The sequence below is a fragment of the Brassica napus genome, chromosome A2, assembly GCF_020379485.1.
Source record: "Brassica napus cultivar Da-Ae chromosome A2, Da-Ae, whole genome shotgun sequence".
Taxonomy (NCBI): domain Eukaryota; kingdom Viridiplantae; phylum Streptophyta; class Magnoliopsida; order Brassicales; family Brassicaceae; genus Brassica; species Brassica napus.
Genome location: NC_063435.1, coordinates 12,919,625 through 13,041,447, shown reverse-complemented (window position 1 = coordinate 13,041,447; position 121,823 = coordinate 12,919,625). Strand labels below are relative to the sequence as shown.

General features: G+C 34.9%; 17 protein-coding genes across 17 annotated transcripts; 6 read left to right on the top strand and 11 right to left on the bottom strand.

The window, feature by feature from the left end:
- Nucleotides 1-1,679: 1,679 nt before the first annotated feature.
- LOC106412330 (glutamic acid-rich protein-like) lies at nt 1,680-2,744 on the bottom strand. The gene is made up of 2 exons (XM_013853253.3): nt 2,498-2,744; nt 1,680-2,412 (listed from the first exon to the last, which is right to left on the bottom strand). The coding sequence occupies exons 1-2, from the start codon at nt 2,643-2,645 to the stop codon at nt 1,832-1,834; spliced, it is 729 nt and encodes a 242-aa protein (XP_013708707.2). The 5' UTR covers nt 2,646-2,744; the 3' UTR covers nt 1,680-1,831.
- A 956-nt stretch (nt 2,745-3,700) lies between these two features.
- On the bottom strand, nt 3,701-4,337 carry LOC106422596 (egg cell-secreted protein 1.1). The gene has a single exon (XM_013863378.3). It carries the CDS (start codon nt 4,330-4,332, stop codon nt 3,865-3,867), a length of 468 nt encoding a protein of 155 aa, XP_013718832.1. The 5' UTR covers nt 4,333-4,337; the 3' UTR covers nt 3,701-3,864.
- A 206-nt stretch (nt 4,338-4,543) lies between these two features.
- LOC106422585 lies at nt 4,544-7,208 on the bottom strand. Its single transcript, XM_013863368.3, has 6 exons — nt 6,003-7,208; nt 5,842-5,903; nt 5,708-5,747; nt 5,491-5,562; nt 5,352-5,408; nt 4,544-5,283 (listed from the first exon to the last, which is right to left on the bottom strand). Exons 1-6 carry the CDS (start codon nt 6,129-6,131, stop codon nt 4,858-4,860), a joined length of 786 nt encoding a protein of 261 aa, XP_013718822.2. The 5' UTR covers nt 6,132-7,208; the 3' UTR covers nt 4,544-4,857.
- A 3-nt stretch (nt 7,209-7,211) lies between these two features.
- Nucleotides 7,212-9,043, bottom strand: LOC106397650 (12-oxophytodienoate reductase 1). Its single transcript, XM_013838275.2, has 4 exons — nt 8,709-9,043; nt 8,246-8,376; nt 7,979-8,155; nt 7,212-7,891 (listed from the first exon to the last, which is right to left on the bottom strand). Exons 1-4 carry the CDS (start codon nt 8,930-8,932, stop codon nt 7,299-7,301), a joined length of 1,125 nt encoding a protein of 374 aa, XP_013693729.1. The 5' UTR covers nt 8,933-9,043; the 3' UTR covers nt 7,212-7,298.
- Nucleotides 9,044-12,970: 3,927 nt separating this feature from the next.
- LOC106397641 (uncharacterized protein At1g76660) lies at nt 12,971-15,157 on the top strand. Its single transcript, XM_013838263.3, has 2 exons — nt 12,971-13,545; nt 13,923-15,157. The coding sequence occupies exons 1-2, from the start codon at nt 13,498-13,500 to the stop codon at nt 15,015-15,017; spliced, it is 1,143 nt and encodes a 380-aa protein (XP_013693717.2). The 5' UTR covers nt 12,971-13,497; the 3' UTR covers nt 15,018-15,157.
- A 2,046-nt stretch (nt 15,158-17,203) lies between these two features.
- On the top strand, nt 17,204-18,039 carry LOC106422576 (calcium-binding protein CML39-like). The gene has a single exon (XM_013863362.3). The coding sequence runs from the start codon at nt 17,417-17,419 to the stop codon at nt 17,924-17,926; it is 510 nt and encodes a 169-aa protein (XP_013718816.2). The 5' UTR covers nt 17,204-17,416; the 3' UTR covers nt 17,927-18,039.
- A 1,418-nt stretch (nt 18,040-19,457) lies between these two features.
- LOC106412322 lies at nt 19,458-22,429 on the top strand. Its single transcript, XM_022695841.1, has 2 exons — nt 19,458-22,056; nt 22,119-22,429. Exons 1-2 carry the CDS (start codon nt 19,458-19,460, stop codon nt 22,427-22,429), a joined length of 2,910 nt encoding a protein of 969 aa, XP_022551562.1.
- A 2,108-nt stretch (nt 22,430-24,537) lies between these two features.
- Nucleotides 24,538-25,472, top strand: LOC111209037 (calcium-binding protein CML39-like). The gene has a single exon (XM_022708764.2). It carries the CDS (start codon nt 24,726-24,728, stop codon nt 25,236-25,238), a length of 513 nt encoding a protein of 170 aa, XP_022564485.1. The 5' UTR covers nt 24,538-24,725; the 3' UTR covers nt 25,239-25,472.
- Nucleotides 25,473-33,029: 7,557 nt separating this feature from the next.
- On the bottom strand, nt 33,030-35,490 carry BNAA02G18180D. Its single transcript, XM_013838254.3, has one exon. The coding sequence runs from the start codon at nt 35,385-35,387 to the stop codon at nt 34,749-34,751; it is 639 nt and encodes a 212-aa protein (XP_013693708.1). The 5' UTR covers nt 35,388-35,490; the 3' UTR covers nt 33,030-34,748.
- A 5,869-nt stretch (nt 35,491-41,359) lies between these two features.
- On the bottom strand, nt 41,360-45,682 carry LOC106397616 (squamosa promoter-binding-like protein 16). Its single transcript, XM_013838236.3, has 10 exons — nt 45,358-45,682; nt 44,727-45,242; nt 44,476-44,651; nt 43,513-44,405; nt 43,319-43,426; nt 43,136-43,247; nt 42,909-43,044; nt 42,688-42,832; nt 42,058-42,612; nt 41,360-41,985 (listed from the first exon to the last, which is right to left on the bottom strand). The coding sequence occupies exons 2-10, from the start codon at nt 45,191-45,193 to the stop codon at nt 41,578-41,580; spliced, it is 3,000 nt and encodes a 999-aa protein (XP_013693690.1). The 5' UTR covers nt 45,194-45,242; nt 45,358-45,682; the 3' UTR covers nt 41,360-41,577.
- A 406-nt stretch (nt 45,683-46,088) lies between these two features.
- Nucleotides 46,089-48,568, bottom strand: LOC106397600 (chlorophyll a-b binding protein 7, chloroplastic). The gene is made up of 6 exons (XM_013838220.3): nt 48,333-48,568; nt 48,093-48,259; nt 47,841-47,987; nt 47,627-47,759; nt 46,630-46,722; nt 46,089-46,556 (listed from the first exon to the last, which is right to left on the bottom strand). The coding sequence occupies exons 1-6, from the start codon at nt 48,465-48,467 to the stop codon at nt 46,257-46,259; spliced, it is 975 nt and encodes a 324-aa protein (XP_013693674.1). The 5' UTR covers nt 48,468-48,568; the 3' UTR covers nt 46,089-46,256.
- Nucleotides 48,569-49,450: 882 nt separating this feature from the next.
- LOC106397591 (protein PIN-LIKES 3) lies at nt 49,451-51,851 on the bottom strand. The gene is made up of 10 exons (XM_013838211.3): nt 51,695-51,851; nt 51,457-51,617; nt 51,299-51,378; nt 51,093-51,217; nt 50,891-51,012; nt 50,675-50,815; nt 50,502-50,594; nt 50,110-50,210; nt 49,788-50,026; nt 49,451-49,705 (listed from the first exon to the last, which is right to left on the bottom strand). Exons 2-10 carry the CDS (start codon nt 51,592-51,594, stop codon nt 49,581-49,583), a joined length of 1,164 nt encoding a protein of 387 aa, XP_013693665.3. The 5' UTR covers nt 51,595-51,617; nt 51,695-51,851; the 3' UTR covers nt 49,451-49,580.
- Nucleotides 51,852-69,554: 17,703 nt separating this feature from the next.
- On the bottom strand, nt 69,555-70,878 carry LOC106422551 (AT-hook motif nuclear-localized protein 29). The gene has a single exon (XM_013863344.3). It carries the CDS (start codon nt 70,524-70,526, stop codon nt 69,663-69,665), a length of 864 nt encoding a protein of 287 aa, XP_013718798.2. The 5' UTR covers nt 70,527-70,878; the 3' UTR covers nt 69,555-69,662.
- A 5,370-nt stretch (nt 70,879-76,248) lies between these two features.
- On the bottom strand, nt 76,249-79,349 carry LOC106397583 (3-hydroxy-3-methylglutaryl-coenzyme A reductase 1). The gene is made up of 5 exons (XM_048758141.1): nt 78,823-79,349; nt 78,174-78,717; nt 77,430-77,611; nt 77,001-77,347; nt 76,249-76,922 (listed from the first exon to the last, which is right to left on the bottom strand). The coding sequence occupies exons 1-5, from the start codon at nt 79,244-79,246 to the stop codon at nt 76,674-76,676; spliced, it is 1,746 nt and encodes a 581-aa protein (XP_048614098.1). The 5' UTR covers nt 79,247-79,349; the 3' UTR covers nt 76,249-76,673.
- Nucleotides 79,350-85,839: 6,490 nt separating this feature from the next.
- On the top strand, nt 85,840-88,999 carry LOC106397575 (probable inorganic phosphate transporter 1-9). Its single transcript, XM_013838188.3, has 2 exons — nt 85,840-86,926; nt 87,959-88,999. The coding sequence occupies exons 1-2, from the start codon at nt 86,217-86,219 to the stop codon at nt 88,863-88,865; spliced, it is 1,617 nt and encodes a 538-aa protein (XP_013693642.2). The 5' UTR covers nt 85,840-86,216; the 3' UTR covers nt 88,866-88,999.
- A 7,389-nt stretch (nt 89,000-96,388) lies between these two features.
- Nucleotides 96,389-98,873, top strand: LOC106422543 (protein CUP-SHAPED COTYLEDON 3-like). Its single transcript, XM_022708758.2, has 3 exons — nt 96,389-96,761; nt 96,987-97,264; nt 97,932-98,873. Exons 1-3 carry the CDS (start codon nt 96,560-96,562, stop codon nt 98,415-98,417), a joined length of 966 nt encoding a protein of 321 aa, XP_022564479.2. The 5' UTR covers nt 96,389-96,559; the 3' UTR covers nt 98,418-98,873.
- Nucleotides 98,874-110,860: 11,987 nt separating this feature from the next.
- On the bottom strand, nt 110,861-111,661 carry LOC106422536 (RING-H2 finger protein ATL8). The gene has a single exon (XM_013863329.3). It carries the CDS (start codon nt 111,556-111,558, stop codon nt 110,998-111,000), a length of 561 nt encoding a protein of 186 aa, XP_013718783.1. The 5' UTR covers nt 111,559-111,661; the 3' UTR covers nt 110,861-110,997.
- Between the last annotated feature and the right edge of the window lie 10,162 nt (nt 111,662-121,823).

The following is a 121,823-nucleotide window of genomic DNA, read 5'->3' as shown; positions in this document are numbered from 1 at the left end:
GGTACCGGTATTCTTTGTTACGAGGTATAGACGACCTTACAAAACGAGAGAGCTGAATTTCAGCTGAGAACTCTGTAACCTGAGAGTCTTTTTGACACGAATCCCTGTTTCAGAAAGTTTATCAATGGTCTTTTGTTCATATTTCTTTTTTTTTAGGGTTTTGTTCCATCTATCCTATTAAAAGTGAAGTACAAATGAGAAATTACCCTTAATTCTTCTCATTATTTACATGACTTTGCCACTGATTTTATTTCAAAAGATTTTTTTATTTATCCAACTCATTTTCGCAGGCCTCATATTTACAAAGCCCATTCCATTTCTTACAACATTTTAATGGGTTTTTTTTTGCTTTTATTAACATATAAAAATACTTATCTAATCTTATAAAACAGAATCTTATTTTTTATCTACTATTAACAAGTCATACTAGGACCATCTTAAAAACTACTTAATATGAGATATTTTATTATTTACATTAATAATAAAACAAATATAAATATAAATTTATTTTTAAGTATAACAAATTCTGTTGAGAAATAATCTAACAAAATCCTACCAACCTTCTAAATATTTTTATAAAATAACACTTAATTAATTTCATAAATACTAATATAACTTTATAATTCAATGTTAATTAAAAATTTATTATAAAACAAGAAAATAAAATTCTATAATATTTTTTTATATATTTTATATTATGTATTATATTAAAATAGAAGTACTATATGAATTAAATATGGGTAAATTTATCTATTTTATTTTTAAAATAGTTTTATTTAAATAAATTATCACTCATCATTAAAATGTGTTAAAATTCATAAACTATATTATATTTTTTAGAAAAGTAAATTTATAAACATAAATTTATTAACATAGGTTAAACTTTTATATGTACAACTACATATTATTTTTTCTTTTTTATTTTGAAACTCTCAACAATATATTGTTTAAAAAATTAATATAAAAAAATATAATAGTTTATAACTAACCTTTAGTTCATATACTATTTAAAAATATGTTATTAGAAAACTATGAAATTTTAATAATTCATTCAAAATATTAATGACAAATCAAATTTCATATTTATATTAATTATTAAAATATTCTTAGAGATATATAAAAATCTTACCGAAATTAAAATTATTTATATGAAATAATGTATTAATTTAGTAACAAAATGTTTTTGAAAATCATATAATCTCCCACCTCAAATATAGTTGTGTAATTTTCCAAACAATTTTGAAAAAATATAAAATGTTAAAAATAAGTATGCAAACTTAAGATGATAATTTATAAAAAAAATTTAAAAGGTATAATCATAGATAATAAAGAATAACCTCTTGAAATGTAACACGAAAAAACAAACTATGTTATAAAATTTGAAGTAATCTAATATTTTGAAGTCTTAATTTAATAACAAAAAAAGAAAACTTAATATCATAACATCCAAAAAATATTCTATTTTAATAAAATTTATTAAAATAATATGATGGATATTACCATGTATATAATTTACTAAAATAATAGGTTTATATTCACAATATATAACACTAAAATTAAAATTATATACTTAAAATATTTATAATAAATTAAAAGTATACAATCATAAAATGAAAAATATCCGCACGAATGTGCAGGTCAAAATCTAGTTAAGCATTATAATTGAATAGGTATGTCCATTTCAAATTAAATTTATATAAAACAAAACAAACTCACATTACACAATATTAATCCTATATTATTTTTTTGACAAAACAGATTAGTAAGAAATAATGGGTCTTGTCCTTAAAAACAAGAAAACTTCTACCCAAAGAAACCCTAATATTAAATCTCATTTTCTTTTGGATTGAATCAATTGAATAATGAAAACAATAATTGACATAAGCAGAGTAGATCCTGCAACACATGGAAAACAAAACTTTTTTCTTTTCTTCTTTTTAGGTTTACTTTCTTTTTCTTCAATTTCTTCCTCATGATCCTTTGTTTCTTCTTCTTCAATCTTTTCTTCTTCTTCTTCTTCCTCAGGTATTGTTTCCTCTTTGATTTCTTCTTCTGGTTCTGATATTTCCTCTGTTTTCTCTTCGTCTGGCTCTGTTATTTCCTCTGTTTCCTCCTCTTCTGGCTCTGTTTTTTCCTCTGTTTCCTCCTCAATCTTCAAACCAGTCATCCCCTTAAATTTCTTGGGAAATGTAACTGTTAGAGTCTCATCTTCGTCACTAAACCTAGCTTTGATCTTGTCAAGATTCACGATATTTGGAATCTTAAACACTTTCTTGAATTCTTGAATCTCAGTTTCCTTCTTCCATTCCACCCACTTTATCAAAACCATTTCTTCTACTTTCTTCTTTCCACTTATAGTAATCCTATCTCCTTCTTCGTTTATATCAATATCAATACCCTTCTTCTTGAATCCTGCATTTCTTTCAGTATCAACCTCTGAGAGATAGATGTTCATTAAAAGTTGCTATGAGAGAATGAAAACGTTTATATTATGAACCTTTGAGATGGAGAGTGAGAATGAACACAGACTCGGTTTCTCGAGAAAGCGACACCTGACCAAAAGCATCTCTGGAAACCCTAAAATCTGTAGAGGAAGAGACATCGTCTTTTGTTCGAGTGATCTTCATACCTAGTTCGAGCTCCATGTTTTTGTTTTTCTATGCTTCTTCTTCTTTAGGACTACCATATGTTTTTAGTCTTGGTTGAAGTCTCTCTCTGATCCACAGTTTTCTTTTTTAAAAGTTAGGCCATTACATAAGTTTCTTTAAGAATATATATTCGTTGCTTCCTCTTCAGGAAACTGAGAAAAAAAGAGTCATGAGTTTGTCTTTTGTTACTGCCAACGGTTGGCTACTTTCTAACTATCACGGTTGCTTTGGCGGGAAGTAACGGCTATCTTTATATTAGCTTTTTGTTTTTAAGATCATGACCAATGCATGTAGTGTACCCTACTTTGCATTATGATAAATAACACTCTATGCACGAGAAGCAAAGCCTGTAAAGTGTTCTTCTTACCACAGAGCAATGGCACGTTTGGTCTAAATTAGTTTTTTCTTTCCTTTCCCTAACTATTCTAAATTCACTCCATGAACTATTCTTAATTCTTAATTTATATACAGGAGAAGCCAAGTCATTCATGATAACATGTTTTGGTACTTCTCTTTGAAAGGACTTTTAACTATATGCTTTGGTTATATTCTCTTTATAAAGATTGTTAACTATGCATCACATTCTTTGTATTGTTGGTGTAGTTTGGGATGAAGTGTAGTCTGTTTGCATATTGAGGTTATTCGGTTAACAGACTGTGAATAGTTCCAAGCTTAGAGTTTTTTGGAAAGCGATTGAATCAGTCTGTAATCTTTGGTTTGGCAGGTGCTGTCCCTGAAGTGAGTGCACCCCTGAAAGACAATTTCTTAATGTCTTTGATTTACGTTAATTTTTACTTTTCAAGAACCTTTGATTTCACTCAAAATTATTTTCTTTCTTTCTGACTTCTACAGGACTCAGGAGTGTACCTTGGCAACCAAACAACTCATCTAACGAATTGAGGATTCTCTGAAAGTGAAGCCATAGTTATGGATCATGACCTGATTAGGGCTTAGGTTAGCCATGTTTTTTTTGGTGAATTTGTCATTGATTTAACATAATAGCAAGGACAATTGTATTGTCTTGATATGAGAAGAGAAGATTATATTGCTAATTGACAAAAAAAAAGATTATATTTGCTATATTTGCAAAACCTTGTTCTGAGTAACAATCTTTTATTCTTGAGTAATAACAGAGAAGCTATTTCTCTCTCAACAGCACTCTCTTATTACATAATATAAAGTTTCTGTTATAATAAGATAAACATAAGCTCTGGATTCAAGGGTTAGAAGATCTAACAACAGTACTAGGCTTGAACTTATGGGACAAAGGCAGCGTTGAGGAGGCAAGAGCATGTTCATCACCAATCTTGTCAGAGTCTTGGTCGTCATCACAGTAACCTTGGAGAACATCACCTTCTTGAGGAGTGAAACCAAGAACACCAATCATAGTAGTCCAACACTTGCGTCCAACGGTTCTTATAGCACTGCAACACCCAGGACCGATGTAAGTCTCACCGTTGAGGAAGAACAAGATCAGCTCTCCAGAGCAGTGTTGGAGCTGCATCAGTGAGTCCCAGCAGTAACCTGTTTCTTCATCAAGCCTGAGACGGTACACAAGGCTCGTGGAAGGAGAAGGTGCACCAACGGTTGGTTTCATGAGAGGTCGAGATCTCACTGTGGGAGAAGCCACCATAAGCATGAACATGACAGCGTATGCAACCACAAAACTAGGTTTAGCAGCCATGAGAGAGTTTAGGAAGTGATTTCTTTGTGTTTGTGATGAGGAGTGAGTGATAAACTGAGAGAGTTTATATAGAGACACTTGTGGCCTTGACTGTTACATGTAAATGGTGAGTGAAAAGGCTAAAGTAAATACATAGGAAACTCATTAGACACCTTTATGTGAGATAATGAATGACTAGTGGCCTAGTGGGTATACTTATTGTAATTTAATATGCGTTACAAATGGTATTAACATTTACTATCGTTTAAGAATGCATGTGTGCACATAACATGTATGCATGGCTGCACATCACATTTAGAAACATCATTAGACAAGAAAAAATGGGGTTTACAAACACCAAAACCGACTAAAGAATCTCCACCACAAAAGCTTCACCAACAAAAACTGACCAAATGAAGCTTCTTCACCACAAACCGACAGTCTAATAGATAATAAAACAAGGAGAACAATAGAACATAACAGAACATGATACTAGTCTTGTGTGTTGTTGACTTGAAACCCTCTCCAAAGTCTAGACTAATAGAGTCATGCTCCTCTTCTCCTAGTAACTCTTTTCGATGAATTTAAAAGTGTTCCATTTGTATTCTTGATGATGTCATTCGCAAAACGCTTAGACCGCCTAAGAACCACTTCAACTTTAGAATCATCTTTTCCCCTTGGGACCTTATGATCCTTAACCAAACTAGAAGATACTTTCTCAGGCTTAACAATCCCACTAGCTGAGTTTCCATTACATCCAGCAGCTACTGTCCCCCCCTTAGACGCGGTTCGCTTAGACCTCCTCAGTTCTATACTTCCTCCACCTTGGCTACTACACGTTCTAGCATTCTTACGCCTAGGAAGTTTCTTAAGAGAGCGAGTGAACTCGAAGACTTGATTCTCAGACTCAGGGCTGAACTTTACTTTCTTAACCTTTCTGCTGCCAACTACATTCTCCCCCTCCTCCTTAATCTGTGAAATTAAAAAAAAAAACCTCAAAATTACAAGAGATGAAGAGAGACATTATACGATTGCTTTACCACAAGACTCTTTGCGTATGCATCCTTGTACGCTTCCGTGACCAGCAGCGAAAGTTTCTACCAAAGGGTAACACACACAACATTAGAAACCAACCATTAACACTAGAGCTTTGATTGTTCAGGGGTGCAGGTCAGTAACCTCAGAGCCTAACTCCATTGCTGCCTCAGTTATATCAGTACGTATGGGTTCCTGGTTACCTGATAACGTAACCTGGCAAACAAGGTTTATTTGGTAACAGAAACAAGCTTGTTAATAGACAAAATAGGTATCTTCTTCTTGTGTATTAGCCATTAGGACACAACAAGTATCATTAGTTTGTGAACTGATCTAGTGGGAGAAGACTAGCATTACTAACCTTGACAAGCTCGCCTTCGCAATAACCATCAAATTCTTCGCTGAGAGATTGGACGAGGAGACAAAAACTCAATAACACAAAAAAAAAAATCTAACTAGTAGTTTAATAAATGAGAGAGAGAGAGAGAGACATACACAGCTAACTCCTTTTGAACAGACTCAACTTGAGTTTTCTTGACAGTAGTCTCAAGCATATTCTGCATATTATTACAAAACTCATTAGTTCGAATCTCCATTAGTTCCGACCAAAAACCCATGTCGTGTTATTCTGAAACAAATACAACAAAAGCTAAAACCTTTGACTGTCCATCCTCGAGAAGAGAAGTGAGTCTACAAACCATCTCGGTTTTTTTCAGATTTGCAGGGACTCCATGCTTTATGCACATGGCTTGTAGTTCCTTCCTCTTCATTCGGTGAAACTCCATCTCCACGAGCCAAAACAGTTTTGAGATGATGGAAACAGAGAAACTTGTAGCATACAAAAGAAAGTTTTGGGGATATTATTTTAAAATTTGAATTTTGGCAACTCAGTTCTCGTAAAACGCGTATAAGATAGAAACACGCCCTCTGATTGGTTAACTCGCTTATTTAGCCGTCCGTAAGTGTTATGTGAATGGATAATGAAAAGACACGTGGAAGAAAGCGTATTAAACCAAGATGTTATTTAATGATAACACCGCCCAACATCTCTACCTCTTAAAATCTGATAAAACGAATAAAAATATATACTCTTTTGAATGATTAGTATTTTGTTTTAAAAAATATATATATATATATATATATATATTATTAGTAGTAAATACACCATTAATTAATATTAAACATCTTCCAATAACCATGCACCATGAGAAGCCGTATGTTAGAGGTCTATTTTTCTTTTTATTCAAATTTTTCCAGTCAATTTTTTTAACGTCGAGAAATTAGATTATTTTTCTTATTAGCAAAACAAGTTGGAGGGTTTATAAATAGAAAATAAAATCTGACAAAACGAAAATACTCTTCTGAGAAGAAATTTTCAAAACATAAAAAAGGGTATTTTGTATTGGTAAATACACCATTTAATAATATTAAACATCTTCCATGCACCAGTATATTTCTGTAAATTCAAATACTTACAGCTAATGTTGTTAAATTTTAAAGTTTATCAGCACAACATAAAATGCATAGAAAATCTAAATCTCAATATTTTACATAACAAAAACCTATATTACAAAAGGCCTTCAGATTGCGGTTTTGTTGCTTAATAAATCCTCAACTCTTTAATTTTGACATAATTAATTTTAACTTTTATTTGACATAATAAACCATAACTATATTTAAGCAACAAGTGTGGCGGATCAGTAGATATAAGCAAGCTGATGTAAACTAAAGGCAGAGTTTGATCTTTACTCTTGTGTGATAAAGAACATAGGTGCAGAAACAGGTAATGTAACCAGACTAAGCTCTCGGAAGCCTAATGGCTGGTCAGAGCAAGCAAACACGCTAACTAAGCCGGAAGGTTATGATTGGTGTTACACTTGCAACATTATCTTAATGCCAGAAAGATCTTATTACATAAAAGAGGAACACAGATAACATTCTTAATGACAAAATTAAGCTTTTGATTCAAGAAAAGGGTAATCCGTGTAACCCACAACAGGATCAGAAGTGTAAAACGTTGGCCTATCATATTTATTCAACGGTGCATCCACTTCAAACCTCTTAGGCAAATCCGGGTTCGCGAGAAACCACCGACCATAAGCCACAAGATCGGTCCGTCCCTCTTCCACTGCCTCATTCCCATCTGTCCTCGTGAAACCACCCGCTGAGATGAAAGTCCCCTGAAAAGCTTTCCTCATAGGCACAAGCAAGTGAGGACACTCTGTTATCTCTCCCATTGTTTTCATTCTTGCCTCTATCACATGACAGTAGAGGATCCCGTATTTGTTCAGAGATTGAGCCATGTGAAGGGCTAACGCTTGTGGGTTTGTGTCTGCAGACTCCATGTAGTCAGCAAAGGGAGAGAGTCTAATGCCAACACGGTCTGGTCCGATCTCATTAGCCACTGCTTCAACTATGTCTAGTGCGAACTTGCAACGGTTTTGTAATGATCCACCGTACTCATCTGTTCTGTCATTCACCGTGTCTTTCATGAACTGGTCTATCAGATAGCCATTAGCTCCATGAATCTCAACTCCATCAAAGCCTGCAACAACAACATTAAAGGGCACATAACGTTAAGTGTCTTTGAATGAATTGAGTATAGCTAGCTTCTTGACTAACAATGCTTTACCAGCTTCCATAGCGTTTCTTGCTGCGAGCCTAAAGTCGTTGACAATGCCAGGGATTTCTTCAGTACTTAGCCGTCTTGGTGGGGTAAACAGAGCTTCGTCAATGCCGTTAGAGCGGATTTGAGGCATCAATGGCTTGTCGGAACAAGAGATGGGAGCTTGCCCATTTGGTTGAAAACCTGAAAACACACACAAAGTATTATACTCAGTATGCTAATATGGGTTCCACCAGCCTTATGAATAATTGAATACAACTTCAAATGACAAACCTCGATTAGAAACACGACCAACATGCCAGATTTGACAGAAGAAGACACCACCTTTGGCATGAACAGCATCCACAATTGGTTTCCATGCCTCCACATGCTCTTTCGTCCATATCCCAGGAGTATCTTGGTAGCTTCAAGACCATAATCACACAAATGTAACAGAGTTTAGTTTCATAGTTTAAGATGACCAAAACCCACAAATAAAAGACTAAACTTTAACAGAATAAAAAATAAATGGACAAATCTCTGAAATAGCATTTATTAAAACAAGTTTATATAAAATAGCACAAAATAATCAAAATTCTCAAAACAGCATAAAATGAAAAAACATTTAATTATTCTAGTTCTCAAACCGTAAGTCCACCGCTTTAATACTAAACTATCAAATATTGAAGACTGTAACTGTTACTTTTAATCGTTCCATAAAATACTCAAATTTAAAATGAGCAGAGTAATTTGTTACCCTTGAGCTGTGTCTGAAACTCCTGTAGCTTCAGTGATGAGAAACCCTCCTGGGCTTGTTCTCTGGGAGTAGTACAAGACAGCGTGAGGCTGAGGAACGTTTCCGTATGACCTCTGTCTCGTCAATGGTGCCAGAACAACCCTGTGGGAGAGATTGAATCTTCCCATCTTGTAGGGAGTGAGAAGAGGGATACTCTGTTTCGCTACTGCATTTTCCATTTCCATGAATTTCTGTGATTCTTTTTCTCTCAAAACACTTTCAAGTTTTTGGTGAGTTGTGGACGAAGATGGTTATATCTGCGACATATATATATACACATTTGGTTTTTTTTTTTTTGTTCAAATATACACATTTGGTTAGATATACATATTAGGAAAGTAAGTTTTTTCTTTGGACGTGGACGTCATTGAGGACGCATGCATCCGTGGACCCCATCCACTTGCATTTACATGACGTATGCATTGACGACATTAGAGAGTAACCACCACTTTGAACTTAACCACAATAATGCTCGTTTCTTTCTTACTCCGTCCTACAGTTGAGATTCGACTTTTAGAGAATAATTACAGAACAAAACTTTAATGGGCCTCATATAATTTTAATAATTAAAAAGAAAATAATTGGATTGACTTTGTCCAACTTTGACCACCGACAGAACAAAAGGTTAAGGTGTTCGAGTAAAAAGGAAAGAAAGATAGCATCATACATAACGGGATTTGAGACTGAAATGAATGCTCGAATAGAAGATTTAGAGTAACATAAAAGTTCAGATTTGAAAAACATAAGTTGTTGATTTAGAGTAACTGATTTAGAAATTCAAGACCGAAAAACATAAGTCGAATAGAAGAGTTGGTATCCTTTTTTATCAGTATTTAGTGTAATGTGTATGGTTCACATCACCATATGGACAACCCATGAACAATTCAACTGTAAGACTTAGCCGCCAGGCTATGATTGGTTCAGGTGGGACCGGAGGTATGTATCTGTCTAGCTGTTTCTTGCTTATTCAAAAAAGATCCTTTGTACATATTGTACATGTGTGACATTCTTTTTTTTTTTTTTCCGTCAAGATTTTATTTAGATTAATAATAATACCGGGCCAAGCCTAATTACATAGTCTGAAGCCCAAACGCATAAACAAAAAGGCACGAAGCCCATAAGCCAAACCGGCTACAGTCTAAATGCTATAAACGGCCCGCGGCCCAAACCATACAAGCCCAAACGACGTCGGCTGGATCAAACGCGTCGAGGAGGCTGGCTGCTGAACACGTGGAGGCATCTGCGCCATCAGATCGACACGCGTCGCACACCGCCTCAACCTGACCGTCTCCGCCTCTAGACGCCGTCGGAGCCACCTAACCGTGCTTCGTTTCGCCGGATCTCATACCCCGCAACAAAACACCTTCCTTCCCGGTGGTCCTCCACCGAAAGCGTCATCGGAAAAACCGCGCTCTCATCCGGACCACCCACTCTTCTCACACCACACCCTCAACTAACTTCTCTTGTCGGCGGTATCATAGACGGAGAGCTTCATCTTCTTCTAAGATCTCATCCGCACTTTCTCGTTTCCATCCGAGCCGACAAGAACAAAACCCTAACCAAACTTTCACCGCTAACACCCAAATTTCCTACGGGTTCCAAACCGGCAGCGTGGAGCTACTGTAGCCTCCACCCTCCGGAGACAAGACGGCGACGACGGAGCTAGGTAAGCCTCCTCCTCCCGAAGACAGAACCGACGGCGGTGGAGCAAAAAGAGCCTCCACCTCCTGGAAAATACCGACGACGACGGAGCTGTAAAAGCCTCCCCCTCCCGGAATCGAACCTTAGTCTAAACGAGCCGCCTCTCCATCGTCGAAAACCTTCCCACTACCGCGTCCTCACTCCACACAACAGACCGCCATGCACCATGGATTAGGCCGGAGCCAGAGGTCGGACAAGGCGAAGGTGGGAAGATACGAAAGAGAGGCCTTAAGAAAGCTTTTATACGACAGGACCGCGGTTCCGGCGACGGCACGCGCGCAGACGCGCCGACCGCTCACCGGAACCACAACGAGATCTACTTTACTTCTCTTTTTCTCTCTCTCTCTAAAACACTCTTTCACATGTGTGACATTCTATAAAAGTTTTTTTTTGTTCATCGACATTCTATGAAAATTATGCTTTTATTCTTTGGTAGTAGGAAATTTGGGCCCTTGAAGGAGTTAATGTAATTATTGATGTTGAAAGCCCACATAAAAATATCTTTTGTAAATAATATTGAAGATCATGAGTACCAAAAATCGGTAAGCAGTAATTAGATCCTTTGTAAGACTATCAATTAGGCAGGCTACCGATTTTTTAAAACACTTGCGGCAATTTTTAAAACTACATCACATGTTTCTTGTTTTTAAAACACACATCACATGTCCCTGAGCAGCTACGGTCGTTTCTCCGAAAATGAAACATCTGGTTAGAGTTTTTATGCCATTAAACTATGGTATATAAAACAAAGAAAGATCTGTCTTGACTCTTGATATATCATTTTAGAAAATAACTAACATCACATGCTTGCTTCAGTTGACATTCAAGTTGGGTCTTGTTCTTAAGCAAATAAGGAATTATAGGCTTTATTACAAAGATCCAACGCGCTCTGAAACTTCATATAAGTGGAAAGAAATTCTAGTATGGCACACAAATGAATAAAGTGATGATATTTAAAAATTTATACGTTTTTAGTCTTTAAGAATTTCAAGTTGACAAAGGCACAAACAGTTTATACTTCAGTCTCACCGAACTCAACGCCTTTCAAATCGATATGCTCTACTCCTTCCTTGAGGAGTTTAATCTCATCTCAAGAATGACACAAGGTTTAAGCAAAAAAAAAGAATGACAAAGAGACGCGTTAATACTTACAGTCTGCTGAGAGATGTGGAGAAGACGGCAGTGCATACACAAACGAAACCTTTACCATTAACCCTGACAACAGTGACAGTACAAATCCCAACACCAACAACCACATCCACAACCATCGGAGTATCTCCAATGGTACATCAAAATGAAGGAAAACATCAAAAAATGAAGAAAATCCATCTTTAATGGTACTTCATTTTAAAAAAAAAAATTACGCATATAACCAGAATCATGCTCAACCTCAAGATCTATATGAAGAGAAATCAAACTACAAAGAATCAATATAACGAATCAAAGTTTTAAAAATCAGTTTAAACGGCGTCTAGGTGGCAACTTTAAAATCTACGTGCAAAGAAATCAAATGATAGAAAAATTAACACAACAAATCAATAATCTAAAAATTGGTTTATGCGGACTAGGCGGCAAAGAAGACGTAAATGAAAATATTTTAAAAATTGCCGCAAGTGTTCTAAAAACAAGTGCGGCAATTTTAGAACACTTGAGGCAATTCACATGTCCCTGAGCAGCTACGGTCGTTTTAAAACACACATCACTGTAGCGGCAATTTTTAAAACTACATCACATGAATCATCAAAATGAGTGATGACTCAAAATTAGAAAAGGTAAAGTTTTATTCACTGGAACTGTAGTTTGTCAATATTTTTGTGTTAACAAACATTAGTCGGCCTAGTTTAGATGTATTAGGTCCCACTAAATATAAATCTAGACCCACAAAAGATGCAAACGCTACAACTGGGTCCTCTTTTCCGCTGCTTTATTGGAACCCTCAAAACCCAACGACAATTCATAAAAGATCAAAACCAAAATTCAGAGAAAAAATCACCTTTTGTAATCCCTTCAAATTGCAGTATATATAAATAATTATGGTGTGCTTAAAAAATATACTCCGTTAAGTCATTATTGAAAAAGAAAATGTAATTATTCTTTTTCGCTAATCTTGCTAATATATTTACTCCTTTTTATAATCTAAATATATATATATATATATATATATATATTTTTTTTTTTTTAATCCAAATATTGAATACTTTACTGTTTATAAAGTTCCCCAAAAACTTTCTAAATCTAAACTTTGTTTTTTCAACCATCAAAGCCAAGATAAACACAACAAGCTCGTTTTCTTGGTAACTGCTACATTTATTAACTTCAATAGCCGTTTGACTTAGCGGTTACATTGATTTTTTTTTTTTGAGCAAGCGGTTACATTGATTTTGGACGTGTTCTTATTAGACCAAACCAAAAAAAAAGAAGTAAATGGTTTTGACTTTTACATGTTCAACTTGTAAACGTCCTTCACGTGCTCAAGTAAACATTTAGATGTCCAAGTTGGACAGTCCAACTAAGCCAATATGATAATAACCCACTAAAGGACATTAACAAACCTTCAAAAAAATCTCAGTTTTTTTCCCAAAACGAGTAGAGATCAAAACTTAAAAGCTTTTCCATTTTTTTTTTTTGCTAGTTTCTTCAAATCCTAAAACAAAAGGTTAGTGAATGTGGACACCCAAAAAAACAGAGGTGTTTGCTTTTCCTTTTCCTCTTTTTTCTTTCTCTTTTTGTTCTGTTTCATCTCTGCTCTTTCTTTAAGAATTGTTTTTTTTCCTTTGGTAAAGGATATCTTTTCATGCCGATTTCCATTTTCTATTGTAAAACTTCTCATCCTCGTCCTCTCACTCCAGTGAAAAAGTTATCAACTTTGTCTTTCCGAAAAAGCTTTAATCTTTTGTCCCCATTTCCCTTTTATTTAGCTTCTCTGTGTAGTTTCTGGATCGTACCTGTTGTACAAAACGGAGAAAACCCCAGATGATTGCTTCTTTGTCCTGAAACCCTCAATTCAGACAAAACAAAATCACTGTTTTCTGACGAACACACACACCTAATGGGCTCAGAGCAGCAGCACATGTTTCCTCAGCATGAACAAGAACAGGTTTCTCTTAAATTCTTCTACTTTCGTTACATTCGAGTTCGTGTGTGGTGTGGGTTTTAAGTTCTCTTCAGTCTTAGTTTCTTGCTTATTAGATCTGACTATTCATTCAACCCTGTTCACACTAATCTAACACTTGAATGAAGCAATGTCCATCAGGGTTTATGTTAAAGTCTCCATCTTTGAATTCATTTTTACTGAAATTCATTTTTACAGCCACTGGTAACTTAGAAATGCTAAAGTTTACATTTTTACATTTTTCAATTACATAAAAATCCAAACTTTGTGATCTTGAACTCATGCATATAAGCTTATAAGATTACCGTTGATTCACTACCAAACTTGGCACTGAAACTTACACTGTGTGTGCTCTTTTGCAGAGGAAAAAGTGGAGAGGTTGTTTAGGAGTCTTGTCATGTTTCAAGTCCCAAAAGGCCCTAAAACAAATAGTCCCCGCCTCCTCTCGCATTCCTGAATGTGGCGGCAATGCCTCAGCTTCACAACCAAACGGAGGTGTCTTGACCAACCAAGCTACTACAAGAGGAATGAATCCAGCTTTCATGGCTCCACCCTCCTCTCCCGCTTCCTTCACAAACTCCGCTCTTCCTTCAACAGCTCAGTCCCCAAACAACTACTTATCTCTCTCTGCAAACTCCCCTCGAGGTCCTTCTTCGACCATGTACGCCACCGGACCTTACGCTCACGAAACCCAACTGGTCTCACCTCCTCCTGTTTTCTCCACCCTCACCACCGAGCCCTCCACTGCTCCTTTCACTCCTCCTCCAGAGCTTGCTCACTTGACTACTCCTTCTTCACCTGATGTCCCTTACGCTCGTTTCTTGAACTCTGGCAACGGCCATTACAATGATCTTCCCTCTACGTACTCTCTTTATCCTGGTAGTCCAGCCAGATCACCTCAAACTGGAGTCTCCACACCTCTGCAGGAGGAGTCGAACTTCTTCTGTCCTGAAACTTTCGCCAAGTTTTACCTCCATCACGACCCTTCTGTTCCTCTAAACGGTGGGAGGTTAAGCGTGTCCAAGGATTCAGATGTGTACTCTACTAATGGCAACCAGAACAGGCAGGTGAGGCAAGACATGGAGGAGTTGGAAGAAGCTTATAGAGCTTCCTTTGGGTTTAGTGCTGATGACGTCATCACAACTAGTCAGTATGTAGAGTTCACCGATGTGATGGATGACTCTTTGGTCAAGGCAAAGCCTTACTCACCAAGTAATGGACAAAAGCTGCTTAGAGGAGAAGCTAATCTGCCGAGTCAAACAAGATCAAATTCAGAAGAAGCTTTACTGTCAAGAAACCGCATCAACGCTGATGAAGAGGCTCTATTGTCAAGAGTGGGGTCTGTAAAGAAAGGGAGCAGAAGCTATCCCGCTGCTGTTTCAAGCTCTGATGCAGAGATAGAATACAGAAGAGGAAGAAGCTTAAGAGAAGGCAGAGAGAACAGACACAGGAGATAGCCTGATCAAGGAACAAGAACAAAGCTAGTTGGCTTTGTTCTTAAGGTCTTTTAAGTTGCAGAAGTATTTAATATGATCTTTGTGATGCTAAACTCTTGAGATAAGTATTTAGTTTTTAAGTATATATCAATATTATCACAGATGGTTTTTAGTAGAATGATGTGACATATAAGCAAGCAAGGGGCAAATATCTGGAGTCCATTGAATGAGAATGTTTCTTCTGCACTATGCGTTCATCTACTATAAGTTTGTGTGATACATTATTGGACCATGAAACAACACACATTCAGTCAACGAAAACAGTATTTGATTACAATTTTCAAGTGTTTGCCTCTAAACTCCTCTGAGTAGGCATGGATGGTCGGGTCAGGTTTTTGGATTCAACCATTTGGGTATTATTTTAGTATCCGTATGGTTTAGCTAATAATATTTCAGATTCATAAAATACTTTGTAATTCATGTCAAAGCTCATTTTGTAATTATACTTTTTTCTGATTAGGGTTATTAATGTTTGTGTTCAGATATTTTTTAAATATCATATTAAAATAATCATAAGATTAAGTATTGGGCAATTGTCAATAATAGCACCTTTTGAAGTTTATGTCTCGAAAATAGCACTAGAAGGAAAAAGTCACAAAAATGACATTCATTAAAGGGTAAAATATCCCTAATACCCTTGGTTTAAAATTAAATAAACAAACAAAAATAAATAAAAATAAATAAAATTAAAATTAAAAAAATTAAAAAAAGATTTTTTTTTTTTATAGTTTCAGATTATATGTTTTCAGATTCGAAATTTTTATAATTTTTTTTTTCGAATTTTTTTTTTTTTTTTATTTTTTTTTTCAAATTTTCTTTTTATAATTTAAAAATACTTTTTAAAACTGTTTTTAAAATTTTTATTTTTTATTTTATATTTTTTTTTATAAAATTTTAAACCCTAATTCCAAAACCCCACCCCTTAACTCTAAACCCTAAGGTTTGGATTAATTAACCCAAGGGGTATAAGTGTATATTTACCTCTTTAATGAAACCTATTTTTGTGACTTTGAACCTTGAGTGCTACTTTGGGAACATAAACTTGGTTTGGTGCTATCCTAGTCTTTTTCTCTTAAGTATTTTATCCAACTATTTAAGTTTCATAAACTTATATTTAGATATTATATCAAAATACTTATTGTGAATACTACTAATTAAAATCTTTAGTCATGTTTTAAGAGCTTTTTTGATATTTTCTGGTTATTATATGTTACCTGTTATTAAAAAACAAAGGGTAAACCTTTTCCGGAGAGAGAATGTGAAAAGTTCCGGTAGCTAATAGAGTAACCGATAGTTGTAGGCGCAGTTGTTTAGTCTAAGAATGCCCAAAAGAATCTACGAACTTGAATCCGTTAAGATCACCAATGATCTAGCCGTAAACGAAAGATGAAAGCAAGGCTTCATTTTATAAATTCAATGATACTGTCTCTTTACCAAGTCTAGAGAGCACTATATATATCAATAGGAAAATACCTAAGTCCTTAGGGATTATGATCTAACATTATATCCATAAGTCTTAATTCTAATCTCATAAGAAATAGGAAATTTAACGTTTAACTAGAACGGGAATAATTAAGTAAAAGTAAAGCCAAAAATGAAAAGGAAATATGGTCCACGCTGCATCAGTGGTCACACACCGTGTTTATTTGGATTAGCAACGGATTTAAACTCTGATCTCTTAAAGATTCACGGAACGCGTTGTGCCACCCGACCACAGACGCGTGGTTTATGTTAACTGTTATGGTTCAAGTAATTCATATTTGATACCGCCTACATGATCTGTTTGACTATTTTTCCTCTTAAAATCAGATACAAATATGGGGTTTTTTTCGAGTTCAGTTCCAATCTCGGATTCCAGTTTTTTTTTGCCCAGCCTTAGCACTCACCATTGAGATCAATTAACCACCAAAAGTACGCTGAGAATGAGAAAGCAATCCACATTAAAACATCAGGTAGCTTCTTCAGAGGTCTCAATGATAGATTAGTGAGAAAGACCACATGCTTATTCACTGATAAAAGACAAGTGGCAGTCAACAAATCTGTATTCATAATCCTAATTCCTATATTAAAAAACGTGTTTTAAACATAGAGGATGAAACCTGTAAGTAATATTATCTTTTTCTTTATTACAGATCTAAAGACTAATAATACGTTTTCTTCTAAATCTGAAGTTTAATTATATTTGTTTTCTGAATCTCACACGTTTGATACGTTTCATTTTCTTTTTTTATTAACTCTCATTCTATTATTGGAACTAGAAACAAACTATATATAAAGAGAAACCATTAAGACCAATGAGATATTCTTACATCATAAAAAGAAGAAGAAAACTTGTAGCGTAACTTTTTTTTCTTTTCCTCATGAAGACTTCTCAACGTCAGTTATCTTCATCTTTCACTAAACTCTACGAGAGACTGTCCTCATTCAGGAATGGTGAGGACAATATAAGAGACTTAGAAGCTGTCTTTGCTTACATGGATGCAAACAGAGACGGTAGAATCTCTGCAGAAGAGCTTAAGAAGAGTTTCAACACATTGGGAGATCAACTTTCTGATGAAGAAGCTGAAGCTGCTGTTAAACTATCTGATATAGATGGAGATGGGATGTTAGATTTTGAAGAGTTTTCTCAGCTAATCAAAGGGAATGATGAGTTTACAGAGGAAGAGCAGAAGAGGAAGATGATGGAAGCGTTTAGGATGTATATTGATGAAGGTGAAGATTGTATTACTCCGAAGAGCTTGAAGACTATGCTGATGAAGCTTGGTGAGTCAAGAACGAGTGATGATTGTGTAGTGATGATCAAGGCTTTTGATCTTAATGATGATGGAGTTTTAAGCTTTGATGAGTTTGCTCTTATGATGATGCGTTAAAGAATCAGCCCATCCATTGTTGTTGTGGCTTTACTTGTTGTCAAGTCTTTTTCTGTTTTTCTTGTTTGTTTGCTGGCTGTAATTTGCTGTAAATATGGACTTTGCAAGCAATAAACACATCATTCTAATTATAATTTTCAAGTGTGTCTCTAGGCATGGAAGTTCAGGTCAGGTTTTTTAGTTCAGCCTCCTATATGCTCCTTTCGGGTATTATTCTAGTAATATGTCTCGTTCGACGAATAATACTTCGGAGTCATATATAATTTGTAACTCATGTCAAAACTCATTTTGTAATTATACTTATTTATGATTCTGGTTATTTATGTTTGTGTTTAAATATTTTTAGATATTATATCAAATAAATATAAAATTGAGTATTTTATGTAATTATTTAAGATTTAAAAATTTATATTTAGATATTATCTCTATATATTATTTAAAATTTTACTTTTCTACATGATTTTACAAAAATATATTATATATCCAAGATTATAAACCAAATTAAATGTAACTAATATAATTAATATGATTTTAGCCTATTTAAAATTATTTAATAATTATGGTTCAGTTGAGATAAATAATTGCAATCTAAAATACCCAAAATAATTGAATCGATCCATATATTTATAACCAGAATCAGATGTTTGTTTAAAAACCCTTATATTTTTCATACATATAATTACAAAAATATCTAACACTTATTTAAAGTAAAATAAAATATAAATTAACTATTATAAATTATATATCTTACAAATATTTTCCGTGTATGATCATGGAAAAATTACCTTGTATCAAAATAAAAATGAAATTGAGTATGTAAATTGTTTATCTAAGTTTTAAATACTTATTTCGAATACTAATACAGATCTTTTGGATCGGATTTTCGGGTTTTTTCTTTAATATTTTTTTTATTTTCTGGTGTTTTATGTTTTACCAATCATGGTTTTGTTAAAAACACTTTGGATTCATATATGTTTTATATCATACTACAGAATCCGTTCACTAGTTTGAACTTCGGATCAGATACGGATACGGATTTGGTTTCGGTTATAGTTTGATTCCGATTTCGGGTACCAGTTTTTTTACTTGCCTTGGTGAGAAAGTGATGCAGCATAGCATCCTATTTCGATTAGGTTTGGTTTCATAGTTTCCTTTTCTTTTGTTTTAGATAAACATTAGCTTAAACTTAAAGATTAGGATTAAGACTTAAGGATACAAGATTAGATTCTAATCCCTAAGGACTTAGGACTTTTCATAGGTTATATATATAGTGATCTCTTGAATTGTAAGAGACACGACTTTTGATTATTGATTTATAAAACTTAGAGCTTTGTGTTAAACAACTCTTAAACCTTACTTCTGGGCATTCTTTGAGAATTCAACAGACTTAAGAAGGCTTAGATAACGGGCATTCGCAGAATTCAACGTTACCTTCGCATTATCGGTTACTTTTGGTTACTTCCGCTCTATTAGTTGGTATCAGAGACCTTTTAATTACGTTTCTATACGTGATTATCGATCTTCGATTTCAATGGCTCCTCGTCCAAACGAGTGGACACAGATGCAGCAATTCCTGGAAGACTTTCAGGAGAATTTTCAAGATAATATGAGACGAACCTTGGCTGAAGCAATTCAGACCGGAGTTCAAGCTGGCGTACAAGCCGCCCTTGCAGCAAATGCAGCGGACAATGCCCCCGCAGCTCCTCGGCAACGCCACAACAACAACCCTGTTTTCGAAGTACGTGATGACGACGATGATGACGATCTGGCCAATCCCTTCGGCGATAATAACCAACATCGGCATCCACCTCAAAACCGTCAGCACCAGCGCCGGAATGACGACGACTCACGATGGTCTACGGGTATCAAACTAGATATCCCCGAGTATCATGGTGGCTCGCAGCCAGAAGACTTACTTGACTGGTTTGTGGCCGCCGACGAATTCCTAGAGTTCAAGGAGGTTCCGGCAAACAAACAAGTCTCTTATGTAGCAACTCGATTCTGCGGTCACGCCGCATCTTGGTGGAATCAAGTTAAGTTAACACGGACTCGCCGTGGAAAAGAAAAGATTCAGGAGTGGGACAAGTTAAAAAAACATATGCGCAAAACATTCATACCATATAACTTTGAGCGTCTCCTATTCCAGAAATTCCACAATATTCGACAAGGACCACGTACCGTCGAAGAGTATGCTAATGAATTCTATCAGATGCTTACGCGTATGGATATTCATGACTCCGAGGACCAGCTTGTAGCTCGCTTTATCACAGGTCTCCGTCCTCAACTACAGAACATGCTACACCAGTTCGATCCGAGCTCCGTCGCAGAAGCACGCCAAAGAGCTGTGCTGGTCGAACAACAAACACGTCTAGGAGCTAACCAATGGACAGGAAACAATCGCCCACGTAATACAACGCCCGCTGATGACTCCAATTCCACCACAGCTACAACAAACTCAACTGGCCAGCGTTCGAACGCACGCACAACAGAACCCGTCGCAGCAGCAGCCGACGCTCGTCCTTCGCGACCTAACGCCCTTCGGTGCTTCACCTGTGGCGAGAGAGGACATATACAAACAGCATGTCCTCATGCGGGACGTCGTGGTCTAATGGCTACTGATCGAGAGTGTGTTGACGAACCTATTTATGACGATTACGACGAACAATGCGAAGAGGTTGACGAAGAACAAGTTCAGGGAGATACAGGCACATTACTCATGTTACGCCGCAACTGTTTCGCCCCCAAAACCACCGAAGCATGGCAACGAACGTCTCTATTTACTTCGACTTCTACGGTCAAAGGCAAAGTTTGTCGCTTTGTTATCGATTCAGGATGTTCAGCGAATGTAGTATCTGAAGAAGCTGTCCGCAAACTAGCACTCACGGCAGAAGCTCACTCTCATCCTTACCGATTGCTATGGATGCAAACCGGCGCAGAAGTTTATGTGTCTCAGCGAGCATTATTAACTCTCTCTATCGGTTCCTTCTATAAAGATAATTTATATTGTGATATCGCCCCTATGGATGTGTCACATATCATACTTGGGCGACCATGGCAATACGACAGAGAGGTCATACACAACGGTAAAACAAACACGAACTCGTTTATGTTTGAAGGTCGAAAGATTACACTGCTACCGACGCCAGAGACGGATCAGGCGAGCTCGAGCACCAACAATCAGCCGTCACCAAAGAAAAGCTTGATGGTAATCTCCCGATCGCAATTTGAACAAGAACTGCGTGAGTCCCGCCCCCTATTTGCATTGGTTGCCGTCACTCCACCACCGGTTACACAGCAACCGTGCCCGCCGGCTTTCTCATCTATTCTTCACGAATTCGATGACCTATTTCCAGAAGAATTACTGGCTGGACTACCACCTCTACGGGACATACAACATCATATTGATCTGGTGCCCAACGCGGTTCTACCCAATCGCGCACACTACCGTATGAGTCCTGAGGAACACGAGGAACTTCGTCGGCAAGTGGAGGAACTCCTTGTCAGAGGGTACATACGAGAGAGTTTGAGTCCTTGCGCAGTTCCAGCGTTATTAATCCCAAAGAAAGACCGCTCTTGGCATATGTGTGTGGACAGTCGAGCTATCAACAAAATAACAACCCGGTACAGGTTCCCAATACCAAGACTGGATGATCTTCTAGATCAAATCGGCAAAGCATCTATCTTCACCAAATTGGACCTGAAAAGCGGTTACCATCAGATTCGCATTCGTCCAGGAGATGAATGGAAGACAGCTTTTAAAACGCGGGAAGGTCTGTTTGAATGGTTGGTCATGCCTTTCGGGCTTTCAAACGCACCAAGCACATTTATGCGCGTCATGAATCAGGCCCTCCGTCCCTTTATTGGACGTTTTGTTGTCGTCTATTTTGACGATATACTCATCTTCAGCACTACACTTGACGAACATATGAGCCATTTGAGAGATGTGCTCTTAGCATTGCGCAAAGAAAAGTTATACATTGCTAAACACAAGTGCGAGTTCGGTGCATCAGAAGTTTTATTCTTAGGCTACGTGGTGTCATCTACGGGTTTAAGGGTGGATCCACAGAAGGTAGAAGCCGTGGCCTCATGGCCTACACCGACCACAATTACAGAGATTCGGAGCTTCCATGGTCTAGCATCGTTCTATCGACGTTTCATACACAATTTCAGTACTATAATGCCCCAATAACAGATTGTATGAAGGGCGTGTCGTTTACTTGGACCACGGAGGCATCGATAGCATTTTCCACCATTAAAGACAAGCTTACTTCGGCTCCTATACTAGTGCTGCCCGATTTCAATTCTCCTTTTGAGCTGCACTGTGATGCATCAAAGTTAGGGGTTGGGGCGGTTCTCAGTCAGCATGGACGACCTGTCGCGTTCTATAGCGAAAAACTAGCAGGAGCTCGCGGTCGTTACAGCACGTACGACGTTGAGTTCTACGCAATTGTTCAAGCTGTCAAGCATTGGCGCCACTATCTGGCGCATAAGGAGTTCATCTAGTTCACCGATCATGTGGCCTTGAAGTATTTAGGGTCGCAGGATAAAATTTCATCTCGCCATGCTTCGTGGACTGCTTATTTACAGCAATTTACGTTTGTTATCAAGCACCAGTCTGGTAAACTTAATAAAGTTGCTGATGCCTTGAGCCGACGTCATGCCTTGGTCTCCACGTTACGCGTTTCCATTCCAGGGTTCGAATGCTTTGCAGACTTATACCCAACGGATCCGTACTTTTCGTCAGTCTGGATGGATCTAACACATGGGGTTCATTCAGATTTTTCTTTCATCGACGGGTTCATCTTCAAAAACAATCGCGTCTGTGTACCAGCATGCAGTTTACGATTACAGATTATTCAGGAATTGCATAATGAGGGCCATGTGGGCCGTGATCGTACTTTGAAGCTTGTTACCGACTCCTATTTTTGGCCGACGTTACGACGAGACGTTGAAAGATTTGTGTCCCGTTGTACTACTTGTCAGCGCGGTAAGGATCATGCCTCTAACGCCGGCTTGTACTTGCCTTTGCCTATACCGACGCAGCCGTGGAGCGACATTAGCATGGACTTTGTTCTTGGCTTACCGCGGACTCAACGCGGGAACGATTCGATCTTCGTCGTCGTTGATCGCTTCTCCAAGATGGTTCACTTTATTCTGTGTCGAAAGACAACAGACGCAGTGCAAGTGGCCCAATTGTTCTTTCGCGAAATCTATCGTCTACACGGCCTTCCCTAGTCTATAGTTTCTGATCGCGATTCTTGGTTCATTAGTCATTTTTGGCAATCGCTTTGGAAGCATTTCAAAACGAAGTTGGATATGAGTTCGGCATATCTTCCTCAAACTGATGGACAAACTGAAGTTGTCAATCGCTCTTTGGGAAACATGTTGAGATGCTTGGTGGGGGATAACCTCAGGTCGTGGGATTCAGTTCTATGTCAAGCAGAGTTTGCACACAACCATGCACATAACCGATCGCTGGGCTTCAGTCCTTTTAAAGTCGTCTACGGGTTCGTTCCGCGTGGGCCTTTGGCTTTGTCGACTTTGCCTCAACCAGGAGAGTTCCATGGTCGGGCAGTGGAGCTCATTGACGAGCTGTCGGTGGTGCATGCTCGCGCCCAGGACAATCTTCAGGGCACTGCTATTAAGTACAAAAGAGCCGCGGATAAGCATCGACGCGAGGTGAATTTTCAAGTGGGCGACCAACTGTGGGCTGTTCTAACTAAAGACCGGTTTCCTATAGGTCAATACAACAAACTGAAAGATAGGAAGATAGGACCAGTGGCGGTTGTTGAACGGATAAATGCTAATGCCTATCGCCTAGCTTTACCTCCCCACGTCCATACGGCCGACGTCTTCAACGTCAAGCACCTTTTCAAGTATGAACCTGACGATAACATCCTTTCTGGATTCGTGGACGAATCGCTCGTACGGGAGGGGACCTGATGCAGCATAGCATCCTATTTCGATTAGGTTTGGTTTCATAGTTTCCTTTTCTTTTGTTTTAGATAAACATTAGCTTAAACTTAAAGATTAGGATTAAGACTTAAGGATACAAGATTAGATTCTAATCCCTAAGGACTTAGGACTTTTCATAGGTTATATATATAGTGATCTCTTGAATTGTAAGAGACACGACTTTTGATTATTGATTTATAAAACTTAGAGCTTTGTGTTAAACAACTCTTAAACCTTACTTATGGGCATTCTTTGAGAATTCAACAGACTTAAGAAGACTTAGATAACGGGCATTCGCAGAATTCAACGTTACCTTCGCATTATCGGTTACTTTTGGTTACTTCCGCTCTATTAGAAAGGCCATAGGGAGATCATTAAAACCAAAAATACATTGAGAAATGAGAAACCCAGCCACGTTAAAACATCAGGTAGCTTCTTCAGAGGTCTCAATGATAGATTAGTGAGAAAGACCACATGCGTATTCACTGATAAAAGACAAGTGGCAGTCAACAAATCTTATACCATTTCTTAATCCTAATTTGTAAATTAAAAAACGTGTTTTAAACATAGATGATGAAACTTGTAAGTAATATATCTTTTCTTTACTACAGATCTAAGACTAATAATACGTTATCTTCTAGATCTCAAGTCTAATAATATTTGTTTTCTCAATCTCCCACATTTGCTACGTTTATGTTCTTTTTTTTATTAAGTCCCAGTCTATTCTTGAAACTCAAAAAAACCTATATATATAGAGAGAAACCATTCAGACCATTTCCTCATTCAGTTCTTACACCAAAAACAAGAAGAAAACTTGTAGCATTAACTTTTGTTTCTTGTCCTAATGAAGACTACTCATCGTCGGTTATCTTCATCTTTAACTAAACTCTGCGAGAGACTGTCCTCATTCAAGAATGGTGATGACAATATAAGAGAATTGCAAGCTGTCTTTGCTTACATGGATGCTAACAGAGACGGTAGAATCTCTGTAGAAGAGCTTACGAAGAGTTTTAATACATTAGGAGAGCAACTTTCTGATGAAGAAGCCAAAGTTGTGGTTAAACTGTCTGATATAGATGGAGATGGGATGTTGGATTTTGAGGAGTTTGCTCAGTTAATCAAAGGGAGTGGTGATGAGTTTACAGAGGAAGAGAAGAAGAGGAAGATGCTGGAAGCGTTTAGAATGTATATTGATGAAAGTGAAGATTGTATTACTCCTAGAAGCTTGAAGACTATGCTGATGAAGCTTGGTGAGTTAAGAACGAATGATGATTGTAGGGTTATGATCAAAGTTTTTGATCTTAATGATGATGGAGTTTTAAGTTTTGATGAGTTTGCTCATATGATGATGCGTTAAAGAATTGGCCCATCCATTGTTGTTGTGGCTTTATTGCTGTAAATATGATATATGCAATCAATAAACATGTCTTTTATTCAATGTACATGAATCATATTCCATTTTGGTTCTTATTTCAAAAACTACATGACGAAGCATCCAAAAGGGAAAAAAATGTTCAAAGAATCGCTAAGAATCCACTAGACCACTTTTTTTCTTACAAAAAAAAACACTGATTTACAAAAAAAAAAATTTGAAAAATTGTTTCGTTTAGACATGATTTACCGCCTAAACAAACTTTTAGAACACCGAAAAAAAAACAGAACACAATAGACCGACAAAGCAAGGAATCCACTTTTTAATCAGAGACCCGTGTATTGTATTATTACAAAAATCAAATTTAGGTCATATACTGTGTTTCGCTCATTATTAAACCACAAATAGGGAATGGTTTATTAGGCCAATAAACCTATTTGAGACGTGAGCGTAGGTCCAACTAACTACACTTATTTTGTAAGACCGGGTTTGATCTATCGGATCCTCATATCATCTCATAGTCTAATACTAAAATATAAAATAAATGAACATATCTCTATGACAAATTTGATAACAACTCACGTTATTCTACCGTCCATGGTACTATAAAACACATCAATTAAATGCCAGCTTATATAACACATCAATTCATTTATAATCAACGAAGCCATAAGACTAATACCATCTCCAATGTAAAACTTCATTTTTTCTCTAAAATAGAATACAGAGTAAAAATGTTTCAATTCATTCTATTTTTTACTGTATAATAGAATAATGAACGAACAAAAATTAGATTACTTTTTTTTGGAGTGAAAAATAAAGTGCAATTGAAACATTTTTTACTACATACTTTATTTGGAGCGAAAAAATTAGTGGGTTGGAAATGTCCTAAGCTCACAATTAATATGTATGCCCCAGCTCTCTATCAATTAATTACCAAATACTACGGGGTAATTGGTTGAGCTGTAGAAAATGACTTTAGCTTTAATTTTCATTTACAGCCTAAAATACTATCAATTATGTTTTATCTTAGTTTCTAAAGTTACAACCAAAAACTAAAGCTACTGCAAAAACACACAAAAAATGGTTGTAAAAATATTATTTTCTAAACCTCCATCTTTTTAGCTGTAAGAAATTTTAAAGCTACATTCCTTAAAGCTAAATCAAAAAATTATAAGGATTAAATTCTAAAGTAAATTTTTTACAGTTACAGCCCAACCAATCAATCCATACATCTCCACAAAAAAGTGAAAAAGTAGACATAAACACTTAGCCACCACATTATATTTGTTATGACAGTTTATACCTGACTTGTGCCATAAACTATCTAATGAATACTAACATCTATATATGAACAAAGTTTCGATTCACAACTGACATATACAACTGGCATATATAAGCTTAACAACTTTACTACCATTATTGTATTATAGGTGTATATATGAGTCGTAGACAACTCGAAAAATCTTTAAATAGTTCAAAGATTATATTCAGTCACTTGTAAAAAAATTGAACCTTTGTCTGTAAACTGCCTTGAACTTCCTCTGAGATTTCCAGTCCACGTACGCATCTCAGCAGCCTAGAGACTAGAGAGTAAATACATAAACGAATAAATAGCGGCATGACACCACATATCTCAGTGAATATTAATCTTGACTCCCAAATTTTTTGAAGTTTACATAAACCTTATTACTCTAAACATAATTTTGGAGTAAAATCTACTCTAACCTCACTCTAACTATTACTCCATTTCGGAGTTGAATTTTTTTAATTATAAAATAGTCTTTTAAATTTTTAATATTTTTATTTCATATTTAAATAATATTTAAAAATAATACAACAACATAAATATGATATTCCACAAGAGATTATTTAATAATTTTACATAAAAGATACATAAAATAATAATTAATGAAAAAGCATAAATAATATAAGTAAACGATAATACAAAATAAATTATTTAATAATCTGGTAAATAAAAATAATATAAAATAAGTACTCAATGTTGAACCAAAATATATGTTATCTTACATAGTTTAATGATTTATTGTACATTTTAATAATAAATATTTAATTTAAATAAATTAAATTTTCATAGAAGTTTTGTAAACATAAGATAATTAGGGTTACTTGGTATATTTTTATAAGTAGAAGGCATTACTAACAATTATTAATTACAAAAATGGAATCATTTTTTAATTTATTTTTGGAGTAGAAAATAGAGTAACACATTGGAGTAAAACACAACTTCATTTTGGTGTTGCACTATTTTAGAGTAAAAAATGGATAATACATTGGAGATTCTCTTACTAAACGCTTATGACCTATAAATTTCAAAGCCGGTCTTGAGTAGCGGTTTTCGAGGCTGAAAGCATCTTCATTCTTACTCATATTTTACTCCAAAATAGAATGTGAAATGGAAAAATGAACAAAGAATAAAAGATTATTCTATTTATAGAATAATGCTTATATTTTTGAGAAATTCCCTAGTATAGACTTAAAAAACTTTTTGTCACAAATATAGACCTTAAAAATAAAAATAACCAAAATAGACTTAAATATTTTATAAAAAAAATAAATATACAGTTATACGCCTAGGGTTAATTAATCTAGAAATTAGAGTTTAGAGTTAAGGGGTGGGGTTTAGGGTTTAGAGTTTAGACTTTAGGAGTAGGGTTTTGGGATAGAATTTCAAATTCAAAAAAAAAATTCAAAAAAAAAATGTTATTTTGGTTATTTTAGTTTTTGAAGTCTATTATTGTGACAAAAACTTGAAAATGTATATTTAAAAGAATTACCCTATATTTTTTTTGTTTTTTACTCTATTTTTTATTTTATTTTAAAGTAAATACGGAGTGAGGACAGAGATGTTCTGAGCGTGAATGAGTTAAGAAGCTACTCAAATATTAAAGAAAAAAAAAGCTACTCAGATAAGCTGATTACAAATGCCCACTCTATCACACTATTTCTCATGCGATACAGAGACGAAAAATGTGCCAAAATGAACTTACGTATCACACTATTTCCAATCACTGCCATTTCGTCGCCATTTTACGGGAGTATGAACAAGAAGACAGCTAAAAGTCAAATCCTCTCTCCTTTTGTGTCTAAAATTCAAAATCAACTAATTTACTATTAAGCTGATGAAATGACAGTGTATCTATACTATTAAAAGGAAAGTAATCTTGAAAAATTTACTTATAAAAGGTTGTTAGACCCTTTAATTAGATTATTAATATTTTGATCTTATCTTAAATTTATACTAACAATATATTACTATATATTTTTTTAACAATGATTTAATCAATTTAATAGGTGGTATAACTAAATTTCCTAAATTTTCTTAGATTTACCTTAAATAAAATATTTTAAATTTTTGTGACATGAATCAAAGCCATCTGTGATACTTATACATTTGCCGATCATATCTACAATATAGCCTAAAAGATAATTAGCTATATATTAATTAATAATAAATAATACTCATTTCTTTCATGTAAACAAAACATTGTGAGATTCACGAGTGGACTATCATTATTTAAACACATGACATATAGACTATGCAATCAGAAAATATTTACTTACGGTTTTAACAATTTATGGTTCACGATTTCACATAGTTTTGACTGGTTGAACTAAAAATACACATATCAGACACATATCAGACCTACTGAATACACAAGTTTAACAATATTGATTTTTATATTTGCATATAGTCCATGAAGTTTATATTAAAATGATTTACAATTATATATTTGTCAACCTTAGAGCAGTGTCTCTCAATGTGTATATGTGGAAGGATCCTAAGCTCTAAATCCTGAAAATAATAAATACATATACTGCTGTATAAAATATATGGTCAGTGAAATTTTATCTACCTTAATATATTTACAAAATGGTTCAACTAATTCCCCTTAATAAAATGGTTCAATCAATATAGGTTCGTTAATACTTCACATCCACACAAGATGCAAAATCGCTATAACAATCACAAATGTTTTCATCTGTACAATAGTATACTTAATACTAAAAAAATGTGAATCACTCAAAAATGTGAATAAGAATGTGAATTATTAATACTAAAAAAACTGAACCAGTCAAATTTCTTATAAGAAATATTTAAATTTATCTGAATTATCTGATATTTCATCCAAAAATAAAAATATGACTTTTACCTGAATTATTTAAGATTATCCTTAAAGCGAGAACTAAACCAGAACCGAATTGAACTCAAGATTTTAACATGTTTTTAAAATTGGTATCTAAAACAAATTAAAAACCAAAACAACTAACCGAAACCAAACTCAAACTTATAAATAACTAAACAGTTTCTATATTTCTTGAATAAGAAAAATCAAAAATCAAAAATCGAATCGAAACCGAACTAGAACCCTAAAAAGAACTGAATCGAAACCGAACGCGTAGCTTTAAACATATTAGTGAACTAACAAACAATAAGTTTATCAATAAAAAAATTCTGCGCTTTTAAGCGCGGGTCAAAATCTAATATCTTATTGAAAACGTTTGGTTATAGATACATTGATTGAAAAACCTCAACCCATTTCTGTGTCAACTTCTCTCTCATTGTGTTTACATATTTGATTAGGACATGCAAACTCGATATATAGTTTTCAATGATAATATTACCATGTGATAAATCATCCGGAATTTATCCCTTGTAGACGTGTTTTAATTTAGTGTGGGTTGTAGAAGATTTCATGATTTAACGTATACGAATTAAACAAAGAATAAAATGAAAGGCCGTAACAAGATCGAGGTCTCTTCACGGTACTACGGTAGTCCATATGTGTCTAGCCGTCATACTTCACAAAAAAATTATTCATATTGTTTTGAAACTAATCTCATTGATCATATGTATTGAACATACATTCAAATGAAAATTACTAGGATAGTATTCTTTTGTGTGATGTCCATAGCCAATATGATTGAGAATGTGATAGTTTGTATTTCCAATACCCACACATATGTTTAAATTAAAGAAAGTCTAGTTAATACTTAACATATAGTTTAATTCGTGATACTTTTAATAACAAAATAATCATATGCAAGAATCGAATTGAAATATTCAAATCAATCTATTTTGTGTTGACAATTGAATTTTTCAAAACAATATAATTAATTTCAACAAAAGACAACAAGGTCAAATAAAGGTATAACCAAAAAAAAAACTGAAAAGGAATTTAACAGACAATAATAACCGCCTCCCAGAATAAGGCCAAATATTTTTGGTACACTACCAATAAGGCAATAACAACTCAATGGTCCGCAATTCCGCATTGACCTTTTATCGCCTTATGCATGCATAGACACATCAACACAACCAAATGTTGTCAAAAGTAAGAAAAATGAAGCTTTATTTTCTCTCTTTTTTGAAAAATAAAAGAGTTATTGCGTTTGTTAATAATAGGCCAATGATGAATATTTGAATCTGTTTCGTGATATTTTACATGTGGTTTTCAAAAACCGCACCAAGTAACACAAATGGCAACACCGTGACCACATACATATATCACGCATTCATACTGATCGACTCTTCAACTAAGAAAATAAGAAGACCAAATGTTGCCCTCGCCAGATATAGTATGTCATTGTCAGGGACTTACACGTCTTATCGGCGGCTAGCCGGAACGTCAAGCTATTTTTTCTTTATCCAACATAAGAATAGTTATAATCTTAGGGTTCACACCGATTTCCAGTTTTTCTAACTTATTTTTCAGAAAACTTGTTTGATATTTATATATCAGGTGACTTTGATAGCCTTACTTTGACACTATCATAAGTCTGAGATCAATGAACCACACACAGGCCTGCCCACACATTAAAAGAAGATGAATTTTCACTGCAGGTTGCTTGGCTGAATAAACAAATATTTACCGGGAAATCAAACTATCGTTTAACTGATTCATAATAGTTAATTACTTATGATTTCGAGGTTATATATATATATATAATATATGTGTGTGTGTGTAATGTGTATGCATATATTCCCAAATGAGAAATCAAATATCGGTTCATCCTTGAGTAATTACTACATACTTTTTGAGAAAACGTGTTTGTTAATTAATTGTTTTATTTATACATGACAGTACTACATTAAAAAGTCTAAAGACTGACTATATATCAAAAGTCAAAAACTTAACTTGATTTTAATTATACTTTTCGACTAAAGCAGCCAAAGTTTCCATTTTATATCTTTCAAGTCCCACACCACAACAATAGATAACTTTTAACATTTGAACTAGGTAATTACCTATGCGCGGGATGAAATAAATATATTCTAATAATCATTGAAATATTAATTTTGATCGTTCATTCATAATTATATCATGTCATAAGCCCTATGTATATTAATTTAAATATCTATTAAATATGATTTTTATTCGTATGGTTTTATGATCATTTGTATTTTATTATAACAAATATTTTAAACTATAGATCACAATTTTTTTAATGTGGTACTTTTAACAGTTTTCGTAATGTATAGTCGTTTTCAAAAATTCATAATATAACATATACAAAAAAATCTAAATTTTTATTTTATATTTAATATAATTGTTTAATTTATTCTTATAATATAACAATAAAAATAATGGAAGATATATATGTAAACTATTATCAAATCTTTATTATTAAAATCATTAATTGTCAAATAGATATTTTATTCACTTTTGGTAATTTCGTAACTTTTATTTAAGGAAAAAATAAAAATTATTTATTGTAGATTGTTAATTAATTTTATGGTTAGTTTAATAAAAAATATATAATATATGTTTAGTGAACCCAACATATTTTTCTAGAGATTTTAAGAAGCATTCTAATGATTATATGTGTCATAACTAAAATATTGTAATGTTTTTCTTTTAATATATAGGGGATTCCTAACTTTCTCTCCAAGTATTTTATTTTTTTTAACCTTCTCTACAACATTTCCATTTGTAGGAATTTTCAAGAATTATAAGATCATGAACTCATGCTATTAATTAATCATTACTTTTATGTTTAATGTTTCCTAAAATGGAGTTTATACTTAGAGAATTTTTAATTCTCCTTTAATTTTTTTTCTCTATCCGAACTCTATTTTGGACTAATTATCTCGTAATTTTGTTATACTATAATTATAAATTTGAAAATTAAAAAATCATATTTATCAGTCCATTTTTAGTTAGGATATTATCTTTTTACCTCAAATCAAGTAAGATTAAGCTTGAACCCACTTATTTTAAATTTACTCAAGTTGTAATATATTAAAGATGCTCTCAGACACCACCGGCCATACAATATTCTTTTCCTCCAATGTTTTTTTTTTTTGGTGTAAATGTTAAGAGTTTTCCCTCCAATGTTTTAAAAATAGAATCAAACATCGAATCGATGAGACTGGTGACTGGTGAGCTATGGATCAGTTTGATCTATATGAGTATATGACTATGGCAAAATATAATGATATCTTATACACTTTTTTTTTCTGAGTCGACATATCTTATAGACTCTGAAATCTTACATGGGTCAAGTATCAACTATTTACGTTTACCATAAACAGATACTATGTGTGTATCAAGAATGGTACCTTTTTTTTTTAACTTCAGTTCATATTAAGTTTGATATGCTAGGAAAACCAGTGTCTATAGATTAATGACTATTATATGACAATCATGATTGAAACGCTTTCATATCAAACTGACCATATATAACAAACTTTTTTTTTTTTTTTTTTTTTTTTTTTTTTTTTTTTTTTTTTTTTTTTTTTAATTACGTATTATAAATAAAATCTGCCCGATAAATCGGGAATCAGATACGGCTACAAGCTTGTTTTGAACAAAATGTCGAAATTAATCTATTACAATACTAGCTTCGTCCACCCACTAAACCCGGCACATTCCGCTAGTTTGTTTTTCGAAATCCTTCGACATCGGTAGCCGTTCTCTACCATCAACGTGATTCTCGGGTAAGTGAGGTTCTCCTCGTTGCCGAGGATGCCGGGAGTTCCCTTGACGTCTCCGGAGTAGCTAGTTTCCGATGATCTCCACCAAACTTGCAACTTTCTCTGTCTATGAAGCTCAAAACGATCGAAGGGGAAGATTCAAATACTTACCAAGGCCTTGCGAACGCCACCAAAGCCGGAATGTATGAAACGCCACACGACGCCTTGAACCGCATCCCAAAACGAGCAAACACCCGCTTCAACCGTCTACGAAACCTGCAGAAAGACGGGTTGTATCCATCGCCACAACCTGAAAAGAAGTCTCAAAACCAACGCAAGAAAGCCAGCTACACCACCGCCAGAGGAACAAGACCAACACCGCGGTGCCCGGATGTGAGCATGGACAAGACGCTGACTCAAAGACGGCTAATGACTCCCGAGAACCGCCTAAGCATCTAAGCCTTTGAGAACCAAAGAACTTTTCTTGACCACAAACTAACAACCTCCAGAGCCAAGGAGATAAACATCAATGACGAACAAGAGACTTTAACTCCTAAAGCCAGGCCGTCGCCTAAACCGTCGGACAATCAAAACAGGATGCTAGAGGAGGGAGCAACGAAAGAGAGGCTGAGCAAACTAGGAACCATCTAATGGCCATAGACGACCACTCGTATTGAACCAGAAGCACACACACGAAGAAACAAAACCGGACACTTTCACCACGATTACATCCGACTCGAAACTCGCCTCCTAATCCAGAGATCGGAGCACTCTTGGTTGCGGCAAGCAGGAACCGGAATATCCCCGACCCGAGGAGACCCTAAAAACCCACCACCTCAACCGAACGAGCACGACGCGATAGATCCGTAGTGACGAACCACCACCGGACCAGCCGTGACAAGAACCCTCACATCCTCCCCACGACGATGGAACACCGGAGAGCTTGAGTAAGGGAAAAACGAGCTCACCATAACCCTAAAAACCGACTTCCCCAGCACGACCCGCACCACTACACCGCGTCACGGCTCCACGAGGAGCTAAACCACCACCGGAATCGTCAATCTTCGCGAGCAGACGACAGAAGCCAATAACGGATGCCAAACCAGAGCCGGAAACAAAGCGGGGAGAGCACGAGAAGATCAGAGAAGCAAAAAGCAAACAGAGTTGAGAGGAGAAAGCCCTCCGGCACCGGCACGCGCTCGGACGCGCCGTCCGGACACCAGAGGCGATGACAATGGCGTTTTGAGATCTAGAGCGTTAGGAGAGAGAAAGCACCGGGTTTTAGCCCATTGTCTTTATATATATATAACAAACTTAAGTTACTCATAAAGTATGTTACTCATAAAGTATGTTTTAGTATATGTAGAATGCAACTTCATGAAAGTCGTAACAGAGTGATTCGTATTTGGTTTATAATTAAGGGCTAAACTATGGTACACAACAAAATGTGAAAACATTATATCACAAAAGCGAAGCGCAAACGTTAAATATACAGAGATCGTTTTCATTGAAACGTTAAAAGCATTAAAGCGTTGAAATGTAAGTTTTATATAAATCTAAAACACGGTTCCTTCGTAGATGGTCGAGAGTCTTTTAATCGATCGAGCCGCAAGCTTCTTGGCTCCCACCGATGCATATCTTTTAAATCTCCGTACCGAACCGGACCGGGAATAACCGCTCGTATTAGCAGTCTTAAACGGTGTCGTTTTGTTAAGCACCTTTCCCTTTTGTGCCATCATCGTCTCGTTTGCACTTCTGTTTACAGCGACGCTCCGTTCGTTAGGCTGATTCAACATCATCACCGGAGATATCCTCCCGCTCTTACGACGGCGATTCTTCTTCCCCGCGGCTTTCTCGATCGCGACGCTGGCTTTCACCGCGAGAGCCGCCATGTCTGACGCCGTGAGACGGTACTGGCGTTTAGAGATTGGGAGAACGAAGTAGATTTGGTCCGCCTGGAGAAACTCCTCCGATTCGATCGCCGGGATGAAATCGTCGTAGTAGAGAGAATCCGAGTTACATAGAAAGTAAGAGGAAGTCCGCGACGAGGATGAAGATGAAGAAGATTCCGCTTCAAGAACCTGAGAGGCTAACACCGGGACATTGTATTCCCGGAGATCGCCGTTAACCGTCACGATTTTAGCCGTCGGCGATGAATCGCAGTCGCTGCGACCAACGGATACACAAAGGCCCATTCGAATTCTGATCGCTAGGGGGGAGAGAGAGAGAGAGAGTTATCAACAACTTAGAGAGAGAAAGAGGTGTAGAGATAACGCGTGAGTAACAGAGTCGGTTACGAAGGATATAAATAGAAGATCATGGTGACGTAAGCATTACTTAACCGGCTGATGTAAAAGGAAACGAAGCGAAAACCAATCGCGGTTTGTCTTTCTTTTCTCAAACCGGTTGCTGACGCGTTTGCTTAGCTGTGTCAGTTGACTCTTGTGTTACAAGGTGATTAAATTATGCATATTTTTATGATATGAACTTGGATGGATTCATTCGAACAATACGTGCAAAAATATGCATGCACCTGCGTTAAATATTTGACCAATCTAAACAATTCAATGTTTTAGATTTTCAAATTTTAAAGAGCTAGAGAAAACTGTAAATGGTTAACAAACTGTTCATCATATTATTGTTTAAAAAAAAATTACTAAATAAATAATGATTTTAATTATTAACTTTTAAAAATAAAAATAATCTACATAGTGTTCAAATTTTGAAAAAAAAAAATTATCAGATTTCTTACTAAGTGTATAGCTTCCTGAAATCTTAGGCCCAATCCTATTAATAACATAATCTTTAATTTATTAGCTTCAGTCTAAACATTTATTAGAGTGAATATATCATATATGTGTATTATATTGAGTTACTGGACTTTTAATTTGTTGATGTTAACATGTGTATGTGTATTATTATTTATTTATTTACCTATTAAAGTAATGATGTTAACTATTATTGACAATAAGTTTTTTTTTTGTCATCTTATTGACAATAATACACACCCAGATTTTCTTTTAGTTTTCTTACTGTCAAAACGTATGAATACGACATGGTTCCTTTAGATTAACGTATATCGTACAACTGAATGTATTATTATACGTAGATGTGCGTTTATATGGATGTCCTTTCTTATCCATCCATACTGTAAATTTGACGTAAAAATATTTATTAAGAAATATTAAATTGTCAACTTCCCCAAGTAAAAGGTATGCACGTTAAAGTGTATAATAATTTCCAAGAAAGAAACATAGTAGTATTAAAAACAAAATACATTTGACAAGGAAGTTTAAATTCAATATTGGTGAATTGTTTAATGAGCTATTATTTCGCGTTTTAGCTAATAGATTCCATGTTGGTACGGATAGGTTGAAGAGAAAGAAGTCAGCAATGACCTGTCTCTCAGCCGTAACACGTGACTGAAAATGTATTACCGATAAGGAGACCAAAGCAATAAATAAATAAGCGTGAGGGAATATGGTAAGGAAACCGCAGCAACCTTTTTCCTTTTTTAATGTAAGACCACAGGTCCAAACCAACTTGCTGTTTTTGACTTTCATACCATGCAATATATTGATAAAATAAAGAAAAAACTATGTGATATCCTACGAATGTCATATTATTATAAACACAACCAGATGGGACATTCACATTAATCCTCAAATTTTATGCTTAATTCATATGGTCTCAAAATTATCAAAAAAAATTTACTTAATTAATTTAAAAAAGATTTGCTATTTTCTGAACGGTGTCTGTTTGTTCCCACTGACATTCATAATGGTAGGCCTACATAATGGTATTTGCTGAAATTATGTTTTCTGATTATTTATTCAAAAAATATAAGTTGTAACTTTTTTGACATAATGAGTCGAATTTATAGAAAAAATGTGTAATTATGGAACATATTCAATATTTCATTGATATAGATGGACAGAGAAATATATTTCATTTTTGCGAATTATAAACACACATTTGTATGTAAAACAAAATTATTTTACAAAATTTAAGAGCATACTTCCTATTCTTGTAAAAATAATTGTTCATAAAAATTTGTTGTTTTAGCCTTTATTTAAATAATGATAATAAAATGCTGACAAATATTTGATGCATAATATTTGAGATTGTATACTGTTATTAAAAGTCAGTCAAAATTACGATAGACCATTTGATGAATTCATGTCAATCCGTTTGAAAAATGAAGATCATAAAGAAAATAATTTTTCAGAAGAAAAAACCTATAGCTGATAATGTCAAATTTTATGCCTTAAAAGTAGAGATGTCAGGTTTGAGACTATGGAAAAGAAATTTAGCAACCGAATTTTGTTTCTGACCCAAGAAGATTATGAATTTCAGTCCAAAATTTTTTGATTAGAAAAAAACGAATTAACTTATTTGGTGTAAATAAAAAATCTTGCTAAAAAAAGTGTAAATAAAAAATCCGACTTATACATAGAAAATGGTAGATTTTTGTTATCGAAAGGTGATAGATGTATGGTTAAGAATTGATTGTTTTCAATTTCTATGAAAATTATAAAATATTTCATCCGTTTCACAAAGATAGTTTTTTTAGTTTTTCCATACTTATTAAAAAATACATTGAATCGCTATGATAAATTGTTTTCTGTAATTTTAAAATTTTAATAATTTTAAACTAATAATAATTCAATAAAATTAATTAATTTTATTAAAGTTTAGAATTTTTTTATAAAAAACACAAAATTTTTATCTTTGTGAAATATTGTTTTTCTAAAACATTTATCTTAGTGAAATGGAGAGAGTAGTTGACAACTTTTCGAGTACGGTGTCAACTACATAAAAAATGTGTACTGTAGAGTCTAAGATAGATTTAACTAATCTATTGGTTTTAAATAATCTTAAGTACTTTTTGTAACACTAATAATCTTAAGTACTGACCTAACTATCATTTGCTGTCACTCACTGTCATAACAATATTTAATATGTAACTTTGTGTGCTTGGATTAGGTTAGTTGCATGATAGTATTTGTCATTTAAATATGCTTAATAAGGTTTTTTGTCGACCAATATGCTTGATATTTCATTGAAGAACAAGTTTGAATTGAACTAATAACTTCATCATTGAATACTGATTACAAAAAAAACTTAATCATTGCATACTAATGGAATTTATAATATGCACTTAATCCATGTTTTTGTAACTACTTACATATCAATAGCATTAGTTAAATAAAAGCTATTCCCCCTGTTTTATACTAAATGTTGTTATAGAATATAATTTTGGTTACAAAAATATCGTTTAAGAGTTATAATGCCAAATTTATTAATTTTATATGCTATTATTTTTTTTCTAATTTATTTTTATATTGGGTTAAAATATTGTTATATAAGTAATAATGTTTTATTTAGAAAAAATATAAAATTAAATAATTTTTAGTTTGTGAATATAAATATAAAATGACACTTAAATGAAACAGACTGAATAGTAAAAAGACACAAAAGAGACACAAACGTAATTAATTATTTCATGAAATTGAGTAAAGTCGAACAGGTCGTACTGCGCAGGCCATGCAAAAAGCACCAAGGATTCACGTGTTCACTCCTTGACTTTGTACCCACTTAATGCTAGTAACTACATCAACACAGTGTTGATCAATTTTTTTTTAATTTATAATAAGAATTCAATTATTATTCGGTTCACAAAACTATACTTCAAATTTCTGCGTATTAAAAATGATTCGAAGTCTCTCTTGTATCTTCCACTTATCCATTAAATATTTTTTTCTTATGCATTAAAATTATAAAACTGTACTTTTTAAATACAAAATAATTCTAAAAAACACTTTTTATGAAACGAAAATTATGTATAGCATAACATATATTCCATCCGTTTTTAAATATATTATGTTTTAGAACTGTTCATATTGATTAAAAAATATTTATTTTCTTTTTATAAACAGTACATCATTAACCACAATTCAATTAATAATAAAATATATAATCATTGGTCATCTACCATTAGTTATTAATAAATTTTACATAAAATTAAAAAAATATCAAGTAATTTGAAACAAAAAATTTCTCTACAATGTCAAGTATTGAAAAAGAAGAGAGTAGTAATTAGTAATATATACTCCATCCATTTCATTTTAATTATCTTTTTAGGTTTATGCACACATATTAAGATCAAACATATGATTTTGTATATTTCCAAAGTAAAAACATAATTACCTATACATCTAACCATATTTCAACCAATAGAAAAATAAAATAGATAATTTTATTAATAAATTTTGCATTAAAACTCTAAAACGACATATTTATTTTGAAACGAAAATGTTTTCCTACAACGATAATTAAATCGAAATGTAAGGAATATTAACTAGTTTCTTTCCCACGACACTTATACTAAAGCGGATGATAGATTATTAATTTACTTGCAAAAGTCTTATGTAATTATATCAAGTTGTTTGTAAATACATTAAATTCTTTTGTCATTTACTTGACGATATCTTTAAATTACAGTAATGACAGCTTGCTGAACGCGTATTTATCATTTAATTACAACAAAAAACGATTAGCAATGGAGAGAAATTCGTAAAAACACGCTCGTTGCAGACTTTTAAGTTTTATGTTTGACAATTGGCAGAAGTCTTCAAGTTTTACTTGCTTCCGGTTTAGAATTGTTTGATAATATAGACAGATACTTTATGCATAATGAGTATATGAGTTTACAAGTTACAAATGAAAAAATGTTTATATATACGTGTGCGTGTCATCAGAACAGTCACGCTATTGTTTCATCACCTCCCCGTGCATCTAATAAGTTTTAAAGATAAATCATATCGGATGTCATATAAGTTTATGATCATATTAAACTAAAGTTCTTTTGTAACTGAAATTAAACTAAAGTTGGTCACGATATGTTGTCGTATAGTGAGGTGACGAAGTTCACATGTTGATCCGAAAAATGGGAGTTCTTAATAGCCATATAACATGTTAAATGATGTTAAAAAAATTTAGATAGCTTACCTAAGCCGTTTTGCTTAGATATATAATATAACCTGCTTGCACGTCTGCCTTGTTCCTTGCCAGATTCTGTTCCTAATTTCTGGTTTAGCTTATAACGTGATCGTGCGCAAGCACAATGACTTACTCTTACTCTTAGTTAAAAGTCTTAATTGAACAAATGATAGAGATAATTTGGTGATCCTAAGAGACCTAAAGTGGGCAGTAAAACAGATGTTTGTTTAACTATGTTATCAGTGGTGGAGTTAAAACGTTTCCTTCTATTCCCTCAGTTCATACGAAAGATAATTTTTTTAGAGTTTTCTTTCATATTAATAACAAAAATACGTGTTCGCAATTAAATATGTTATTTATTTTTACTATACACTCCTTCCGTTCCTAAAAGATTCATGTTTTAGAATTTTTACAGTTTTTAATAAAACATATTAAAACTTAGCTATAAATACATAGTTTTTTTTAAATTTTATATTTCCTATATTTTTAAACCAATAAAAATTTAAGAAATGCAATTAAATATCTTGAACTTCACAATTTCTCATTTTCAGTTGACAAAAATTACACTGAAAATATAAAATATATATCTTTTTGAAAAAAAAGTTTTCTCTAGAATATAGATCTTTTAGGAACAGGTGGAGTATTTTCTAACAAATATCACCCACTAATATGTTATCAATTCAAATATATTCAATTAATTTTTTTGAGAAATACAAATTTTTGTAGATAAAATTTTTAAATATTTATTTTTCGGGAACAGTTGAACTATTTAAAAGCATCAGCAATGGCTAGCTAATACATTTGAGAGAGTATTTCACACAAATTGTTTAATTTTATCACTAAAATTTTTAAACAAAAAAAGAGACTGGATCAATAAGAAGATCTCACATAGAGAGAGGATATCTCATCTTTTCTCTTTTTTAGTTTCTCTGCAGAGAAACGATTACTCTCCCTCTCTTTCCTTTTTTGTAATTTTGAGCCTCATTGAGAGACTACAACTTAGGCTGCCCTAGTAAGCTTGAGCCTTATAATTATTCGAAAATTCTGTAAATTACTCTTTTAGATGATACTATTTTCACATAGTTTAAAAGTGTATTACAATACAAGTTTAGAACAATCTTCAATTACTACTAACACAACTCTACAAATATAATAGCCCCCCAAACAGTAAAACAGTTTCAGTAAATAACCACAGTTATTGTGTTGATAAGAGAAACAAAAGAAAGAACCTCAAGTGTAACAAAGCAGAAGAAAATAAAACATGATTAGCCAATATATATAACAATTCAGGTGTTGAAGCTATGTATACTCTGAACCCAACCAGTTTCTTCTCTGTACTCTCTGCAATGTCCAGAAGAATTATACAAACCTTATTTGGACTTCTTAGCTCGAGCCATAATCAAGACCTCCCCAACTGAAGTGAGATCCTTGTCTGACTAATGGGAAAGCGTGCATAAACACACAAACACAAACGCATACTGTTGCAACCGCAAGCATTGAGTGGATGACTGGAGTTGGAAACAAACGACGTGAGCCTGAAACCTTCTTCTGATACTTCAGAGCCACACTTGCACATGTGTTGCAAGATCTCTTGAGCTCTGAGCTTAGTCTCTTACTCAGACCAATCTGATCAATTCCGTTTTCGATGTTCAGAGACATTTGACCGTTTCTTTTATCTGCAAGTTTACGAGCCACCAATGTGTTGTAACTGTGGTTGTTCCTCATTGCAGCATAGCTAAATGGAGTCTGTCCGCATGCATCGATCAGTGTATTCCAGGAAGACAATCCAATCTGAAACCAGAAACAAAGTGAGAAACACTCACCAGAAGAGAGAACAAAGGGTTCTAAGAGAAGAAACTTTACCTCTTGTGGATCATTAGTGAGGACATCAATCATACCATCTGAGCCAGATGTAGAAGCAGCCAGATGCAGAGGTGTGATACCACCAGGTCCAGTGATGTTAGGCAAGAAGATGAACTTTTTAGCGGTGGAATTAACGGAATAGTGTATCAGCGTTTCAGCCATTTTTGTGTTCCTCCTTTTAACAGCGCGGTTCAGTAGCTGAATCTCAGCCAGCATATCTAACGACTCTGTGTTCATCAGACCGTCTTTGCCCAAGTTTCGCTCTACCATCATATCTAGAAGCGTTCTCACGAGAAAAGAGTAATCTCTTTCTACAGAGCATACGAGGAGAAACTTGAAGCGAGGGAGAGAAAATTCAGATGCACATTTCTTCTGAAATAGCCAACCGAGCTCGTTCAAGAAACAAACAACTTCTTCTCTTGATCTTGGACGATCTGAGCTGTGTTCTGTCAGCTCATTTGGATGAAACTCGTCTTCAAGGCGATTCAACTCTTTGCAAACCGTGGCACTGGCAATAATCAACGGGAAACTGTCGCTTCTGAATCCGTTCTCCACCTGTGCCCACACAATAGGTAAGTGTTAAAAATATTTTACTAAGAAACTATAAGTTTGGTCGTTTTGAAGTCTTACCTCAACAAAACATCGCCCCAGAGAACCAAGGGTTGGACCCTTGACTTTGAACCTATTTACAGTTAACTCATCAAACTTGGTACTCCTATGCGCTGTTCCAGTTACCTCCATTGATGAATAGTTACCCATATGCGCGCAACGAAAACTGCAGCATAATGACCAAGAAGCTCAGGACCAAAAAGACAAAACAGAACCATGAGATAAATTGCTAAATTGTTTACCTGATTCCATCATTAGTCAAGCTTCTACCCCTTACTACCAAAGTTGTTTCTTCACCGGCTACAACAGCAAGAGGTGACACCGTGATCAGCTCTGGTGAACTCAAAGTTCTCCAAGATTTGCTCAGACGAATTCTACCTGTAACATTGCATAGAAATGACTAAGTTATATTATCTTTGCAAACCATACGCAACAATGGACACAGAAGTAGCAGCAAATGAGCACTCACCATGTTTGTGTGACGCGAGCTGTCTCCCTGTGTTGACCAAAAATCTTGTGTTGCTCCAAAACTCTGAATCTTGGACCAAAGAACTAACCCGCTGCAGTAAGTTTTCCTCAAGCTGAACCAAAAAAAGACATAAAACCCATCAGATCCTTTAGAGCAAATTAGGACTAAAGCAAATTCACTCACTTGTTCCCAAGCAGAAGCTGACATTGCCACATAGACAGAGAGAACAACGCAGCCAGGCCTGATATAACTCTCCATTTCTGATGGAATGCTAGATAGCCAGCTATAGATCTGAAATTAATTTGTAGCTGTTAAGAACTTTGGACTTAAAAGAGAGGAAACCAATAAAAATCTTTTACAGTTTAAGAAGTTATCACCTCGGTTCTCAATGTCCCAGGGAGCTGACTAGGATCTTTTCCAAGTAGCTTGAATACTATCTTTCCAGTGCGGTCCTGAGCATCAGAGTTCAAGCTGGGAGGAGAATTATCCGAACCAGACGAAGCATAACCAGATTGATGACGATGCCCGGATACTTTAAAATTAGGATTTGCTGTTGATGCATCAAAGAGCTCGAGGGGCAAACAACTAGTCCTGGGACTAGGACAGGAGTTTCTGCAGTTGTTGTTAGATCTCATGGTTTCAGGAGATGTCTGTAACGGGAAGAACTCCTGCATGACCGGAGATGATGACGGTGATCTATCTTCAACGGGGTTACTGCTCGCAGAAGAATAGTATTTCCCTGAAGATGCAACCGTTGGCTGACTCTCATCTTCTGGTGAAGAGGTGAACAGTTGTAGAGATAAGTTAGGTCTAGTATCCTGAGCGTGTAAATCTGAATCCTGAGAAGGAGATGGGTGACTGCTACTAGTTCTCTCTCCTTCTCCAAAAGAGGCTAACTCCAAAGTTCTCTTTTCTAAATTGGTTGTAGTGGCGTGATCAGAAGAAGTTAACTTAGTTTTCCCATTGCTATCTTTGTTACCAAATCCACCTTGAGATAAAAAAGCTATGGCCTCAGGTCCAGATGAACCCAAAGTTGTCGAGAGAGCAGCAAGCAAGTCCATGGTAGATGGAGAAGAGACCCCATTCATGTCATTTTGTGGGTTCATAGCTGAAGGTTGATCCAGACTTTCCCTAGCTAAAACTCCGATATTATTCAACTTTGAGACAAGATCCACAGGCAACGGTAACGCTTTAATTTTGTTAAGTATCTGAAGAAGTTGCTCTCTTTGTGGCACTGCAGGAGACCCATTAGGCTTAGCATCGTTCCTACCTGAGAATTTGTTAATAATAAATATATTTAGTACAAATATTACTAGAGAGGAGAATGATGAAGTAAGTACCTTGTGCACAAGCTAAAGCTGTTAGCAAAGCCATAACATCCATGTTAGCGTTATTAGAGGTATTATCAGGAGCCACAATCTCCTCAGGCTGAGTTTTCCTCCTCCGCCTGTTATGTCCAGCCAACCTTCGCCTGCAACTTCTCTTTCCTTCATCAAACTCGGAAAGAAGATGAAACCTACAAACACAAAAGCCCCCAAACGTTTAAGACCTAATCATATATTTCCCAAACAAAGTGGGTGTGTCTTCTCACCTGCTACACTGTTGGCAAAACCTCTGCATCTGTTTTCCAACAAGAGCTTTGGTAGCTTTGCTGTGAACCTCACAGACTTTATGTCTTCTGTGATAATCCTTGGCTATAGACAGATCTTCGATACAGTTATCAACCTGACACTTGGGGTAGTTCCCACCTCCTGCACTTCCCGGAGATCCTGATTTAACCCTCTTGTTAGGCCCGGTTATGATCGGTGCATCATTAAAACCGCCGCTGAGATTCAAATCAAGGCCTCTAACTTCTCCCTCGTGACTCACATTGACATTATTAGCCTCCGCTTCTACAGGTTTAGCTTCAAATCTCTGGCTGTCCCATTCCCACAAGTTGGGATTCCAATCAGCTTTCGGTTGTGGCTGAGACGAGACAAGCCAGTGCGGGTGGTGTTTTCTTGGCATAGGATGGTGAAGTGAAACAGGAGCAGCAACTTGAGGACCAACCTCCTCCATTTCTCTCTCTCTCTCTCTCTCTCTCTCTCTTTACACGTTTCAGCAGCAGCTGGAGATCAACGGAGATTAATAAAGAAAAGTTTTCTTATCACTTACGAAACCAATCAACATCTTCCACAAACTCTCAATAGATTTGAGAAGGAACGAATCAAATTTGTGGTTACCTTAGCAAAATCAAAGTACTACATAGATTCCCCAGCTTGATGAATCACTGAAACCCTTTTTTTTTCCTCAGTCCAGACGAAATTGAATTGAACTGCCAGAGAGACTTGTTGAGTAACTCCAAAATCGAATCTTGACTTTCGAGATCGATCAAGGAACGAGAGGGGGAGGCAAAGGGTTTTTTTCTTCTTAGCTTATCTTTCTGCCTTGTATTCCCCTCTCAATTGAGATGTTTCTCTTTCTCTGTTCGTCGTCTTCTTCGTTTTGAGCCTTTCCTTTGTTCTGTCTGTGCCGTCGCCATCTTCTTGCCTTTTACCGAACTTTTCTTATTTTTGTTCGGTGATGGCATAAACTGTAAATTCGAAATGTACAAAGGGGTGTCTTCTGTAATATGTTTTGACTCCCAGTCCCGTTGAGAAATATATGATTTAAGTTGTGTGTATCCACAGTTACATTTGAATTGATTTATAATTATATATACTAAAATAATAAATTTACTGTTTAAACCTAATTATTTAAATTTGGTACTATTAAGCTTTTAATTTTAAAATATATTTTAAACTTTTTCTGATAGTACAAATAGTTTAAGTAGTGAATTTTATAAGATTTGTTGTAATTTAAAAATACTTTTACGAATTTTGAAGTTAAAGATATCAAAATCAATCTTACATTTTATATAAAATTTTAGAATATTTTAAACAAAATCACAATAACTTTCATAATTCATCCAAAATCATCGGAAAACTCATCTTCATATAATACATACACAAATGTTGAACAAAAAAAATACATACACAAATTCACAAACAACACCACAAGAGTAAAATCTTTGTTACTTAGGGATAAACATATTCATTGCCTTCTTTTTGACATATATACATATGTACAGTCTTTTGTTCTTTCATATCTGAAGAATGGCAAGAAGATTGTTATGTAATGGATCAGAGACATGATCAACAAGATTTTGTACAGGTCCTTTCCCTGTAACAGCAGCTTGTGCATAGAATCCGAGCCACGCCACCATCGCTAGCCTCCCGTTTTTGATCTCTTTGACCTTAAGATCTTCAAAAGCTACAGGGTCTTGGGAGAGGTTCAAGGGATCAAAAAGCGTTCCTCCTGGATAGTTTATGTCTCCTGGCAAGTATATTCCCAGTGGCTCCAAGGCCTCAATGCCACAGTATCTTGCATATTCCGGTCCTACCTGTAAACAGGAAACAAAAGTTTTTAAGAGAAATTATGAGTTGATGAAGCATATATGTGTGAGGTATAGTTACCATCAAGAGTGCTTGGCAAATGGCTATAACAATGACACCTTGGCTCCCAGCTACGTGAAGCCCTGGGATGCCTAGGTAGTCCAACGTCTCTCCCTAGTGAAAAAAAATGAAATGGTTATATATAAGATTGACTGAGCCTGAGAGATGCCATTGACATATATGATGTTTTAGATGGTTTTGTTGTCTTAAAATGTAAGATGTTCGGACATTTTATATGTTAATTTTGATTTTATTAAAAACATTTAACCAATTAGATTTTACAGCATTTTTTTATAATTAGTTTAGTTATTTTTAATTTATATATTTAAAATACTTGTAAGAGAAAAGTGAATTTTCTTAATCTTTGTGATTTAACCCAAAACATCATACATTATAAACATTAACAACTTTGGTCTGTGTTTAAAATGGCGCTCGCCTTTTGCGCCATGGCGCGAGGCGCACTCAGGCGACGGCTCCATCGCCATGTACCTCCTAGGCGAGGGTGGGTTCCGTAAGGCGCTCGCCAAGTGCGCATTGGTCATAAGGCGGTGCCTTAAAAGGCAACGCAAAGGCGAGCCATGGAGACGATGACGTTAACCGATACTAAACCACGTAGAAACCCTAACTTAATAAATGGACCAACCTTAAACCAAACTTAAAACCAAACGTCTAAAAACTTATCAAAACCCTAGCTTGCTCTTGTAGAAAAGCAAAGTTAAAAACTTAACAAAACATGGATCTCACGGACTGTGTTTTGCATAAGGTTAGTACGTACTCTCTTCTCTAATCTCATGGGGCTTTCTTCTGATAAAAACTATTTAATAAAGGCAAAATCACGTGAATGAAATTTGTATATTACGCACGGATACATAACTAACGTAGTCTTCAAGTGGGTCTTCAAGGCGAGCGCTTTCTTGCGCCATGGCGCAAGGCGCAAGGCACACACCTTATCGCCTTGGATCGCCATGCGCCATTTAAAACACAGACTTTGGTAGATTGTAGGTTAATGAACAAGAACCTGAAGCTTAGAGTAACCAACTCGCCACCATACGGGTTCAACAAAATGAAAAGCTCCAGTGAGATCAAACACTTCTGGGATCAGAGCACCCAACGCTGCAAGCATGGCCCAACGAGCATGAAGTATTTCAAAGCTGCAAAAAACAAGAGACAGCTTCAAAATCCTAAACTTTACAGAACAAATATAGAAACTAGCTAAAAGGAGGAAGACTCACTTGAAGTACTTATCAAAGTTCAAACGATCCTTGCCAAGTCCTGCAATGTCGAATCCATAATCACCGGGAAGTTCTCCAGTAAGGTAAGGAGGGTAATCATATGGGATGGGACCAAACCAACGGGGACGTTCTTGTCCGTACCACTTGCTGCATACTTGCAGGAACAAACCAAAGGAAGTAATGTTACAAGAAAACATTTGTCTTTACAAACTTCACTAAGTCAAACAGAGTGTTGTAATTCAATTAACATACCTGTCGGCTCTAGCCTTCTGAGCTTTGGCGTTGAATCTTGAAGCGTTCTCTACGGCTTCTTTCTTTTTCTCCTCTAATCTCCGCCGTAGAGATTCTCCCAAGGAGCTGTTCGCGATTGCTTTAACCGCCGTGAACGGAATCGCCGAGAAAACCAGCACACCGGCGAGCTAAAAAGACGGAAGCGAGTGTCAACAAAGGAAGAAGAAGAAGCTGAGGATCAATCACTCAATGAAAACAAACCTCTTGCCATGAAGCTCTGCAAATCGAACGGGGTCTTTTCACGGCGAGTCTACGACGAGGCGGCTCAGGCAGGAGTCTCCTGGGAAGAGAGTGGAAGGTCGAGGACAGTGACAGCATATCCTGAAACAGAGCCATGGTTTCGGCTCTTCTTCGAATCTTGATTTGTTTTTTTATTTATTTAACTGATTCAGACAACAGCTTAATTTTCTAAGTTACGGGTCTGTTGACGTGTCTTGATCTTAACCTGAACTTTTCACATCCTTCCTGGGCCGGATATTTTAGGCCCAATCAATTATTGGCTACGGTCCTACGGAGCATCCTTGCTTTGATGATCTATGGTCAAGTCCTTTCTTACGCCGGGGGAGTATCGGTTTGGTTTGGACCGGATATTTCAAATATCGGATGTAGTTCGAATAGGAAGTTAGATGATCTATATAGAAACCGGCAAGTTTTCGGTTTAGATTGGTTTGGGTAGGTTCGAATTTTGACATGTTCAAATTGTAAAATTAGGAACCGAAAAATACTAAAAAGGATTTAGCTCTTGTTTGGTTCTGATTCCGGTTTGATTATTTTGGGTAGTTGAGATGAAATATCAGAGTAATTAAGATGGTTCAGATAAAAACCCCAGACAAATCGGATTGTTTTAGATATTTTGGATAAAAATATTCGGATACTTTCAGATAATTTTGGGTAATTTGATATTTTTTGATAATTTGTTTTTAAATATTTTTGGATATTTTAATAGATACTTCAATTATATATAGTAATATTATGTGTATATATAATTAATATTTTAATATATTTGGATACTAATTCGGTTTCAATTGGTTATTTCGAATATAAAATTATAGAAACCATTTAGATATTTGAGGATTTCAGTCTAGTTTTAGTTTTGTTTCGGTGTTGGTTCGGGTTTTCAGTTCTGTTGTTTTTCGTCAATGCCTACTCTCTCTAGTGTGCTTCTCTAATCTTCAGTTAGTACCTTTTTCAATCTCTACTCTTATGTGCCTCTTTCACTCATATCTCTAGGGTGCTTCCCGCTCTATGAACCCTTCTTACGTTTAGCATATTATTATTATTTCTGATTTGCGTATCAAAGGCTTTTCTAGCTTTCAACGTTTTCAAGGAAATATATCTATTCTATAATGATGGTCTTCAATACATGATCCAATCATCTACAAGTTCAGATCTTGAATGAATGGAATAAAACAATACATATTGCAAGCTCAAGGTGTGGTGAAGAGTGAACTAAGCCACAAGCCACATGAAGAATGTGGGCCAAACAGTGAGTGAAACTGAAGCCAAAGCGTAAGTCCAGAGCAGAATCACTGAGCATTCACTTTCCCCAGCTCCAAACAACTGAGTTATTGTACCTGCCGAGTAAGTGATTCAAACAGATAAAGCAACCAATACTATTCTCTTACATTAACAGAGTTAGTGTTTGCATCAACGAACCTAGATTCATTGCTGGTGGGACAGCATACTGTAGAAGAAGAACGAACTGGTACAAAGGCTCTGAGGTAATCAAATCAAACTTGTATGCTCCTCTTACGATTAAAACACCACTTATAGGCAAGAATATGTAACGTGCAACCAAGACGCCAACAATGCTTGATTTTTTCATTCCTGAACTTCTCATACCTTTGAGTAGGTTTCCTCCAATGATCAATGTCATAGCAGGAATGGCCCCATCTCTTTAACAAGACATAGAAGAGAGCAAGGTTAAAAGCTTACGAGTGAGTGACTTTTTTTAATTATGATCATGACTTTTTTTTACCCCACTAAAGTTACTGAGTCTTGAAGCACTCCTAGAGGAGCTCCATTACCGATGATTAGCTTCCTTATAGGAGTAATTAGCCCGACCACGAGCGCGATCATCTGAAGACAAAACAGAGCTAAGAAAGATTACCATAGTGTGAAATGAATATATTCCCTCTTTTCTGAAATATATGATGTTTTTAAGAGTTTTTTATGTTTCAAAATGTACAATGTTTCGATTTTTTTTATATTAACTTTAGTTTTATGAAAAACCTTGTGATCATTAGTGTTTTTTTTTTATAATTGATTGAATTAGTTTTATTTTATATTTTTAAAGCTATTTTTAGGAAAAAATGTATGTTTTCATTCCTGTTCATTTAACCAAAAGAAACAGAGGTAGTATATTTTTACCGCAGCAATAGTTGATGGAGCAAATATTGTCCTTAAATTGACTTTCCCAGACAGTGAAACCATTCTTCTCTTGACTTTGTCCCACCTCCCAACCTGTCACACACTCACACATCTAGTCATTACCTAAAGGATAAGCTCTGATGAACGAATAGTTGTTGATCAAGTGATGAGACCTTTTGGTTATCTTCTTCTTCTTTAGAAGAAATCAGTGGGACTTTGCAGCTGGATTCAATAGAAGGTTGAGTTTCAATGGGAGAGTTTGTTAGCACCCGCATAAGATTGTATACGTATGTCCATATGTAAATTGACCCCATCTGATAAACATTACAAAAGTATATATATCATAGACTCATAAGGCCTTGAAGAAGTAGTAGAAGATGGTAACTTACAGCCATGGAGAGTGCAACATAACCAACTCCATACTTCTGACAATTCTCAGGATCTCCAAAGGGGCCTCCTTTCTCTTTACAAACAGCTGGAACAATGATTAGTGGCATGTTTCCCAGATTCCCTGTTTTAATTTCATTATTAAGAAACAAAAAAAAAACAGAATCTGAAAATATTAAGAGACATCATGTTAGGTTTTGTTACCAGCAGCACAACAACCAACAATGAGACCACGAAGATGGGAAGGAGGTTTAGTGATGAGAATAACAATCCAGCCTAGGAACGAACCAATGATGAATGTAAGCAGAACATTAACCGGCATGAACCACCTAAGACCACAAAACATCATTTATCTTATTATGTAAACCAGAGAGTACAAAAGATTTAAACTCCAGATGAAAAACACTTACATTTGCATCAAGCTTTCATATGTAACACTATTAGCTAAACGGCTTCCAATAAGGGAAGGACTAAACACATAGAAGACAATCTATACATACAAAACAGAAGTTAAAAGTCATCGAAGTGTTTAGATACATGAAGGAAGAGGGTAAAGTAATAAACGGACGTTGTTCAAAAATTTGCGAGCATCTTGACCAAGAAGATTGACTCCGTCAAGAGCCATATAGAATCCAACTGTTGTTATCAGCAGAATCTCCACAACTGGTTTTGATGAAGTTATGAACAGATGCAAAAGCTTCATCATCTCTCCTTCCTCAAAGCTAATATCTGCGAACATAAACGTGATTTCAGTTGTTGCATATGGATTTGACCAAAACAGAGCTCGAAAATACTCTCTCGTAAACCTGAAAATATATGTCCGGTGACAAATAAATAATTTTTTTTGGAATATTCCGCCGGAAACTCCAGAAAAGAAACGAAACCTTTACACTATTTTCTCTATATGAAAGAGAAAATGCGTCTGGCGTTACACTTGCATGGCCGGCCGCCTCTATACGCTATTTATATTCTTTGTTTATAGTTAAAAAGTAAACAAATATTTTGTAAGTGACAAAGAAAGTAAATTATCCCATTTTCCATGAAGGATAGGAAAATTATTATTCTATGCCTTTTCAACAATTATTATTCTATCCCTTTGGGATGAGAATTTCCTATTTTATCTACAGAATGTTAATTTACTTTTAGTTTTAATATCATAAAAATTGTACTACTTGGTATGCGGACATGTCAGACTTGACAAACATTTTTTATATTGTTTTGTTTTCGTATGAAACGATTTAAGCTGTATATATATTATAATAGAGACGTAACAGTCTGTTTAGCCTGTAGCTTTGTTTGAGCTCCAACGAATAATTTCTTGAAATTTTTACTTATACCAGAACCAAAAAAGTTTCAAATCATTAGGACGTTTTTACAGAAAGATTAATAATAGTTTCCACCAGTTTTGGGAAAGACGTGCAATTCTTTGTTTTGTTTCCTAGATTGTCGTATGTGTATATGCATGAAAACAAAGGTACAGGCTTTGTCTGAGAACAGTTATTATCGGACTGTCGTCATGCCTTTCGTCACAGCGACTGCGAAGTGTCGATGTTTTAATTCGTGGTTCTCGTTATCGCATAGTGTTCATCGAACGGTGAAAAAAATTGATTATTTTGTTTATTTTTTTAGAAACAGTTTCTTTTTGTTACTACTAACTTATGAAATGCCCTTTCTTAAAATTTTTACACGAAACTTACGTAAAAACTTTCGGTGCTTTTTACTTTGACATTTTTTATACAAACTAAAAAAATGAAATATATATTTATGCTCTTTTTAATTATATAGATTTAACCAATAATTTTGAAATAAATAAAATTACTTACAAAATCAATGCATTTTGTAATTAATAGTAATAAATATAAATTGTATTAAATTTCTAAAATGACAGTTTTTATAATAAAAAATGTCAAAATGACATTTTTTTATTAAACAAAGGAAGTAGTAATTGGTTATATTTTTAATCAATTACAACACTACATTTATTAGAACGATCAGCATTCATCTTATTAAAAGGAAAAGAAAACAATCAGCATTTTTTTTCTCCCCTGATGTTGAAAGTCACAAAACGTGTTTTATAGGTAGGCTAGGCAATATGATTATAAAAATAAATTATTTACATCAATATATCGAACATAGCATCAAGGTAACAGCAATGCCAGCAAATAATGATTAGCTATTATTCAGTAATATATAATGGTATAAATCAGAGTAAGAAGATGATAAGTGAGTCTAGTGACGACTTACTTTACCGTATACTGACAAAAAGAAACAAAACAATTAGGTTAAAGAAGAGCTTTTCGATGGGACGAAGGAAAAGGTCAGAAACAAACACAAAACAAAGAAGCATATTCATATAAATATATGTGAATTAATCATTACCGAAAACTAAAATGTGAATATCTATTTAATGTAGTAGGTACATTAAAGTAAATAGCTTGCTTGAAGCCAACAAAATAAAATAGCTTGCTTGACAGTGAACACTAATTTCACACAAAATTATACTCCCTCCGTTCCTAAAAGATAGTCTTTTTAGAGTTTTCACACATATTAAGAAAACGCATTAAATCGCTATAATAAATTTATCGTTTTATGTAATTTTCAATTTTCAACAACTTTTAACCAATAGTAATCTAATAAAACCAATTAATTTTCTTAAAGTTTGCAATTTTTTCATAGAAAACATAGAATATACATCTTTTTGAAACAAATATTTTTTCCAAAACATAGATCATTTAGGAACAGAGGGAGTAAGAGCAAGCGCAGTGGATGACATCTCCACAAATTTTGTCAGAAAAAAAATAATACTCCATGTGTTTCATTATAACTTTAGCTTTCTGCACACAGATTAAGAAAACAATTAATTTTATATGTTTTTTATATAAAAACACAATTACATATATACTTAATCATGTTTCAAACAATAAAAAACAAATTGCATAATAAAATTAATAAATTTTGTATTGAAAATTAAAAACAACACTTATTTTGTAACGAAATTTTTTTTTTGTTGTGACATTTAATATGAAACGGAAGTAGTAGTAAAACAAAAAAGAAATAGAAATGAGGAAGAAAAAAGGAGAGAAAGCGAAGAACAATTCTTCATCTAGAGACGAAAGTATCTCCATCAGATATTTTGAACCCAAGTGTTACATTTTCAGTGGTCAACATTATTTAATGGTAGAATGTTTTCTGAGAAAATTTTGGAGAAATTTTGCCACTGCGAATGCTTTAAGAACTCTAAAACCAAAAATAAAATTAATTATGCAAATAAATAGTATATTGTAGTGGGCTTAATTAGTACATGCGTGGTAAAGAAGTACTAGATTTTGACCCGCGCAGGCGCGCGGGTATATATTTTGAAAAATATGTTGATATTTGTTTTTCATGTAATTATTAGGATTTGGAAAAATGAATCCGAGGAACATAACCGATACCGATCCAAAGATATAGTACCAAACCCAAACATAAATTGATTAAATATTCTAATTATTCAAAATTTTGTTATTTAGAGAACCGAATCTGATCTGAACCGAAGTATTTAGTTATCCGAATTTATCTAAAAATAGATTTATATACTTATATATATTAATTATTTTTAGATTTAACGTATATAAAACATCAAAAATGATACTTTTAAATTGGTTTAAATACTTGAAAATATATATAGATAGTCAAAAGTAAATATCTGAAATAGTTAAAGTATACTCAAATCACCAAAAATACTTAAAATAATTATTGATTTCGTATCCAAAATTTTAAATCAAGCCAATTGATATGTTAAGTTTAAGTATTATGACATATGTTATTCAAATTTATACGTAATATATTATTTTATTTATACATTTTGAGAAATTTAAAATATATAATGATTTAAGACTTTAAAAATAATTTAAATTAGTTATCCAAACCCAAACCAAACCCGCAAAGATCCAAATCGAACTCAAACCAAAATTTAGAAACATTCTAATAAGGCTGAAACCTTTGACCCCGAAAACCCAAAATACAAACCGATCAGAACTAAATCCGTATGGGTATCCAAAAGCCCATTCCTAGTCATTATTATATATCGTATTTTATCATCATATAATTAATCGTATTTTATATGTACCATCATATAAGTAATCATATAATTAATAGTATTTTATACATACCATCATATAAATAATTACATATATTATATTTTTAAAACTTAATATGAAATATGAAAACCATAATTTGAGTTGGTATTTCAAATTGGGCTTTGTATTATATTTTTCTTATATATATTGACAATATTTTTTTATAATGGTTATTGAAAAATAGTTTAGTAAAAATCCATTTTTGAATATATGTATATTTTTGAATCAATTTTTGATATAAATCAAATTTGAATTATTATTTTGATTTGAAATATGTATATAAAGTTTAAATTTTGTTTTATGGTTAGTTTAGAAAAAAAATTTTTAGGGAATTAGATTGACCTATTTTGGTATATTTTAAAAGTGGCCTAGATAACTTTCAATTTTTTAAAAAAACATAAGCCCATTACTTTTTTTCTTAATACTACTATCTTTGTTTTCAAACAAAAATATTTTTTTTTAAAAGAGTGCAATCCATGTTTCCAAACACTCCAAATTTTTAAAAGTCCTATTCAAGTCTCCAAACACTCCAATTTTGTACTTGAGTTTTAATAAGATAGATGGAGACGGGGATACTAAAACCCAAGACCATGCCAAGAGCATGCCAATGGTACTGATAAGCGATAGAGATACTAAAACCAAGACCATGCCAAAAGCATCCAAAACAAACCCCACAAAAATAATGACTGGTCTGTCTTTTTCTTCTTGGTTCGTCAATAATTGGAAAAAAATACATTTGTTCTAAGACTATACTGACCTTAACATCAAGCAATGAACTTGTCGTAAAGGTGGGATACACTTATAATAAAGTTCTCTTATGACTCGAATCCTACAAACTCTATTTTAGAAAAGCACTTAACCGCAAGACTTGTGAAGATAATTTTTTCTTTGTTGGAAGAGCTAAAGAAAGCATATATTTGGTATTATGTTTGCTTAGCTATGATGCAAAAGTACACGTGATGAACGTGAATCAAAGATGTGTCAATCACTGATATATATGGGGACGCTCATTTAATGTTCGTCAATTAAACCTACCCATGTGACATACTTGAAGATTTTGATTTGACTTATTGGAGATTTGGGAATCAAAGGCTATTTAAAAATGGTCCCAAAGTCGATATATTTCGGAATTAAAGAATTTTTTTCCGTAGCATTCTGCATGCTTTGAATTCCCACATTGGTATCCTTTGGATCCACATCTATTCATTAGGTTCTCAATTATTTCCACTGAGAGAAGTACGAACGAGAAGATCACCATCACCCTTATAAGGTTGTAAGTAAACATATATTTTATAGTTTTGATACTAGGATGTGGATGGTGTAAAGGTATTAACGGTCAAGAATCGAATGTTCGATTAACGTTAGTAAGAAGGCTGAAGGATGCAACCAACAAGTATTGCATGGCCATAAATTTGGAATGTTATCACTACAAGAGCATATTTTTTACGAAGGCAATATACATTGTACCTTCGTCGTAAACGGGGTGTTACGACGAATTAACCTCGAAACACGTTTCGTCGTAAAACGCCCGTCGTAACCGAAGTTTCGTCGTAAATGACTTGTTAACTTTACGACGAAATATATTTCTCGTAAAGCGCAGGGCATAGTTTCGTCTTAAACGAGACGTAATAATTCGTGGTAAACTCAACGTAATGGATTCGATGTAAAGCAGACGTAAATACTTTCGTTGTAACGAACACGTAAACATTTCGATGTAAAACTCTCGTAAATATTTCGATGTAAACTCCACGTAAATGTTTCGACGGTAATCAGTCGTAAATATTTACGTCGAGTTTATATCGACGTTTCGTTTTATAATATAGATTTTGAATTTTTTTTAACCTCAAATATATTTAATTTTATAATATATATTTGAATTTATTTAAAATTCGGAATTTTAAATTATTTTAATTTTAAAACGAAATATGAAAATAAAAAACATATATTAAAAAAGCATTTAAAAGTCATAATATTTAAATTCATAATACAAACCGAAATATTAAAAAAACTACATATCATCGAAGTAGTCGGTAGGGTTACTCGGCTGTTGACGGGTTGAATCAGACTCTTGGGGATCTCGTACTGGCAACCCAAGAGCGGCTCGTCTGTCACTCAACATTCTCTGCATAAGCGGATTTCCCACGGCCATCACGTCTAGCAAATCCTCAAGAGAGTCTAAACGAACCTGCTGGCTATCCATTCGAGCTTTCATCTGAGAAGTCTCTTCATCCCGTCTCGAAGTGTATGACGAAGTTGCCCTTGCAACTTCGTTAACAGAGCCTATACCGACTATTCGTCCATTCTTTCTAGGAGCCAGCTATAAAATTAAAACATATATTAATAATAGTTATTAAAAATAATGTAAACAAAATTTTTTAGTTGTACTACCTCTTCGAAGATTCTGTCGGCTTCTTCGGTGGACAATGTGACGGGTAATCCATCGGGAGACTCCTGAGTTAGTTGCGTCTCCCGTTCTTCAATCCGAGTAGCCACTGCTTAAGCGAGTTTCTCAGATGCAGGATCCACAAAAACTCCGTCGGATGTGGCGTGAGTCATCTTGAATAGGTCAGACAGAGATGGTAAGACTCCCGTCTTCTCCAACTACAAAAAAAAATTATTAAAAATTATATTAATTGAATATTTTAAAATAAATATTTAAAACAAAACTTACAACTTCTAGACGGATGCCTGCATGTGGTTTTTGGCCGGTTCTGTGAAGCATGGGCAAATTGCCATCTTTATCCTTCGTTCTTCGAGAAGCCGAGCACGAATTGGCCTTTTTGATCGAAGAGGGGTGCTTCCAATAGGCGATGAGGCCATCCCACACATCCTTCGTGAGCTCAGTGGGCTTTCCCTCATACCCGTCGAGCTCCCACTTGTCCTTCCAATCAGAGACTGTGTTGCAGAGGCGGACCTTTATCGGGTTCCTGGGGGTTTATCGGGGTCTAGAACATCCAAACCCTCCCGTCCAGGCTGGGCAAGCAAATCCTCCACCGTATATCTCGCGAATGGGGCATATGAAGGCACACGCAGATCCGAATGAACTGCACCTTCTGGGATAGGCTGAGGTGCAGCCGCTGGAGGAGGAGGTGGAGGCATCTGCGGTGGAGGCATCTGCGGTGGAGGCATTGGTGGAGGAGGACTCCAAGCAACTCTCTGAGAAGGCTGAGAGTCTGGAACTGCGGTGGAGGATGATGGACCGGAAGACGATGGACCGGAAGAAGATGTACCGGAACCATCGTCGCCAAACAAATCTCTATAACTAGGTGCTGCTGATTTTCTTCTAGGAGCCATCTAAAAATAATTAAAATAAATTTAATCAATTACGACATAATTAAAATATTATTCCGTTACCTAACTAATCACCTAAACTAATTCCGTTACCTAACTAATCACCTAAACTAATTCCGTTACCTAACTAATCACCTAAACTAATTTAAAAAAAAAAGAGAGAAGAGAGAGTTTACCTTAGAGAGAGCAAAGGAATTTGGGAGAAATGAGCGAGGCAGCCTCGCTCTCGGCGTCTCCTTATATAGATTAGGATTCGTCGTAAAAGCGACGTAAATTTACGACGAATTTACCAGGCCCGCGTTTTTCGATTTACGACGAATTTACCAGGTCCGCGTTTTTCCATTTACGACGAAATTACCAGGCCCGTATTTTTCGATTTACGAAGAAATTACTAGGCCCGCGTTTTTCCATTTACGACGAAATTACGTCTTCCGTGTTATTTTTACATCGATTTTACGACGCTTAACCCTAAACACAGAGAATGAAATCCCTAAACCCCAAAGTCACATATCATCTAACATCATATCTTATTTCATACTACTTCTTACTCTTTCTTTTAGAAAATGTTACAATAGAGAAATCCAACATTTGATACATATATTACATCACTCTAAATCGTTTTCGTTCTCATCACTATTACATCACTCTAAATCGTTTTCGTTCTCATCACTATCATTACAATCATCATCGTCGCTTCTCTCGAACTCGTCTTCACGTGCTTCATCTGTAGCATCTTCGGGAATATCTTCATATTGAAAGTTTTGCGGGTCGATCAAAAGGATTTCATCAGTTGGTTGTTCTGGTACCTCAACTTCAGTGATAGCGTCTTCTTCTTGCAAGGGCGGTTCTTCTCCAACGACAATGCGTCCACGAGGTGTAATTTTGATAGCAGTTACCCAGTTTATCCCGGAAGTTCGAAGCCGAGGATAAGGAAGGAAGCTAACTTGCTCGGCTTGTGAAGCTAAAATGAAAGGCTCAAATTTGTTGTATCTTCTCCCAAAATTGACATCCACAACACCAAATTTGTTATACCGAATCCCTCGGTTCACAACAGGATCGAACCATCCACATTTGAAGAGGACGCATTTTAGCTTCAATAACCCCGGAAATTCCACTTCAATAATCTTCTGCAATATCCAGTAAAAGTCTGTTTCACCTTTCACACATATTCCATAGTTACTCGTTGCCCGATGTCTCCCATACTCGTATGTGTGAAAGGTAAATCCTCGTGTGAAATACATAGGTGATGTGGTTGAAGAAAAACATCAAGAGACCGTTTTGGATGCTTCGGCCCTGAGATTAATATGGTCAAAAATAGAAATTCATGTTCCATGCACATATCCGGCGGTAAATTATACGGCGTAAGAATGACTGGCCACAAAGAATATTGTCTACCAGACATTCCAAATGGACTAAATCCATCGGTGCATAACCCAAGATAGACATTCCGAATATTTGTAGCAAAATCTCCGTGTACCTTGTTGAAATGTTTTCACGCTCTTGCGTCTGATGGATGTGCAACCTCACCATCTCTCTGGACATGTTCGGCATGCCACCTCATCGACGCAACAGTCCTCTCAGATTGATATAATCTTTTCAATCTGTCTGTAATTGGTAGGTACCACATCCTTTGGTACGGTACCCTATTCCTCCCACGGCCTTGCGGTTTGAATCGTGGTTTTTTGCAGAATCGACACTCTTCTAACTTGTCATCTTCCTTCCAGTAGATCATGCAGTTGTCGATGCAAACATCAATCATCTCCGAGGGTAACCCAAGACTATAAACCAATTTCTGAATCTCATAATAAGATTCAGCAGACATGTTGTCTTCTGGCAAATACTCTTTAAACAACTCCGCCCATGCATCCATGCAATTCTCAGGTAAATTATGATCCGTTTTAATATTCATCATCCTAGCTGCTAGAGACAATTTAGAGAGACCTTCTCTAAAACCAGTGTAGATTGGTTGATTTGCAGCATCTAGCATTTCATAAAACCTTTTTGCATCCAAATTAGGTTCTTCTACATTTCCAGTTCCATCAGCTATTGTTGTAGTTGTTTCTAAAAATGCATCACTAATCATATCTTGAACCCTATCATGATCTACCATCTGCTCCTCTTAATGATAATTATATTCATTATGCACATGATTCGGTTCTTCATTATGATGAGCATCCTCAAAATTAGCATTACTACTACTAGCTTCATTTCCCCCATAACCCTTTCCATGTTGATACCAAATGTAGTACTGTGGTGTAAATCCTTTGTTTACTAAATGATTCCATACAGTTTCACTACGTGCAAATTTCGAATTCTTGCATTTTGAACAGGGGTAGAACATCTTACCGCTTTCCTGCGTGATCGGTGTACAGCCCGCCTGGTGCATGAATGTCTCTAGCCCGTTCAGAAATGCATTCGTCACTCTCCCGTCGGAATCTTTGTGCAAATACATCCAACTTCGTAACTCGTAAATACTACCGCCACCGACCATTTTTTCTTCTATTTTTTTAAAAAAAAATTTTTCTGTTTGGGTCTTGTGAGGAAGAGAGTTGTGTGTTGTGAGGAAGAGAGTTGTGGGAAATGACATATATATAGATAAATTTTCGAGTTGGGTAATTGAAATATAACAACGATTTTACAAGGAAACTTTTACATGGATTTTACATGGTTTTTTTACAACGACTTTACAACGAACTTCGATAAGTTTTTCACCTAAATATAACGGTAACATGATTCGTTGTAATGTCGATGTAAAGTTTTCTTTTCGACGTACTTGTGTCGTAATATTACATGGCATTTACGACGAAATTTGGTTTCGTCGGTTTCGTCGTAATTACGTTGTTAACCCACCATTTACTATTTCTAAGACGACGATAAGGAACCTGTGTCGTTCGTCTGTCTGCCAATTCAGTGGAACGACAAGGAGAAAGTGGACGGAAGTGCAGGTGGTTTGTACTTAAGAGGAACCTTTGACGATGGTCGGAGGTTCCACTCAAGTATAAACCAACTGCACTTCCCTCCACTTTCTCCTTATCGCTCCACTGAATTGGCAGACAGACGAATGACTCATGTTCCTTATCGTCATCTTCGAAATAGTAATTGGTGGCTGAATGAGGAGCAGAGTCTAAACGCCATCAGGTTCGAGAGGAAGAGAGTTGTGTGTTGTGAGGAAGAGAGTTGTGTGTTGTGAGGAAGAGAGTTGTGGGAAATGACATATATATAGAGAAATATGGTAAATTTTACATGGATTTTACATGGAAAATTTACAACGAGTTTACAACGAATTTAGGTAAGTTAAAGCACATTGAATACACGTTTTCACCTTTATATAACGGTAACATGATTCGTTGTAATGTCGATGTAACGTTTACAACTGTTTCGCATTCCACGTACTTTCGTCGTAAACTTACATTGACTTTACGACGAAATCCTTTCGTCGTAAATTACCATGGAGTTTACGACGAAATAATGTCTCGTCGTAATTGCGTTGTAAAGCTGATGTAAATTTACGAGGAAATAATTTCGTCGTAAAACGCCGTTGTTACTGCTACGTTTTCTTGTAGTGTATGTATATGTTTGGGCTGACTTTAAAGGGCTTAAACTAGGCCTTACTTGCGCCGCGTTGCTTTTTGTGATCCATTGTTAGAGCCTGATTTCGGTTGCGTTTGCAGCTGCCAGCGTTTCAAAACAATCGTAGAAATTGCTTCAAACCGCTCTGAACTTCTTAAAATCAAAAGCTGGTTCCAACTATCGTTTGCAGTTGCGGGAGGTTACGGATGGAAAAATAAAATATAAATTATTTTCAAAATTATTCTAAAATTTTAAAATTAAAATTTTAATTGAAAATATTATAAATAAAAATATATACATATTTTATGTATTAATTAGAATTCACAAACAGTATCATAATTTGTTTTATAAAAACTTTAAACTAACTATTTATTAGAATTTTTAAACATTAATATACACATATACTAAATGAAATAATTTTTTAAAAAAATTTTTTAATATAAATCTTGAAAACAGATTTATTAAAATTATAACTTTCAACTAATTAATTTTTTTTATAAATAAACCTAATATTTTTATTAATCATATTATATTGATAATTATTATATTTTATTACAATAATATTTTTTTATATTTTTATAATATTATAATATGTTAATATGGGTACTTTATTATTAAATTGTTGTAGTATCTTATAATCAACCATTCATAAATATCTTGCAAATGCACAATTTTCAAACGTAGTGCCAATCATACAAAATGCTTAGTAACGCTTTAAACCGCAACCACCGGTATCCGCAGACTCCCGCACCCGCAATTGCAACCTCTGTGTTTGAACTAGTCGGGCACTTAATATAGAAAGCTTGCTCTGTTTAGGGTCCCTCATTTCTTTTCACTTGTTGGTTGATGATCTCTATGCACATGCATATTGATTGACGAAAGAAAACAACAGTACAATTTTTTTTTAAACTATTGTTCCAATCATCATTTAACACATTTTATAATTTATAATATTTAGCTTGTCATTTGTAAAGGTGTGGAAAACATGCGATTCTTGATAAATTTAACAAAATGTTATGTTTTAATTCTTTTATTATATATATATATATATATGAGAGTTTTATTTCAAATTAATCTAATTCCTTACATTGGTATAATATTGTCTGCAAGCAAAATTATAAATTTCGTTTAATAGTTTTTCAAAATACTTCATATTAGTATTAGCTTGAAAAGAACTATATTAGATTATTATTCTTAAATTACTGATATGTAGCTTAGATTAATATTTCGGCATATAACATTTATCATTGTGTAATCTTTATTTATTTTTACTAAGTAGGAAATATTATTAAAAATCTATATTAATCTTCTAACAAAATTTGTTAAATACTATAACGAATGTGACGTTTCTTGTAACCAAACATAATTAAGATTGAATTAGAATTACCTAAACTTTGTTCCCAGCCCAGTTCACATATGGTAGCATGCTTCATGGCCTATACGTAGCGTGTAGAATGTCTATATCATTTTTTGTAACAGATTTTATATACATCTGATCATCGCGGCTGCAATTGGATTGTTGATTTTTAGACGCAAGCCTACTTCCATTCTTAGAGAATGAAATGATGTGGAATGACATATTTTATTAATTTTTTAAAAAATTTACCATTTGATATGAATAGAATGAAATACTCATTCCACTAATTCCACAACCAAATAGATAAAATATAAAGAGAATCATTTCATAATAAATTGGTCATGAATAAATAGAATGAATTTCATTCCATTTTTTATTGTATTTCTTTCCTACAGTTTCATTTATTTTAATTCCATGAATTTCGAAATGTTTTACCAGTTACAAGTTACAGCCAGCATATATTGTATTTATGTTTAATTATCAGCGTAAGTAGAAGAAACACACACACACAACGACCAAGACATATATATAGAGATCCAATAAACAAATTAAAATATGGTCCAATTTCTTGTTCATATATAGTATTGTGTTGCTCAATTGCATGCAAGGCACATGACACGTCCTACTTGGAAATCTTCAAAAGATAAAAAAAAATCCAGTTGCATGTGTCTAAAAGTATCCAAAAGTACAATACCCTTTAATTCTCTTCACATTCTTCAAGCCTTAAGAAGCCAAAGAGAAAAACAAATATGAACCTCTCAATATATCACTTATCCATTTTGTAAGTCTGTTTGATATGATGTATGTTTTTGTTATCAAAAGAACCTGAAATTAGTCGATCTCTTACCGGTAACCGACATAAATGAAAAATATCCCCAGCTCATTGGAGATATTTCACCACAAATCTCTTTTGGTCATGCATTGATTACATAAGTTTTTCTTCATTCATATATATCTATGTATTTTTTTACTGTAAAGAAGAGTTTCTCTCCTTTATCAGGTCTTCATGTCATCAAATAAGCTCTCCAGAAAACCGACACGTGTCCCTCTTGACAAAGCGTTGCGTTTCATTTAAGTTGGTGTGTGATATATGTGGGCATATGTTTGTTGTCGGGCTTATAATTTGCTTACTACCGCCACCATGGCTGATGAAGAGAAATCCATGTGTTTCGAAATGCGACGCTTTTGAATTTAGGATTGAACCTGTTGTCGTCTTCCCCGTCTAATCACAACCTAGACTTTCCAAAGTGTTGTTTCATCTTCTTCCTAACAATCCGAGAAGATACCAGCTACAGATTCATCATATTAAAGTCTTCATTAAATCCATTACCCACGATCTACCTTCAATTCGAGTTTCACTCCTGTAAATTAGTGGAACTGCTACTATAAAAAAGGTAAGCTTTCTTACTCCGAGAACCATCTCCTCATTCCATCAAAACAAACATGTATAGTAATTTTCTGAGGAATGGCTGACGCAACAATCTTTCTTTCTGATTCGAAGATCAGGATGCTCTTCCAACGTTCAAGTGTGGTTGCTCCGTTTCTAAGAGGCCAGGAACGTCCGACGCGGTGGGAGTGGATATGCTCCTACTCAATTCACGGGTAAGTTGTGTTCTTCTGTCTTGGGTTCATAGCTAAAATATTTTTCTGGTCATATATTTTAATAAATTTTCCATTGTGTTGAATCCATATCACCAAGCTTTCATGTTTAGGTTTTTGTTTTACATATATTTAGAATAAGACAATTTAAAACCGTTTGTTGATTGTTCTGTCTAATTCACATATGTTCAGGCGATCATGATGCCGGGACACCGTGAATGTCAACCGTAAAACATGGAGAGAGTACAAGTCGTCTAAGGGCCATATACCAAAAGCATAAGGCATGGCTTTAAAAAGTTGGCTAAACTCGCGCATCAGCATGTATGTATAGACCATGTTTCCTGTTAGCTTTTTTTTTAATTCAATATTAAAGTTTAATAAGCTCACTCTGTTGAAAACCAAGGCTCAAGAAATGCTGAAAAACAATGAGATTACCAACCCGGTTGCTACCATGAATTTAGATTTGGGTTGAGGTACGTGTTCTCTACCATTTGCAAATGCAATTCATAATCTTCCCAAAGTCTTTAACTTTCTAAAGTTTTTTTTGTACTTCCAACAGGCAACAGCTTGGATTGGTTTCTCTCTCATATTCATCATCAAATTGCTTTCTGCAGTCTCCAAGTAAGCTATGTTACTTTTACTTGAAAAGTTTCAATCGTTTGTATCAGTAAAAAGTTACTAAGTTGAATCTTTTGTTTACATGTCAAATATTCCTAAGAGGAAGAAGATATACAGTCGTAAAAAAAGAACCAAGCATTGGATATCGACGAGCCAAACACCACCATCCTCACCATTAAAACAATATAAACTATAGCTTCAGGAGATCAGAAAGGTTGTGTGACTTTTACTTATATATTTACATCATTGGTTTTTGGTTTCAATTAAGAGTGGTTACTCAAATGGAGGAAGTCTCTTTTGCAGGTGGTTTGTATTTACCTTTTTGGACTCTAAAGACTTATTACAGTTCTGTTCTTAAACTCATGTTTATAGCGTTAAACTCACTTCAAGCACTGAAATTCATTCATCCATCGCCATTCGCTTCACCTTTCTTGCGAAGTTCATTGAAATTACCACCCCACCTACTACAATTTTCACAGAGCTCTTTAGGTTCCAAAACTTCGGACATCTGACGTCATTGTCTAAAATCTTTCATTTATCCATCATCACCAGTGTTCTGCAATAAAACTAAGTGATGTCTAACTTTCTCTTCGCAGACATCAGCCTCATCAAGACAACCTTCAATGACGATGCCCAGACAACTCCCTTATAGCCATTTATTCTCCTTCGAGGAAGGTTCACAATCTTTTGATACTGTGGCATAATCCAGGTGCTTCGAAATTATATGATTATATTGTCAATGCGGCTGCTTGATTCTATGATTTCCTTCATTTTGGAATAACAAACCTTCTTATTCAGTGTTAGATTTGAAAGCCCGATCACTTTTTTTTGTTTGGTTTTGTGTTCATAAGTTGAAAACTGTAAGAACTACGCTTCAAATTATTCAAAACCAGAAACAAGTGAGAATGATAAGAACAATCAGCGGACGACAGAAAGTAAAACCCGGAAGAAACCAAGACTCTAGATTCTGCAAAGCTTGAACAGATATTACAGATCAACACTCAAGTTTTGATTTTGGTTTACAAGGTCATCAACATCATACTATCTGTAAGGAAGATACAAGGAGACCAGAAAGCCTCAAGAGGAACAATCACTCACTAGATGAATCAAGAGCACAAAGTTGTAGAGATATTTTTAAGTAACGACATGATTATCGTCCATCAATATCTGCTTTCAGTTGCACCTCTTTCACCATTTTCTTAATTTATGTAAGAATGAATAGCTATACAAATATATTCTCTTATAAATAATTGAAAGCCAAGAATAAACAAAAAATATTTATTAGAGGTTTAATCAGTTGTGAATTTGACAAATATTTTCATTAAAATTAATTAAGTATGATAAAAAATGGTTAGATCATAATTCTTCTCTCTTTCAGATAAATATTTTTTTTTTGGAAAAAACCCGTTAAACAAGAAAAAGCTACAATATTTACATAGATATATTTAATATTTTATATAAAGAATACAAAGATCCACAAGTTGAAGTTGAACACAATTAATATATTTACATATCTTTGACAACCGTTTTATTTTCTAAAATGCCACGGAAAATATCTTAAGCTTCTAATTTTTTTTATTAAAATATAATATATATATATTAGATAGTCACATTACAATTTTTTTATTAAAATTACTTAAAAATAATATTATAAAACTTCCAAAGCTGTGTCCCTCTATTTTATTTTAAGTCGTTTTTCAATTTATTTGTTTAATATTATGCAAAACTATTCATAATATTAATAAATTAAAATAAACTGATAAAATAATTTATATCATATAACCTAAAGATAAAGGAAAACATGTTAGGATCTTCTGTAAATCAGTTACTTAAGTAATTTAAATCTGTTACTTAATTATATTAAATGAATAAAATCTACAGTCTTATATATTCATACAGAAAAAAAATTACTTTCCATATGCTTTCATAATTTTTTTAAACACAAAATATGTTTTCATAGGTTTCTTTAACAAATTCATTACATTTTTGCAATTTTAAAAATTAATTAAAAATTTATTTGACTAAATTATTAACATATCCCATGAGCAAACTCCAGTGTACTAATCTGTTTAACATATCAGAAATACAAACAAATTGTAGAGTAAATAATAATCCATGATCTAACATGTAAATTAATACATTTGTATTTTTGATTAGTTTTGCTTTGATAATCTCATAGCATTCAATATTTCCATATCTTTTTATAAGAAATGCAACTTCAGTTTTTTAAGTATGAACACTATGAGCCTATAAACAGATCAACTTAATTGGGATATTGAAAGGATAAGTTTATAAACAAACAAAAATTAAACGAACACAAAATATATTTAACTCGGCCAATGACCATCTGAAAAATACAATCAGTTCATCTTTGTTTCACTTTGTCAATACAAGCTAAAATTACAAATCTGTTGGATAGAAAGTTCTCTGAAACATAACAAATAAAATTTAATCACATTCCAACAATACTCATATAAAACTTGCTTATAACACAAGTAAATCATAGATGTTCTTACACATAATAAATATAACATACATAATCCCTCACCTCCAAAGATTCTTAACAACATAGATGTTCTTATACATTTCTTTTGCAAATGTTGACATAAAATAAACGCAATAAAAATATACAATAATATATAGTTATATACATCATGCATAAATCATAGTTTGCGCGTGCGAACCGACCCTCGTTATTTATAAAAGAAACTTCAAATTTTGTATTTTATATTGTCACTACATATTTTCCCTAGGGACTTGATGCACTCCTCATTTTCACACATCCTGAAAAAACATTTGGTAATGTTGTAGTGGAGTTTTCTGATCTTCTAAAGGGAAACTTTTTCATGTCTTGAATCTAGCAGGCCATGTAGTGTAATCAGGGCCGACTAAATATTTATATGGACCTTTGGGCTAATTTTTTTTAACCTCATAATATTTATGTTTATTTAAAATTAAAATATATTTAAATTTTTTATCATCAACATTTTTATAAATTTGTGATGAAAAAATTATCTACATGTAAAATATTTTGGGGTTCATTTTCAACCAAATTTAATTAATATTGAAATTTGTCTATATATATATACACACACAAAGTATTAGGTTCCTTAATTATCGAGATAGGAAGGACACGGGGCGGTTGCACCATTTGTCCCCCTACGTTAGCCGGTCATGAGTGCAACTTTCTCGTGTTTCTGCCATTAATGTAGTTGTTGTAACTGTCAAAAACCACTTCTATGTTTGTATTGCTGTAATGGAAAATATATTTTCTTGTGAAGGCATATGTTATTGCTATAACCGATATCTTTAAATTTTCCGTAAATTTTTGAAGCGTTACTTTTGGTTTTATATGATTTTAGCGTTATTTCCATGATTGATCGATAAGACCGAAGAACGATTCATATCGGTCTTATCGAAGACAAAGTAGAAGTCAATTTGTTAAAAGATATATGATTGAATCAGGTTTTTAAGCTAAAATTTGATTTGAAGTCTCCAGTATGCCCAAGGCTGTAGAAAGCTGTCTCTTTAATTACATGGAATCTTAAACAAAAGAAGATATTCATAAGAGTTCCAAATTAAGTATACAATTTCCAGGATTTCATAAATGTGGTAACTAAATGAATGAAAGAACAAGATGTTTGTTAGTTGATATACATAGCTACACAGATTAAATGATTACCTTTCATATTAGTACTGAATTCAATACTATGTGCTATAAGCTACTAATATCAATTTTTGTGAAGTCATGCATATAATAAATAGTTTTTCTGTTTCAATTTAGTTGTCGTTGTACAGTAAAATCTTTGTTTTAAAATAAATGTTGTTTTATAGTTTCATTGCAAAATTTATTGACTTATATTATAATCTATTTTTCTATTGGTTGAAATGTGAATATGTATATTGGTAATAATATTTTATTTAGTAAATATAAAATTAAATATTTTTTAATCTATGTACCAAAATCAGAAACGACAATTAAGATGAAACGGAAAAAATAATATTTAGCTTCCGCACAAAACCCTAGTGACTAAAAGAGAGTAAGAAGAGAATTGTCTATGGAGAGTACATCTAAACATACGAATCCAAATGTTCATATTAGGATAAAATTAATTTAAAATCAAAAGAACTTAAAAATATAATTGAGAATGTCATTGTTATATTATCATGAAACTGTTTTTAATTTTTTTAATAGCTATTTTACGGACATAATTTTCAAATTTAAAAAGATGGTCTTGAAGCGGCTCCGGCTACCCAGCCAAGCGAATGAGGATCACCGGTAAACTGATCATAACCACTCGGATTACCTCTTATCTCTCCCTGGCCCGGTCCAGACGGTGGTGATGCTGTCGGGGCTGGCGGTGGACCTCCTCCTCCGCCTTCTTCTTCTTCATCTTTAAGTGGAAGCCTTTCAAAAGTTGCGTTAGAGAACGATGCAGCCATCAGTATAACTGGACCTGAAGCCACAAGCGGAGCCACCACGCTTCCGCCAATGACCTGACCTTGTCCACCAGAAAGAAAGATTGACAGCCCACCTGATCCCGGTGGCGCCGGCGGCGGAAGCACCGTACCAGTGATGGAAAGAATGTCAAACTTTCCATGTAAAGTCACAACCCCTCCAACTCCGGCTCCAGTTCCACCATTATTCCCATGAATCGTCACCGGCTGACGGAGTACGACGTTAGCCACCGTGCCGTTACCACTGAGCACGGAGACACCTCTCCCTCTCCGGCGAGCGTAAGTGTTGACGCTCTCAACTATGTCGGCTCCAGATGAGACTTCAAGAACATGAGATCTAAGGACGTTAGGGCTATCTCTTGTCACAATCACCGGTGGCTTCGGCTTGTTCTTAGATCCCGGAGGACGTCCACGTGGACGCTTCCCGGGAGTTGATCCCGACGTAACCGGGTCGGAATCAAGTCGACCCGAGTCCTTGTTGGAGTCAGATTCATCATCTGGCTGAAGCTGGAGATGAGGTTGAGGTTGAGCCTGAGCCTGTTGCTGAAGTTGGTTGTGAAGCTCAGACCTAAAGAGGCCATGGAAGTATCTAGAAGCTCCTCCGGATTGATCGTAACCACCGTCCATCACCGCCGCATCTACTGGTTATTGTTCTTTTGGTTCAAATGTAATGATATTGTGAGGGTGAAGAGTTCTTCATATAGAGAAACTTTGGTGAGATACAGTAGAAAAGTCAAATTTCAGGGAGTGAAGAGCCAATAGCTTGTGTTGATCGGTTACACAAACCGACGAAAATGAGCAAAGAGACACAACTCAAACGGGTGCTACTTGTGTGTTAAACCCTAACTCGCTTTAGGACAAGAAATGAGTAGTTTCTTCACTTGAGACGGTGTCGTATTTGAGTGATGTGAAAAGAGTTGAGAAGCTTCAAATTATTTCATGTACCCTGAAAGTGAGTGACTCTGCAGTACTTTTGTTGAAGGGTGAAAGCCATAAAAATATACACAACGAGAATTTAGCTTAAAATTATTCCTTTTACATTTTTTAAAAAATTAGATCCAATAATCATAGTTTTGAATATTAAAATACTATATACACATACCGCATATGATAGTATATACATATAATACAAGAGAAGACAAGGATTTCGAGTTTTCTTCTCTGGATATATTCGTTTTTTTTGGCTTATAGCTAATAGCGGAGAAAATAAAGAAATTATTTTTGACAAAAAAAAAATTATTTTTACACTTCAAGCTTAAAAATAACATGAATTAAGGCCAGACATAGTATGAATAGAAGATTAAAGAGACTTATACTATTTTATTGTTGGAACATATTATATAGAATCAAATATGATTTATGTGAGGAATGATAACGCCATATCTTGGCAAATACATAGTTCAGTTCCGGTCCATAATTATTAATGGACACTGATTCAGAATTTTGCAATACTAACCAAAAATATGGACTAGTGGGTAATCTTTTTTCTTAAAAAGATTTGGTGATCTACCTAGTATTCAAGTTATAAATCAAAGTATTTATTATTGCTAGTTCAATTCGACTTGAGAATAAATGATTTATATTTTAGAGATTGTATTATTGATCCAAATATCCAAAATATTATGGGAGGAAATCTAAAATTGGTATTAAAAAAATATGAAACCTCAATGCAAATACTAGTTACGTACAGGTCTTCGTTCCAATATAATATTTTTTTTGGTTAACCGTTCCAATATAATATAACTATCAATGAATACTGATGTTTTTTTAAGACAAATGGATCAAATCCATTTTGTGTTATTGTAGTATAGGTTTATTATTTTGGGACATCGAGTTATTGCTTTTCAACGATTTAGAATTCTTATAATTATTTAATCCGACCGTACTTTGTAGATTAAAAAGCATCTTATATTATATAATTTGCACGCATATTCCCTCCTCTATGCTGCTTCTCGATCATGGTGGACAGGCTATATATTTTTGAATTTGAAATTCTTACGCGACCCCTCATAATTTGGTGGTGTCTAAAACCAAAAAGGTCTGAATCAACCTATAGCAATATATTGTTGCTAAGAAGTCTCCGATTAAAACTCTACTCTCTATGTCATTAATGTGTTAACCATTATATCACAATCAATATTCAGAATTTAGGACTACATTCTAATTACATAATGTTTTTGGCACCTAAAATATAAAATTTGTGAGCTTTTAGTTCATGATAGATCAAATTTATACCAAAGTTTCCCACTTGTTAAATAGGTAGAATTAAATATATTCAATTTTACTGTACTAACATAACTAAGAATTAGTTAAGGGTAAGTAGGTAAGAGTGACTAAATATTTATCATATTAACTTTATCTCATATGTATATACTGTCAAATATATGAAATTAAATTAATATATAGATAGATGAATATTTATATGCATGTGGTGAGATGGTAAAAATACGTGCATGCCTAAAAGCATTTGTGTGCACGCATTAAAATAGTCGAATCATGTTTTCTGGTTGAATGATCAAAGCATGTTAGGTTCTTTAGACTGAATGTTCATATGTGAAAGCTTTAAGATATGAGAAATAGTATAGTAGCCACTAGCCAAAGAAGAAAATCAACTGTCGAGAACTGTTAAACCAGAGTAATTAAAAGCCTGATATGGAAAGTTATAGGGAACTTTGAGAGGAGTAGAAACAAAAATTTGTCTAACTGTAAATATACAATGTACATCTAGTTCTTTTATTGTTAACATATTTTGTGTAGTCATTTTTGAAGTCACAGAGTCGGAGAAATTGATATATTTTTTCACCATGATTATAGAATACTAGAAGTCAATAGAATAATAGACAAAATGATGCAAAAGAAAGACTCTGAAGGTATATGCTATTGTTGTATCTATGATCTATCTACTTGCTTCTATCAACTTAAGCGAGATTGTGAACATGTTCTATCGCACATGGATAAGAGTAAGACCCACACATGATGAAAGTGAGACCTGATATCGGAGACGTCCATTTGTTTGACAGGTGCAATCGGACGACTCATGACGTAGCGATGCAATCGCACAGTCTGGTTGATCCACACGTGCACGGAAGCAAAGTCACGTGCGGTCAAAATGGCAGAGCAGAGCTAAGCTGTTTTACCACGTCGAGGCTGTCGGAAGCATCGGTACTTGATCCACGTGGAGGTTTCCCCCAATTTATCTTCCTACGCAAAGTTATTAAAAATACCTCGAGCCTCGTATTTATTATTATATTATTTTGAGTTCTCTATTATTTTCTCATTACATTTGTACCAAAATTCTCAATTATATGTAAAAAGACACTTGGAAAATGATTGATTGCATGTTTATACCATGATATTTTATCACAAACATGATACGACCCCTCATGCACATTTTATTTTAAGAAATATATACGAGTTGGTGAGTTTTTTTTTTGCAAGGACGAGTTTTTTTTTTTGATAATCCAGATATCCGGACCTCTTACTTATTCTGACTATCCCACTGCGTTCAACTGAAACTAGCGAGAAATGTATTGGAGGCCAAACGAAAACCATGTTAAATCTGTTGTGATCGAGGCTTGAACTCGTGATGGCGAGCACCTCAACCGAAGTTCTTTTACCATCAGACCACGACGAGTTGATGAGTTTGAACCGACTTTTTCTTTCATCTGAAAGATTTTCATTAAATATGACAACCAGGACAGTTTTTACACAAAAAATATTAAATACAACTCCAACCCATGTGAAACTAAACTAAGGGGGAACGCTCATAATCAAACAAAAGAGATAACCAAGACTGCTGCCCCAAAGCGACTATGACTAGAACATGTTCTGCACTACTACTTCGAGCAATAAAAATGAGCACTCCTGTTAGCGGTGAAAGGTTCAAACAAAACCTGCCACTCCAAAAATTAGAAAGCAATAACAAGGCCATGGGTCTATACTAGTCGATTCTCCTAAACTTTACAGTTTTAAAATATTATTGGACACTAGTTGCTTAAACTAGCGACATTCAAGAAAGATTAGTCAGTGCATAATGTATAACCTCCAATCTTTCCTACAAAACCATCATATCAAGTACTGATAACATCACTATACTAGAACATTCGTGACAAAAATCATTCATAATAATATATTGTATTTAATTATATATTTGCAACCTAACATGTGACCTCCGAATGGACCGAATCTTATATAGTCTTCGCTGGACCTCACATTGCATAATGCATTGCATCTGTTAGTGGTAATTATAAAAAGTCCTAGGAATTAATACCCATACAAAAATGAATTCATTCCCGTCCCTTTTCCCACGTGGCACACCCGATGGATTAGATTTTGGATTGAGATCATCTCTGGACCCATTACATAAATACATATATGTATTTTTTTCTTACTAAAAGGAGAGAGTTTGGCCGATAGGGGATGAATCAAAAACTTAGTCTATTGGCTTCAAAGTGTATGTAACATGAATTATGCATAGTATATATTTGATGGTTGTATCAAATGTATAGATATATATGGCTAAATCAGTGAGTTGTTGAGCAATGTAACTATTTTCCAACAATCCAATGAAGCGATTAGTTAAATAATAAGCTAATAAAACATTCTTTTAAATTCTTGACAAAGTATTAAAAAGAAGTTTGACAAAAGAAGAGTGTTATAAATAGATAATCCATTGAATTTGTTGATGACTTTTATAAAAGCGGATAATGAAACGAGAAGATCACGGGACAATACTTTTGACAATACACTTTCTCTTTATTATAAACTTTAGCGATGTATGATCAGCCACTAACCCATTAGCCCCATCCACCAATTATATATCACGTCTTTTTGAACATTATTTTTACTTTGAGTTAATGTAATACAGATTATTGATCAAACTTGATTAATATATGGTGATAGTTGAAAATGTTTGTGCTAATTTCCTTGCTAAAAGGCGATGAGTACAGAGAATTTAATTTGCCTATGTGCTAATTTCCTTGCTAAAAAGCGAGAGTACAGAGAATTTAATTTGCCTATGTAAATCACATTCATCCGATAGATCTGGATTCTACATTAATGTAACACAGATTATTGATCAAACTTGATTAATATATGGTGTTAGTTGAGAAAAGATAATGAAGTTGGCTCGAGAAAAGGGGCCCACATGTCAACCTAACCGTAACGGACTTTGTGAGTTATTGTCGCGAATTTGGGCCCAAGTAGAGACCCACACACAGACCAAACAAATTGTAAACAGTATTTAGAGTGGCCCAATATCGTATACCCTTCAGTCTCGTTTTCATCGAATAAAATCGTCAACCCGAGACCTGGCTACCGGTTGAACTGATAGATGACCCGACATGTAATTTGAGTCGACTTAAATTGTTATATTTATAATATTTTAATATATTTATGAGAGTCTAGATAAATGGTGGGGGATATGTCGAATGTGATGCTCTAATTTTACAAATATTAGCTATACAATTTTTTAATCAAACTATTTTTTCATCAAGTTGTAACTATAATGAATCAATATTTAAGAAGATGCATAGTAAAAAAATAGATTTGATTATCAACTATTCATTTACGTCTATTATAATTTACGCCTGCAAAAAATATAATTATTTGTTTATTTATTTAGTTTACTCTTTCTGTTGACATGTTATTAGAATCTTTGATGTTTTTCTTTTGGCTTATTTTAAATGTAAAAATTAATTTTATTATTTATATTAGACATTTAAATATTTATTAATTTTTTTAATTTTTTTATTATATATCTAGTTTCTAATTTGTTAGAATTTAATATATGTATATATAATGGGCAATTTTCTCAAATAACATTTTTTTAAAACTTTTGTCACAAAATAGTCTTCAATAAGGAAAACGACTATTTATTTTGAAAATTTTAATTTTAATTTTTTTATTTTTTTAAATATGAAACTCTATCTTCAAAACTCCACCACTTAACTTTAAATTCTATGGTATAAATGTATTTTTATATTTTAATAAAAAATTATTTTTTTAATTTGGAGCTATTTTGTGGAAATAAAATAAAAGGGACTACCCCTAAAAAATTTATCATATATAATTATAATTTAAAATTGATTAAACTATTGATCCATAATTCATTTGAAGGTCAGCTCAATGACCCAATGAACCAGAAAATAATCTGGCTCAGTGTCGGGTTTAAAAACAGTGTCCAAGTCAGATTTAAAAAGATTGGAGTAAACCAAAACAAACAAAGTTAAACAACTCAAGGATGTGAATGCATAGGTGGAGTCTTATGAAAGCAAATAGGATCCGTATCTTTTTTTTTTGGACAACAAGTATCTTATTACCACTTACCTAAAACTACTAAAGAGAGATGTCCCAACACACATGCAGTTCATATAATATTATAAATGAAATGAAACAAACAGAGAAAAATCCTGAGTGTTCTTGTCCCCAAACGTAACTGCATACATTTTTATCATATGAACACCATTTCCTAACAAACACCAGACAAAGATTAGACATATATCAAAGAAGAACATGAATTATCCATGAGTGAGAGAGAAAAGAAGAAACATGTTCTCGCTCTCTATCTCACCCTTAATCCCCAAAAAAGAGTTTCAAGTTAAACAAAAAAAAACAATTAAGCTTTTATTGAACAAAACAAGGCAAGGCACCACCCACATGGCTAAACATGTCCACCAGAGAGTTATGAGTGAATGAGTTGTAAAAGCCTGCCTTCTTTAGATTTTTTGTCCTTCTAGTTTTGGGCCACACAGATGACGACAATGATGACTCAGATCATGTTGTTGTCGTTGCTCCAGATATGTCTCTGCTGGATCTATTGTATTTCATGTGACTCTTCACAAGTTGTCCAGCTGCTATTGCTGACATTAAAGATAACTCTCCCGCCAAAACTGCTCCCGCCACTATCGTCGCTAGCCTCCTTGAGTTCATCCCCGGCGACTCCGTGCTCGCTCCTTTAACTCCCAGCAGGTTTAAACACGCTGATTGAGACGCAAGCTGTGTTCCTCCTCCCACTGTCCCCACCTGAGAGAGATTCCAAGACCAAAACCAAAATCAAATCTCGCAAATTCAAAAAAACTCCATACATTTTGATTAATTTACCTCAATAGATGGCATAGTGACGGAGACGTGGATGTCTTTCCCGTCGTTAATGGCTTCCATCATTGTGATGCATTGAGAGCTCTCTACGTTTTGAGCTGGATCTTGGCCAGTAGCTATGAACACAGCAGAGACTATGTTGCTGGCGTGAGCGTTGAATCCACCTAGAGAGCCTGCAACAGCAGAGCCAGTGAGGTTCTTGAGCATGTTCAGCTCCACTAAAGCAGCCACGCTCGTTTTCAACACCTTGTTAACAATCTCTCCTTTGATTACTGCCTCGCAAACCACTGATTTGCCACGTCCCTCGATCCAGTTCACAGCTGCAGGTTTCTTGTCCGAACAGAAGTTACCTGAAACAATTAAACACAAAAATATCAAAATTTAAGCTAAATCTAGAGTCAAATGAATCACGCACAGAAGAAAGGGACTCACCGGAGATTCCGATGACATCCATGTCAGGAAAATCATCAGTGAGGAACTCAAGAACATTCTGGACACCTTTGGATACCATATTCATCCCCATAGCATCACCAGTGCTACAACTAAACCTTACATAAGCATTCTTTCCCGCAAGTGTACACTTAACACTCTGCAGCCTCGCGAATCTACTTGACCTGCAAACCACAAGAACACTTCGTCAGTGGATCAAATTTCAAATCTTTAAATCAAATCACTATTATCCTTTTTTTTGTAACACAGTCACTATTATCCTAAACCTGAAAACAACCAAACAAAAAAATCCAAAACCAGACCAGAATTTACAAAAAATTTCAAACTGTTTCTATTTCTCTAAACACGAAAACCCAAAAAACCAAGAAGCAAACAGATATCAGAATATTTGAAATATAATAAAAAAATATTAATTATTTTTAATTTCTATACATATAATATAATTTATAAATAAAAAATAACCAGAAAAACCCAAAATTATCTGAATCATTTTCGGTCTCTCCAGGTTTAACTTGGGTTTTTGTGATTTTTTCGGTTTTTTTGCTTTTGTCCACTTCGGGTTTTATAAAAATCGAAACCCGTCCGAACCGACTCGATCCGACAAATGTCCTAACACTGGTCCTAAATACCCCAACCCAAATGTCCTAACACTACTTCATTCTAGACTCATCAGTCATCATCATGCATATGCACAAAAAGTCAAATCAAAAGAGATGAGACATGGACCTGTTGAAGACAACAGCCAACGTGTCAAAGTTCTCAGGATCCTCCAAGAAAAACTTAAGCTCCGAAGCCCTCCTCGCCGACGCGAACCTAACCACAGGCGCTCTCGTCATACCATCCTTAACCACCGTACTCGTCGCTCCACCAGAGACATACATAGCCTTGCATCCTCTATTAGTGCTAGCAACCAAACACCCTTCCGTCGTAGCCATCGGAACAGAGTACTCATACCCGTCAAGCAACAAAGGCCCAGCGATCCCCACGGGTATCTGCACGTACCCGACAGGCATCTCGCAGCATTGCCCCAATATCGACTCGTAATCGAACCCATCCAACGGTAACCCTTCGATCGACCTCCCGGTGATCCTCTGCAGCGCCTCGCGCCGTATCGTCGCCGCTCTCTTGCAGTCTCCAAGACGGGACTCGAGGGAGTAGGAAGGGATCGCGCCGTGGATTACGGATTTCACTATCTCCTCGTCTTCCTCCGGAAACGTCGGATCGGGAATCGGCGATTTGGCGACGGAGACGATCGGTGATGGGGGTGGATCTAGAGAGTAATTTAGTATGGGGTGCAAAATGTAATTTAAACAAAGATTAGGATATATAAATAAATAAAATTTAGATTAATTATTTAAAGAGGCACGTGCCACACCTCTTTCCAAATCCAACCGACGTCCGCCCCTGGGTGGGCACGTGACGAGGCGGTGGTCTTCGAAATCGTTAGTATCGGTGTCGTTGGTGTCGGCGCGTGAGATGAACGATTGGACGAAGTCGATGCCGAAGAAGCCTAGGAGGTAGATGAAGGAGGCGACGAGGGCGATGAGCGCGCCGAGCTCGGTGACGGTGACGACGTGGAGAGGGGTGTTGTAACGGATCTTGTCGCGCCAGCGGTGGAGGAGGTAGTAGGCGACGGAGAAGAAGAGAGTGAAGAAGACGGCGTTGGTGAGGTAGAGAGGGAGAGGGAGCGCGTCCGACGCCTTGGGAGGAATCGTTGTTGTCCGGCGTTGATCGTCATCGTCGGAGAAGCGGTTAGGGTTGTTAACCGGCGGTTTAGGAGGCCTCCGTCGGATATCCATTGGAAGGAGTATCCAAAGCGAGAGGGAGGATGGTGAGGTGGCGTGATAAGTGTGGAGCTAGAGAGAGAGACGAGCATGTTTTATAGGAGACGAACGCGCTTTTCTGTTGTTTTTTTTTTTTTAATTTACTTTCAACATTGTCTATTATTAGTCATTTAATTCACGATTTATTTCCATGATACGAATTAAATTAAATAAATCAAAACTTGGTATATATTCCATATGACATATATAACTGGAATGTATATAAACGTGTGAGAACACTTTTTTAAAAATGAAAATGTTGTATCAAAGCTAATTTTATTCAGAAAATATGTAAGCATATTAAATGTTTTACATATGGGTACTACAAAATACCATTTTCCCCTCTTTTTTTGACTAAACCAGTTTCCCCTTTTTCTTAAAATAAAATCTCTTGTGATTAATTTCTCTTAATTTTATTTGATAATAAAATGCTTTCATTGTATCATCATCACATTAACATATACTCCCTATGTTTTAAAATGTTATATATTTTATATTTTCTAAACATTTTTATAAAACATATCAAATTTTCAAAATTTTGTGATTATCTATTTTCCATAATTTTAAGTCGATGAATATTCAATAAATGCAATTAAGTTTTTTGGAGTTTGTAATTAGTTAATAAAATATGCATTAAAAACGTAAAAAATATAAATTTTTTTGAAACAAATTTTTTTTCTAGAATATAAAATTTTATGAAAAGGATGGAGTATATATCTATAGCTAAGATTAAATGTGACACTGATTTTTGTATATAAATGGTGCGTTTATCTATGCCTTTTTGTTTTGTTAAAACTGGAAGTTCTGGGTTTTAGCCTTTAATATCCCTTAGAAGATCAATATTAAGATATTCTGATTTTAAAAAATTGGTTATTTATGCGTTTTGGGACTTTAAATACCTTTTATTGGCAATTTCTTTTCGAAGCTGTTCGTATCATTTTTTCCTCTTATTTGGCATTTTTCAGAACATAGAAATCAGAAATCAACACTTCATATGGAGAATCATTTTTAAATAAATTTTAAGTCGAATTTTTGTACACGTTATTCATTTTAAGATATAAATAGAGTAATTAATGTAAATATACACTGCGATTATGGGATTTTTATAAGTTCTACACGTTGTAACTTGTAAGAGAAATGTAATATCCTATGATATTGTTCTTTAGGAAACGTAATATACAAATAAATGAATGATATTAAATTATGGCATACGCTATTTCTTAAACATGTGAAATTTCAAAATTATGATATAAACAAATTAAAATAATAATAAATCTAAATGACAGCAACACACATCTAAGTATTAAAATTAAGGATTAATTAAGTGAGGTGGAGTACCTAATCGATTTGTCATAATGAAGCAGTGGAAGTCACATTGTCACGTTCTGAATCTGGTCGACTAGACCTTACTCGAAGTAAGCAGACAAATCAAACCAACCCATCCCCGATGTTATAATAATGAGAAACTAAATACTGCTAATCCTTGATTTGCTCTAATTTTTTTATTTGGTTTATATTTTTAGATTCCTTTGCACAAACGTACAAATCCTTCTCTAATTTTTTTATTACGCAAAAAGGTTAATACACTTAATCAGGAGGAGAAAACAAATTAGTAGACAAAAATGGAAATTAAGAAGAGAAATTTGTGCAAATCCATGGTTTTATGTCGGAACCTTGATCGCATGTTATTTGAACAGTTCTCAAACTACGGATAATCGGCGTTTATTAAACGCTGCCGTTTGGTTAGATGAGTGATTCCTATTTCAATCCTCTGTAACACTCATTCTTAAACCCTGCTCACTCTTGTAATTTTGGTAAATTTGCTAGCCACGAGAACATTTCAGTGTTCTTGAAACTTCTCAAATCTCTCATCACCTGTATCTGCACAGCCTGAGGCTAAGTGTTTTTTTTTTGAAAAAGATGAGGCCAAGTTATTAATGTGTTAGTGCCACTACTTGATGTTTTTGCTAAGGTTTGATGTAAAACCTTTATGTATCGCGGAGATATACTCTCCCACTGCAATCGGGTACTCGCATTTACAAGTTAGAAGGACTCGAGTAGAATTCCTGGTATGAAGTGAAGACATACCTTCTTCTGCTTCTCTTAACTAAAGAAAAGTCGCATGCAAAAATATTTTTCTCTACAAATGATTCACTTTTAAGATTCTCACGTGTCAAAAATCTAGATGCATTTCTTTTCTGTCTGCAATCAATACTATATAACACCATGCACAATATAAAATGTTGAACAATGAAGATGCACTTAGCTACAAAAATGTATTATTACTTAAGAAAAGGTTAACTTTCTGACCAAAAAATATAAATAAACGAAATTCTTAACCAAATTCTAATTAAATATATATTCCTTCACTGCAAAAGTTATACCATTTGAATATTCTAGTGTTTGTAAATCTTACTGCAATCTCTATCAAACTCAATTCCCACATCATTCTAAGCTACTTCAATTAAAGAAAGTTGCTCAAGGCAGATTTTGACTTGTGTATTGATAAATACTTGTGAAGCTGTTTTCTCTTTCGTTCACATTAAAGAGTGATTCTGACCAAACAACAAGGTGAGAACTAATTCATTGTTGTCTTTGTTTTGGGTGTATTGGTAAGGAAAAAGTGCGCACATTTGTTTTTTTTTTCTTTTTTCATCACTTGTTTGATAGTGATGGCTTTAGTTTATCCTCGATAGACTGAGGAGAAAAGAAGTTAACGGATAGCAAAACTACTATTCAAGGTGGCAGCAGAGTCTGCATTTAAGGCTTGCACGTTATTTAAAGTAGTCATGCTCACAAAGAAGACGCAGAAGGAAAAGAAAAGGAAATTGAAAGTTTCAGAGTTTGTGATTCCGTGTTCTTACCCATCCATCATTTTCATTGAAAAGAGTGATTGTTCAGTAAGCAAAATGTTTGATCAACGTGAGAAATGAATGACATTCTCATATGAATTTGAAAGACTTTACTGCATGCAATAACAGGGGAAAAAGTCATAAGCAACAGGTTTTGGTGAAAGTTCCTTTGTTGTTGTTGCGTCTTCATTCTTACCTTCTCTATCTTCCAGCTTTGGTTAACAAATTAGTAGACAAATTAGTAGGCAAAATTGGAAATTAAGAAGAGAAATTTGTGCAAATCCATGGTTTTATGTCGGTAACCTTGATGATGTGTTATTTGAACAATTACCGAACTATCGGATAATCCGCGTTTACTAAAACGTTGCCACTTAGTCACATGTGTGATTCTTATATTTCAATCATCTTTACTCCATAGTCCATACCATCTATGTAGCATTCATTATTGTAAGTATGATGATGCATGGTTTCTGATTATACGCTTGGATGCAGACAAAAGTCACTGCGATGTTTAGTGTGAGAATACAGAGCTTCCACATCAAAAATTTCGATTGGACATGAATATATAGCAGATTTGAGATAATTTACTTTGAAATCTCATAAAACTTAATATTTACTAGTATGTGTGATAATTTTGGTAAATGGAAAATATGTCGGTGTTCTTGAAACAACTTCTCAAATTGCCACCTCTATCTCCAGAGCCTCAAGCAAGTTATTTTATTTACTCGATGTTTTTGCAAAGTTTTAACGTGCAACTTTTATATACTGAGAAGAAAATGCGAAGAGTGTACGAAGTGAAGATATCATACCTTCTTCTGCTTCTCTTAGCTAAAGAAAAGTCACATGCAAAAAATATACTATTTTTCTGTACATATTCATTTTTAAGATTCTCACATGTGTCAAGAAATTAGATGCATTGCTCTTTTTTTGTCGGCAATATATTAAAGACGACATTGCACAATAGCATAAAAATGATTGATGAAATATATGGTTGCAATCTCTATCTACCTCAATTCCCACATTATTCTACGCCACTTCACATTAAAGAGCCCTGATCTAGTACGCATATCAGTCCCCTCGATAAATGCAAGAGTAATGCTTCTGACCAAACAACAAGGTGAGAATTAACTCAGTGTTGACTTTGTTTTGGGTGTAGTGGTGAGGAAAAAGTATGCACAAACTGTTTTGTACTACACAGACTATAGGACAATATGTCTGAAACCATAAAAAGTACTGAAATGTATCAATAACGACACCAACTTATTAAAAATATGTCTATTTTACCTTTCGGTGTGTAATCAGATCTATTTAAAAACTGTTGGGGCCAAATCAAAATTAAGAAACTTAATCTGATCCAAGATGTAAAAAAAAAAAACTGGATCCGACACTTTGAAATGACTCGATTTTTAACCCTTCTGTTTCATGTTGTAGGCCTTGCGTCTTCTTCTCGGCGGCTTACAACATGAAATACAAGGACAAGAGTCGGGTCTTTTTAAAGCGTCGGATCCAGTTTTCGACCTTGGTTGGATTAAGTTTTACTAATTTTGATCTATCCCCAACAACTTTAAAAAGATCTGATTACACCCCGAAAGGTGAAATCGACATGATTTTGATAAGCTGGTGTCGTTATTGGTACATTTCAATACTTCGTATGGTTTCAGATATATTACCCTATAGCCTGTGTAGCCAGTAAACTTTTTTTCCTTGTTTTTAATCACTTTTATGATAGTAATCGTTTCAGTTGTCCTTGGAGACTGAGGAAAAAGGATAGTAAAATTGCTATTTAAGATGGCAGCAGAGGCTTACTGTTTTGTTCCCAAGCCCTACATTGTAAGCAACATATATATATATATATATATATATATCCATGTTCATTGTAAGTAAACCATGTCCATGTCCTTGTCTGTCACTGCATATACATATATATCCTTTAGTTCTGTAGTGTGAGACTGTGAGTCTCTTCTTCCATGTCTGAACACAATTGTTATCTGAAGCTTACTTCAAAGTCCACAAATTGTTTGATCAGGCTGAGGAGTGAAAAGATCAATTTGGTTTCCGGTGATAGATATAAATGACATTCTCATATGAATTTGAAAGAATGCCTGAAAAAACAGGGAAAAAGTAACAAGCATAAGGTTTTGGTGAACGATCCTTCTTTGTTGTTGTGTCTTCATTCTTACCTTCTTGATCTTGGATCTCTGATCAGCATATTCTTCATCTGGAAACTGTATTAACCAGAGTGTCATTGTATTAGACATAATAAATATCAAAAAGGTTATTGTGGGAATATGACCAGGCTTACTTGTCCTGTGACATTGTATAAACGGTTGGTCCATTCCAATTCCAGAATATAAATTTTTTCAAACTTCTCCAGGGTTTTGTAAGAAGTATTCGATGTAATAGAATCCTGATCATAGATCCAAGAAGCTTAACTTGTTATTGTGTCAACAACAAAACACATTCACGAGAGAATTTCACTAAAGTTGAGATTAATGTCTGCTTTATTTCATAGTTGCTTCATCTCATGTTTTTTAGGATTTCCCTTTCTGACGTAAGAACACAAACAGTTCTAAGCAACACAATTTTTGTAACAAGAAACAGAACAACGTTTGATTAACAATATTGGATCACTTATGACATACATAAATAGAAGTGAAGGAGAGTATGCTAAACAAGATTTCTCCAGTCAATTTCTAGAATATCATATTTAAAACTTATTTTATGATTACTTTCCATAAAAATGATCTAATTTTTAAACCAACTTTTTTGAAGCTAAGCTGTTACTAAATTCATGAAATGTGTGACTGGAGACTTGTACATAAAATGAGGAAATTAAATTTGATAAGAAGGTTGCTTGGTCAGCAATCTAACGCATATATCTAATTGAGTTAGATTGTTAAGGAATTCGACTGATTAAACCTTTATTATCCATCTTGTCCGTTTAAATTATACGTTCTTACTCTTTGAAGTCTTAACTTTACACTGCTTGCTTGTATAGAAAAGTCTTCTTGGGTCACTCTGCCATAATAGATTGGTTTTGGATTCTATCCCTTGAGGCCAGAAAAAAAAAAACAAATGCACAAATCAACACCATGAACGCTGAGAATCGTAAGACTACTCACTCCAAAGTCATCTCACATGTATCTTTCAATAGTTCTGCCAAGGCTGTGCTGGACCACCCATCGGTCTTTGTCGATACTGGTGTGAGAGAAATTGCCTACATTGAGAAAAATCAAAGTAAGCTTTCACATTTCTTTTTCTCACCGTTGTTGGATAGTCAAAAGAGCCGTCTCAATACAAAACTCCATTCTACTTATGCCACATGTTAAAACGAGAATGGCTGGACCATGCTTTGGGTTTCATAGTAACCAATGATATGAAATGTTACATTCTTTTCACCCATCTGCGTCTGGAGGAACTGTGACCCTAAATACTATCTTCTTGTGGTATATGAACAGATAAGAGCAAATGTGAGATTTAGAGGAAGGGAAGAATATGCATACAAGGAGCTTGTACAGAATGCAAGTGCAACAGCTCTGCCTGCCAGGTCCATTCTCAATCAGGCTTACTCTTCCGGGACATGTGGATATATTATCCTTGCTTGTTTTCTCAATTTCCCCTAATGAAAAAATATTGTTGATAATTCTTTTCCCTAAGTTATCTTTTCTTTTTTGGATCAAATCCTTAAGTTATCTATACATTCCTTATGTTACTCAAAACTATATCCTTATTCAAAAGTACAAAAGAGAATAGGGCTAACAAAAATAGTGAAGAAAAAAACATAAAGAGATTTATAAAGTTACAAAAAATCTTGAAAGAAAAACCTTTTTGTGTTGTGCCCATCGTGAGAACACAAATAAAGACTTTATAATCATACTTCCCTACTTTATATTAAAAACATTATGGAAGTCAACTAAAGGAAGTGGACTCGATCCAGGAAGGTGTTGAGTTTCTCTTAGTCAACACAAAAGCATATTCCATGATGCTCTCTCGAAGAAAAAACTCTTCAAACATTATATAATAAAGAGACAAAGACTTCACTTGTTCTCAGTTTGTGTCTCCACGAACTCCTCAGAAACTTCAAAAAAGCGACGATGCCGCCGCTGAGAGTGTTATCCGCGTTAGATGCGGCGAGGATACAGTGGTACCACTTCAAGGCGATAATAGTCGCCGGAATGGGTCTTTTCACGGACGCTTACGATCTCTTCTGTATAGCTCCGGTCTTGAAAATGATCAGCAAAATCTATTACGACAATCAACCAGTCGGAACCGCTGTTCTCTCCACTTCTTACGCCATAGCTCTCCTCGGCACAGCCTTAGGTCAGCTCATCTTCGGCTACTTAGGCGACCGGGTCGGACGCACTCGAGTCTACGGTCTTTGTCTCTTGATCATGGTCTTAAGCTCCTTCGGCTGCGGTTTCTCCGTCTGCACCACTCGCCGTTCTTGCGTCATGGCGAGTCTTGGCTTCTTCAGATTCGTTCTTGGACTCGGTATCGGTGGAGATTACCCTCTCTCCGCCACGATCATGTCGGAGTTCGCGAATAAGAAGACGCGTGGGGCTTTTATCGCGGCTGTGTTTTCTATGCAGGGGCTAGGGATCTTGATGAGCTCCGCCGTTACGATGGCTGTGTGCAAAGCGTTCAAGAACGCCGGAGAAGGGAGTTTAGAGATAACGAGAGCGCCGGGGATAGAGACTTTGGCTCCGGCTGAAGCGGATATTGCTTGGAGGTTGATTCTGATGATCGGTGCTCTTCCCGCTGCGTTAACGTTCTACTGGCGAATGCTTATGCCTGAAACCGCCAGGTTCCGTTCAATTATCTCTTTTCTTTTTATTTTCAGCCATAAAAAAAACAAAACAAAATATATTTTTAGTTTTTGTTGTATTTTCATGTTTATAAATATGCATCGTCTATATACTATTTCTGTCATTAAAAATTTAATCGTGTGAGAAAAAAATGTCATGAAAATTTAAGCAAAATAATTCGATATGATTTTGTTCCTAGTAGTAGTAAGTAGTAAGTAAGCTGATTTGTGAGGGAGATATACAGAACGCTGTGGTATTATACCTTTCAAGCAACCTCTCATTATATTGATAATGTATGCAATAGTGTTAGCATTTTATTGTATAGTATATGGTTTTAGTATGCCTTGTGTGTATATAAGCTCCAGCTAAGAAACAGAGTTTAATTTACTTTTATTATAACTGGAATTAGTCTCTCCAGCTAATATGTAGTAGGTACTCTCTTCCAATCAAGTTCTCCCAATTTGATTATCTTTGCTTCATAAATAAAAATCGAAGATATTGGCTTTTTGTCTCTTCCGTGTGGTATATAATGTATGACTGATATGATTATCGATGATTCATTCAAACGCTAATTATGAAGCAAAAGTGATTATTAATCAATTGAAAATCATCTAATTAGTTTGATTAACTAATGTGTTAGAAATGTCACACTTACTATAAATAAGGACAATATACTATGCATAAAACATATGTCAATCATTCATTGTCAATATTGGTTTTAAGGTCCAGTTTAATGAGCTTTGATAATATTATCTCTCTCCTTTTATTGTTAATTTAGCTGAAAATAAGAACATCCTAAATCATTTTATATGTTTATATCAGAATAAATATCATATTTTGCTACGAAGTTTTACAAAATTTTGAATATATGTAGTATCCATTAACTAAAAGTCTAAAACTGATAAGTGATAACGTTTAGATGATTTTAACGAGGAATAGATCTTTATTTTAAATTTTTCACCTTTTCAGTGTTTTCTACTAACTAATCAAATCAATGGTCCAGTTACTTACATTTTTATAAATGCATGCAGATACACAGCACTAGTAGAGAACAATGCAACCCAAGCAACAAAAGACATGCAAAGAGTCATGTCCGTAACCATGACGCCTCCAATACCCGAAGAAGATTCGTCATCGGAGACACCACAACAACAACCGTCTTCATCCTCATACAAACTCTTCTCCCGCCGTTTCCTCAGCCTCCACGGCCGTGACCTCTTCGCAGCCTCAGCCAACTGGTTCCTAGTGGACGTCGTCTTCTACACAAGCAACCTCCTCCTCGCTCAAATCTTTAACTTCTCCAATAAACATCCCAATTCCACAAACGTCTACGACTCTGCTTTCGAAGTGGCTAAGGTCGCAGCCATCGTAGCCGCTTGCTCCACCATCCCTGGCTACTGGTTCACAGTTTATTTCATCGATAGAGTGGGCCGTGTCAAGATTCAGATAATGGGCTTTTTTATTATGGCCCTTGTTTACTTAGCCGCTGGGATACCATACAGTTGGTATCGGTCTAAGCATGAGAAGAGTAATGATAAAGGCTTTATGGTTCTCTACGGATTGATCTTCTTCTTTAGCAACTTTGGTCCCAACACGACGACGTTTATTATCCCTGCTGAGCTTTTTCCGACGAGGTTTAGGTCAACGTGCCATGGAATTTCTGGAGCTGCCGGGAAGCTTGGAGCCATTGTTGGAATTGTTGGTTTCTTGTGGGCCACGAAACACAAACACTACGAGGAGGACGTTTTCCCAGACGTGAAACGCGTGAGGATCGCGTTTTTGATACTTGGCGGCGTTTGTATCGCTGGAGTGTTGGTTACTTATTTTTTCACGCGTGAGACTATGGGTAGATCGTTAGAAGACAACGAAGAGGACGAGATTAGTCCCACGTCAACAGCAGGAACATCTTCTGTTAATGTGTTACTTCCAAGACAATAGTGATTTTGTTTTTTTTTTTATATTTCAATTAACATTCTCATGTTTACACGAATATTTTCTTCTTTTTCACTTTTGTAATTCGGTGCATATTAAAGGGGTATGTAAATGTCAAAGCTTGATCGTACTTTTATTCAGTTTTGCGACCTACCCAGTTTAGAATTAACAAAAAAGAAAGTTAAAATTAAGGATTTGATATTAGAACATGATTTAATATGAACATCACTTAAGTTTGGTTGGGAAAGAAGCAATCTTGTTGATTCCACATAAACAATTCTAGCTTACTAGTGTCGTTTTTATTCATCCTAATGCAACCTTTTTCTCCCCATTTTGGTCCCCAAGAATTCTTCACTATGACATAATCCATGCACTTGCTTGATCCGTACCCAACCGCCGCGGCCACACGGTAATCAAGCTAGTCGGCACCGCCCATCAAACACGCCTTCCACATAGCCTAGACGATGATACAAAATCTCAATAAAAGAGTACTATGCAATAGTTCTTTCAAGATGATTATGTAGTAAACGGTTATACATGTATGTTTAACTTACACCCTTGTGCCATCTTTAACCCAACTCCAAAACTCTACTTTAGTGTGACTGGTTGATTAGCCAATGCCTTCAATGGCTGCACATGCGCACTGTGCCTCTCTACATATTCACATTCCAGTTAGATATATTGGCTGACTCATGGTAGGTAACATTCTGTATAATCATCCCCCCCCCCCCCCCCCCCCCCCCCCCCCATTTAACTTCTCGCTCATATTGACGAAGCCTTCGTCTGTCTCAATATCCTCAGGACCTTTCACATTTATATGGCCATATACTATACTGTAAAGGATGTCATTCAGTGTCCTGTGTTAGGGCATTTTCAATCTCATTCTATTTTTCATTCTAAAATAAAGTTTAAAGTAAAAATACTTCAATGATACTTTACTTCTCACTCTATAATATAGTGGAAAATAGGTTTACTCCAAATATATAGTAACTTGTTTTTTTTTATCACTCTATTTTCTACTCTAAAATAGAGTACCATTGGAACAAACTTAAATTTTATTATAGAGTTACTCTAATTTAGAGTAACAAATAGAGTAAGTCACTTGGTCTTAGCATTCACAAACCAAATCTTCACATCAAATTGTCATTAAACCTTACAAATAAAATTATATTCGTCCTATCTCTCTTTGTAGGGAATTATAATCAAGACTCCGAGAAACTACTCGCGTGATAATATTTGGTATTTTATATAGATAGGCTATGAACCATGTTTGAGAACTCGCTAGGCGCAACGCGCGCGGTAGAGTCTAGCGTCGAATCTATTAATCAGAAATTAAATGGGGATTAATCGGGAAATAATTTTATAGTTTTTATGTTCATTTTTGGTATATAATATTAACAATGTGTACATAAAACGTCGTTGTCTCTTAGTCTAGTGGTTCAGTAGCGTGTGTTTAATACTAAGCAACCCGGGTTTGACGTAGCTTGGACTCCTTTTGTCAATTTTTTTAGTTCTTAGGTTAAATAAATTATCATATGACCAAATTAACCTTTTCTTCAACTTTCCCCATTACGTTCTCTGCAACTTCCGCCGCTTTTCATTTTTTTCTTTTGCGATTTCAGTGTTTTGTTTTGTTTTGTTATTCTTGTAAGTTATAATCAAAATACATCAAATCTAAGGCACATATATGATTCTAAACCTAAAATCTACAAATAAATCAGTTTTTTTTATATTCTGATTTTTTGGCTGAGTAACACCAATTCGCCATGGCTCTACTCCGCTCCACGTATATCCGACGACTAAACGTCCGCCCAGCCCGCGTTTTAGAACAAGGGCTATGAATGATTATACCCCAAGATGAATGACTCAATGATTATTATATGTCAAGGAATTCCCTCGAATAGTTTTTTTTTAAGTTTTTGTCACAAAAATAAATTTCAATGAAAAAATCACCAAAATAAATTTTATTAAAGAGTAAAAATATATTTATATCATAATGTTAAGCATATGCAATGGGACACAAAAAATTTCTTCTATATTTTACTCTAATATAGAGTAAAAAAACAACATTACTCTATATTTTACTCTATTAGAGTAACTCTATTATAGAGTGAATCATTAGAGCAAATTCAACTCTATAATAGAGTTACTCTATTTTAGAGTGAAATATAGAGTAAAAATTTATGTACCATTGGAGATAGTCTAAGGGGTGAGGTTTTGAGGATAGAGTTTCAAATTTTAAAAAATTAAAATTAACATTTTTTTAATAAAAATGAGTTATTTTGATCATTTCTTTATTAAAGACTATTTTTGTTACAACAACTTTAAAATGACTATTTGAGAAAATTATCCTATTATCTTTGTAAGTTTTTATCAATCATATAGCGATTTCACCTTTTTAAAATGATTTTTTGCACTTCTTATAATAATTTACTAGTTCAAAATGTCTTTAACTAGAATCGAATAAACTAACATTTACTGGATCTTCTAAGTTCAAACAGATTAATAACAAATTTTGGATAAACGTAAAACTAATATAAATTTAAATCCGTAGAATTAAAGAAAATAAGGGATTACTTGTGAACGGAAATGCGTGAGAGGTCGTTCTCTGGTGGAGCAGGTCGGTGCTGCCGTTGTCCTTTTTCCTCTTCCTCCTTCATTTATTACCTTTTCACCTTCTCCTTCTAGGCTTCTACTTCCTTTTCTTTCTATTTTCTCTGCAATCTTTCTTAAGATTTAGTGATATAGATATAATAGAATAACTTATTTAACAAGTTTTTTTTGTTAATTTTGTGTGAAGCAAAAGAAACAAGAGTGCCATGTATGTGTTTATGCGTGACGTTTATGTTGTGCAGTTTGATTTTAACAGGTGTAAGTGATATTTTACTCCTAATCGCAGTTAAAATTTCCAAACTTAATATATTTTGCAACTTGCTATTTTTCTTTCTCTGTCATTTTCGAAGCTATTAAATTTGATACAGACATATATTACATACAAACAGACAAAGACGAGGAATGGACCCCTTTTGTCATTTGATTGACACATGCTATAAGAGAGGTATTACAAACAGTCTTTTACTTTCATTTTAGTGAATTTTCTTACCTAATATCTCAAAGTTTAGTGTAACGTAAACTATATACGAATTTACTAGCACAGTAATTCTGAACAATGTTACCATGACTTTTTACATTATTTCTGTTACACAGTGGCCAGTACCGTTTCTGCTTGTAAGGTGGTTGAACTTCTTTTTTTGGGTTCAAAGTAAGGTGGTTTAACTTCAATTAAGTTATTTCAAAAATAAATTACATGAAATAGTGTTACCGATATGAGTAAGACTAGCCCTTACTGTGTTTAGCTACTAATTGATGTTCTGCCAAGTTTAATGATAGCAGACAAATTAATTCAATACATTAACTAAATGAAATTTTTTACCTTTTAGACAATAATGCAATATAGTTTAGTAGACCGACGGTATCATGTATTACTTGTGCAATAATAAATGGAAATAGGAAAAAAATAACAATTGAAAAAGGATAAAAAAGAGTGTAACAGAGATATCATCAGAGCTAGAGAGATAGGGCCCCTTAAAGAAAATAAATTAGATCTTAAAAAGTACATAAACTATATACTAAGTATTTAATAATGGATAGGCTTAGGTAAGCCTATGCAAGTACAGCAGGTTTTAAATTATTGGATGAAAGCATTTGTTCCCTAGATTTACTTTTAAAATCTTTTATAAAATCTAGTATTTATATAAATTATAGGGTTATCTAGGGTTTAGGGTAAACGAATGACTCTTTTTTGAAACACGGGTAAATGAATGACTTGGGAGATTTATCATAAGATCGTGTGGCCAGCTAAAAGTGAGATAGATAGTGTAATACGTTTTGCATTTACTACAGTTTAACCTGATTTTTTATATCAGTCTATGCACGTGTACCGCCGGCAATCTGATTCTTCAACTATTTAATTTCTTTTATATTTATAACTAGGTGTCTTCCTGCACCATTTTCAGTTAAAAAAATTAAAAATATTATTTTAACAGATAAATATAAATTATATTCTAAAATAAATTTTTATTAATATTGTAAAATAACATAAAAATTATATTTAAGAATATACATGTATATATTTAAAATTATAATCTTAAATAGATTTTTATATCTATTTATTTTAATTAAATATAATAAATAAATTTGTAAAAGTTGCATAATTACCAAAAATTAAAATTAAACAATATTTATAAAATTTGTAGATATATAAAAAAAATAATGATTTTATGATTAAATTTTTATAATTTTCTAAAAATATTGTATACATTTTTGAAAATTTTAGTAATAAAATTGTATAATTTAAAAATATATAATTAAGTTATATTTCGAAATTTATAATGTCATATTTGAATATATTTATTTTAACGATGATTTATGAGTTATTCTCATATTCTAAGAAAATTTTTAAAAATATAAATTGACATTAAATGTAATATATGAATTATTACCATATTTTAAAAAATTTACCAAAAATATAAATTAACATTAAATGTAATTATCCATGTCATATAAAACTATAAGACATGTCATCAATTTCAGTAGTCATGTCATATTTGTTTTGTGAAATTGATTATATAAAAGACATGTGGCAATATCACTTCGCAAATATAATTTAGGAGATGGAATAATTGATTTGATATAGTTTTTCTTTTCCTTTTGAACCACGATTTGATATAAGATTAAATAAACCTACTTCCACTAAACATAAACATAAACTTACTTCTAATATTATATTCCTTCTTTTAAAATCTGAAACATTTCAGATATTTTTTTGGTAAGCTATTATTCCAAATAGTTTACCTAAGTGATTTTCAGTTTTTGAGGAAGAAAACAGTATCAAACAAAACCATTTAAAATTGTAATACATAATTGATTTAACAGTTGAGAAATACTAGTATAAAAGTAAGAGAAAGTTGCTAAAGAAAGAAATGGAAATGGATCTCAGGGAGAATGTGTATAAAATACTCCAGTAAATAAAAAGGCCCGACTCGAAGAATGTATAATTGTACGCTTACACCCGCACGCATAACCCTCTGCCATCTTTACTGCACACTCCTTTCCCTTTTCTTCTTAAAAGTAAAATCTATTTGCTTTCATTTTGATGATAACTATAAAATGCTAACTTCTTTAAATGACATTATTTATTTGACATTTCTTGAAATCTGAAAACTTCAAATGCGATAACAATCAGGATCCGAATGGTAACGGCGGATTAGTAATAAAGCGGTACGTAATTGAAGTGTGGTACGGTACAACTGTGGTTTGTGCGGAATTAAAGTGCAGGACGGTGCAACTGCGGTTTTAAGTAAAAAACAGTGCGGAATATTGTTTTATTGGTGACGATACATATTTGCGGTATTGAAAAATTATTTAATTAATAAAATAATAATAGTATAGAATATAGAATATAGAATATAGTTAATAATATAAATAATGTATTAACATAATATATATTTTAAAATAACTCAAAAAATATCCGATCCAAAACTGAACCGAAAATTTATAAGTACGTATTAAGTCCAAAATTCTTCTATCCGAGAGAAGCAAAACCGAAAATAACCACCCGAATAGTCTCAGACCAGAAAAGAACCGACCTGAATAGATTTGACCTGAATAGATCCGACTCGATAAAACCCGATTCATATCCGACTTAAAACACATGAATATCCGAAATTATGATTTTTGTGTTCTAATTTCTATATTTTATTTTATGATTTAGTTGAAATATCTTTTTGAACAATCTTTGTTATTATTTTGTAGAACTTTTATGTAAAATTTAGAATTTGAAATGTTTTATTTTAATTATTAATAGTTTATTTTAAATCATTCTATAAAATTTTAGATATATATGACAGATTTTAAGTAACATGAACCCGATCCGGATTATTAATAAGATATTTAAGAACCGGTTCTTAACTTTCTTATTTAAAAGTTAAGAGACATGTTTTTATATTCTGCTAAGAACCCCACCTTAAGAACCCCCCATTAATCATGCTCTAAGGACTAAAATACTAAAGAAATGTATTAATGCAAACTCCTAATTTGAATGAGTATATATTCGTTAATGCAGTGAAGTGAGAGTAAAATACATAAATAAACAACACACAAGTTTTTCTCTTTTCGAATTCACTATAATAAGAAAATCTTACACCAATCTTTTCTATTACAAGAATCCTTTAAGATTACCCTAACCCTAAGCTAAAGCTCACCTTAGAGTCTAAATTTTTGTTTATCGGAATCACCCCGATCCCGAGCTAAACTCCCCCTAAGTCTAGGTTTCAATCTTCCAACACTCGGAAGTACTTCAACAACTACTTCAGCACCTAATGCAGAGCAGTAACACCAAAGGCTTGATCACACAAGCACCAAACAATGATCTCTCAACTTTTCTTCTTTTAGCAGAGATAACACTCTTCATAGAAGCACATCCTCCATATATACATAACCAGAACTTGCTCCTCAAGTTCTTCCAAAAGCAACTTAAGCAACTTTCATTTTTCTCTTAAGGAATAATTCTCTTGTCTTTTCTTTTTCAAGTAATATCCTTTACACTTAATGTAAATCTCCCAATTAATATATTGTTTCTTCTCCAAGCTTAACAAACCCACATACATCACATAACACGAACTCCAACCAAGCTCACAGAAATCACACGTCTATGTACTATTTCTTATAGTACTTCAGGAACTGATACAAAATATACATCTTTAATCTCCCTCTTTTTGACTATGTATGTAAACTCATCAGAGTCTGGATAGAAAACCACGTCTTCAATATTGACATCTGTTTCAACTTTCTATCCACCAAAAATATGCTTTATCAACCACTTTTTTTTATTTTTAGTCAAAATAGCAAGCGGAAAATGCATGGTTTTTGTTGAAAAGTATATTGATGATCATTATCTTACACTTTTAATTTAGATAAAATATTGTATAACCATATTAGAGAAATGTTTCTGCACTGATCCATTGACCAATCGAGTAGTCGTTAACGAAAGATCAGAGCTTAGCATCACATTGTCACAATCAAAACTCCAAAGACCATAAGAAGATCGCTAGAGTAGTATAGTGATGAAACACAAAACGGCAGAATTGTTTTTAGAATGCTACAAATTGATTATTGACATATATGAAACTGAAAAGGGGGAAAATAGAGAGAGACTCCTGAAAGCTCCCCAGGTAAGGGCAAATAGCAGCCTCTACTCCCTGAATTTCACAGCCTTTATCATCAATGCTCCTCTAACCTCAAACACTCAAAATTCACACAGCTCTCTCTCTCTCTCTCTCCTCTCTCTCTCTCTCTCTCTCTCTCTCTCTCTCTCTCCTCTCTCTCTCTCTCTCTCTTCTCTCTCCTCTCTTCTCTCTCTCTTCTCTCCTCTCTCTCTCTCTCTCTCTCTCTCTCTCCTCTCTCTCTCTCCTCTCTCTCTCTCTCTCTCTCTCTCTCTCTCTCTCTCTCTCTCTCTCTCTCTCTCTCTCTCTCTCTCTCGATTTAAGGTGCCATTTTGTATATAAATATATAATATTGCACACAATCAGGTTATACTCACCATCACCTTTTGCATCGTTGCTCTCTTTGTTCTCCTTTTCCGTGTCTCTTCGAGTAACAAGACTTTAAACAGTCTCCTTTTCAGTTACAATAATTAAACGATGATGCTTGCGTTGGAAGATGTGTTGAGCGAGCTCGCTGGAGAAGTAAACGACAGAGGATTACCACCAGGCTTCCGGTTTCACCCGACGGACGAAGAGCTCATAACTTTCTACTTAGCTTCCAAAGTCTTCCATGGACGTCTCTGTGGCATTCACATCGCTGAAGTTGATCTCAATCGCTGCGAACCTTGGGAACTTCCAGGTAACTTAACTTATTCTATTCTTTAGTTGTTTCTTTGTTGTGTTTGTAGCTTCTTGTGTTCTGCTACTTGGATATTTCTATATCTTCGCTTAATAAACTAAAATGGTAATAAAATCTTAACATGTTTACCAAAAAAAAACTTAACCTATTATTTTCTCTAACGTTTTGTTTCCTTTTTATTTTCTGAATCTTTCTTGACGTTTCTTGTTTTCTTTGGTTCTCAAGAAATGGCGAAGATGGGAGAGAGAGAGTGGTACTTTTACAGTTTAAGGGATAGGAAGTATCCGACGGGGCTAAGGACTAATAGAGCCACTACTGCTGGATACTGGAAGGCCACCGGGAAAGATAAGGAGATATTTTCCGGCGGCGGTGGAGGAGCGCTTGTTGGGATGAAGAAGACGCTGGTGTTCTACAAGGGAAGGGCTCCACGTGGTCTCAAGAGTAAGTGGGTCATGCATGAGTATCGCCTCGAAACCGACCTTTCACACCGCCACACTTGTAAGGTAGTACATGATAACTCTTGTCACTTTAGTCCCACACGTGCGTCTTAAGACTTTTAATACTACAAGATTAAACGGCTTTAGTTGTGACTTTGGTAATTTTATGAGCTGACCTTTAGAGTGATTTAATATTTAACATTCGTTTTAAACCCTCCCGTGCGTCTCTTAAACTTCAAATTATAGGACTAATTATAGCACTGTGAATTTCATATGAACAATTAACGAGTTGACTTTTAAGACGATGACTTGAAAAGAAAGGTTTAACTGAAATATTTCACTTTTCCCATATTTCTTATTATTTTTCCTCAAAACTACTTTTTCAATAGTATTGTCATTTATTTAGTTTGGCTTGTATTGTATGGGAGGACAGAGGGAGAGAGCAGTTTAGATGTGATAGATTTGATATAAACCTGTACGTGTGGATGTCAACACCAAACACCTTGCCGTTTCCTGTTCTTCCATGCTACAATGTTGTATCGTTTTCATCACTATTGCTTCTTTAATTAACTTCATGTATCTGGTCAGGCTCAAATTTCAAACAAGATCTCTATCGATCTTGGTTAGGTGTATTTATTACAATTTGTATACGTTTAATACCTGTATTTGGTATATCACTTTGAAACATAATGTCTAATAGCATTTTTATGTTTAATTTGTGGTGATGACATAGGAGGAATGGGTGATGTGCAGAGTGTTTAACAAAACAGGAGACAGAAAGAATGTTGGAATCCATAACCAAATCAGCTACCTCCATAACACTTCACTATCAACAACACATCATCATCTTGAAACTTTACCTTCTCTTCTTGAACCTTCCAAAACCCCAACCAACTTTCCACCGCTACTCTACTACGATGATACACACCAAAATTACAATAATAACCTACTCCATGGAATATCAGGCCACAATGTCGACGAGCTCAAAGCTCTAATCAACCCTGTCGTGTCTCAGCTCAACGGAGTACTCTTCTCTCCTGAAAACAACTACTACAACAACGACGAAGACGACAACTTCGGCGTGAAGACAGAGCAATATTCGAACGGTGGCAATAACGATCTTGATGTACGAGATTACTTAGAGAACCCTCTTTTTCAGGAAGCGGGTTACAGTCTGCTTGGTCTTTCGTCTTCTCCTGGACCTCGTATGCTATATTAGATTCTCCATGTCCTTTAGGTTTCCAGCTGTAGAACCAGGCCTTTGGATTATATATTCGGTCTTTTGTTCGTTTGTTCTTTTTTATATATTTCAGATTTTGTAAAATACTTATTTATACAAATATTATTATTCCTAAAATCCCAGATCCTTTGTAGATAAGACTTGCTATTTCAATTTTTATAGAGTAATATGGCTGCCCAGGGAAGCACAGCCTTGCAAGAAAAGCTATTAGTGGGAGTTTCACTGTTCGATATGATGTCATAAATACGAATGACATTGTTTTATCTGTTTTTGTGGATGGGTACTTATTTCTGTCTTTATCATTTATCTTGTTACGGGTCCACGCTATTATTGAACTGTGAAAATGACAGTTGGGATGAGTTGCTACATTTGGCAGGTTAGAGAGAATCAGCAATGTTAAAAATAATTTTAAATTTTAAATATAAAAATTTATACTAATTAAACATACCAGCAAATCAAAACCAATCTTCTCTTTATCCGGACCTTACAGTTGACTCGCTCATAGATCCAGTCTCACGCACATAGAATTTACATGCTCTTCACACTTTGATGGACCCTAAAGACGTGAAAATAATTACAAGTATACCACTGAGTAGGTTTCAGATGGCAGATAGAGATGGATGACATTTTTCGAAAAATGGACGGTATACGGTTAAATCAGGTTATCAGGTGGAGCGGGTATACCCAGATCAGCAATCCCAGGCAGAGACCTACGGACCCACTATAGACTCACTCAAGTCCTTCTGCTGGAAAATTCGATGCCCACCGAAAATACGACACTTTCTGTGGCAAATATTATCTGGATGTCTATCGGTTAGGAAAAATTTGCAGGCAAGAGGGATGCAAGGAGATATCTGTTGTGCTTGATGTGGTGCTCCAGAGGAATCTATAAACCATGTCTTTTTTGAATGCCCACCGGTAATTCAGACATGGGCGCTCTCTAAGATTCCATCTAATCCTGCAAGCTTTCCAATGGAATCACTCTACGCAAACATGGATCATCTATTTTGGCGAGTTATCCCAAAGATGGGGATGATCATCAATTTGCGTGGATACTTTGGTACATATGGAAAGCAAGGAATAGTAAGGTATTTAGTAATCATGATATTGATCCTCGAGATACTCTCAGGATGGCCGAGACATAATCTGTCCTGTGGGCTGATGCACAGGTGATTCCTGACTCACCTGACACACACCAGAGAGAATTGGCTCCCATACCGGTGAGACCGGGCAGATGGTGCTTCTCTGATGGCTCATGGAAGGCAAACGATATCTTTTCGGGACAAAGATGGTATAGCACCTTACAAGGATTTGATGGCTTAATGGGTGCAAGAAACACCAGAGCTAGTCTTTCACCTCTCCATGCAGAGTTTGAATCACTAATTTGGGCAATGGAATGTATGCGGAATTTGCGGCAGTTTCGGATCACATTTGCAACAGATTGTTCTCAATTGGTGAAGACGGTTTCGGAACCAGAAGAATGGCCAGCGTTTGCAAACTAGTTGACAGATATAAAGACCCTTAGTACTGGATTTCAGAGCTCAGAGATCATCTATGTACCAAGAACGCAAAACACACAGGCGGACAAACTAGCACGCAGTGCAAGAACTCAACCGTTGTTCGTCGTTCACATGGATGCAAAGCCACCCTCTTGGTTAACATAGTCTATATGAGTCTGTTTTCTTTTATTGATGTCCAAAAAAAAAAATACTAATTAAACATAACAAATATGGAAAGAAGTATTAAAAAGGGATAATTTGCAAAATACCCTTTTAGGATTTGAAATTTGAAAAATACACTTTTTTTTGAAAACTACACTTTTATTAATATGAATTTACCCTTTTACCCCAATTTGATATTTCAATAATTAATATATAAATTTGAAATTATAATTATTTATGTTTAGGATAAATATGTGTTTAAGATAAATATATATTTAAGATAATTATCATGAAGTTTATATAGATTTTAATTTATTTTGTTAACTTTATATAAACACAAGTCACGTCTCATTCTATACAAAACTTTCATTATTTCTTGAAGCCGAGACCAAGTAAATTCTTTTTTTTTTTGAACTTAGCTTTCATATTTAAATTGCAGAAAAAAGGAAAAAGATACAAGCCCATAAGCCATGGTTTAAGTTACAGAGCCCATAAGGCCAGTGAAAAATGAGATACATAGTTAGGATCAGAAGCTTTCCAGCCCAAAAAAACAGAAAACCAAAGAGTCGATGATCACGATGGCAAGAGAAGGAGAGGACGTATGTGAGGGAGAATCAGTTGAGGAGAATCAAAGGAGCCATTGCTGCATCAGTTTTGAGGAAGAGGCAGGATTTGTGGACCTTAGTGACAAGATCTTGTCTCTAATCTGTCTGTCGAGAAGCCTTGCAACGGTATCGGACGAGCGAAAAATCTGACGGTGGAGTCTGGCGTTCCGTTCCATCCAAGTCCAATAGATACAGCCTTGCCAGCAGAGCCGAAGAAGCATACCCTTGATTGATTGATGACCAATCATTTGAATCTGATGAAGGACCCGATCCCACGCCCTCTCCGGATTGATCCCACAACGTAGGGAGAGCGATCCCCAAAGGTTCCAAGAGTATTGGCACATGAAGAATAGATGGTCTCTGTTCTCATCAAACTGGTTGCAAAGAAGACACAGAGGGTTGGTCTGATGTCCCCAGCGCATGATCCTGTCTCTAGTCGGACAACGATTCAAGACAAATAACCACGAGAGAAAGTTATGCTTAGGGATCCCACTCTTGTTCCAGACAGTTCTAAACCAAGGTACTAAAGAGCCCTCCTCACACAATTTAGCGTAGACTGTCCCTGTGCTATATCGATCACTGGTTCTACCATCAATCTCCCACTCATAATAGTCTTCACAGTCATTAAGCTCGACGGTAGTTAGGTGCACATGAAGATCAACGAGTTGTTCTGATCTTGCAGGCGGCAGTAGCCAGTTGTTATCTCTTCGCAGAGAAGCTAATGAAGCTTCATTCGACATTCCCAAGTTTGAGCGCCCTCCTAAGCTGAGGTAGGATTTTAGGGAGCCAAAGGGAGACCAACTATCAGTCCAGAACCGACAAGAGACACCGTTCTGCACTCTTAAATTTATCCAGCTGTAGATGGAGGAGCTGAGCTTTAGAAGCTTTTTTACCTGCCAGGAGTATCGCCGGTGAGGGGTAGTGGTCCAAAGGTTGTTTAAAGAGCCGTCCAGAACCTCTTCCACAAACCAGGCGACCCAGACCGAACCAGATTGAAAGAAGAGAAGCCAGATCAGCTTTAGGCAGCAAGCTTTGTTCCAGATTGCCAGCTTTTTAACTCCTAGTCCTCCTTCACGCTTGGGCTTAGTCACAACTTCCCACGAAACTCTTGCCGTATGATGCTTATCAATGTCACCTTGCCACAGAAAGACTCCACACAACGAGTTTATGCATTTCACACAGGCCTGCGGCAGAACAAACGTGGAGTACCAGAAGGTAGTAATACCTGTTATAACAGTTTTGATAAGCAACAACCTGCCCGCAAACGATAGGGCCTTTGAACTCCATGATGACATTTTTGATTTAATTTGTTGCAGCAGCACCTCACAGTTGAGGAGAGAGAGCTTCTTAGTGCACAAAGGAACCCCAAGGTATCTCACAGGGAGAGCTTCCATCGGCATTCCAGTTGAGAACTGGATCAAATCTGTCTCTTCCTTTGTCATACCCGATGCAAAAAAAGAGGATTTTTGCATACTCACAGCGAGCCCTGATCGTAATTCAAACTCCCGGAGAACCTGCAAGACAGCTTGGACAGACTTCGTAGAGCCATCCATGAATATCAAGAGATCATCAGCGAAGCACAAATGTGTAAGTTTGGATCCTTGGCATTTTAGATGATAGTTAAAACGCATCTCTTGCGCAGCTTTGTTCAACATGAGAGAGAGAGCATTCAAAGCGATAACGAAGAGATAGGGAGATAGAGGGTCTCCTTGCCTCAGCCCACGAGTACCTTTGAAATAACCATTTACAAACCCATTATAGCTCACAGTGAAGTTTGTTGTGCAGATGCAAGCTCGAAACCAAGAGAGGAACTGTACCGGAATATTGAGACTGTGGAGGCATGAGAAGAGGAAGTTCCAAGACAAAGTATCAAATACCTTCGCTATGTCGACCTTTATGGTGATCCTCTTTGAGCCCGTGTTCTTATGATACCCCTGCACCAATTCCCCCGCCAATGAAGTGTTTTCGACTAGCAACCTCCCTTTGACAAAAGCTGTCTGATTAGGAACTATTAGGGAGGGGAGTATCGGCTTGAGTCGCGCCACAAGCAATCTTGAGATCACTTTATAAAGAGTGTTCAAACAGGAGATGGGACGGTATTCAGTGATTAGCGAGGCTCCCGGGTGTTTGGGCACCAGAGACAAGATTGTGGCGTTTGTAGAAGCTGGCAAAAAGGAAGAGAAGAAGAACTGGCGCACAGAGTGAATAACCTCAGATCCGAGAATGCTCCAGGAGGTTTTATAGAAACCAGAGGTGAGACCATCTGGCCCAGGAGCCTTATTCTGATTAAGCTTGAAGAGTACTGAGGTTATTTCTTCTGCCGTAGGTACGGGAGTCATTTGATTGCACTGGAGGTCGGAGAAAAGGAAGTTCGTGTGTGACTGAAACCATAGAGCATGCGAGATGATTCCAACTGGTGGCGCAGGCTGAGGTCCAAGGATGCTCTGAAAGTGAGAGACCGCGTAGATACTCATCTGGATGGAGTCAGTAATGAGGACGCCAGATGGAAGAAGAAAGGACCGAATGAAGTTGAAGTTCAGTCTCGTTTGCACCGTCCTATAGAAGAAAGTAGCATTTTGATCTCCCTCCTTCAACCAATTAATTCTTGACCTTTGTTTGAAGTAGCTTTCTTCTATCTCTCTAAGGAAGTTCCAGGTCTGAAGTGCTTGTTTCTCCAAGTTAAATAGTTGAGAAGTTGGGTTCTGAAGAACTTGTACCTGCACATCTAACAGCAAACGGTTAGCCTCGCTCACTCTCACTTGTATTTGTGAAAAATTCTCTCGATTTAGGTGTTTTAATTCTCTTTTAATCTGCTTTTGTTTCCAGAAAAGCTGTGCAAGAGTTCCAACAGCCCTTCCGGCACGTGTCCACGCATCAGACACAACAGTGAGGAAGTCCGGGTGTTTGGTGAGGTAATTATAGAACTTGAAGGGTCGGGTTCCAGAGGAGGGGACTTTTGTAGCAAGGTCTAGAATGCATGGGCTGTGGTCAGAGGTAAGAGCAGGGAGAAAGGAGGCGGAGCAGTGAGGAAAGAGGTTAAGGACAGGGCTATTGATTAGAAGACGATCCAGTTTCTTAGCAATTGGGTCCTCCGGCTGACGATTGGTCCAAGAAAATTGGGGGCCTTGAAAGCGCAAATCATACACACCCAGCTGAAGTAGGCAGTCCTTAAGCTCAATCATGTCCTGGCTAATAAAGTTTACATCTGAGAGAGAGTGCTCACTTGGTTGGATGATTTGATTGAAATCACCTCCCAAGATTCAAGGTACATTATCCAGAGACAGAGTTTGAGCCATGTGTAAGAGCTCAACCCAGAGATCATTGCGCTCTACCCTTTCATTTGAGGCATAGATCGCTGAGTAAACGAAAGGAGAGCTACCGGGGATTTGAACTTCACATGTGATTGCCTGCCGGGACTGTTGAAGGACCTGAACAGCGACAGTGTCTCTCCAAATGATTATAATCCTACCATCATCATCATCAGCATGGTTTGAGGTATATTTCCATCATCTACAAAGTTTATTCATCAGTTGACTCAAGTTATGATCCTTGATATGTCTCTCTAGCATCGATCCAAAAAGAGGTTGCTGAGTAGTTAACCCATCACAAAAGGGCTTATGCTTGACCGGGTCATTTAGACCACGGACGTTCCAAAAAAATAGCTTACTATACATAGATAATCATAGATAATCAATCCATGGTCTCTTCATGGTGAAGAGAACCATCTGAAACCAAAATAGAGAAAGGGTTTGATAGAAAAGGGTTAGGCGGGGGATTAGAGGAAGGAAGTGTAATGGCTGGGAAAGAGGGGTCTGAAGGAGAGGAGAAGAAAGAAAGTTGGGCAGTAAAAGAGGGAAAAGATTTAGATGAGGGGTCTGGGCGGGATCTTTTGAGGGAAGGGGCATAAAAGGAGTCAGGGGGGCTTAAAGGGTCTTTGGAAGGAGAACTAAGAGCCAAAGAAAGAGAAGGAGCTTTTTGGGGGTGGACAATGGATAAGGGTAAAGGAGAGGAGGAGACAGACGGTGGAACAGGTGGACAGGGAGGAGAGGTTGAAGGAATGATTTTGTTTCCAAGATGAGAAGGGGGAGGGACAGGTGAAGCGACCATAGCAGGGACAGAAGAGGAGCTAGAGCCATCAACAGAGACTTCAGTGTTTATAGGCTGTTTATTTTTTTCCTTTGCACTACCAGTAGCCGATTTTTTAACTTTCTTGGCCTGTAAGTCTGACTTTGCTGTTTTCTTTGCAGGTAAGTCCGACTTTGGAGGAGGTGGTAGCTGGAGGCAGTTGCGAGAGACATGACCAAGCTCCTTGCAGTGAGTACAAGTAGGAGGAACCCAAGGGTAAGACACTTTCACCTCGACTACCTCGCCATTTTCTCGCATGAATTCAACAACACTTGGCAGGGGCTTCGTCAAATCAACTGCAACTTTCACATGAGAGAGGGTGAGGCTCACTAAGTTTATGGTGAATTCATCTGTCTCCTTAGGATCTCCAAGCAGGCCAGCAACCAAGCTCAGCCCTTGCGTATGGCGAAGATCGAGAGGAACACCCGTCAAATGTGCCCATATTTGAATTGATTCCAAAGACGGGGGTTGAGTAGCAGCTGATGAAGACCACTGGACGGCGTGGAACATGGAGCCACCAACATACCAGACCGTCTTTTCCAATATTTTTTGCCTCAGATAGTCCGAAGGGATACGAACAAGCATGGAGCGGGACAAGGGGTTAGTGTGTATTTCAACTCTTCTCCCTTTCCCCCACATGTGGATTAGCACACTTTGGATTTGATTGAATGGTGGGGATCTGCCATTGAAATAACAAATAATGAAATCTTTGTGAATTTCAGCATCCTTCTGAAATACACTATCAGGGATTAAAACACGATGAACGCCTTTATCCGACAAAGAGAGTGGAGCAAGACGTTTCAAGGTTTTATCTTCCCGCTGTCTGATTTTTTCAACCAGAGGCGTGGAGCTAGGTGGAGGAGTTTCGGTTTCAGGGCAAGAGTTAGGAACAGCGGACGAGCTCTGACAATTAAAGACAGAGGGATCATGGTTAGGTTTCGGAGGTGGACAATCAGTGGCAGTTCCCAGAGGAGAGGTGTTAGAGAGAAGTGGGCTGTGGGTACTAGAACTAGGGTTAATGAGAGGGGTGGATTTGGGTCGAGGACATGGGGGTAATGAAGCAATAGCAGGTGGAGGAGAAATTGGTTTAAAATGAAGAGGTCCAGCAGCCTTATTGGCTCGAATGGGAGAGGAAACCTTCGGAGGCAGAACCTTGAAGTTTCCATGGTTGGGGTGAACAGTGTTTCCAGATCTGACGATTGCAGATGGAGGAACCACAGTAGAGTTGGGAGCTGAGCCACCCTGGGGAGTGACAACAGCAGTTTTGGTGACATTGAGCTTCTTTGCGGGCCTGAACGATTTGGCAGTTTGCAGAGAAGAGCGGATGGGTTTTGGTGAGGAGGAGCCAAGAGGGGGAAAGCGGGTGAGGGAGAAAGGGCCATCAGGGTCAGGAGGTTCGGGAGGGTGGGGAGGGGGACTCTCACCGGATGTGAAACGCAGAGGAGACGAGGCGGAAGGACCGTGAGGAGGGAACCAGGGGTTCGCCATTTACTGTACTAAGACCAAGTAAATTAGAGACCAAGTAAATTCTTCTAATATGATATTCATATATGTGTTTATTTTGTTTTACTTTGAATATGAACACTAATTATCATTCATCACTTTGGCTTGTTATTCTTCCTTTTAAACGTGACATGAAAACCATTAACTCAGATCGAAGTAATTTGCATGTAATCTTCAGTTATGATAATTTCAGTTATGATAATTTTGGTCCATTTAAAAGGGAATTGTTGATTCTTGTCATCAAATGAAAACGTTTATCTCTGATCGAAATATTTGTTTTCTCTGGTTGATCGAACTCAACAGATTTTATTTGCAACACCAATTTATGAATTTGTTTTATTTACGTTGTTTATATAGAGATGGAGTACAAAGTTCAAAAAGAAAGTAATGAAAAAAAAGGTTCAAATTTGTTTGGTTTTTTTGTTAGGACGTGCTCATTTCTGTTTTTTCACTTTGTCGTTCACGCGTTTTTAGATGATTTTGAAACGTTTTCAGTTTGTCTTTCTATTCAGTAGCATTTGGTGTGTTTTTTTATTTCTCATGAATCAGTATGTCCTTATTTCTTAGTTTTTATAACTGAACAGACGTCTATATTATAATCATAGAAAACATATCATACTCGTTGTTCAACAACATAGAGGAGAGAGAGAGAGAGAGAGAGAGAGAGAGAGAGAGAGAGAGCGCAATTTTGACTGTAACTTAAAACATAACATGTTGTAGCCGTTTCTGTGTCTGTTGCTGTTATTTGTTTGAATTGGGAGGAAAAAAACAGTACCTTGTGGAGGACGCAACGTGGTGTCTGAAAAAGGATGATTTTTGATGGGAATCCATTGTAGGTGTTGATAGGCTTGACTTTTTGACTGAAACCCAGAAAACAGACTCACCTACAGAGAGCTGCTATGTCCAAACCACGTTGCGGAGCTAACGAGTCTCGGTTTTTGCAAAATGCACGGGAAGTCATTATCCGAGTCGGCGAGCTTGTGCTCAGAGTGTTCGAATCGAGAGGAGAGAAGCGATATTGGTTTAGGTTTCTGCTCTTGTTGCGAGTAGCGCTTGGGAGAAAGACATTACCCTAGTTACTTGCTTTTCAACCTATCTGTTTAGGAGAAAACTCTTGTGGACAGAGAAAACAAGGGATATTAGAGAAGATTGACGATGATAATATTGGAGATAGGTTCGAGAGAGGGAGAGAATCTCATAATTTCCATCCACAACAATCATTTTCTCAAGAATGAAGACGAGATTCCTGAAGCTAAACCAAGAGTTCCGGAGGATGAACAAAAGGATGATGATGACTAAAATTTTTTTTGGTTTTACCAAAAAAAAAAGTAGAAATAGCGAACATACATAGCAGAGGTTTATATATATTTATATAGATGGATACGCTTCTTGTATAGTTCATCAAGTTTTTGACCAACTGCATCTGGTATCGCAAGAAAGCTCTAACCAGAGCTGAATCTAATGAAAACGAAGAAAGCAGATATGTTTTTTTTTTCTTATTCTTGGTTTCACATTCTTAGTTTCACAAACAAACATAGTGGAATAATAAAAAAGAAACATAATCAGAAACTGAGATCTGATTCATGAATCAACAAACTTCTTGAGATGAGAGGAAGAATCTGTAAAACTAGAGAGAAAGGAAAAAAAATCAGAAATGGAAAGGATACGAGAAGGAGACGAGCAGACGAGATGCGTCTTGCGTTCTTTTATTTTTTTCAAAATAATAAAAAATAAATTAAGATATATTAAAAATATATGGGAAATATGTTGTATAGTATATTAAAAAGATATTTTCTAATGATTTTTAAAAATAATTTTTTAAAAATTGTTTAATAGGAATTGAAAAATATTAAGATTGACAAATTGGTAAATTTATATATAAATAAGTGTATTTTTCAAAAAGCTTAAACAAAAGTGTATTTTTCAAATTATATTCTTATTGAAGTGCATTTATCCAAATTTTCCCTAAAAAAATTGAATCTCTCGAAAGAATAAATTACATTTTATTAGGAGAGAATTGAAAAAAATAAAGAAACTAATTTTTCTGTTTTTTTCCTTTCTCCCCTAATTTATTCATTTATTTTATATTATTTATTTGGTCTACTATGGTTATAGCTAGGCATGGGATTATAATCCGGGATCCGGATTCGATCCGAGATCCGCTCCGGATACGCTCCAAAAATAGGATATCCGGATCCGAATCCGGATAATAAATTTTTGGATCCGTCAAAACCGAATCCGGATCCGGATACCTTAATTTTTAAGTCCGGATATCCGGATCCGAATCCGTATTTTTAAAATATATTAGTTTTTTAAATTTTATTAATATTTTTATTTGATTTATTAATATTTATACATAAATTAAAATTATTATATTTTAATTTTTAAAATATTATACACACATATATATTTATTTATTTATAATTTTTAAATAAATATTTAATTTAAGTATTATTTTATTATTTTTAGTAATTTATAAAAAAAATTAATTATTTTTACGAATCCTGATCCGGATCCGGATATCCGCGGATAATGCTATATTTAGACGGATATCCGAAATCCGGATATCCGGAAGCCACGAATCTGGATCCGGTCATCAAATCAACGAATCCCCTAAATTTCCGGATATCCGGATCCGTCCGAGGCCTAGTTATAGCTAACTGAAAAACTGTCCAGGATTGTATCATCAATGTAAGCGGTGTTTTGGTTAGCCACGCACAATCCTAACCATCTGCCATTATGGTCTTATAATGTAAGCCAGGTTTGAGGAGTCCGGTTTTGTGTGGTATGTGAGCCACTGGTTCAGTTTTGAATTTTTCTTCATGAACACGCAACAAAATATTGGTATTATACGACCATTCTATAATGACTTTAAAAACTCCACAAATTGATCTATACCTGATTTTTTTCTGCATTTCACTAATTTTCAGTTTCTCCTGAGATTTTTTTTTTCCTTTTACAAAACAATATATTATATTTACAGACAATGGATACTTAAGTTTGGATATTATATTTTTAAATATGATTTATCCGTTGTCTCGGTCTTCTGGTCCGACATTAGTCAGTCAGTATAGAAGTGTATGAAATAGATAATGCCAATTAGAAGAGGTAATTGTCAAGTAAAACTGAGTTCATTTTTGTGGAAAAAGTGAAATTCCATAAGATGAAATTGGTATAATTAAAACAACTACTTTGGGCTAGTGGTAAATGGTAATAGAGCCTTCAGCTTGAAGATTAAAATGATTGAGCATTAATTGTCACTCCGAACTATCATCAAAGCTCTAGTAGTTAAAGTAAAAGAATCTGAGTGGATATTTTTGTGACAAAATGTTATATTCAACGCCAATTATGCAATTTAGGTTACTTTATTACATAATTTCTATGCACAATGCACATTCTATGTTCAACAATTTAATAAGACTAGCACTTAGCACATGGACGTAGTGCACTTTCCATAGTGGAAAAACTCGTGATGGAAATAGCTCGCGAGATGGTGGGCCATCATTGTTCGTACGTATTTTATTTAATGGCAACATTTATTTAATGGCAACATGGAGAAATAAACAATCAATATAATTAGTTTTACTTTTAGCGTGTGTAATTAATAGTACTAATTATCTATTAATTAATAGTACTAATTATCTATTATTGTCTTAATTGGCACTTTAGTTGTACTCTCAAGATTTTGGCGATCTTTTGTTAGGTCAATGGTCGACGACAAAACAAGACCATCTTCATGGTCATTTTCGAAGTACTAATTATTTAAACTCGCGTTTGATAATCTAGTGGCATACAGGCTCGTGCTCCCAATAATTATAAAACTAAAACACACGAGTGATTTAAAGTTATAAAACCCGATAATTACTATAGACTGTATCACTGTAGTATATAGTTTGCTGCTTTATTAGTGGAAAAGAGAAAACTCGCAATACATATCAAACCATTTGGTCCACGTACACTGGTCCACGTGTCCACTTTCCCAAATATTCCATTAGTTAATCGAGTTCGTAGCGACGAAAAACAACCAACGCTAAATTAGATTAGTTGAAGTCCATTGATGCTTTTATACTAGTCAGGTTATGTATTTGAAAACTTACATGCGACAATTACAGAAATAGATGTGGTTAAAGTATATGATTAGCTAGTTAGATCCTTATTTATGATAGTATTAAGTAGGTTCTTAATTAGTTTGGCACGACAAGGAACCATCTAAGACATACAAATCAGTACCATTAATAAATACATTCACGTTACCATCGCATATTCCCACACCATAAGCCAATAGATACGTTCAAACAAAAAAAATGGAATGAAGCCTCTGGTTGTTTGGTTTGGTACCAAATTTTTAATTCTGGTAATTTAATTTGGATTGTAGTCACGTGTAAATTATGTGGTCCAACGTCTCATTTTCAAGTTCTTGTAACACTAATTTCATGGTCTCTCGTTAGTTCACAAAGTCATGTCGATATCTAAAACTAAACTATATACTGAAAAAGAAATTTAATTCCTTTGCAAATTGCAATATAAGAAGAAATAAAGTGTTGAATGACATTAACTTTCCATTACATAAATCCATTAAAAACAAGTAAATATATACATGTGACGGATTAAAATTATCCTTTAAAATGAAAGGAACAATTTTAAATGGAAATATCTACAAACTAATTAAGGTGATGAATTATCATTATTATTACTATTAGGATCATCTTGCTTGATTCGGGTATCAGGTTCGGGTCCTGCACTTGAGCTACCGGGTAACCCGCCGCATTTTTGACACCTGGCAATCACCACCAAGATCTGACGGCAGGAAGGACAAGAAGAGTGAGACCCGAGCCACGTGTCGATACATGACACGTGGAAGCCGTGACCACACTGTGGCAACACCCTGAGCTCATCGCCGGCGGCGAATTCCGTAAGACAGATGGCGCACTCGGCAAGCTTCTCAGCCGGGGGAGAGTCCAGCGAGTAGGTGAGCTTCGGCAGAGACTTTAGGACTTTCTTCTTCAATCCTTTGTTAGCCGGCGGTTGATCGGAGTTCGCGGCGGATCTGTTGGCGAGACGACGGAGCCAGACGCAACGAGAGACGGCGAGTAAGCCGAGGACGCAGATCAGTGCACAGAGAAGAGCAGCTATGACGACCACGAGATCGGAATATAAGGCCGGAGAAGGTGTTGCCGGTGATGGAGAATTGGTTTCTTGGAGAAGACGAAAGAGAAGGCGCGCCATTGCAGAGAGTAAAGAGAGAAGAGAGAAGAGAGGTTTGGTTTGAAAAGTTGAGAGGGGTTAGGAGTATGAGCGTTTCTTTGTGAAGGCAAGGAGGAAAGGTATTTATAGTGAGAGTTCGGTCTTTTTGGTATTTGTTTTTATTTATAAATCGCTTTCGGTTATTTTGTAAATTTATCAATTAAAGTTTAAATTGCTGCTTTTTCCCCAATGTTTCGTTGGATACCTCTGATTATATTTTAAGAAAAAAATTGTGAAGCATTTATTGTTTTAAAATTAAATACCAATTTAAATTGGAAATTTCCAATTTAATCAAATCATAGATACGTAGTTTCTATTATGTTCCTCTCTTTTTCTCATTATAAAAAAATATTTTGGTTTTACAAAAAAAAAAAACAATTAACCAAAACTTTCTACCCAAAGTTATGAGACAGTTTATAAAAAAAAATTTGATCAAAGGGAGAGTTTATAATTTACCTTACGTCCTTTAGACCTATATATTTAACATCATTTATAAGAAATATATTCAGATTAATTGGCATTTCAAGACGATTGGATTATATATACATAATAAATAAAACTGTGTGGAATGATTCATGGTTTTGGCGGATTGAAAAACATTTAGATTCTGGTGTATGAAGTTTATATAAGATAGTGGTCCGTGTGGGGGCAGAAGCGTGTATGTGTGATGCGATATCTTTGCTTGCACCATTGAACACCAAATCACGAAATAGATTGAGATGGTGTCCGTATATCACCTATCCTAACATTCTTTCTGTTGGCCATGTTCTACATAAACTATTAATCGCCAGTTTGTCTTCCACATCAATAACTAAAACACCATACTCAGCTGTGATGACTTGACTAATTTGTGCCATTTATCACAGTTGCAGTATATGAAATATGGACTTGACTACTTGAGGCTCTGCTGCAACGCTGGTTCGCTTCAACGGTGTAGCCTCTGTTTTTTAAGAAAGTCAGTTAGATCCAACATGATACACTTAATGTACAAAAGTTAGTTTTCTTTGAATAAATTTTACATATATTCAAAAAAAAATATATGGACTTGAGATTTAGTAAAAGTCGTCTAAGAGCATCTCCAATGTATTACTCCAAATTTTACTCCAAAATAGTGTAACTCCAAAATGGAGTTGGATTTTACTCCAATGTATTACTCCATTTTTTTACTCCAAACAAAAAGATTCTTTTTTCATTTAGTTAATAATTGTTATTAGTACCTTCAACTTATAAAAAATTAACAATTAACCCAACTATTTTATGTTTACAAAATTTCCATAATAATATATTTTATTTAAATTAAATATTTATCAGTAAAAAAACAACTAGAGATTATCTTTCAATTTCAGTTCATGCAGATTTTATCATATGTAATTTTTCTAATTCAAAAATATTTTTATGCATTAAAAGAACATAAAGAAAAAACAAAATTTTGTTTTGTAATTTGAATTATGTATTGGGTCTTATTGTTTGTTTGTGCATATATCAAGTTTAACAAGTACAAATGTTATCAATCAAAATTTTGACCCACAAGATTAAAAAACTCATCTATTCCGTTTGAATAATACTTCACCGATTTTGGTAGTTTCGAAAATAATTTACCGAATTAATTATTAAATTACTTATTCATATTATATTATATTTATTTTATATTATTTATTCTTAGTTTTGACTTTTATGAATTTATGCATATTTTCTGTAAACTACAAAGTAATCTTTTGCGAAGTATTATATTTTTTATGTTATTAAATTATTTTAAGTATGAAATAAAAACATTAAAAATTAAAAGGATCATTTCATAAATATAAAAAGTTCAATTCCAAAATGGAGTAATGAGTAAGATTACTCCATAAATGGAGTAACCCTAACTATTTTTCCATTTTGGAGTTGAATATGGAGTGGGGTTGGAGAAGATTTTACTCCATAATTGAGTTTGGAGTCAAAAATAGAGTAGGGTTGGAGATGCCCTAAACAAATTATTGTAGCGCAAAAATGAACTTAATCGTTAGCTATAGGCTAAGTTCTGCTATTGTTTAGTTCACAAAAAAAAAAGTCCGGCTATTGTTTTCTATTGTTGTTGTTAGAGCCTACATGCGGGAGAAATTAGACAAATTTAAGGAAAAAAAAAGTCTTATATAAGAAAGATATCTTGGTGAAGAAGACTACGTACGTACAACGATTAGTTAGACTAGATATTCTACTGGTAGATCCTACAATTTGCACTCAAAAGGTTGAATACTTCTTAATCAATACTACCAGTACTTTTTAATCAACTGTTATTTTTATACTGTACGTACTTTATGTATTTGCCTCAATATAGATGATACATACGTTACGAAGAACTTAATGATGTTTGGCCTAGTGGAGAAATGCTATTCTCTACGTACAATAATGACCTTTGAAATCACCAAAAGAACATTTTGTTTTTAATTAGTGGCTGCTAGCCAGCTTAGAAACCACAAACCCGATCGTTTGTTATATAACCTGTAATTAAAACGTTAACAGAGATAGATGAAGCACCTCTTCTTTTTGGATAAAAGATGATTTACGTTTATGGTCGTTCTACTGAGAATTATATAAAAACATTGATGTCGTGTCCAAAAATGTTCAAAGTGTAATTGTTTATAAAAAATAGACCTCAATAATCCATTACATCCGAATGATCTCAATTAACAAGGTTGTATTAAACTACAAGACGAATATTATTGTAAGCTGACATGGCATTTGGAATTGGGATAAAGACTAATTCACTTAGGAAAAACTTTCTAAAAATATTTAGATAAGGTCAATCAAAAATCTTAATGTTTTCTTATATATGGGACAAGAAATATAATCGTTCTGTTTTTTTTTTTTTTTCAACTGAAGTTTATTAATATGATTAAATCAAAAAGGGCAAAGCCCAAACCTTACAACAAACAGAAGTCCAAACCCGAAGCATACAACATAGGAAAACAACTAGACCCGAGGCCCAAAACCAACCGAAACCCTAGTAGGCTAGGCGCCGCTCAATCCACGCGAAGACGCACGCCTCCTTTCTTCCTTCGGTACCAGCGACAGCGTCACGACGACTTAACGGCCACCGTCGACAGCAGAGTCGAATCCGGGACTAAACCATTCAACCAAACCTTCGATAATCTCAAATCCACCAAACTCATAAACTTCAACCAAACAGACGGATCTACGAATTATCCACATATATTAAAAGCCTACAATCGAATCATCATCTCCGACATACATGCGGCAACAGATTCAGATCGAGAGGCAAAAACCAGATAAGCTCAAATTCGTAGATCTAAATGAGGAAAAAATAATAAAAAAACCTAGACAAACGCCGGCGCCAGCGATGCTGCGGAAGCCACCGCCTCCCGGAAGCAGAAGCCGGCGATGGCGATGCTGAAGGAGCCACCACCTCCTGGTACCCAAAGCCGGCGAAGAAGGTGCTGAAAAAGCCACTCCTTCCTAGAAACAAGTCGGACGACCACCGAAGAAAATTACATCGCCGAAACCTAAGAAGATCTAGAAATCCCGAACGAAAACCGGATACTAAAAACAAAAAAAACGAACCCTACAACCGGACCGATGGTGGCTCAGAGAGCCTCTCCGTCGGTCGGAAATCTCTCAGTTTTTCTCTCTCTTCTCTCTCTGAAACTGAATTTGATTACAAAGTGTATATATATGATATAATCATTCTGTTTATAATCCCAATTCCCACACAATTACCCGATGAACAATAAATCCGTGGAAAGAAATAAATCTCTTTCTTTGCCTTTTTGATACTGTACCACTTCTAACTCTTATCTGTATCTTATACACTAAGAAAATATATTGATCTGATCTGTTGATCAGAGATACATGTAATGTATCACCAACCATAATCTCATACTTACCTGGAACAAAAAAGGATAATGAATAAATAATCAGGTATGCATCAAAGAAAAAAACTTATGTCTACTGTTTTACTATATCTATTAAATTTTCATATAAAATAATTTTAAATCATCAAACAAATTACCTCAAGTAGAAGTCTAGATGAACTTAAAATTATTTATACGAAAATTTAAGGATATAGTAAAAACAGTTGACAAAAGTTTTTGCTTTCCAAGTCTCAACAATAGTTTAGGAGGACTTGCAAGTTTCGAAACACTTTTAGCCATGAGATTAACGCCACGTACCCACAAAACAAGCAACTGAGCTAACTAACGAAAACGACGTTCGCATTTCACAGAACTATAATCCTAACGAAAGTATTCATATGGAAAACAATAACAAAAATGTTCCTGTGTAAAGTAAATACTAACCCAGTTAGATTTTAAGTGGAGAACAAACACCTAATCGGCCTAATATGTAAAGAGAGAAATGAAAGTTCTTGTGAAACTTTTGTGCCTGCTGGTCACCACACCATTTAGACGATACTTTGCGTGAAAGATGATAATAACAACTAACTGAAAAACATGCTTCAAAAGACTCTAAAAGATTTGGCGACGAGGGACGCTTGTCTATTTCTTATTCACAATCCTTTGGTTGTTTTTTATTTATTTATTCTGAAGTATTATATATTTTGTTTTTGCTTTTATTCTTATTTTTAATTGAGAGATAGAAGATGAACACCCGAAATATCCGATTAATAATCGAAATTTTAATACAACATCAGCAGAAAGAAACAGTTTGCTAAGATGGAAAACATATTGTACAGTTTAAAGGATAACTATTTTGTTATAACTTTTGCTGTCTCAAAACTTTAGACGACAAGAAAACATAAATTAAAGTTTTTTTTGGGTAAACACGTTTTGAAAACGTAGATCGTCATATTATCAATGATCCTGTTAAAGATTGCTACTAATGTACTGTATCGCTGCATAGGAAGTAAACCGATTAAACGATTTACAAGAAATTTTAAGAAAATTGAAAAGAGAAATAACACATGAAACAATGTGGAGAATGAGCAAACGTGTGAAATTTTGATTTGCCAAATAGAGATAGCTGACAAAAAGTTGAATTATATTATCTTCTAAAAGACCACTTATTAGTTTTGTTGACGCTTTCGATCTTCTAGTGCACTCCCCACTTTCCGACTTCTCTCAGACCATTTTTGCTTGCCATCACATGGTCCGTCTTTTTATTAGATTATTATTTAGAATTTTTTCATACATTTCCTGAGATCGTTTGAACGAGTTTCTTTACGAAATTTACTTAAACCCATTACATATATGTTGTTCAAAGAACACGTTTTTAAATAGTTTTTAAAGACAACGTTGTATAAATTTATATAAATAAAATGAAGTTTATGAAGACTTTTTTTCAAGAAACTGCATAACAATTTTCATCTTATCATGATATCGCAAAATACATTAACTTTCGTAAAATATATACTATATATATCTTGATTCTAAACAAGTTGTAGCCTTAAGAGCACTATCATTGGTGAACCTGTAAAAAGATCTTTTCACCAATAAAAAGGAGAAATAATAGAGTAATATCTCATCTGAGAGATTTTAAACACTTGTGAACGATTTTTCAAGGGAAGTTAACTTAATCAGCCTACAAATTGGGTGAATAACCAGAACCATGTAAAACTTTTTTTAATACTACCAATTTATAAATATCTAGTGTGCCCTTTTATTATGTTATAACAAAAACGTAATTATAAGAATGCAATTATTTTTAAAACCGTGTAGGAAAAAATTGGGTGCTACGTAAGAAATCATTGACATGTATTAATGAACTCAGCCGTAAAACTTAACGGCGATATTGACAACTGAGTTACGGTTACATTGCAACTGATTTATAAAACACGGTAGACTTATGAGATATGGACTGACTTTCATGCATAAATCAGCCGCACGTTATGGTTAATTTACAGGAATAAGGCTGATTTATGAAATAACGATTGACTTACGAATATTTGTTACGACTGATTTATACATCGGCTGGCTGATTTCTCGAAAACTTGACTGAGTTTTAGATAAGACATGGCTGAGTTGTGTTTTTCCGACTGATTTAGTGATTATGAGCTGGCTGAGTTATTTAATGTACTGCTGAATTATTGGAGGTATTATGGCTGGTTTTCGTATTTTCAGCAATAATGAGCTTGATTAACAACAGTAAACTCAGCTTAATTACAACTGACCTATTAGCAAAAAAATTAATTACTAGAATATCATTCATTTGACGGCTAAGTTATTTGACAATACGACTGGCTTAATTTTTCCAGCCTAGTTTCCGCTGATTTATTAGCGAAAGATTAATTAATGATATAGTATTCACGCTGCGAATGACTTACATTTGTAGTTATGACTTATTTATTAAGGCTGAGTTATAAGTTTGTTTTGTGGCTGTTTTACCGATTTTCCATGTCATCAACATTTATTTTCCAAGTCATTATTAATATTACGACAGTCAAATTAGGGTTTATGTTAAAGACGTCGTGTCTTGTTCTTCTTCTTCATCATCTTTTTCTTCTTTTTCTTCTTCATCTACCTTCTTCTTTTGATACCCAAACATAATATTTTGAAATATCTTCTTCAATTACTCTTATTTTCTCATTTTTATTCTTTTCATTCATCTATTTCTGAAATCTTATAAATCCAGTAATTATTGTTTTCGCGACGACAAAGCCATAAAATTGAGCTAGTTAAAAGGAAGGCAGAGAAACGAAGTTGACAGAGTAGACGAAGTTGACGAAGAAGATGACGAATTTAAAAGCCGTTTTGATATGTTCGACGAATCGAACGATGCCTTATCTGAAGATGATAAATTCAGTTTATACAATGCGTCCCCAACACAAGACAAGGATTCACTAAGGCTACCTCATAAGAAGACACCTCACAACATTTTGATGACCGAATCGAAAAGAAATCCATAGGTTAAGGTGTGAGTAATGTCAACGAATTGGATGAGATATCAGTTACTAATTTGTATTTTGGCTGAGTTATGTTAAAAAATGCATGAGTTATAACAACGAATTGGCTGAGTTATCAGTGACTAAAATTCATTTTTCGGTTAAGTTATGTATAATTATTGCTGAGTTATGCTAACGAATTGGCTTACTTATCAGTGACTAATTCGTGTTTTGCTAACTTACTAGACTGGCATAGAATTAGCAAAAATTATGTCTGATTATGTACATATTCACACGCCTAGTAAAGGGAGCCATAATAATTGCACTTACGCATGAGTTATATTTTCAATTAATAAACCAATATAAATTATATTTACAACTGTCTAATTTGTGATTTCGATGAGAATGATAAGCAATAGTCATAAGAATAACTAATTCTTATGCGTTATATATAAAAAATGCATGAGTTATGCCAACGAATTGGCTGAGTTATCAGTGACTAAAATTCTTGTTTCAGTTGAGTTGTGTATGATTATTTCTGGGTTATGCCAACATATTGGCTTAGTTATCAGTGACTAATTCATGTTTTGGCTGACTTACGAGACGAGCATAGGGATGGTCGTTAGTTTAGCATCTCGAGATTAGCAAAAATTATGGCTGATTATGTACATATTCACACGCCTAGTAGAGAAAGCCATAATAATTGCTTACGCATGAGTTATATTTTCAATTAATACATCAGTATAAATTTTATTTATAACGGTCTAATTTGAGATTTCAATGAGAATGATAATCAATAGTCATAAGAATGACTAATTTTTGGTTTGGCTGAGTTATGTAAAAATGTCTGATTAATACCAATGAAGTGGCTGAGTTATCGGTGATTAAAATTCATGTTTTGACTGAGTTATGTATAAGAAATGTCTGAGCTATGACAAAGAATTGGCTGAGTTATCAGTAAAAAAAAGTTCGTGTTTCGGCTGAGTTATGTATAATTATTGTCTGAGTTTTGATAGATATGTCTTTCGTGTTGAACATTCATGACGTTTGAAAATGGTCGGGAATGAAGCAGTAAGTCGGCCCCACTCATTAATTTATCCTTCTCGAAGAATATCCAAGATCGCCTGCGAGAGGGTGTGTAAAAATTTGAACCACGTAAAATTTGTTATATCAACAAAGACACTCGCACCTGGTTTTAGAACCGTGGTAGTTATGGGAGGTCGAGCGTAACATGTACATTCTCTCCTTGATGGAGAGTAATGGTAAAGACGAGTGAGACGAGAACGAGACGAAGTGAGAGAGATGAGAGAAAACCAGTAAGCATGGAGATAGATGGCAGAGATGAGAGTGAAGAAGAGGAAGATAAAAAGAAGATTCATACTGAAAAAAAAAGTGAAGAGAATGAAAAAAAAAGTGAAAAGAATTGGCTGAGTTATCAGTAAAAAAAGTTCGTGTTTCGGCTGAGTTATGTATAATTATTGTCTGAGTTTTGATAGATATGTCTTTCGTGTTTGAACATTCATGACGTTTGAAAATGGTCAGGAATGAAGCAGTAAGTCGGCCCCACTCATTAACTTATCCTTCTCGAAGAATATCCAAGATCGCCTGCGAGAGGGTGTGTAAAAATTTAAACCACGTAAAATTTGTTCTATCAACAAAGACACTCGCACCTGGTTTTAGAACCGTGGTAGTTATGGGAGGTCGAGCGTAACATGTACATTCTCTCCTTGATGGAGAGTAATAGTAAAGACGAGTGAGACGAGAACGAGACGAAGTGAGAGAGATGAGAGAAAACCAGTAAGCATGGAGAGAGATGGCAGAGATGAGAGTGAAGAAGAGGAAGATGAAAAGAAATTCATACTGAAAAAAAAAGTGAAGAGAATGAAGAAGATCTAGAGAGAAATCTAGAGAGAGAGAGAGAGAGAGAGAGAGAGAGAGAGAGAGAGAGAGGAAAAATGAATAAATCTCAACCTTCAGATCTAAAATAATCCAATAGCTTAGAAATGTGATCCATGTATCTGAATCTGATTGGCTAGAAATTTTTATCTTTCTTTTTCTATTTCTATTTTTAATTTGGCATTCCATATTTGATAATTTGTTTTGTACGTAATTTTTTTTAGTTATATCTTATTTCAATTTATTTTTTTATAGTTTATAATTTAAGTTTAAAGCTTTATTTTCTATACTTAATAAATTGATATCTATTTTAAAAATAGGTGTTTAAGTTTGAAAATATTAGATTAATATCAAATTTATGATTTGGATATAGAGTTTAGGTTTAGAGGTTAGTGTTTGAATATAGGGTTAGGGGTTAGTTTTAGAATATAAAATTTATGTTATAGAGTTTATAATTAATTAAATTTAGTGTTGGATACACATGTATTGTTACTTATATTTAGTTTCCTATAATCAGTTATCAAACCATCTAATAAAATACTTAATTTCATGAAATATATAAATGAGACGGCTGACTTATAGGAACATTACTGTTGATTTATACCGTTCAGATATGGTATAGGGTTTAAGGTATATGATTTAAGGTATATGATTTTTTTAAGTATGTCCACTTAATAAAAATACAAAAGTACACTTAATGAAAATATAAAAGTACACGTATTCAAATGAAACTAACTTGTATATGGTTTAGTTTATATGATTCAGGGTTCAAGTTGAAATTAGAGTCTTGTAAGTAAGTAATTGTGGGAACCAAAATTCGCACTGTCGATTTCCGTTTAAATAAGAAAACTAGGAAAACCCTAACTTCCCAGAGGACCCGGATATCTGTTAATTACCACACGTCAAGCAATCAGAACACGAGAATGACAACGATAAAAATAAGAAATCGAAAAAGAGAGCAAAGTAGATCTTATTCCGAATCTGCGTATGAGCGTTACAACAAGGTATAAGCCTGGGCTCGAGAGCTGTCGGCGAGATTCCTAGTTCTAGCAACTCTAAGACGGCTAAACCTAATTGAGTCGCAGCTCGAAATAACAAAAACGGAAAGTTGCCTAAATCGCTCTAAGTGCTAAGTTTGCTCTGAAAAAGTTCTCCTCTTGCTCCTCGCCTAGGACTCCTTATATACTAGCTCCAAGGTCGGTTTACGCTTTTACTCTTCTGCCCTTAAGCCGTCATAGCATAAAAATGGAGATATTCCATTTCTCCCGATCTTCACAATTATCTTCAAAATTTCAGTATTTATCCGCGGAAACTTGACATTTATCCTTCCTCGTGGGCCAAGCGTGAACCATGATGTGGTTCACGGGCTTTTGGTTAGGAAAAATCGTAGGATGGGCCTCGAGTCGTGTTTTAGGTCCCTTTGGGCCGTCTTCCGACTCGACACGTTTACTACGAGTTTTCCGCGGTTTCTAATCCGCGAAGTTTGATCGATGAATTAGAATAGCGGGAAACATGG

Bases quoted from the DNA above. Each gene is read 5' to 3' on its own strand.
- LOC106412330 (XM_013853253.3), bottom strand. From the start codon at position 2,645: ATGGAGCTCGAACTAGGTATGAAGATCACTCGAACAAAAGACGATGTC. The intron at 2,413-2,497 runs GTTCATAATATA...AAAGAAATGCAG, and splicing joins TCTCACTCTCCATCTCAAAG to GATTCAAGAAGAAGGGTATT.
- LOC106422596 (XM_013863378.3), bottom strand. From the start codon at position 4,332: ATGGCTGCTAAACCTAGTTTTGTGGTTGCATACGCTGTCATGTTCATG.
- LOC106422585 (XM_013863368.3), bottom strand. From the start codon at position 6,131: ATGGAGTTTCACCGAATGAAGAGGAAGGAACTACAAGCCATGTGCATA. The intron at 5,748-5,841 runs GTATGTCTCTCT...CCAATCTCTCAG, and splicing joins GTTCAAAAGGAGTTAGCTGT to CGAAGAATTTGATGGTTATT. The intron at 5,284-5,351 runs GTAAAGCAATCG...TTAATTTCACAG, and splicing joins CATACGCAAAGAGTCTTGTG to ATTAAGGAGGAGGGGGAGAA.
- LOC106397650 (XM_013838275.2), bottom strand. From the start codon at position 8,932: ATGGAAATGGAAAATGCAGTAGCGAAACAGAGTATCCCTCTTCTCACT. The intron at 8,377-8,708 runs GTAACAAATTAC...ATGGTCTTGAAG, and splicing joins GTTTCAGACACAGCTCAAGG to CTACCAAGATACTCCTGGGA. The intron at 7,892-7,978 runs GTAAAGCATTGT...TTGTTGTTGCAG, and splicing joins AAGAAACGCTATGGAAGCTG to GCTTTGATGGAGTTGAGATT.
- LOC106397641 (XM_013838263.3), top strand. From the start codon at position 13,498: ATGGGCTCAGAGCAGCAGCACATGTTTCCTCAGCATGAACAAGAACAG. The intron at 13,546-13,922 runs GTTTCTCTTAAA...GCTCTTTTGCAG, and splicing joins CTCAGCATGAACAAGAACAG to AGGAAAAAGTGGAGAGGTTG.
- LOC106422576 (XM_013863362.3), top strand. From the start codon at position 17,417: ATGAAGACTTCTCAACGTCAGTTATCTTCATCTTTCACTAAACTCTAC.
- LOC106412322 (XM_022695841.1), top strand. From the start codon at position 19,458: ATGGCTCCTCGTCCAAACGAGTGGACACAGATGCAGCAATTCCTGGAA. The intron at 22,057-22,118 runs GTCTAGCATCGT...CCCCAATAACAG, and splicing joins AGAGATTCGGAGCTTCCATG to ATTGTATGAAGGGCGTGTCG.
- LOC111209037 (XM_022708764.2), top strand. From the start codon at position 24,726: ATGAAGACTACTCATCGTCGGTTATCTTCATCTTTAACTAAACTCTGC.
- BNAA02G18180D (XM_013838254.3), bottom strand. From the start codon at position 35,387: ATGGGCCTTTGTGTATCCGTTGGTCGCAGCGACTGCGATTCATCGCCG.
- LOC106397616 (XM_013838236.3), bottom strand. From the start codon at position 45,193: ATGGAGGAGGTTGGTCCTCAAGTTGCTGCTCCTGTTTCACTTCACCAT. The intron at 42,833-42,908 runs GTAAACAATTTA...ATTATGCTGCAG, and splicing joins TTGACTAATGATGGAATCAG to TTTTCGTTGCGCGCATATGG. The intron at 41,986-42,057 runs GTAAAGTTTCTT...TTCTGGTTTCAG, and splicing joins TCACTAATGATCCACAAGAG to ATTGGATTGTCTTCCTGGAA.
- LOC106397600 (XM_013838220.3), bottom strand. From the start codon at position 48,467: ATGGCTCTGTTTCAGGATATGCTGTCACTGTCCTCGACCTTCCACTCT. The intron at 48,260-48,332 runs GTTTGTTTTCAT...CCGTCTTTTTAG, and splicing joins GCAGAGCTTCATGGCAAGAG to CTCGCCGGTGTGCTGGTTTT. The intron at 46,723-47,626 runs GTTCTTGTTCAT...TTTTTTCACTAG, and splicing joins TTGGTTACTCTAAGCTTCAG to GGAGAGACGTTGGACTACCT.
- LOC106397591 (XM_013838211.3), bottom strand. From the start codon at position 51,594: ATGATGAAGCTTTTGCATCTGTTCATAACTTCATCAAAACCAGTTGTG. The intron at 51,379-51,456 runs GTCCGTTTATTA...TTGTATGTATAG, and splicing joins CTCGCAAATTTTTGAACAAC to ATTGTCTTCTATGTGTTTAG. The intron at 51,218-51,298 runs GTAAGTGTTTTT...TTGTGGTCTTAG, and splicing joins TATGAAAGCTTGATGCAAAT to GTGGTTCATGCCGGTTAATG.
- LOC106422551 (XM_013863344.3), bottom strand. From the start codon at position 70,526: ATGGACGGTGGTTACGATCAATCCGGAGGAGCTTCTAGATACTTCCAT.
- LOC106397583 (XM_048758141.1), bottom strand. From the start codon at position 79,246: ATGGATATCCGACGGAGGCCTCCTAAACCGCCGGTTAACAACCCTAAC. The intron at 77,348-77,429 runs GTGAGTCCCTTT...TAATTGTTTCAG, and splicing joins GGATGTCATCGGAATCTCCG to GTAACTTCTGTTCGGACAAG. The intron at 76,923-77,000 runs GTAAATTAATCA...AATCTCTCTCAG, and splicing joins TCACTATGCCATCTATTGAG to GTGGGGACAGTGGGAGGAGG.
- LOC106397575 (XM_013838188.3), top strand. From the start codon at position 86,217: ATGCCGCCGCTGAGAGTGTTATCCGCGTTAGATGCGGCGAGGATACAG. The intron at 86,927-87,958 runs GTTCCGTTCAAT...AAATGCATGCAG, and splicing joins CTTATGCCTGAAACCGCCAG to ATACACAGCACTAGTAGAGA.
- LOC106422543 (XM_022708758.2), top strand. From the start codon at position 96,560: ATGATGCTTGCGTTGGAAGATGTGTTGAGCGAGCTCGCTGGAGAAGTA. The intron at 96,762-96,986 runs GTAACTTAACTT...TTGGTTCTCAAG, and splicing joins CGAACCTTGGGAACTTCCAG to AAATGGCGAAGATGGGAGAG. The intron at 97,265-97,931 runs GTAGTACATGAT...GTGATGACATAG, and splicing joins CACACCGCCACACTTGTAAG to GAGGAATGGGTGATGTGCAG.
- LOC106422536 (XM_013863329.3), bottom strand. From the start codon at position 111,558: ATGGCGCGCCTTCTCTTTCGTCTTCTCCAAGAAACCAATTCTCCATCA.